At 48.0% G+C, this 111,494-nt stretch overlaps 3 protein-coding genes and 1 pseudogene across 7 annotated transcripts; 3 read left to right on the top strand and 1 right to left on the bottom strand.

The window, feature by feature from the left end:
• Positions 1 to 1,185: 1,185 nt before the first annotated feature.
• FKBP6 (FKBP prolyl isomerase family member 6 (inactive)) lies at positions 1,186 to 29,413 on the top strand. Of its 5 annotated transcripts, none has more exons than XM_033078132.2 (8): positions 1,187 to 1,460; positions 2,621 to 2,710; positions 3,232 to 3,434; positions 4,572 to 4,691; positions 5,673 to 5,867; positions 6,159 to 6,268; positions 9,529 to 9,616; positions 29,382 to 29,413. In XM_033078132.2, the coding sequence occupies exons 1-7, from the start codon at positions 1,211 to 1,213 to the stop codon at positions 9,602 to 9,604; spliced, it is 1,044 nt and encodes a 347-aa protein (XP_032934023.1). In that variant the 5' UTR covers positions 1,187 to 1,210; the 3' UTR covers positions 9,605 to 9,616; positions 29,382 to 29,413. The 5 variants fall into 5 exon arrangements, with proteins under 5 accessions (XP_032934025.1, XP_032934023.1, XP_032934022.1 ...); XM_033078131.2 differs by lacking the exon at positions 29,382 to 29,413 and adding an exon at positions 20,828 to 21,030; XM_033078130.1 differs by lacking the exon at positions 29,382 to 29,413 and adding an exon at positions 20,578 to 21,030 and having other exon boundaries at positions 1,188 to 1,460.
• A 6,712-nt stretch (positions 29,414 to 36,125) lies between these two features.
• On the top strand, positions 36,126 to 38,319 carry FZD9 (frizzled class receptor 9). The gene has a single exon (XM_033078455.2). It carries the CDS (start codon positions 36,217 to 36,219, stop codon positions 37,969 to 37,971), a length of 1,755 nt encoding a protein of 584 aa, XP_032934346.1. The 5' UTR covers positions 36,126 to 36,216; the 3' UTR covers positions 37,972 to 38,319.
• Positions 38,320 to 41,783: 3,464 nt separating this feature from the next.
• Positions 41,784 to 85,396, bottom strand: BAZ1B (bromodomain adjacent to zinc finger domain 1B). Its single transcript, XM_033077981.1, has 19 exons — positions 85,183 to 85,396; positions 78,825 to 78,941; positions 76,603 to 76,747; positions 75,606 to 75,804; positions 72,050 to 72,171; positions 70,426 to 70,623; positions 67,614 to 69,309; positions 66,102 to 66,240; positions 65,493 to 65,623; positions 64,047 to 64,158; positions 58,371 to 58,469; positions 57,777 to 57,954; positions 57,141 to 57,326; positions 52,906 to 53,053; positions 51,253 to 51,400; positions 48,489 to 48,607; positions 46,073 to 46,221; positions 44,324 to 44,427; positions 41,784 to 43,856 (listed from the first exon to the last, which is right to left on the bottom strand). Exons 1-19 carry the CDS (start codon positions 85,293 to 85,295, stop codon positions 43,490 to 43,492), a joined length of 4,470 nt encoding a protein of 1,489 aa, XP_032933872.1. The 5' UTR covers positions 85,296 to 85,396; the 3' UTR covers positions 41,784 to 43,489.
• A 7,561-nt stretch (positions 85,397 to 92,957) lies between these two features.
• On the top strand, positions 92,958 to 93,592 carry LOC117006208 (annotated as a pseudogene).
• Positions 93,593 to 111,494: the final 17,902 nt, after the last annotated feature.

Genomic DNA, 111,494 nt, shown 5'->3' on the forward strand with positions numbered 1-111,494 from the left:
CTAAGTGTCTCCCAGATAGCTGGGGATAGTCCTGGCTTCTCTCTGAGGAGTGTCCAACTTTGGGAATCTGGTGATGGAGGGATCAGTCTGGGGCTGTCACCCAGTCTCACTGAAGGTCTTTGGGACACAGCAAAGTAGAGAATGCAGCACCTTCTCTCCAAATGGGGGCTGGGGATAGGCTGGGGGATCCTTCCTTCCTTCCTTCCTTCCTTCCTTCCTTCCTTCCTTCCTTCCTTCCTTCCTTCCTTCCTTCCTTCCTTCCTTCCTTCCTTCCTTCCTTCCTTCCTTCCTTCCTTCCTTCCTTCCTTCCTTCCTTCCTTCCTTCCTTCCAAAATTCCTTCCTTCCTTCCTTCCTTCCTTCCTTCCTTCCTTCCTTCCTTCCTTCCTTCCTTCCTTCCTTCCTTCCTTCCTTCCTTCCTTCCTTCCTTCCTTCCTTCCTTCCTTCCTTCCTTCCTTCCCTCCTTCCCTCCTTCCCTCCTTCCCTCCTTCCCCTTCTGTGAATAAAAAGCTTGGATTTATGTTCTTTTTTGGTGATCTCAAAAATTCTTAATAATGTGGGTTTCTTTCTGCTTTTATTTTGCATTCTCATTAGTTTTGCATTTATACCATTTCAAGTGCCTGAAGAAGGCCAAACTTACAAACTTGTTCCAAACCAGTTTGGACTTTTTGCCTGTGGTGGTTTTTGGTTGGTTGTTTGGTTGGGCTTTTTTTGGGAGAAGGGGTTTATCTGGTTTTGTTTGTTTCTATTTTTGGTTGGTTGGTTGTTCGGGGGGTTGTTTTTGGTTTTGTTTTTCCTTTGGTTTGAGTTTTTGTTTGTGTTTTGGGTAGGGTTTTTCTAGGTTTTTTTGTTGTTGTTTTTTGGTTTTTTGCTTTATTTGTAGTTGTGTGGTTTTTGCTATAATTTGTTTGGGCTGTTGATGTTTTGGTGATGTTTTTTTTTTTTTTTGGTGGGGTTTGGTTTTTTTTTTTTTGGTTTTGGGTTGGGTTTTTTGTTGTTACGAGGAGCAGAGGGCAGGCAGGCCGCGGACTACATCCCCCAGCGTGCACCGCGGCGCTCGGTGCCGCTCCGCCATCCCTCGGTGCAGCGCCGCGCAGGCGCGTGTGCACTTCCCCGTGGCCCTAAAACTGCGGCGGGGACGGGGCTGGCGCTCGGAGCGCGATTGGCTGGGGGCACCGCGCGCGCCGGCCTGTGCGTGAGGGCGGCGGAGCCATGATGGCGGGCGGCGCCGGCGAGGAGGGGCTCGGGGTCGGGTGTCGGGACCCGGATCCGGCTTCGGCTCCGACGTGGGCTCTAGCAATGACCCCGATCCCAGCACCGACCCCGGCCTCCACACCTTCTTTGTCTCTGGCCTCGGAGTCTCTCCAAACGATGCAGGACCTGACCGGCGATGGAGGGGTGCTCAAGGAGCAGTTGCGCCCCGGCATCGGGCAGCCTGTGCCCCCATCCGCCTCCGTGGCAGGTAGAGCCGTGTCTGGGGCCTCCGGAGTCTCCTGTGGGCCGTAGGACATCCGTGGCCAGGGCCGGGCACTTTTGTTAAGGATGTCCCAGTTCTCTGGCACAGCTTGCCTAGGGAAGCTGTGGTTGCCCCAGTCCTGGAATGTTCAAGCCCACGCTGGAGCAACCTGTTCTCGCAGTCTCTCCAGGGCTGGTGTCCTGGAGTCAGACTGCCTGAGGTCGGCCTGGCTGCCAGGGGTCGGTCGTGGTGCTCTGCAGTGATGTGCCTGAATTCACAGCTAGTTCAAGCGCCAGTAACCATCTCATGAGCAGCTTTTCAATAGGAATTGTTGGAAATGAAGGTCTGATGCTTGTCTCTGTTATCTGTGTCTTGGTGTGAGGTTTTGGTCTGTGTGGCTGGACCTGAAGCAGGTGCTGAGGGAAACAGGGCAGAGCCTGTTGGAAAAGGTCCCCCAAAACTCTAATGTTGAGGTGCTGGTCCCTGGGAAGGACCACAACAAGGACTTAAAAGTGCTGATTTTATACCATGGTGTGTCTGTTTCAGGACTGTCTCCTCTCCTTATCAGTATTTTAACACTTGAGATACCCTGTTTAACTTATTGTGCTGACACATTAAAAGAAGAGGCATCTTGACCTTAAGGAAGGAAGGATTTCTAGGGCCCATCTGTGCTCACTGAGAGGTTTGAAGCTGGAAGTGGTTCCTGAAGTGCAGGGCCCAGGTGCTGTGTCAAGAGAAGCCCATTACAGTGTATTTTCTGAGGCACTACTGGAGTTACAGATGCAGAGCTTGGGGTGGAGTACATTTTCCCCCTTGTTCCTCTTTCCAGAGCTCCAGCTTTGGTTAGGGAATTCTTTTTAAGTATTTCTGCATGTAACTGGGGCATGTTAATTTGCTCAGCTGAAGTTTCCATTTCTTAAAAGCACTTTGCTTTGTCTGGGAATGACGCTAAAACACACAGCACTTGGGTGGTTGGATGTGACCAGGTTTTTGGTGTAAAACAGAAGGGTTTGTGCTGCCTCTGCTGTCGTATAGCAGAACGGAAAAAGAGAAACAGGATAACTAGTTGGTTACAGCTCCTGGTGTGCTCCTGACGTTGTTGTTATGGGATATGAAATCAAACTCTTGCTTTTCTGTTCTCCCCACTCCTCTCTTTGGGCTTACAGTGAAGTACTCCGGCTATCTGGGAAATTGGAATAAGCTGTTCTGTTCAAACGGGAGCAGCAAGTATCCAAGGCTGATGAAACTTGGAAAAGGTAGGTTTGAGCTACAAACTTTGTCCTGGGACTTGGGATCATATTAAGGAATTTTGGGACCAGGCATTTCAGTTTAATTGTTGTTTGGTGTCTTTAGGTTGTTTGAAACCTTTAGCACTTGTTCATGAAGTACAAAATCCTCCTTGTTCACATGGGAGATGGAATCTGGACCCACTCACTCTCTACCTGGGAGTGATAGGGAGGTCTTTCCCACCTGTTTCCAGGCTGGACAGGTCTTGGAGCATGCTGGTCTAATGGAAGGTGTCCCTGCCCATGGCAGGGCTTGGACTGGATGAGCTCTAAAGCCCCTTCTAACTCATCCCACTCTGGGTTTGCAATACCATGTACTCAGTCCCACAGCAGACTGCCCTGATAATCTTTTCTGGAGCAACTGGCTGTTGTAGTTGCTGAGACAGGAGCTCACAGGAATTTTTTCCTTCAGCTTAAGGAGAAAGCATTGTTTGGTGTGTGAGGGTGTTGCTGTTCATGAACCTCACCTGTCCCATCCCTCGTTGTGACAGACATCACACTGTGGGGGCTGGAGATTGGGCTGCTGTCTATGACCAAAGGAGAGGCTGCGCTGTTCGTCCTCACTCCAGAATATGCCTATGGCCAGCGAGGCTGTCCTCCCTCCATCCCCCCAAACATGACGGTCCTCTTCAAGGTGGAGGTTCTGGACTTCATAGACTCCGAGGAGTGTGACGCGTTCTTTGAGTTGACTTACGTGAGTTCCCTTAATACAGCTTGAGACCGAAATCTGGAGGGTGAACCATCATTGCCCTGTCTCACAGTTGCTGTGGCTTGTGTGTTACATGTGTTCAGGTGAATGCTGGTGCAAGTGTCCAGTCCCTGGGCACCCAGCTCTGCTCTGATCCATGTCCCTGCCCTTTGTGTCCCTCCCTGTCTCGCTCTGTTTGCCCTCCCATGCAGAGGGAGAAGGCAGGATCTGTGTTTGTTTGCTCCTCTGTGCTGGATGGAGTCAGTGGAATGGCTTCCATTTATTTTTAGTTTTACCAGAAACTCATGGTTGCACTAGAGGGCACCAACTTCCAGGAATTTCTTTAAGGAACAGCAAGGAGCTGTCTGTAACAATCCTCTGCAATGTTCCGGTGCCCCACCAGCCCCCACACATTGTCTCTGCCTCTTGGCTCCTCTTCCAGGTGTTCCTTCACTGTTTTTTCCTCCTGGTGAGTTGTGGTGCTATTGTTAATTCACCCTTTCATGTCAAGGGCTTTGGGCTGTGGTTGTGAGTCAGTGAGTGGAGGCTGAAGCTAGTGGGGGAGGCCCTCCAGCCTCTGCACAGGCAAATTTTCCTCCAGAGCCCTGTGAGCAAACCACACTTGTTGCGTTCCCTCCTTGCCCATGCATTTTGGCTGGCTGACCTCTCTCTGTGAGCTGGTTCCAACTTGCAGACCCAAAGAAAACCTGTCCCTCCATTTTTATCTCTTTTTTTAATGATTGTTGGGGTTTTTCTTTTGCTGGTTGGTGCCTTTGGTAGTGTCAGGCTGTCCCAGAGCTGGCCTGAGAGCAATTAGAGCAACGGAGCCTTTCAAGCAGCTTTTTGTCAGTGATTGCATTTGTGAAAACTCAGCTGTGTGCTGAAAGAGTTGGACAGGTTTTAAGGACACATTCATGCTTTTTTCAGTCCCCCTTTGGGCTTCCTGACCTCTTCACTAGGAATAATCAGCACAAGAGCGTTGGCATGTTCAACCTGGCTGGGGAAATACCACATGGTGGTGGCCTGGCCTTAGTAAGGACCTGGCTTCTGCTCTGTGAATAGGAGGGGACTGTGTAGGACTGTCCTGAGTTCTCTGCCTGTTTTCTTTAGTCTGAGCTGAAATTCAGATATTTCTTCACACAGGAACAGCGGGATAGACTTCCTTTAGAGAAGGTGTTGAAAGTGGCAGCCACAGAGAGAGAGTTTGGCAACTACTTCTTCTATAAGCAGTGCTTCAAGATTGCCAAGGACAGATACAAGAGGGTACGGCACCAGGAAGAGTTGGGGCATGCTTTGGGAAAGCTGTGAAAGAGGGGATTATTTTTAGCTCACCACAACAGGTACAGGTTAGAGATCAAATAGCTTTGTAGTATTTTCCAGGCATAGTTTGTTACTTCAGAACAGGGCTTGCACACCTAGTTTTGTGTGAGCAGCAGTAGTAAATGAAGGAATGATCAGAGAATCATTTTGGTTGGAAAAGCTCTCTGAGACTACCAAGTCAAACTGTCCCCAGCACTACCAAGGCCACCACTACCCCATGTCCCCAAGTGCCACATCCACAGGGCTGTTAAACCCTTCCAGGGATGGGGACTCCACCACTGCCCTGAACAGCCTGTGCCAGAGCTGGACAACACTTTCAGTGAGAAATTTTCCCTGGTATCCAACCTGAACCTCTTGTGCTGCAGCTTGAGGCTGTTTGTCTTGTCCAGCTACCTGGGAGTAGAACCTGACTCCCATCTGGCTGCACCTTCCTGTCCAGGAATTGTAGAGAGTGAGAAGGTACCCCCTGCTCCTTTTTCCCAGGCTGAGCCTCTTCAGCTCCCTCTCCAGGCAGTGTAAAGGCTCAGTTATTCTCAAACTGGAAGGCATTTGCTACTTTCTCAGAGGCAGAGATGTTTCAAAGTTGCTTTTGCTTGGTATTTTTGAAACAAAAGTAATTTGACTTGCCTTCTTCCCTGTAAGATTTTCATATTTATCCTTAAAATCTGAGTCTGGGACCTTTTTTTTTTTTTTTTTTTAATTCTGCTGCTTTCTATAGTAAGTTCCTAAACCTGTGGTCATATGGTCAGCATGACTAGTCATGCTGAGAATGCCATGCCCTGCCCTGTATTTAGAGTTTTGATTGTTACTACTTTTAAGTGGCCTAGGTGAGCAGAAACATGGGTGTAGCTGTTGGATGAGATGGATTTCTCACTTTACATGATGGATTTGTTGTGGACTGGCTGGTTTTTCCTCTCTGCTCAGGCACTCTCCATCCTGGGTCACAGCTCTTCCAGTAAGGCAGAGCAGAGCCAGATCAACGCTTCCAAACTGCTACTGTTCCTGAATCTCTCACTCACTTACCTGAAACTGGAACGTGCTGACCGAGCTTTGAAATACGGGGAGTTAGCCTTGGAGATGGACCAAGGAAGTGCCAAAGCGCTGTTCAGGTGTGGCCAGGTGGGCAAATAAATCATCATGGAACATCCCAGCCTGGCTGTGGAGGCAGCCCAGAGTGAACTGAGGAGAATCTCTTCTGAATTCTGGGCTGCTGCAGCAGTCAAGGGGGTTTGTCTGCATCTGCCATTTTGGAAAATCTGGATCTCTGGAAATGTGTCACATGGAGCTTTTCCTGGGGTGTTCCTGAGTTGCTTTTCTTTGTCTCAGAAATGTTTGTTTTTGCAAGAGGCCTGAAGAAGGGCAGTGGGTCTATGTTTATCTTTTGATGCATATATTGTCTTTCCATGACAGGCTTGTCTCTACCTGAGGGAGTACAGCAAATCTCGGGATTTCCTGGCCAGAGCTCAGTGCATCCAGCCCTTCAACCGTGATATCAACAATGAGCTGAAGAAGTTGGCAAGGTGGGAGCCCTCCTTTCCATACCTGGGGAAGAGAAAGTGTTTGAACAGGCTGTAATACCCATTCTGAAATATTTAAAATGTTCAGAAAACCCCAAAACTCCAAATTATCAGGTTAATAAGTGACTTGGGAAAACGCATGTGGAGAAAACAGCTTGAAACATTTTTCAGACCCAGAAGCTGAAAACACTGAGGAGCTGGGAACACCCACCCTTTCCAAATATTTCTTTGGTGGGATGTGTGTTACCTGACTTGTGAGCAGATCAGGATGAGGAGGGGGATGTGTGGGTTACTAAAATGCCTCAAATCCAGTGAAATACAGTTGTCTGATGGTCCAGCTATTAATGTTCTCAATAAGTATGATTTTCGTTCCCTTTAAGATGTGTTGGTTAATTTTGGCAGCTTTTCTGCACTGCAAGTATTTCAATGCACAATACTAATATTCATTAAAAGTGAATTTCTTGCTGTCTTGGAGAGAATAAATGAGCAGCCCTGAAGACAAACTCTCCCTTTGCCCACAAGTTAAGTACAGGAATATCCTGCCAGTTTTAGTCATGCCCCAGCCCCACCAAAACATGACTAATGCTTGTCTCATTATGCTCATGATGCTCTTCCTTTGAAACTGCCAAAAGCATTAGCTTTTTCCCAGAAGCATGTGCTGTCCTCTGGCACTGTTTACTGAAGAAGGAGCAATGCTGTCCTCAATTCTGGAGCTCACAAAGCAGCCCTTGAGTATGAACCCTCTTCTGTATGTCACTGCCAGGCACCTCCAGAAAGGCAGCAGTAACACCTAAAAAGAGTGGTTGGTGCTGCTGGAAAAACCAGTCTGGTGGGCTGAGTGCCTTCTGCCAGGGGATATGTTGGTGGAGGGCTGTTCTGTCCTGTGTATCCATGTTGTCTTTGATAGTTTTCAAAAAGTCTTCAAATTTGTTCTGTTATTTCTGAAGTACAAAGAGCTTGAAGGCAGTATTAGCTGTTGGTCTGGAAATTTTAGATGAATCTCTTGTATTCATCCTGATCTCCCACTGGGTACGGAGCTACCAGATTGTCCACTGAGGGTGGGGAGTTCTAAACTAGATCTGTCTGGCTGCTCTTGAAGGCTGGTACAGGTACAGTGCTAGAAGGACTGATTCTAGAAACTTCACATATTCACTTAGATTTGAAATATGTTGGTAGATAAAAGAGAAATTTTTTTAATGATGTTGAGGTGGTGTGGCCAGGAAAGCTACAAGGCATTTCTGCCTTTGTCAGCTCCAGCTCTGTAGAGTGCCACACGTTCAGTGATTGTGTGTGTGTCAGAATTGAGTGCACATTAAACCACTGTTGTCGTGGAGGTCCTCCTTCGCTGCCTGTTAAAAGTAGTGTATTTTTTGCTTTTAACCATGGAATGGTTTGGGTTGGAAGAGACCTTAAAGCTCATTGCACTGCCATGAGCAAAGACTCTTTTTCACTACAGCAGGGTGCTCCAAGCCCTGTCCAACCTGGCCTTTAACACTTCAGGGACAAGGCAGCCACAGCTTCTCTGGGTAACCTGTGCCACGACCTTACCACTCTCACAGGGAAGAATTTCTTCCCAATATCCCATCTAGCCCTGGCCTCTGGCAGCGTGAAGCCATTCCCTCTTGTTCTTGTCCAAAGCTCATCTCCAGCTCTCCTGGAGCCCCTTTATAGGCAGAGAAAGGGACTCTGAGGTCTTCCTGGAATTCTCTCCGGGTAAGCACCCTTGTTCTCCCAGCCTGGCTCCAGAGTAGAGGGGCTCCAGCCCTGGCCTCCTCTGGACTCACTCCAGCAGCTATGTCTTTCTGATGTTGGATCACAGAGCTGGAAGCAGCACTGCAGGAGAGGTCTTTTGCTTGTGACAGAGTGGAATTAGTGTGAAACAGATGAAGCAAGTGCTAGTGGTGTTTTTAGTGAGACCTTACAGATGGGTAGATATGTAATGTTGCCAGCCTGCTCTTGCCTGAGAACTTGTAGTATGATATGAAAAATGCTTCAGAAATGGAATGTGAATCAAAATCTTCTTAGAGGATTTTCACTTCCTTACTGAGTACATTTGTACTTTGTTAAAAACAGTGTCGTATGGTAACCAGCAAACTCCCTTTTGCTGTCCAAAACAAAGCTTTGGTATGCGTCTGTTTACTGGCTGAAACAGGTTCTTGGCAAAATCTCCTGGAGAACAACAGGCAGAATCCAGGGTGAGAGGTACGCAGAATGTGTCTGATACCAGCTGTGGTAGAGTTGGTGTAAATTCTGTATCTTGGAATTCTACTGGAAGGCTTGCACTGCATCAAAACCAGAATGAATTGGGGTTCTGCCAATATCTGGCATTAATCTGTTCCGCCATAAAAGGGACTCTTGGATTTCCTTCTGTCATAGGTGTGAGAATGTGCTGCCTACAGGTGGGCATCCTTGGTCAGCAACTTCTGTGGGACTTACCAGGAGAGATTTGCTGGGCCAGGATTCCATAACCTCTGAGGTTCTGAGGGCTGGGACTGAGAGAACCTGAGCCAGCCTCTCACTGGAGCTGGTTCTAGTGTATTGCACAAAACCCTTTGCTTTTGGCCTTATATGGCAGCAGATGCAGGAAAGCCGAACTCGTAGGCAGCCATGGATCCCTGGGACGGTGTTCCCAAACTGAGTCACTCTGCAACTCAGGGATTCCTTACTACTGAAGTGAGAGTACAGACAGATGAGGATGCTGTGCTTGGAGAAGTTAAAATGGAGCAGACTACAAAGCTTTTGCCATCCTGTGACACTGGCAAGGAAGAGAAAACAGAAGGAAACATCTGCCTTGTCATCCACTTGGTCCAGATACAAATTCCTGCTGTCTCCTGCCCATCCTCTGCCCATCCAGATCCTATATCTATGGTAGATATCCTGCTGTGTGGCAGATGAACAGTGCTAAAAGAACTTGCATAAGCACACACAAAGTATCCCGCAGCACATAGGTGGCGTTCCTCTGCACTGTCCCATGCTTCTGAAAGTAGTGTGGAAAGCACCTGTATCACAGAAGGCAAATGATCTAATTAGTCCTGAGCAGAACAAAGACCCAAGGTCTGAGGATGAGGCATGACATTTCTAGCTCTCTTTCCCTGATGTTGCAGAAAGAAGGGCTTGGAGGAGCTGTGTTGCTGCTGCCAGCACACTCTTCCATTATGTTAATTTATTTATATCCAAAAAATAACATTATTTTCCGGTTGTGACACTGAGGGTGGCACAGACAGTCTTCAGTCCCTGACGCCATCCTGTACTCTACTTTTCAGGTACTACAAGGAATACAAGGAAATGGAGAAAGAAATGTGCTACCAGATGTTTGACCCTCTCAATTCTTATGGCTGAGAAGAAATCAAGGTAATCAAGTTTTGAAAAAGGCTGAGGTCTCCCAAAACCTGTCATGCCTGTAGTGTTCTCAGATGGAGAACCTGCTTCTCTTCTGTGGTGGAGGCTTTTGGAGGTAAAATGGAAAGTGGTGGGAGTGTATGGAGAGGAAGGAAGGGCAGGATGGTGGGATGGAATACTGCTACATCGTTGCCTTGGAGAATCCTTCCTGTGAGGCATAGCATGTGTAGGACAGGGACCTGGAACTGCCAGAACTTGAGTAAATTTGGTTTGTTGTTTCCTGTGTTGCTCATCCCAGCTATTCCTGGTCAGAGCCAGGGGCTGAAATAGCTCTGTAGTCTTGTTTCTCTGCCAGTTAAAAGAAAGTGGGGGAAGAAAAAGTTCCTGTCAAACTTAAGAACTGGATTTCCTCCTCCCCTCCAGCACTTCTGTTTGGAGCTGTTAGAATGCCTCACTTCAGAAAAAATCTAAATATTTTATTTCTGGGGTTTTTTTTAAGTATTAAAAGAAATCTGTTTGGATAGAAAATTTCAAGTAGATGTTTTGGACTCTTTAAAGCCTTAAATCTTCTAGCAAAATTGTCAGGTTTATAAATGCACAAAGGCTCTTTGATCATTCTTTTTTTCTCAAGATCTTGCGAGGGATGCGAGCAGGAGTGGAAATCTTTTCTTGTCTCTTGCTTTGGGGGGAACCCTTGGGAAAGAGTTCCGGAAAATGATGACATTCTTCTGTCATGAGCCATCCCCAGCTCGGGGCCATCAGTTTGCTGCTGTTGTCTCTCTTACAATACAGGCAGTACCTTGCTAGCAGAAAATTACTGTTGGCAGCTTTTCCATCAACTCTGGTGTTTTAAGGTTGTCTCTTTGTGCTTGTGAGGAAGCTGAGGAAGTGTTTGAGGAAGAAGTTGGATTTAATGCTGTTTCCTAAAGGAACACAAGCTTCTCCTGGCTGGACATGCCTCCTTGCAGAGCCTTTACCCTTCCTGCTGCCCTTGTGCTCTGATCCAAGCTGGGCATGTGGCCTCAGAGGACAAGTCATCCTGCCCTGGATTTGGGATGGGGCCTTTTAGGTGTGTTAGCAGGTGCCCGCCCCCAGGAAAGGAACTCTAAAAGGGGATGTAATACTGATGAGGTCTTGTGCAGAAAGTCTGTGGCTCTAGACTTGGCAAGAGGGTCTGATTTTTCACTTGCTCAGTTTCAGGAAGTTGCAGTTTGGAGGCCTGTAAGAACCTTGGGTGGTTAGACACCCTGGTGGTGTCTGACCTGAGAAGCTCTTGTGCGGCTCTGGGATCAGCTGGGCCTGGTTTGTGGTGGGAGTCAGGGTGGTTGTGGTGATATGCTGGGACACCAGACAGGTTGGGAGGCCCTGGGAAAGCTTCTTGTTTCCCAAGCAGTGTCTTGTTTGATGCTAATTTCCACACATCTAGTATAAGTAAACCAGTAGTTTTGGTTAGAGGACGCTGAGAAGTACAGAGGGAAAGGGCAAAATCCCTCCTGTAGGCAAGCTTAAGGGCTGGGCTGAACTGCTTATCAGCCAATTTATCCACTGACTCCTGTGTGTGGAGTTCTCCCACCTTACACAGATGATGGATAGCTGTCAGTCAAAAATATTTCCAAACTTCCTTTAAGTTGATTTTTGTTGCAGTATTAAAAGGAAACTAAGTCTCCCAGACAAACATAAGTCACTGAAACCCAAACAAAAATCTACTGGCAAAATAAGTCCTTTGCTGGAGGATTCCTGCAGGGCCCTGTGTGAGGTGGAGGTTGGGCTGCTGCTTTAGAACTTCTTTATACATTCAGGAAGGAGCAAGCAGTTCCAGCAGGAGCTCCTACTCCCTGTTGAAGATATACTGGGATTCGGTCAGAATTGAGGCAGAACATTCTTTAGTGTTTTCCAACAGCTTTGTACCAAGTAAGTTTAGGGCACAGGCTGTACTGGGGCAGCTTGGCAGGCCAGCTTCATCCATTCTCTGTTAGACAGTGATTGAGGAGACTGGCTGGGAATGCTGTCTGCAATCCATGGTTAATGGACCAGTGGAATCACAAAAGTTACAGAAAACCTCCCTTTTATACCAGCTGACAGGTACTTGCAGAGCACTGAGCTGTGGTCCAGCTCCTGAATGGCTCAGAGCTGTACTTGTGGCATCTCTTCCCTCCTGAACATTGATGCATCCCTCCCTTGCTTCAGAGCTCTTTCCCGGGTGGGACTGCTGTGCCTTTGGTGAACTCTACTGTATTCCAGGAAGAAAGTTCATTTCTCTGTACTGAATAATCCAGGGCTGTTTTGTATAATTACGCTCAAACCTGGGCACACCTGAGCACCTTCCTTTTGCCTGGTATTTTTGCAAGGGATTTTGCAGTGATAGGACAAGGGTGAATGGCTTTAAGCTAAAAGGTGGAAGATTCAGACTGGATATAGGCAAGAAATTCTTTCCTGTGAGGATGGTGATGGCATGGCATACGTTGCCCAGAGAGGCTGGAGCTGCCCCTTCTCTGGAAGTGTTCAAGGCCAGACTGGATATGGCTCTGAGCACCCTGGTCCTAGTGGAAGGTGCCCCTTTCTATGGCAGGGAGTGAAACCGATGGATTTTGAGGTCCTCTCCAACGCAAGCTGTTCCATGATTTCTGTATCCCCTGCTAGCTGTAGAGCCTAGTTCCAATTGCCACAAACATCTTGCTAAGAGCACATTTCCTGCCTTTTAAATGGAATTTTGGGTCAGAATAGATTTTCCCTACAGTGAAATGCAGGTCTGCTTGTGGTGCTTCTTGGGGGCAATTCAGAAGTACTCAGAGAGAGACACAGAAGCACAAACTCCTTTTTAAATCCATCCTGCTGGAGTTCCTTGTAAATCCCTTGAGCCTTAAGCTGGCCCCTCTCAGGTTTTGGTTTATTTGCCTGTCTCTGTTCACTTTGTGTGGTGCAGGTATGTAGAGCCTAGTTTCCTGGGATGTGCAGAGCTGGAAGTCCTCCTTGCTGTCCCCTAAACTGCAAAACAGTGGGCTGAGGCCTCTGGTGTTTTGGAGCTTTTTGTTCTATTTTGATTGAAAGACCCATCAGAAAAAAAATAAATTTCCCATTGTGTTGCTGTCGTCCTTCATAAGAGAACTTAATCGTTCTCTTCCCTTTTAATGTCTGGATGCTAGTAGAGGGTCCTGGTTGATAGTTTGGTCCCAGGAGGATGTCTCTGAGCTCTTACTTTTGGTTATAAGTGATCCAGAGTGGAAAGCTTGTCTCTAATACGTATCTCAGCTCAGTACACAGGAGAAGTGGTCCCAGGAGTTGAGAACACACAGGGAGATGTTCCAGTTAAAATAAACAAGGCTGAAATTATGACAAGAAACAGTAACTTTGAGGTCAAACTTGTGATTGCCATGAATAGCAGTTCTACCAATTCTGGAGCATTAATGGGTGAGAACTGAGGCTGTGTCACCAGGTAGAAGTGACTATTGGACTAAAAATCGGCAGCAGTTGCCAGTTGAACTGACCTAGTAAGCTTCAAAAGACTTGCAAATAAACGGAGAAGTCTGTGCATAACACAATCAAACTCCTGTCTTGGGAAAGCTCTTGACTTGGAATAAACAGGAGCTTGCTCCTTCCCCTCCTGCTCTCCCTTATTCCTGAGCGGATCTGAAATGTACCTCCTCCTGATTTTGTCCCTCCCCACTGCAGCTGAGCAACAGAGAGCCAGCGATTCACTGCTCCTTTAGAATATGCAAATTCCTGTCTCACTGAGGTGTCCTGTGCTGCAGAGGAAATTGTTAAATCTCTGCTTTCTGCTGAGCCTTGCTGGGTGAGGGGGAAGGCTTGAAGGGAACTTAATTAAGCATTCTCATTGTTAAGCAGAGGAAGGAGAATAGCTTTAATGGGGTTGTTGAGTTGGGGGTTTTGTTTTCCCTCCAGCTCTCTCTTCTAGCATCTTGCAATTTTTTTCTGAGGATGTCTGCAATTCCTACCAGAAGTAGTACCTGTAATACCTCTCTGGGAGGATCCTGGGCTCTGATCTGTTGTGGACACTGAAGAAATTACTGCCCCACCTGGTTTTAGGAATTCCTGATACATTTCCCCAGTGGATGTACTGGACATGGGTCTGAATGCACTAGGGTTGGCTTTGCCCAGACTGGGAGGTCTGGCCAGGACTTAGAACCCACAAGATGATGTGAAATGGAAAGGACAGAGACTTGTGCAATATCCCAGTGTCCCACTGTGCCTGTCCTTCAAGGCTTTGGTGAAGTATTGGTCCTCCAGCCTCATCTAAGGATGGACTCTTGGTTGTTCTTTCTGATTTAGGAAGTGCCTAAAGCCTGTAATTTCCTTTTGTGCGCAAACACACAGCTCCCAGGTGAGATAGGAGCAGGTTCCAGGCTGCAGTGCTGAAAGGAATCTTTGCAAACAGGAGATTGGAGCCAGGTAAGGTGGGCTCTGCTCTCAGGTGAAAAGTGACAGGACAAGGGGGAACAGCCTCAAGTTGTACCAGGTTTAGAAATTTTCATGGAAAGGGTTGTTAAGCATTGGAATAGACTGGCCAGAGCAGTAGTGGAGTCACCCTTCCTGTAAGTGTTCAAAAAATGCGTGGATGTGGGACTTCAGGATGTAGTTTAGTGGTGAACGTGGTGGTGCTGGATTGATGGTTGGACTTGATTTTAGAGAGTTTATCCAACCTTCTGTGATTCTATTCTCCTCCAGCTCTTGCCTGCTAAAGATCACCTGGTACTGGTTCTGGGAAGGCCAGGTTGAGACCTCAAGGGATATCCCTGTGTGAGGTTTTACTTTTCAGAGCCTTTGCCAGAAGCTCTAATATCAAATATTCTTGTATTACAAATCAGTAGAACATGAAGAAGGTGCTGGGCTCTTTTCATTCCCATGATAACAGCTGATTATCAAGCAGGTGGAGTTTAAAGAGAATTGGCTGTGTGTAGGATGAGAATTTATGAAGTTTTAGCTTTGCTGAGCAGTCAGAGTCGCTATCCCTCACTTCCAGCAGCAAAGAGGCACATGATTATCCTAAGTTTTTCTCTTGAGTTATTATTTTTAAGGTCTCCTTTCTCTTCCCCCTCAAATTGTGCCCTGTCTGGGCATCAGCCCTGCTGCTTTGGAGGTTCCAGACTTTCCTTTTGAACTAACAAAAGAGATGTCTTTGTCCTATCTGTTTTTCTTAATCTTTAAACCAGGGATTTTAAATAATCATGGATGCTTATTACTATCCTGATACCCTTCAGGGGAAGTGCTCTCCTTGTTATGAGAAGGTGTTGGTGCTATCCTGAGACCTCTTTGCTCTAGTGAGCAGTGAAACTCTGACAAACTTGAGCAGTTTTAAATGCTCTGATTGGGCATTGCAGTACCTGTGATGATACAGGGACAGCTGAGGTTAATGAAATGTCTTCTGACGGCCCTTAAAAGTGTTCACTGTGGTTTTGAGAAACACTCATCTGCTTGTGAGCTCCCAAGCCTTGTTTGCTTGTGTATGGAATCACTGAATCACAGAGTTGTTAAGGTTGGAAAAGCCCTCCAAGATCACAGAGTCCACCTGTCCCCCAAGCACTGCCAAGGCCACCACTAACCCATGTCCCCAAGTGTCACATCCACACATCTCTTAAACCCCTCCAGGGATGGAGACTCTACAACTGCCCTAGGCAGTCTGTGTCAGTGCCTGACTAACCATCCTGTGAAAAAAGTTACCAGAATATCTGAACTAAACGTCCACTGGCAGAGCTTGAGGCTCTTCCCTCTTGTCCTGTCCCTTGTTCCCTAGGGGTGGAGTCTGACCCCCTACCTGGCTGCCCCCTCCTGTTAGGCAGTTGTGGAGAGAAGATCCCTCCTGAGCCTTCTTTTCTCCAGGCTGAGCCCCTTTCCCAGCTCCCTCAGCTGCTCCATATTGGAGTGTCTTTTCCATCATCAGCAGCACAGAGTGCCTGATGGAACTGGGGGCTGCGTTCCTGCTGGAACAGCACCTGGACACTAGTGGCTGTGACTGACACAGTGGCAGTAGCGCTTTGCAAGCAGATGGTATTTTTGGCTGTCTGCACCAGGAAATCCCCACAAAGGCTCCATATTTAGGGAATGGGAATGAGCTTTTGGAAAGGCTCTTTGCTTCAGATGCAGGGTGTGTCTTGGCATTGTGAGTTAGTTTGCAGAGCTCAAGAGTTATTTCCAGTAAGGATAGACATGACCTTAATGTGCCTCTTGTGCAGCCCACCCTGCTTTATCAGGGGCTGTTGATTCCATAGAATGCTGAACATTGTCATAGAGGTTATCTGAGCACTTGAAGGACTGGGATTTGCTCCAAGGATCAGTTTCAGCCCCAACTTGCTGGGTGAAGTCCTTCCTGAATCAAAAGTGTGTGTTAAAGAGTTCATCACTTCTTTCACCTTTCCATAATCATTTCTCTTATGAGACCTCTTGCTTCTCTGAAAGAGGTTTTGCTGCTTTGGCTGGGTGCTGTTTTAAGGGTTTGGGGTTTTTTTTTTTAAGGTGTGCTTGGGAAAGAGCTTTGCTTTATGTATCCTTGTCTTATTCCAGATCTAAGCAGACTTCACAGCTCTTCCTTCCATCACTTTTAGATTCAGGAGGGTAGTGCGTGTCATCAGCATCTAGGGTCTTTGGAGTCAAGACTTGTTACAGATCTCTGGGGAATTCCTCCTGCCACAGAGTTGTCTATCTGGCATACAGGCAGCTTTCGGCAGTCACTGGGATCTTTTGCTGAGGATCTTGATCAAGAGTTGAGGATCTTGACTTGGAAAGTCTGACTTGGAAAAAAAACTCCTGAGGAAAAAATTGTGTCTAAGTGCAGATCTTCAGATGGCAGTTGCAGTTGATGTAGATTGGCTCTAGAAAAGAGGAACAGCGTATCTGTTTCTTCCACTTTCCTCTGTGGATTTGGGCATCTGTGATGGGGCTCTGACTTTGGATGTGGGAAGGGTGAGTGTCTGTGCTTGTGTGCTGCCATGCTCTGAAAATATATCCACAGCCATCTCAACCGTTGGAGTGGCCACTTAAAGGCCTCACCGCTGGACATCCCTAAAGAGCACTTACAGAGAAAAGAGAAAGGCATGGCTGTCTGCAGAGCCACTTACACAGAGAGCAGGTAAATGGTCCCTAATTAGGGAGTTTTCCCCCTAAGGCATGTCTCATGCTCAGAGAAAGCTCCCCTGGGATGGCAATGCCTCATGCCCAGATAAATCAGGACAGACTGGTGTTGTAAATAGCTGTTTCTCTCCTGGTTTCAGGGTGGATTGCCCAGCACATAGTGTTATCAGCTGCTGAAAGCACTCTGATGCTGCTGGAATTTCATCTCAGCACTCCAGAGCACTGCAGCCTGTCAGAAACCTCTCGTGGAGTCCACGAGATTGTTCCCTCCTGGTTGCAGTGGTGGCTCTCCAGAGTGGCAGTGCCTGTAGGGGCTGGTCAGTCTCTGAGTGAAGAGCACTTCTCAGGCAGTTGCTGTTCATGGTTTTGGCTCTTTGCTGATGTGTACACATAACATCTGCTTTTCCAGCCAGGCTCTTGAGGAGCTGTGGTGTAGGATGTGCTTTATCCTTCTGGCTACTGAGTCACAACTTCCATTCTTCTCAGTGCTGAGTTGTGAATCCCATTTAGATATGAACAGAAGCGTTGAGGCTGCATTTCTCTGAATATCTTTTGAGGCCCCTTTTCTGAGACGTGAAAGCTTTCCAGACTGTCACCACCAACCTGATTTCTTGGATACTTGCCTTGAGGAGTGTTCTTCTCACTGAGGGTTATCCCAGTGCAGCATTCTGGGAGCTGCTGTCTCAAGGCATGGGGGCAGTGAGGGCTGAACTGGCAGGAGCAATGTCTAAGTGCACAATTCTGAGTTTTCAGGTTTCCTCATGTTTTGACAGAAACTTGATCTGCTGTGTTTGGTGCTTCCCTACAGCCCTTCTAGAGATGGAGGCAGGAAAGGGGGAGCTGGGGAAGATGCGCCTACAGTTTTTTATGCAGAAAAGCAGCTTAAACAAATTGTTAAGCCTTAGTTAAACATTAACTGTTAATTGTGGCTTTAATGCAGAATAAAGGTGACTGTGATTATAAATGACCAGTGACCTGGGGTGTTACTCCCTGTGAATTGATGATCAACTTTGTAGTTCCAAAGGATGAATTAAAATAGCTGAGACCAACAGGCTTGTGAGTGACCTTCAAAATCTGAGTGTACCTTGCTGGGTTTCGTGGCTGAGTTGCTGCCAACCTGCTGTAGTGAAGAAACAAATCTTGAAGCAGTGTTCTGGTTGGAGTGGGCCGTTCTTCTCCATGCAGGAGGAGAGCGCATCCAATTCCTGTGTCTGCAGGGCCCTGTGGTTCCCCTCCACTTCTCTTCTGATTGTGGAACCATTCGGTAGAAATGAAAGAGATAAACTGATCAAACACTCCCTGAAATGGCTTTAGGATTTCAGTTTGAATATTTTTTAAATTAACTGCATATAAAGACTTTATTACTTCAAATAGCAGCCATGAAACCAGAAACCTCTTGGTCTGATCCTTTATTTTCGTGGTGCACAAGAACCCTCAGTAGCTATAGGCTTGTTCCAAATTGGACACCCCAAACCACAGCTAACAGCTGGTGGGAACACCCAGTGATCAGCTTTGAAGTGCTTTGGTTGGGAACATGTAAAGGAGCTGCTGTGTAGGGATGGGATTAGACTGACAAGGAGTAGAGTGGAAGTCAGTTGTATTTTAGGAAGAACAAGGATGCTTTTGTCTGACAATGCACAGAACGCAGTAGCATGTGAAGGATAAGGTTTTCTTTTTCCCACTTGAAACCTTTCTTTCCTTCTCCTGGTTGATAGAGCTTTCTGCTGTGAACTGGAGAAATTATTTAAGTATTTCTCTTACTGATTCATTTTCAAAGAGGAGAGAGATCAGCTGAAGTGTCCTTCAGTTGTTTTCCTTCTTTATGGACTTCCTTTCTCCCTTTTCCTGGGAAGTGTTGCCAGCCTGGACTGACAATGGGTATCTTGTGTGTCAGGAACCTCATGTACCACCAGTTTTGGATGGTTTGGCAGTACAGGGGGCCTATTAAATGGGGCTGTGACATGGGTTTTGGTGAGTGTGGATGAACCAGGACAGTGACTGCACTAAATCCCAGTTTGTTGTAGGCTGGAAGTTTCACTCCTGTGTTTCTGGCAGTCTTGGAAGTTCCTCAACTCTTGTATGCTTTTATTATCCCGAACTTTAAATGGGGACAGCCCTCGTAAGAGGCACATTGTGCTGAATCAGATGTGTTTTTCTGGCAGGGTGTACCTTGATCATAGGTTCTGTGTGGCTCTGAGCCCACGGAGTGATGATCCCACTGCTCCAGGGTCAGCAGTGGTAAATGAGTCATTGGGGGTGGGCTGGAGAGTCCTGATGTTCCTCAAAGCTCCAGTTATCCCATGATCCTGTGGTGCCTTTCAGGGATGTATAATCAATGTGTGGATTTTGAGTATCATGTAATGCTTCATCTTCTCTTTCAGTCTGTAAAGAGGCTATTTCTCTCACAGTTCCTGGGGTTTTTTTTTTCCTCCTGGTTAGCAGCCTGTAACTCAATATCCTCTGAGGAACAGTTTTCCCTATTTTGCTGCCACTAGTTTGATTTACATGTTCTGGAATGGCCACTGCAGCTGAGCTGGCTTGGCATGCAGATGCTGGAAGAGTATAAAAATGCATTTGGGCTTCTGGTGTTCCTGAGTTGTGAGCAGTTCATGCACCTTTTGGATGGGATTATTTGGTCCTCAGAGCTCCTGTAGGAGACATATTGGATTGTTTTGGAGAAAGGTTTCCAAGGATTTACTTGGTTTTTCATTTATTCTGTTTTTCCTTCTGGTAATCCTGTGGATGAGAGAGGGACAAGGCTTATGTTCTAGCAGTATTTTGGTGCCTTCTGTGCTCACAAATTGGGGAAATACTTCCAGTATGAGTTGTTCTGTGTTGGTGTTTGAGAGGAGCTACTTGCAGCTACATCAAGAACAGCAGGATGTGACCTGTGGCACCAGAAGGGAAGGTGCTGATCCTGTCTGAGGACCAGGGAGGGGAAGGTGCTGCTTCTGCAGGAGCAGAGGGAAAACCCACCCTGGGAGAGGCACAGGAGGAGCTGGTGAGCTATTGGCAACAAGGTCAGTGAAGCCATTAGAAGGTGAGATAGGTGAGCAGAGTCCTGATCAGTGACCAGAGAGGTTCCCCTTTGAATTTTAGAACTGAAGATGGAGGAATCACCTCTTAAAAACAGCCCTGGTTCTTATCCAGACAAGCTGATGCTGCACCAAGATACTGATTTCCTTCTGGTTACGCTAAAGAAGGGGGGTATGGGTGGAGGCTAAGATGAAAGAGGTTTTGTTGGTTGTGGAAATTGTCATTCCCCTTTTCAGGGCTCTAGGACTGTCAAGGACCCAACTGCAAGTGGGAGTGATGGGGTGAGGTAATGACTGCCCAAAGTACTGGGGCTGCTCTGTGATTCATTGCTGGGATGCAGCCAGATGGCCAGGCATTTCAGTGCTCCCATCCTGTAACAGAAGGAGCTGGAAGCAGGGAAATATGGGGAGAAACAATAGAAATCTGGGTTGAGGAGAAATTCCTGTGTCTTATACAAGATTCACCTTTCTCCCAAAGGCAGAGTAAGTATCCAGGCTTCAGTTTCCCAAAACCAGGATGGAAAAGTGTAAGTGATGGGAAGGATGGATGACCCTGTGTAGGAAGAGAGGTGGCCCAAGGAGTGCTCCGGGGGTTTCCCTGAGGGGGCCTGGCTTGTTTTAACTCTTGTCACTTAATACTTTCTGCTCTTCAAGTCCTTCATGAGGAGCTTGAATGGATTTTAATGGTATTTCACTATATTTGTTCCACTTGTGCTAATCTGTGGAATTCTAGGTGTTTCTTTCAGGGCCACTGGAGGTGTGTGCTGGTAACCATGGATCATTGAGAGCTGAAATTTAAATAAACTGTACAGGTGATGCTGGGGAAACACTGACTGTGATACTTTATCATCCTAGGACCTTTCCAGCTGTCCAGCTCTTGGTATATGGAGATCTCAGCGTCACATACAAGTTTTGGGAAAAGGGACAGGAGCACTGTCTTACTTTGAGAGATAGAAGTGAAGGTTCAGTGTTTATACACAACCTGATTTTCCTGAAGTTTGGTTTGTTTGCCATGTTTTGAGGCAGTTTCCAGAATAATGAAGTCTGTGCTGTTGGAGAAAGGAAGGGGTCTGTGTAAATTCCTTTTCTTCTCCCATCTGCACAGTTTGAAGAAAACTCCTGAACTGATGTCCTGCCTCTTGCAGATAGATTCCAGGCTGCTTTCAGGGAATTTGTAAGTGGGAAGAGGATGCCATGAAGTTTTCTATTTTCACAGATTGTTCTTAAAAAAAAAAGTTTTGGTTTTTTTTTTGTTCTGAGGAAATAAACCAACCTGAGCACTAAAGCTGGCGGGACTTGTGGCAATTTATTGTGCAAGAGTGATTAATGCCTGAAGGGAGCTGGAATTTGGAATGGGGTCTGTAGATCTGGCTCCCTTGGTGGCCAGCAGGTTGTTGTACTCTTTGTTTTGGCTGAATGTTCCTGTGAATGTTGGTGTTAGATTTAAAATTGCTGAATAATACCAGCTTTGGAACAAACTCCAGAACTCCATGTGCTCAGAACATGGGGCTGTGGCTGGGATTGAATAAATGCAGAGTCAAAGATGCTCTAGGAGCTGGAACCCCTCTGCTCTAGAGCTGGGCTGGGAGAACTGGGGGTGTTCACCTGGCGAAAGCTCCAGAAAGACCTCAGAGCCCCTTCCTCTGTGTAGAGAGGCTCCAAAAGAGCTGGAGATGGACTTTGGACAAGGGACTTGTTAGACAAGGGGGAATGGCTTCCCACTGCCAGAGGGCAGAGACAGATGGGATATTGGGAAGAAATTACTCCCTGTGAGTGTGGTGAGGCACAGGGTGCCCAGAGAAGCTGTGGCTGCCCCATCCATGGAAGTGTCCAAGGCAAGCTGGACTGGGGCTAAGAGCACCCTGCTCTAGTGGAAGGTGTCCCTGCCATGGCAGTGGGTAGAACAAGATGAGCTTTTAAGGTCCCTCCCAACCCAAAACATTCCATGATTCTGACTTCCACAGCCATACCAGCCAGGGTTTCCCAGCCATCCATGCATCACAGGTGGCCTTGTCTGTCCATCTTCTTGACCTTGCTATTTTGCAGAAGGGTCTAAAACAGTCTCCTCAGTCAGTAGTGGTTGGGCTGGCACTAAGACGAGAATTGTAGAAGCATGGAATATCCTGAGCTGAAGGGACCCACTGGGATTATCTAGTTCAACTCCTGCTGCAGGGTTAGTTTGTTCCTGAGCCCTTTCCTAACACTAGACACTAGATGGCAATGCCTCCTTCCCTATGGTGTTTGGGACTCCTTTCTGATGGCCTTTATACTCTGGAAATCTGTCTTTCTCTGCATAAATTTCTTGGTAAGTCTGATTGGGAGTTGATTCCTCTTCCCTACAAAAAGCAGAGAACTTTGTGCTTCCTGGGATAAGATAGTTCTGAAGACATAAACAAGGCAAGTTTTCCAGAAGGGGACAGCTGTGCCTCCCTGGAGTTCCCTGACATGGGCACTTCCCTGCCAGCCCTTGGGTCAAATGACTGTGGGCAGCTGGGTCCGTGAGTAGAAACTTGGCACATCTCTGTCCCCACCAATGACCTTGGAGAGGCAGAATCTCCTGGACCCCAAAGTGTGGGGACTAAGCCCTTTGAGGAAGACATTTCATCTGCTGAATCTGAGGTGTAGGAGTGGTGTGGCTGCTGTGGAACAGTGAGGAGCTTTCCAAGCCTGGAAGGTACACTCCAGTCCTGTGGCCCATACTGCAGGAACAGCAGCCACCCTTCCCTGTCACCCAGGTTCCCTGTCACCCAGGCCACACTGGTTAATTGTACTTTAGCCAGACTCCATTGACAGCCAGGTTGACAGGCAGTTTATTGCTGTCGGAGCCTTCCCATGATGAGGTAGATCTTGATGAAGTGCATTTTTCTTTACCAAATTATGGCCAAATTTTTTTTTCCTTTTTCATTTTTTCTTTTTCTTTTTTCTCTCTTCTTTCTCTTTTCTCTCTTTTCTTTCTTCTTCCTCTCCCTTTTTCTCCTACTCCTTCCTTCGTCTAGTCTTCGTCTAGTTCTCTTTGGTATTAAAGGAGGCAATACAATCTTTTCACCTCTGGGCAAAATTAGCGGTGTGTTTGGATCCTAATTTGGCATTAAAGCAGAAATACTAGTCCTTGAGCAAAAGAGACAAAAATCTCTACAAAGAACCACATTTTTGGGGTGGTAGCTAAAAAACACCAAATCGGAGAGAAGTTTCCTAGTGGAATTATTAATTTTGGCCAAAATGTCTCCCTTTCCCCCTCAATGAAATAGTTTTTGACAATCTTCAATGTGTTCCCTGAAGAAGCTGTTCCAAAGGTTGTTCCCAACTTGGCGGTGGTCTTGTATTTCCAGTTTGGGTCTATCAAGTGTCATCCTGTGGCTCTGCAGCTGTACCAGGTTTGCTCAATTATCTGATCTCAGGTGAAGTTTTCCTAGCATGTTTATCCAAACCTGAAAGGCTGTGCACCTTCAACCCATCAATCCAGCAGCTCCTTGGGCTGCAAAGGTAAAGCCTCTTTGAATTGTGAATCACAGCCTTTGTGTGTCACCTGAGCATCTCCCATTCTGTTGTCCTCCCCTGCACACCACTGACCCCCAAGAACACATAAGGGCAATAAGATTGCACTCCATGCCTGTTCCCTCCACTGGCAACTGGTGCAGAAATCCTGGAGAGTGTGGGTGGGTGTCCTTGTGCCCCCCACAGCGTGGGCTGTGCTCTGCCAGGGCTAAGGGTAAGCTAAGACCACTGGCAAGCAACCAAAATGTATTGGCTGTGCTAAACCTGCGCTGAGACATCCAGGGCATGTGAAATAGGGATGCTGGAAGGTGCTCCACTTTGTAGCACCTCCTGTTGCGATGCAGGCTGGTCACAGGTTTCCTCTAAGCTACAAGGTGCTACAGTGGGAGGTGGAGTACCTCTCCAGACCTTCCTGGCATGTGTGGGGATGTTGGTCCTATCAGCTCAGCCTGGCTGGGGGCCCAGGCTCCTGCCACCATTCTTGTGCTGCTGCCAGGGCAGAGGGGAGGCTGTGGGCAGGGACCAAGGGCCCCTATGGCGCTGGATTCCCTGGATTGGTATAAGGGCAGAGGACTCTCTGGCGTTCTGGAGCCCCTTGAGTCACTGGGCACTGTTTTCCAGGTTGGGACAGGAACCAGAAACTCCTCTGGCACTAGAGTCCCTTGCCTCACTGGGCACCCATTCCCCCAGGTAAGGACAAGGGACTCAGACCTTTTGTTCCAGTGGCTGTCTCTGAAGGTCATGGATGCAGTAAACCCCTCTGTGCTACCAGCCACAGCCAAGCCCAGCTGGACATGGAATGCACCAGCTCCATGCTCCGCTCCTGGCCCCTCGTTTGTGTTGGCACCAGACAGAGAGTGAAGCCTGTTTAATTGGCAGTTGTGTTTGTGGCCAGGGTGTTATGAAAAGGTTTTCTGTCTACCTCTGTAAGTTCCCCTGAATATGTTTTCACTCTTAATATAATATTCGCTTCATTATTAGCTGAAAGAGGCTCTTTTCATAGAAGGCTTTTTTTCCTTTCTCATTCCAAAAATACATTAAACCACCCCTTCATGCAGTGCTGTGCTGAGGGCTGGGATTGTCTACTGGGCAGAAAGTGAGAAACCCGACAGTAAATGGGATTTACACAGAAATTCCTTTCTTCCCCAGTGTGCAGGCAGTGCTGGCTGGGTAATGGAGGAAGCGGCTGTTGCTTACAGGGTTATTGGGGGTACTTCACCTCCCCCACAGTGTGGTAACCAAGGGGATCCCTCCCAAGCAGAGCAGATATTCCCAGGGGCTTCCAGTGACCTCAACTGTGTTTCCAGGTGCAAACCCCTCTAGCAGAGTTGGGACCCAGCCACAGGGATTCCCATGTGTCCCCATTCAGTGCTGAAAGTGTTTCCAGCATCTGCCAGGTTTTGGAAGCTTGTTCTCTTTGAGGGCAACTTGTCCCCCATATTGCCAGCTTGTGTTGCTGCTCTTTATGACTTTGCAGTTTCCATAAAATTTTTTTCCTCTAACTTTGAGAAAATCCCTGCGAGCTGCAGAAGCAGTAAGGGTGGTATCACATGCAGAGCATCCAGCCTGGCTTAGCCTTTGGGATCCAGGGAAAGCAGCGCTGCTTCCCTCTTGTCTGAGTTCCTTGAAGGGCACCCACAGCCCAGCCAAGCTCTGAGTTCAGTTGTTTACCATATTTGGGTGGTTTTGCAGGGCCATGAAGCCCCCGGTGCCCTCAATCAGTGTCCTCAGCCCAGTCCAGCTGGGAATATCCCAGGCTGGCACTGCCTGTGGGGTTGTACCATCCCAGCCCTGACACCGGCTGCTTTTGAGATGCTGTAAGACAGCAAATCACAGCGAGGGGGGGAAGACTGAGTAGGGCAAAAGAGGCTGGCTCTTGCACTACTGCTATGGGGCACTGGGATCCCTGAGGACCCCCAAACCTCTGCTCCATCCCATGAGGAGCTGCTATGAAAGCCTAGGGGAGCACGTTTTCCCTTTCCCTGAAAGCAGCATAAACACAAATCTCCTGTCTCGGCAGACATCAGCAGCGGGAGCCTTCCCCCCTCTCCACTGCCCCCATTCCCAGCCATCCTGGGAAAATCATTAGGGCTGGTACCACGTACTGATGAGTATCCAAGGTCTGTCCTTAACTGAGAACAACTAGCATTTGTTTCAGGATACAGCTGTGGCTCCAAAGCTGATGGAAGCATTCCCATCTGAGCAGGGCCCAAGGGAGCTCCCTAGGGATGACACAACTCCCAGGTATGGATGCTCTTGGGAGGGGTCCAGCTTATGCATCCTCAACCCCTCACCTGGTCCTGACAGTGGGCAGGAAAGTGAGAGCTCCCTGCACTTCTTTTTCCAGGTTTTGGGAGAAACTAAATCAGACTTGAGCTGTTTTTACTATGGTTTTTGCTAGTTTGTCCACCCCTTCCCATGCACATCTTGTGTTCAGTGTATCCTGGTGCATCCCCTGCCTCTTCCATAGTGCAGAGCATTGTCTTGTGTAAAGCCAGACAGGAACTATGCCTGACAGGCTCTGGGGGCTGATTCTGGAGAAGATAGTAGAGAAGGTAAGCAAAGGAAGACTTCAGATTTGGGTCTGGAAGGTCTGGAAGCTGAGGGTGGAATACTGACCTGGGTCAGGAATGAGAAGGGCTGGAGGAACGGTTGTTGTCATTCCAGTGTGGAAGGGTTGGGAACATGGTGATTCCCAGCTCTGCTCCCTTTGGTGAGGCCAGAGGAGAAGGACAGTGGTGTCTCCCTGGCCTTATATGTCAGATGCCAGAAGGACGAGTCCCAAAATGTGGGGTTAGGAAGACTGGACCAGGCAAACCTGGGCTTGGAGCAACATATGGAGAGGTGAATGGGGGAACCACTGGGGCTTCACCAGCAGCACTCTCACCCTTGAAGCTCTGGCTGTTCCCCAAAACCGTCATTGCACTCCAGAACAGTCTCCCTGCAGCTTGAGGTGCTCTGGGTCCTGCACAGGGGGAGTGAGACACTGGAGATCCCAGAGCTGGACAACCTGTGGTTTGAGAGTCAGGGGGCTGAGGAGGAGGAGGAATGTGGCCTGGCTGACAGAGACCATGGCCTCACATTTTCCTTCACTGGAGGTTTGCAGTGAGGGTGGAAAATGTGATGGGAAGAGAGGGGAGTGGGGCCACTGGAGGCTTTGGGGTGTGACCTGCCTGCCAGGGCAGAGCCCGTGGCAGGGACATGGACATGGCACACACCAAAGCCCAATGGATCTGGGAAGTGTCCCTGTTCAGGGTGGTTGGGGATAGGAGTTTGCTAGGAAGCAGAGGAACTCCACAAGCTGCGTGGCCTTCAGCTCCCATGGCATGACCTTGCCCCCCCGGGGCTGATGTGCTGAGAATGCTAGAGGTGCCAGCAGTACACAGAGCACAGGGCTGGACACAGGTTTGCTGCAGTACTGCAGCTCCCTCCCACTCCCAAGGCCATCCCCCGTGGTACACAGATATCTCAAATTCCACTTAGACACCTTACTGCTGCCCCTGGGCTGTTTGCAGCAAACCTGTATTGTTGGGAGCCATGAGCTGGCTGCAGAGACACTTGGACTCACCTAAGAGGGCAGCTGGGTTCTGCCCTCAGTCCTGCCAACACAACCCTCAGGCAGTCACAGCAGGGTGATAGGATGTGACATTTCCTTGGATCATGGAATGTGGTGTTCCCTCAGGCCAGGCTCCGCTGCAGACCTGGACACATGTTTGTTTTCCAGCCCTGGATTTTGGGAGTATGTACAGCTAGTGGGACCTTTGGGTCTGCCAGCCAGCACAAACTCCCTTGCCCATTGTTCTTTTCATGTGGAACAGGGCAGGATTAGGGATGGAGAGAGGGGAAAAGTAACTCAGGGTACCCTAGGGCAGGGCAAAAGCAGGAACATGCAGGTTTAACATCAGGGGAAGAGGCTCAGCAGAGCACTCAGAGAGCTGGGATCTATTCTCTGGTGCTGCTCTGGGATGAAATCATGGAATCACAGAATGGTTTGAGTTGGAAGGGACTTTAAAGATGACACAGTTCCAGCTTCCTGCCATGGGCAGGGACACCTTTCACTAGACCAGGTTGCTCCAAGCCCCATCCAGCCTGACCTTGAACACATTCAGGGATGTCACCTCTAGCTGTTGGCCTCCCCAATAACAGCTTTTGCTCTCCCCATCACCTCCAGAGACCAGCACACGATGGGGAAATTTGTGCTACTAGTAGGGCCAGGAGAGGGACAGGGTGGAGTTGGAGATGGGGAAAAAGCTCATTTCCTCACGTCCAGGCTCCTGCCCAATGATTCCAGTGAGCCCTCACCACAGCCACTGACCTTTAAACAAGGTGGTTGGAGAAATGGAGAAATCCCTGAAATATTATTTGTTTCTCACAAAATATATTTAGACCATCAGCAAAACCCAAAAGTGCTGAGTTTGGCTGAATAAATCTGGGAGCTATGTGGTTTCTTTCCCCTCAAGGAGAACAGGATGAGCCAGCGAATGGGGAATTGTGTTTTTGTTTGACATACCTGAGGGTTTCCACTCCAAGTTGCTGTTTTGAGCTCCTGGTGCCATGATGATGATGACAACAGACCTGACAAGGCACTGCCCCATCTCGTGAAGATATTTTTCGGAAAAGAAAAGGAACAGCTGGCTCCTCCACCATAGTGCTGCTTACTTTCTTTGTTAAACTTTGGGGTTTTTTTATATTTTCAGAGATACTGGTGTATCAACATGTTTTTGAGATAGAAATAAGTCACACTGGTGCTCTGCAAGACCAAGTCCTTCCCTGTTAGAATGCACTCCTCCAGCTCCCTGTCTATACCAGTGCTGTCCCAAGAGATGTGGGCCTTGGGGTGCTGGGAGAGTTGACATGCTCCTGACTGGTCTGAGTAGGGCTGCAGGGAGTGGCAAGAGGTCACCTTGCTTTTCTGGAACACACTTGGATCATCTGCGGTGTAGTTCTTTGCTGGTTTGGATTCGCTGTGCCTAAATGCCATTTCCCCCAGGGAGACCGTGAGCAGGTCTGAACTTCCCACTGGAGTTCCCGGTTTTGGTGGGGGCAGGTAGGTGAGAGGTTTTCTGATCCCTGAGGGTTTTCAGAGCCCATCTGACCAGCTGGTGACAATGAAGAGCAGAGTGACCCATCTGGAACCTCCCATTTGGACATGAATTCAAACCCTGTGGGTTATGGGAGGCAGAGGGGCAGAAGGGCTCTGGGTCCATCTCCAGCAAAGCAAAAAGTTCTTTGTCTTAAACTTGTCAAAATTCCATGTCCCTTGAGCTGGCCCTGCCAGGACATCAGGCTCTGTTCTTTGAGAAGTAAGGCTCTGGGGAACTCAGGTCCTTGAGCTACAGCTCATCCACTGCAGCTCCTCTTCAGAAAGGACCCAGAGAAGGTGGAGATGGAACTGCTGCACTGTAGCAGCTCTCTGTGAACAGGTTAGACATGTAAGAGGAACCTTCTCCTTTCTCCTCAGGCCAGGTGAGAGGTGAGGATCTCCTAGTGCTCTCCACATGGAGAGAAGAGGTAGGACTCAAGGAGGAACCAGCTCAGGGAGGAGGATGCTGTTGCCAGATGATTTGTTCAGAGCAAGGAGTGACCTAACCTTGGGTAGGAACCATCAGAATGATGCCTGAACATGTGCTGCTTCCATGTAATCAGGGAGTCCAGTAATTTCACGAATACAAGCCGCACCATTTTGACTAAGATTTTTCTCCCAAACCGGAAATGCGGCTTATATTCAGGAGCTGCTAATATGTGAATAATTTTCTGACATTTACAACCTCAGAAGGGCCAGCCGGGGTGCTGAGCCAAGCACCTGCCAGTAAAAGCCGGCATTTCATGATTGTTACAAATTGTTACTCACGCCGCGGGTGGAGCCTGGCTCCCTGCAGGCAGCACGGGGGGGGAGGGGGCAAGGAGAGAGGAGGGAGAGCTCTCTCCTTCCCTCCTCTGCCGCAGCCCGGGGGAGAGACGGGGGGGCCCTGTGTCGCTATTGCCGCGGCTCTGGGAGGCGGCGGGGGGCTCCGTCCCTGCCTGCCACCACGGGGCAGCACCGGGCTGGGCCACCTGGCCCCGTTGGCAGCCCCGAGCGGGCCGAACCTGCACAGCCCGAGCCAAGCCAGTAGACCCCGCCCTGCCGTGGTTCTGTTGCTAATTGGCAAATTTGTTGCACACAGGTCCTCGCTGCAAACGACAGAGCGGCTTATACTCGGGTGCGGCTTATTTATGGACAAAGAATGAAATATTTGCCAACACCCAGAGATGCAACTTGTATTCGTGAATTTACTGTAATTTGGATTAGATGGGACCTTAAAGATCCTCTTGTTCCAACTTCCTGCCGTAGACTGGGATGCCACCTACTATAAAGTGTTTGGGGTCTGGGAAGAAAGGGAGAAATTCAATATGGGGCTTCCCAGCACTGATAATTCTGTCCAGTAACTGGGAGGAGAAATGCTCACCCAGAGTTACCACAGACAGGAGAACTTCAGCTGGGGTTGCTCCTGCCTTCTCCCTGCACTTGGGCCCAGCTGTGCCGGGGGAGCTGACGCCAATCCAACCCAAGAACCCTGGAAAAGCCAGGATTCTTCCTCCTGGTCCATGCAACTGGAGAACCACAGCATCAAGGGCATTGCCAGCTGGTGAGGACCTGGAGAAAGCCCTCCATGGCTGTGGGGCACCCAGGAGAAGTGATAGGTGACAAAGCCTTGAGGTTGCACTGGAGACATGTGGTCGGTCTTGGCAACCAAGTGGGCAGCTTGACCAAGTCAGGGGTGCGATAAAACCATTTCTAGCAGGCTCCAAGAGCCCTCTCTGCTCCTGCAGTGTATGGTGGGCTGGGGGTCAGCTCTATAAGAATGTTCCTTCTTGCTAGGGGATGCCTCAACTGTGTCCAACCTGTTATTCTGTAAAAGCCTGAACCTGTGCAAAAGTTCTTGGCCCATGGCATCATTCAGTGTGACACAGCAATTCATCAGGAGGTGCAGGGCTTGAGGGGGGCTCCCACTCTTCCCAAATTGCTTGAGAGAAGGTTTCTCCTCCAGTCTTCACCAGCAGGGCTGGTGACCAAAATTCCTAACTGGGCAGTTGCCTCCTGGATTTTGCTGCTCCTTGGAAAGGCATGAAGGACCAGAGAACATGAACAATCCAGGATACTGCTGCTATGGGATATCTCCTGCCCCCTTCCAGGGTGCCCCCAGCCCTAGTGCTGTGGGGCTGAGTCCCAGCACATGTTCTGCCTGGCTCCAGCCTGCCCCGTGCTTCTCCCCTTCTCCTCTGGATTGTATTTATTTATTTATACGGTGAATGTAATAAAACTCCAGCAGGAAATGGAGGCGATTCCCTGCCATTCCCCACAAGCCAGCCCTGGGCCGGGTGAACAAGGAGGCGCATTGTGCAGCATGGAGCCTCCTGCCAGCACCGAGTTTGTGGCTGAGGCTGAAGAAAGGGCTGAGTGTATATGTGAGCACCGGGACCTGGTGCCGGCACCCGCCCCAGGATGGGGGATCTTGGGGAAGAAACTTCACTTCAGGGGACAAGCAGGGCTGGGGGTGAAAGGGCTGCTGTGCTGGCTTGGGATGTTGTCTGAGAGCACCTTGGAGCCTGCTCCCAGCACACGAAACCTCCTCTCCCATCCTTGGGCTGACAGGAAACATAGATGGGCACTGAAGATCACCTGGGGGGGGCGCACATGGTTATCCCATGGCCCAGCATGGGGGTGCATGAGCAGCTTTTCCCGGGGCTGAGCCAGCTGGGAGGGAGCTCCAACCCTTCACCTGCCTCTCTCAGGCAGCTGTTCTAATCTGCAGCTGCTGCCATCAGTAGGGTTCAGAGTGAATGGCTGCTGCCAGGGCTCACCTGGCTCCTGCCCCCTTGAAGGGGTCTGCAGTGGTGAACGAGGTGACTGAGGATGGGACATGGCTCAATCCGGGTTTCCCTTTGATGGGAGAGGTCCCCACTGCTGGGGACAAGTGTCTCTGTGGTCCCAGAAGCTGAAAGCAGCCCTTTGTGCTGCCACCACACTCACCAGAAGAAATACTGTGGGTGAGGTAGGGACGTTGTCTTTTACATCCCTCATTCTCCCAGCCACAGCTCCCCTGGGACCCACCACTGCCCTCCTGCCCCATCTCCTGAGTCCCACAGCTGCGAGTGATCCCCATCCCTGTGCCGGTCCCTCAGGCTCCCAGGGATCCTGGGGTTAAGGTCATGCCCTGAGCTGTGTGTCTCCTCCCTGCTTTGTGTCACTACTTTGTGAATGGGGATGTCATGGCCCAGGGATCCTGTGGCCAGGGCTGGGGGGCTGGAGCTGGCAGGCAGCAGGACCCACAAGTCCCCAGCTGCAGGGTGATGGGGTGACAAGGCTGCAGTGAGCACCCCTGGTAATGTCACACATATCAGCCTGCGTCCCTGAGTCCTGGCTACTGTGTCCTTGAGCTGTGGGCTGGACTGTAACCACAAACACCCGCGGAGAACCAGAGGCCACGAGGTGACTGGGACATTGCCTGGGGACACTTTTTTTTTGTGTTCCACCTGCTTGTTTGGGGACCCCAAAATCTCCATCTTCCCCCACTACTGCACCTGCCCATGGCGTAGAACCTGCCCAGGGGCACAGAGATCAGCTGTACTATGGGGGCCACAATTGTTGCACATGCGTGTGCATTGCTATCACACAGGATTGTGCCCAGGGTAGGAGGAGCTTTGGCTTGAGGATCACTCCTAGTGGTGTTCCTGGTGTCCCCAAGGGGAAGGTGGCTGGGGAAGGGGTAATCTGCCTCTCTGGCTGAGTGGGTGCCAGCCCACAGCCCCATGGGTTGCTCCCGGGATGGACCCCTCCACCTGCTCACCAGCCTGTCCGGCCTGGCACCGGCATCCTTTTGAAACTGAAGCCACTGGCCTTTTGCACAGCTATTCCTGTGAAATTCTTCAGGAAGGGAAAATTATCCCTCACAGATCCCTGCAGGACTGTGCCATCTCCCGCCTCCAAGCTGGCAGGGAGGGCACAGCGTGCCTGGAGGCCTGGCTCACCCTGGACATGGCCTGTCCTCACAAGGTGGATTCCTCTCCCTGCCTCTGCCCCTGCCTCTCTCTACAAGCCAGGCACTGGTGGGAACTGGGACCACTGGGGATCAGGGAGCTCAGCAGGGCAGAGGCAAGGGCAGTGCTGGCATGGTGCCCCTCACCTCGCTGAAACAAGTCCTGCTGCCTTGGCCAAGGCTGGGCAGAGCAGCACCCCCAGTCCTGCTGCAGTTCCACCACCCCTTTCCGAAATCTATTGCCCGCTCCCCAACTCCATCTTCCGATCCCCTGCCTTACTGCGCCCTCCCCTGCCCCGCTGACCCCTTCCAGCCTTCGTTGCCCTTTCCCAGATCGATTACCTCCTCCCTGGATCAATCACCTCCTCCCTTGCCCAGCTTTATATCATTGCCTTCCATGCTCCATCAGCCTCTCCCAGACTCTGTTCCCCCCCTCTCCAGCTTCATCACCCCCTCCTCTACTCTACTGCTCCCTCCCCACCTCCATAACTCTTCCCTACTCCAAAACTCACCTAGTTTAATTTCTCCATCCTCCCCTCCCTCTCCCCATATCCATTGCCTCGTCTCTTGCTCCATCACCCTTTCCCCAGCTCCACTATCCCCTCCTCTGCTCCATTACCTTTTCCCCACTTCACTGTCCTGACTCCCACCAGGGCTGTCCCCATCTCTGGTGCCAAGGGGATCCCCCAGCCCCACCTGCCAGAAGGACACCCTCCCATGGCTGGCCAGAGGGGCACTGGCTGCAGGCCCCAGTGGATTTTTTTCCCTCCATCCCCTCCCCTTGCCGAGGCTGTCGCACAGGTTTCAGGCGCTGTTGACGGGAAGAAAGGAAATGGGGCAAAGCTCTGCCAGGAACCACAGGCTCCCCGGCTCCGGCGATCCGTCCCGCTCGCCTGCCTGGCCGCTTCCCGGGCAGGATTCCTGTGCAGTTCTGAGAGCCCTTTCTTTCTGCTATTGATCTTGGATCCACAGCGCAGGGCCACTTCCAAGGCCGTAAATCTCTGTGTTGCTCTACCTGAGGTTCTTGTTTTCACTGTAGGGCTCCCAGACATGCTGGAGATCTTGCCTTCTGTGCGTGGCCGAGCTGTCCCCACTCCTGCATTGCCCCCTCCTCACTGTCCCCGCGTTCCCCAGGCATGCGGGCAGGCAGGGACAGGTCACTTCTCCATCAGGCACAGGCAGGGGGGAAATGCAAGGGCAAAGCTTGGGGTGTGGGTGGTACTTCCCGATACCCTCCGCCTGCCTCTGGGGTGGGATGAAGCTCTGGGAAGGTCCCTGGGGCTCAGGTAGGACTTGGGCACCCCGTGGAGTACCTGAGGGGGGGTGGGGTGAGGGAGGAGCACCCCAAGGTCGTGCAGGGCAGAGGTGAAGGGCAGCTGCACCTCTACAAGGAGCCCCTTGACTCCAAAAATCCCCGTGTTGCTCTTGGCCAGGCTGCAGTAACAAAGAGCCAAGAGCAACAGTTTTACACATTAAAGCAAAATTAAATTAAAATATATTTATTATATTTATTTGTTCCCCCTGCCCCCCTACCCCCCTTAACCTTTCATAGTCCAGGTGGAGGGCACCCATGGGGGTGAACCAGGAAGGTGGGGCTAGGGCCCCCGGTCTCATCCAGCCCCTGCCTGTGCCCACCACCCATTCAGGACCCTCACTGAGCAGCCAGGGCTGGGTCAGAGACGTTTTGGGTTTGCATCCAGGTGATGCTTCCAAGCTTTCCTTAGCAAAAAATTCCCTGAAGGGAAGCCTCAGTGGCCGGAGCTGTGTTTGGGGTGTCGTGGAGTGGAGGCAGTGACAATCTTGGGTCCCTCACCTCACATGGGACACGTGCCCTGGGTCTGGGGCTGGAGGGGTGAGGGACCCAGGGAAAGGTCCCAGCGCACTGCAGTGCCACCTCCATCCCCATTTCTTTGCTGTCATGCATGCATGCTTTTCTGTCACACAGCCATACGTGACAATTTGTCCCCAGGACTGCACCACAGGACAAACTACCCCCAAATAGCCATTTCTTAGAGCATGTGGCTCTAACCCACAACAAGAAGCCCCCTCAAACGGCTCTGTGTCACTGGGCACATAGGACAGTGGTTTCTGGAACACCCCAGGGCTGATGGCCAAGGTGAGAAAGCCCTCTCAATATCCCAAATAATCCCAAATATTCCCAAATAACCCTTTTCCCAGGGCCTCGGAGCCCATTGTGCAGACACCCCATGTTACAGGGAAATTCCAGGGCGACGCCTTATCTCCCTCTCCGTTTCACGGCTGATAAGCAGCTCCCATGGAATTTCCCTGTAGCGCCGGACCGGGATGTTTGGATCCTGCACAGTGGGTGTCAGCGATTAGGGGCCGCGCTGACAGGTTGTTATGCTGTTACCAAAGAAATCACAGGGCTGTGGGAATGCCTGGGAATGGCGGGATGCCCTGACCCCCTGGCGCCAACCAGGCACTGGATGCCGATGTCCCACAGGACACTCAAGAGACCCTGCTGGAATCACCCGGGGTGGATGAGCTGCTCCAAAATTGGTGCTCGAGATGACACAGAACAACCCGGGCTGACCTGGGATCATCAGCTCCTAAGAGTGCGGGGCTGCTGGTGGCACCTTGTGACGGTAGCCTGGGCAGCACAGCCTGTCCTCAGGGGTGTAAAACCTCAGGAGGTTTTACAAACACTCTGTCAACTCCCAGAGTGTTTGTAAAACCTGCTCGTGCCTTGGATGTAATTTTTCACCCTTTGAGTGGGACATTGAATTTTGGGGTCTGGCGGCCCTGGCTTAACCACCCTGATTTGTGTTACCTCCCCGGAGCTGCCCTGGCCTTACAGTGACATTGCTGTCCTCTGTGCTGTGCCTGCCCTGAACTGTCGTTCAGCCGGGGACACAGCTTTTCTGGCCTCCGCTGTGGACTCTGGAGCTGAGCCATTTCCCGGAGTCCCCACTGTTCCCAGCCCCAGGGGCACAGGCACCGTGTGCCACACGCTGTGAGTTCCCCAGTTCTCAGCGGCGGCACCAAAGCAGCAATTTATGCTCCCAAACTGAGGGACCCTGCGGGGAGAGGGTCCCGCCCCCAAGGAGCAACAAGCCCTGGGGTATGCCTAGGTGTGCTCAGCCACTAACGCACACCCTGCAGGCACACGGGGGCCTGGCGGCACACGGGGGCCTGGCAGCACCCGGCGAGTCTGGGCAGCCGTGAGGTCACTGTGATCCTGTGCCCAGGTGTGTGTGTGCACTCATGTGCTAGTGCACGGCCCTGTGAGTGTGCGGGGCCGGCTGGCGGTGTGTGGATGCGCACATGTGGCTGTGAGTATATGTGCACTCGCATCTTAGTGTTTGTGCTTGTGTGTGTGTGTGTGTTAGTCTGTTTGTGCTTGTCTGCGTGTGCGTGGGTATGTGCATGTGAGTGTGTGTCTGTGTACACATGGACATGCTCGCGGTACGGGCATGTATATTAATTTGAGTGTGGGCATGTGCACGGCAGGGTGTGCACATGCGCGTATGTAGATGTGTGGCAGCGTGTGCATGTCAGTGTGTGTGTTAGGTGTGTGTGTGCACGTGAACACATGCTCATTAGTGTGCAAATGTCCTGTTCGTGCACGTGTGTGTGTCTGTCTGTGTGTGTGTGTGACTGCATTTCCCCCGCCCGCGTGTCCCCAGCGCCGGGGAGCTCCAGGGCAGCGCGCGGGTCCCTCTGCCGGTTCCCGGCACGGGTCCCGCCCCCGGCCCCGCCCAGTCCCGTCCGGCCCCCTCCCGGACACGCCCGGCGGGGCGGGGCGGGGCGGGAGCGCTCGGCGGGCGCTGCCGGTGTCGGCGGGCGCGGGGCGGCGCGGGGCGCTCGGCGGGGCCGCCGCCGCATGGCGCGGGCCGGGGCCGGGGGCTGCCCCGGCGTGGCGCCTCCAACACCGCAGCGATCGGCCCCGTGGCGGCGGGGGTAGGGTGGCCGGGCGATGGCGGAGCTGTAGCTACCACGGAACCGGTGCGGGCGGCGGGCGATGGCGGCGGCACGGCTGCGGGTGGCCCTGTGGGTGCTGTGGCATTTTGGGGTGGGCGGTTGCGGGTTGGAGCTGGCGGGACTGGAGGGCTCGCGGGGGCGCGCGGCGCGGTGCCAGCCCGTGGACATCCCGATGTGCCGGGGGATCGGGTACAACCTGACCCGCATGCCCAACCTGCTGGGGCACGAGAGCCAGCGTGAGGCCGCCCTGAAGCTGCACGAGTTCGCCCCGCTGGTGGAGTACGGCTGCCACGTTCACCTGCGCTTCTTCCTCTGCTCCCTCTACGCACCGATGTGCACCGATCAGGTGAGCGCCAGCATCCCTGCCTGCCGCCCCATGTGTGAGCAGGCCCGCCACAAGTGCGTCCCCATCATGGAACAGTTCAATTTCGGCTGGCCTGAGTCACTTGACTGTGGCAGGTTGCCCACCAAGAACGACCCAAATGCTCTCTGCATGGAGGCCCCTGAAAATGCCTCAACTGCTGAGCCGCACAAGGGTCAGGGGATGCTTCCCGTGGCCCCCCGGCCCTGGCCACCTGGCACTGCTACCGAGGGACGGGGACCCAATGGCCTGGGGGCTTGCAACAACCCTGAGAAGTTCCAGTACGTGGAGAAGAGCCTCTCATGCGCACCCAAGTGCTCCCCCGGGGTGGACGTATACTGGTCCCAGGAGGACAAGGACTTTGCCTTCATCTGGATGGCTGTCTGGTCCACCCTCTGCTTCGTCTCCACTGCCTTTACCGTCCTCACTTTTCTGCTTGACCCCCACCGCTTCCAGTACCCTGAGAGGCCCATCATTTTCCTCTCCATGTGCTACAACGTCTACTCTGTGGCCTTCATCATCCGCTCTGTGGCTGGGGCTGAGAACATTGCCTGTGACCGGGAGAACGGTGAGCTCTACATCATACAGGAGGGGCTGGAGAGCACAGGTTGCACCATTGTCTTCCTCATCCTCTACTATTTCGGCATGGCCAGCTCTCTCTGGTGGGTTGTCCTCACTCTCACCTGGTTCCTGGCTGCTGGGAAGAAGTGGGGACACGAGGCCATTGAGGCTCACAGCAGCTACTTCCACATGGCTGCCTGGGGCATCCCAGCCATGAAGACTATTGTCATCCTTACCATGCGAAAGGTGGCGGGGGATGAGCTCACAGGGCTGTGCTATGTGGGGAGCATGGACATCAGTGCCCTGACTGGCTTTGTCCTCATCCCACTCTCCTGCTACCTGGTCATCGGCACCTCTTTCATCCTCACTGGCTTTGTTGCCCTCTTCCACATCCGGAAGATCATGAAGACAGGTGGCACCAACACGGAGAAGCTGGAGAAGCTGATGGTGAAGATTGGGGTCTTCTCCATCCTCTACACTGTCCCGGCCACCTGTGTCATTGTCTGCTACTTCTATGAGCGGCTGAACATGGATTACTGGATGCTGAGGGCATTGGAGCATGGCTGCCTGCGCCTGCCTGGCCGCCATGCCGCCAACTGCTCCCTTGAGGCCTCGGTGCCCACTGTGGCTGTCTTCATGCTAAAGATTTTCATGTCACTGGTGGTGGGCATCACCAGCGGGGTGTGGGTGTGGAGCTCTAAAACGCTGCAGACCTGGCAGAGCCTGTGCAACAGGCGGCTGGGCATGAGGACGCGTGGCAAGCCCTGCAGCGGGGTCAGCTGTGGCGGGGGACACTGCCACTACAAAGCCCCCACAGTCATGCTGCACATGACCAAGACGGATCCGTACCTGGACAACCCAACTCACGTCTAGAGACAGGGGCTGCCCCCAGCACCAGAAGAAGTGACCTCACGGGTAAGGGGCAAGGGCAAGGGCTGTGTGGCAGCAGGAGGGACACTCCCACATTTAGGGGGACAAGGCTGCAGGACCCCCCAGCACCACTCACTGACAAGTAGCTGCTTTTTCCTAGAGGTTGTTTTGTTGTTGCTGTTGCCAAATCCAGTGACTCTTCTAACGCTTTCTTTGGGGGATGGTGGGGATGGGGCAGGGAGAGGAATAATCCATCCGTGTTTATTTAATTCTGTAATTTATTTTAAATTTTTTTTTGATCATTAGCTGCGAGGAATGGAAAAAACAATAAACCCTGGATGTGTTATTTGATCCGAGCCTGGTGCTGTTTGCAGGGATTCCAGGGGGTCAAGAGCTCCCCCATGGGACCCAACCCCAGTCTGGGGGCTTTCATGTTGGTCCCAGCCATACCAGGCCATGCTGGGGTGCCTCTGTCTCTGGCAGGAGCATGGTACCAGTGGGTGCCACCATACAGTTCCCCTCCGTGGTTTCCCTGGGGCCGGTTCTGCCTCCCACCAAGGAGGAGGAGGAAGAGGAGGAGGGTTTTCCTGTGCTGTCACATTTACGAATCATCTTTTCCATTCCATGCCCTGAAGGTGATTTGTGTCGGTGCCATCGGCTGCCGGAGCCTCGGTGCCGGGCTGAGGGGCTTTGAGGGGGCAGGTCAGGGAGATGGGCTGGGGGCACGGACGTTGGGGCAAAGAGGGCTCAGCTTTGATGTGTCCCGCAGAAGCCGGAGGTGCGGATAATGGAAACTTCTGGGCAGCTTTATTTATCCTCTGCTCTGGTTACAATATCCCAGCTCGCCTTCCCTATTGTCCGGAGGGAAATTTAAGACTCAGCTGGTGCTGGTGGGGCTGGGTGGGGGAGCTGGGGCTGGTGGGCACAGCGCAGGCAGGAGGGTGGCTCTGCAGGGGCTCGGAGGAGGGGAACTGCCCACTCTTCCCCGAGACATCCTGAGGTTCTGGCAGGGGCCAGCTCATTTCTGAAGGGGTTTGGTGGGGCTGTTTTGCCTGGCTGTCCCCAGGGATGTGCCAGGGCAGTGCTAGGGAAGAGAAGTGAGCAGGGGGCTGTGGCATGCAGGACCTGTAGGGGCGATGCTTAGACTTGTCCATCATTTAATTAGCCAGCCTGCAGGCTGGGCAGCGCTGGATCCAGGGAGAGTCGACCCTTGTCCAGGGAGCAACAATCCAGCAACAGACCCTCTCTCCAGCACTCAAAATGGCACCCACTGTTCACCTCAACAGCCCTCGGCTCCCATTTGATGAAGCCCTTAGTCCAGACTATCAAACTATGGCTGAAGGACAGAGGCAAGACTCTCCCCCGCCCCCATGGCTGGAATGGGGGCAGGGGCTGGGGTTGGGGCCCCTCACCCACCAACCATCAAGCTGTGCCAGGGCTTTGTGCTGCCGGGATGCTGGGACTGATGTGGTGAAGCACCTTTAATCTGCCCCCTGCCACCCTCCGGATGCCGGGAAGGCAGGAGAAGTCGGGTCACTGAGCTGAGAAAAGCCTTTTCCTCCCCCAGGAGCTGGTGTGGTGGACGAGGTGTTGAAGGAGCCCCCAATGCCCATGTGGTGTCGCTGGCGGGACACCGAGGGTCTCTCACCAGATTTGGGTACCCCTGGCTGTGCTGGTGGGCATCCAGCCCCTTCCCCAGGCTGATGGTGATGATGGTGCTAGGGTAGGGACCCTACCTAGCCCCAGCACTGGTGGGCTGCAGCCTCTGGAGCTCCCTTGGCTGACGCAGGAAAGTTTGTTTTGGGCAGAGAAAAGGGCCTTGACCTGGGGCAGGAGAGTCAATATTGGCTGTGGGACAGGCTCCAAAGTCCAGCTGGGGAGCTGGACATGGCGCTGGGCGAGGGCTGCCTGGAAAGGGGGCAAAGGGCCACGTGTCCTCCCTGTGTTCTGCCCCGGGTGCTAAGCCCAGAGCCAGCTCGGTTACCTTGTGCACCAGGCACACAGCCCAGGGCTGGTGCCCGGCTGGCGGCACCCCTGGGGACAGACTGCCCTTGAGCACCCAGCGCTTGCCAAGGAGCATTCATCCAGATAACCCGTCCCAAAGGCCCCCTGCTATCAGGCACACGAGGGGCCACCACCGCCCACCACTGCCCACTATCAGCCCCGGCAGCTCAGCTGGCTCCACTGGAGGCTGCCAGTCCTTAGAGCTGAGCATGGCCACGGCTCCACAGAGCCTGTTGCAAAGCAGAGTTGTCACATGGAAGGACTGGCCCAGGGACACCACTTGCTCCTAGTCACAGCTTCTTTCAACCTCGCGCTGTGGGATTCAGGCTCCCTCCACACCCGCCCCCCACCCCAGTTCATCTGTACATCCTATCTCCATCCTCCTCAGAGCAGCCCCAAGGGCACCAATAAAGCCCCAGCAAAAGACAAGTGGGGTTCAGCACTGCCCAGGCCCCACAGGGCAATACTTGTCTTGGGATGGCTGTGAAGACTGAAGTGGGATGGCTGTGGAGGGTGGATTGGGGCTGCCAGCTGGGTGAGAATGGGGCCAGGACACCCTGAAGTCCTGGTCCAGCTCAGTATGGAGAAGTAGAGTCTCGCAAGTCCTGGCACTTGCTGAGCCATGAAGTTTATCCACCCCCATATGGCTGGACACTCCTTCCAGGTCTGAGTAGCAAAAGAAATGCCACTGTGCTCTGGGAAGTTGCTAAAAACTCCATTACCCAGAATATTAATTAATGATTGAGAATTAAGCCATGAGGAAGCCTGGGGAGCCAAAGTTGGGTCTCATTTTCCCAAGGCTATGCTGGAACTCCAACAATCATAGGAGCCCCTAGGGTTTGTTGCAGGCAGCGGGTGCAGCAGGGCTGATGAGGGTGGTAGCAGGGCCTCGGCTGCCCACCAAGCCCCCACGCTGCCCTGCCAGGTGTGAGGACAGCTATTTATAGCCCTGCACAGGACACTGAGGCCATGCAAGGGCTGCTATAAAAAGCAAGTCTCCAAAAAGGTCTTGGAGCAGATGCTGTTGTGAGATCTCCATGCCAAGGTCTGGAAATGTCCCAACTTGAGTCACTCAGACTCACTCAGGTCCTGTTGCATGGCCAGCAAGCCAAACCAGCTCCTCTAGAGAGGGAATAAGGCTTCTCCAGGGAAAACAGCATCTGCCCCTTGCCAAGAGCCTTCAAGCCCTCAAACGCATCCGGAGTTCCCTGCCCAGCAGTATGAGGCCTGGCTGGAACGCTCCCAGCTCAGACCTAGAGTGAGGAGCAGGATGAAGACACCCAGGAACCCTCATCCTTCCAGCGAAGACAAGCAAAGCTTTGGTCAAACTCTGTCACAGCTGTGGGTTGTCATGAGCGCTGGTGCTTCACTGCTCCAGCTGTGCTGCCCTCGGAGCTCCAAGTGTCCCTGGTGAGCTGCTGGAAATCAGGATGGGGGCCTGGGACCCAGCAGCGATAGTCCTTACTACATGCAGGGCTCAGGTTGCAAAACACACCCCACTATAAGGGAAGAGGCTTTGGGGGCAGCCAGGCCACACTGGGATGAAAGAGCAGAGACATCCCAGCTCCCCATCACCCTTTGCAGACCCTCCAGGGCTACCCAGTGCCACTCTGAATGGAACAGGGGACAAGGAACAAGGACTGCTCCCCACTCCAGGGGCAGGCAGAGCACAGCCCCAGAAGCTGATCTGATGCTGACTCACTATTCCTTTACATCACAGCTCCAGTGGTGGCTCTGGGAAGGCAGAGGAGAACCATCTCAGACAATCCCACACCAACACAGAGACCCACAAAAAACTCACACAAGCCACATTTACAAACACAAGTACATAATGTTTATTCTTAAGTTTCCAATTTATTACAATACAGCCCTTTGCAGAAACCTCCTCCCCCCAAATGACACTGATTTTTAGAAAACGTGCAGTTCCAAAGGTTCCATGGTGTAGGACCTGCAGAAAATGTTCTCTAGGAAACAAGACAAAACAGCCTCTGAAGGGACATGTAAGATACAAAGGTCAGTGCTATTCTGTGGGGCAGGGAGTGAGGCTAAGGAGAGGGAAGGGGTTGGAACTTGCCTCATCTGCAGTCATTGACAGTCCAGAACTGAAAATGAGTACCTGCTTTAAAAAAACCCATACCTAAAATGTTCACAAAATTGGGATGCAACTTGTAATTGATGATTCTTTTCTTCTCAAATCCCAGGAGCTACAACAGCTGCTTCTGCTTTTCTGTTACAAAACCAGCACTGAATAGCCCCATGGCCCATTTATTCCAAATCAAACAATTCTGATATAAGAAGTTCAAGCCCTGATTGTATGATCCAAACCTGTCATGATGGAGAGGAAGAGAGAATGAGAAAACAAACCTTTTTCTTAGGGAAAAGTCAGCATCTGGGGCAGCAGGAGCTGGTGCTGGGCTATGGCACAGGAACAAGGGTGTTACTACAAAATGTCATGAGTGTGTGGCTGACAGGGACTGGGATCCCTTTCTCCCCCCTCCCAAAGTCCCCTGATGTAACTCCTGCTACTGGCAGGAAAATGAGTTTGAAAGAGGGGTAAAATATAAAGCAAACATGATTTTGTATAAACTGTACATACATGTGCCAAAGCAAGACAAGGGTATCTTACAGGTGTTCTTTGTACAAGATCACAGCTAGAAACAAGCCACTTTCAACTAAAAAAATTAATCAAAAAAGTTACACAGCACGTTTCTGCTGCTCCCCTGGCCTTGGTGCTCTCCTTGGGCTGTGCAGACACCCCCACTCTCCAATTCGCTGCTGGCACTTGGGGCATCCAAAGGGCTGCATGACTGCATGCAGGTCCAGGTGAGCAGGGAGCCTCTTGGTGTGTACAGGTGGGAGCTGAGCTCAGAGCCCTCCTTGGACTGAGACCTCCAGGGATTTCTCCCCAAGGAAAGCAGGAGCGCCTCGGAGTAGTAGTGTTGGGATGCTGGTGAAAGCCGGACTGTGGTACACCTAAGTGCTTGCTCACCCCATGCAGCCCAGAACTGGGGCTCAGAATTAACACCATATAAATATATACATACAAGCCCGAGTAGCCCATTGGCCTGGTGGCACCCAGCCCTGTGGAGCAACATGATCTCCCCCAGCACCACACCAGTGAGGCTGGTGTGCTCATGACTGGCAGCAGACAGTCCCACCACGCTCCAGCTGCTTGCAGAGGCAAGGAAGCGATTCATTCCAGGAAACCGACTGCCTGAGCTGGAGCAGGTTGGTGTTCCTCTGCCCAGCCAAGCTTGGCCAGGCCCTCCCACCTTCCCATCCCTGCAGGACAGACCCATTAAGAGTTCTGTGGACTTTGAAGGAAGCATTAAGTCATCGCCACTCAATGGATGACCAAATACTTGAGGAAATTGCAGAAAAAATAAAACTAGGATGGGCCCAAGGGAAGGCTGGATTAATAGAGAAGTGCCCACTGCTTCTCAAATCCCTCCAGACAACCCATCCAACTGCCTGGCAGCACCAGAAGGCCTGCTCCAGTTCTGGGTCTCCCCATCCCTCATTTCTTCCTTTTCTGCCCCCGAGAATGATCAAGGGGCTCTGACTCACTGTCCCCTTCCTGCTCCTCCAGTCCCTGGCACCTGGCAGAGAGCTTCTTGCGTTTCCTGCGTGCATACGTGTGGCCTGGCAGGTGTTTGTGCACCATGTCAATCAAACACTGCTCTGTCTTCTCCAGGCAGGACAGTACGTGACTCCCATTCTGGTTGTACCGCTCGGCATTGGAGAACACCTGCTTCATGTCGGAGAGGAACTCCTGCACGGAGCGGTAACTGCCACAAGAGCACTTGCTCTGCATAGTCTGAAAGTCCATGGGGTTGCTGATGACCTCAAAGTAGTCTTCAGCTTCCTCCGTGGTCACTGGCTCCCTGTCAAAGGAAGGACCACAGGGATAGGAAGGGAATGCCGACCCGGTACCACTGCAGAGAAGTGAGGTCCCCCCACCTCTTTGCCCCTGTGGCACCCCTGACCTGCAGCCCCACAGTGCTGCAACAAGCCCAAGCAATACCTCGACCATCTTAGAGATACATCAGAGCCCTACAGCATGGGAATAGGAAGCACAGTAGCCCAGGGAGCTGGTTCAGGCATGGGGAAGGTCCATACTTCCCCTCAGTCACAGCATCTCAGTGCTTCAAAAATCCTGGGGGTAGCAGAGAACACCTACCTCCTGAATCAGCCCCTTGTCTGCCACCTCAGAAGGGCACCACATCTTCAGTCCAGCAGAAGACTGAGAACATGGTGGTTTCTTCTGGAGCAGCTGTACCACAGCCAGCCCACACCCCCACACTGCCTGCGGCCAGTCCTGCCCACAGAGGAGGACACCACTTGCCCTCACCTGAATGGCCAGCTGAAGCGGTACTTGATCAGCTTGCCGAGGATCTCCTCACACTTCTGGAGCTCAAGGTTCTGGCGACGCGCTGTTCTCTTAGTCTGAAGGACCTGCCCACACAAAGGGTGTTGGTGAAAGGAGGGAACTGCTACAGGCTTTGAGGCTCAGCAAACAGCCCCGAGGCCAAAGGAGCTAGTTCTTAGCACAGTCAGGACATTTCTTCCTCTGAACATGGTGAGGGGCTGGCACTGGCTCCCCAGAGGAGCTGTCGCTTCCCCATCCCTGGAAGTTTTCAATGACAGGCTGGACAGGGCTTGGAGCAACCTGGTCTAGTGGAAAGTGTCCCTGCCCACAGCAGAGGGATTGGAATGAGATGCATTTAGGACCCCTTCCAAGCCAGGCCATTCTGCGATTATGACATGCAGCAGCCGCTTGGGTTCAGGACAGCAGTCCCATTCAGGAGCTTGGTGGGAACAGCTCACAAACTGCCCAGCTCTCCTCTGGTGGCAGCTGGCTTTTTCAAAATAAGTTCAAAGACAATATGGCCACAACAAGCAGCCAAAAAATAAATGCCAGCAAATGGAGAATGTGAATTCCCTCTCCCTGCCTTCTCTTGAGCTTGTGGTGGGCAGCATGGGAGACAGACAGAGAAGCACTTGTGCTGCCATTCTGCCCTGGCAGAGCTGACCGTACCATTTCAAATCCCAGGGAGCAGCTGGTGCCTCGAGCGCTGCTGTCCCCGCGCAGGCTCAGCACAAGGTCAGTCATGTGCCAGGGACCCAGCATGGGACATCCCCATAGCTCCCAGAGCACAGCTCATGGGACATCACTGCTGAGGAAACACTGAATGACAGGAAGGCTCCACAGCAGAGGATACTCACTATTCTGACCCAGCTCTGGTCTCTTCCCAGGACAAATAATAAATCCTGGCAGAGTCCTCTTCTCTGAGCCTGTGTGCTGTTCCAGTAAGATCTCCCCTACTGGAATATCCCTCTGTGCTGGCTGTGGATGCCTATCCTGGGCTTGCTTGCCCTCCAGTGTGTAACACAGATCACAAGCCAGTCCGCCAGACCTAGCATGAGCAGCAGTGAGCCAACAGACCATGAGCAAGGAGAGTGACAGGACACACCAGCACCACTAGTGCTGGTCATGGGACAGACGGCAGATCTGCAGGGTGCTGTGACATGGTTGTAGGGCTGCAGTATCCTCACGTATCCCCTGTGGAGTGTCGCTCCCCAGAAACAGTCACTGCAGCTCTCCCCACCCAGCACGCACAGACTGCTCTGTGCAGGAGCCTATGGTTTTATTCTTTAAATATCAAGTGAAACCTAAACCAGCTAAATTATGTCCTGGAAGTTGAGGAGTGACCATACGGACAACAACTGTCAGAAAATGGCCAAGGCTGGGAAGCAAGGGTCCAGCATTGCTGGCATTCCCTGGCCATCCAGGACCCCCCCCGTTCCCCCACCTCTCTGCAGAGACATATGGATACTATTTAAAACCCTTTAACAAGCTGCAGACTGCCTTCTGCTCAAGGGGACAATGTGTGAAAGTGGCTGGGGAGGGATGCCTGGCATATCTGTGCTCCGTCTGCAGCAGGCCCTTAAGGATATGTCTCCTTTGTTAACCCAGCCCAGTCCAGGCTTTCACTAGGATTTGGGGCATTTCTCTGTGAAGGGATGGGAGGAAGCATGCCACCTGTTTGGTTTATAACTCATGATGTGAGCAGTCTCCAGGGAGCAATTTCACTCTTACCAGCTCATCAATGTCTGCACCATTGACAGGTGCCGTGCGCTGCCGGGGTCCCCGTGCAGGGTGCAGTGTCTGCTTCTTCCTCTGGTGCCTTCCCTGCCTCGAGGAGTACATGGAGCCCTGCTTGCCCCGGGCTGCCTTTCTGGGCCTCACTGAAAGAGATAAGTCATGGACTTAGAGGCCTGGGTGCATCTGGGAGCAGACAACACCAGCCCTTTGCCTCCCACACCATGCTGAGCCTCACTCAGGCTGGTGAACCCAGGGACCACCCGGCCTCATCTCAGCTGCACCCTCACACCTTCTCCAGAGGAGATCTGTGGGTCATCACCTCTTGCCTGAAGAGGCCATGGCAAGCAAAAGGGTATTCACACACAGCAGATCCTCAAACTCCGAGGGAGACCTGGGAGCTCCTGGATCATCCACTCCAGGTCACAGAAAGCCCCTCTGCCTGCAGCATCAAGAGACCCCAACACATCAAGGCTGGAGGGAGTACGGAAGCAATGTAAGGACAGACAGCTGTCTCAAACAGCACTGCAACATACCCTCTGAAAGCAATGGGAGCAGAAACCTAGAGTTTCCTCAGCTTCCTGCTGCCCCTTTGCTCCTCACAGTTTTGGGGATGGGTGCTTTTTCAAGTAGCCCACACAGTCAGATAAGCTAGCTGGTAAGCCCCCCCGAGAAGGGAACTGTGTACAGGGAGAGTGTCAAATTACCGCAGCTGGGGAGCTGCTCCACGTGCTGCAAGTGGGAAACAATGTGATTTTATTCCCCAAGACTGGGACTGCCACATTACATCCTACAGAAAGGCACTTGTCCAATGAGTCTGCCTCTCAGAGCTCCACACTGGTGGCAACACAAGCATGCTGACGCACTCCCTTGTCTTAAGTTTCTCCCATGACCCTCTGTACAAGGAGAATGCATTTGCCTTCCCAAGTCAAACCCCTTCCACCTGATCCCAAGTCCTTGAGCAAGCTGTATCCAGCATACTGGATACCTCAGCTGCAGGCTCTGATCCAGCCCTGTCCCATAAATCATCATGCTGGACCCCCCTTGCTGGGCGTGCAGTGGGTCTGCAGGACGTCCGCCTGCTGTCACTCCACTTGTGTGTCAAGCGTGCAGCACGTGCTGCATGTCTAACAATCCAACATTCTAGGTTAGATCCCTCAGGATAAACGCCATGAGGATCAATGTGACTTCTCTATTAAAACAAAAGTTTTCCACAGTGACCTTTCCATGTTAATGCTCTCTAAAGCCAGGGGTTGCATTTAGCACTTTATTTTTAGTGACTGTAACCCTCTTTCGCTATTGTTTGAAAAGCTTGGCTCAGCTCCTGCCCTGGCCATGCAACACAGGCCGAACACACTCCAAGTGTGGACATGGATACACTGCAGGACAACAAGCAGTGTGCATAGCTTGGTATCAGTGAGCCTCCCTGAAACCAGAATAAAGTAAGGGAAGGCTCAGGCCTGAATGGAAACCCTCAAAAGAACATGGGATAATCCTCTGAGTCCCAGTCTCTGGATTCCATCTGTCCTGCTTAAGGCAACCTGCAGTTAATGTTATGTCAGTCAAGGACAGTTTGACAGAAAGCAAATGCTGGCAGTGTGCCATTCCCAGATTGAGTTTTTCAGTGCAGGAAGTTGCCCAACTGAGACTGAATCAAACTCTCCTAAAACCAAAGTGGATACACATACTAAACATAAATATGTTAAGGTGAAGAAGCAGACATTGAAGAGTCTAGAAGACAGTCTTTTACTCCCCCCAGCTGCCCAGGAATGCTCCAGTTATGCATCCCAAGTCATCTCTGTATGCAAGCAAAGGGTGCTGGTGGTTCAGGCTACACTACACCTGGAGCACTGTGCCTTCCCACTGAAATAAAGAGAGGAAGTGCTAGTCCTCCTATTTCAAAATGCCTCCTTGCCAAATCACTAGAAGTCCTGCACTCAAGGGGTTATGAACTGGTGGGAAAAAAGAAAAGAGATGGGGTTGTGGTGAGAGCTCCCATAAGCATTTAAACAGCTTCCAGTGTACAACAAATCCTGTAGGTGCAGAGACTGATAGTCCCAGGAACTACTAGTGTTGCCACTGCTCTGCAGGCTCTGCTGACCCCCAGCCCCACTGCAGTCTCTACTGACCCTTCTCAGCCCTCTGAACAGCGTCATCAGTGTCCCCAGCGAGTGACTGGGCAGTGAGCAGTTTCAATCTTTGCTTGTGCTGACCCCATCACAAATGGCCAAGGGCTTACTCCAGCTCCCCACGTAACTACAGCACAGCCTCAGCATTCCCCTGTTACATCTCCCAGGCTTATACCTGCTCTGCATGAGGGAAAGCACAAATTCCAAAGAGGATCAGTATTTCAGATACTGAAGGCAGGAGGGTTACTATTGTTTGTTATTTCACTACACAGTCAAAGCCTTACATTTTAGTCCAGCAACTTCATAGTCTTCTTCCTCCTCCTCTTCCTCCTCAACATCTGGTTCATCAGAAGCTTCCTCACCTTCTTCACCTTCATCTTCAGCAGAATCCTCTGCATAGTTCCTAGAACACAGATATACATGATTGTGGTACAAGAGCCTGGGCATCAGTGGCCCCAGGGGCCCTGGTACTGTTTGGGCTGTAAAACAAACACCAGCATCAGGTCCAAGTAGTTTGCTGTATTCCAGAATATCCAGTTATAATAGCTACAGCTCAAAGGGCACTTACCCAGCTAAACATCTGGGCTGGAAATTCCCAAGAGCTGAATCTGGGTAGTTTTTGGTATTCTAGGCACCGTGACCATGGGGCAAGGGATTTTAAGACTGTGATTGCTGTGTACAGTAATTTCACAAGTATAAGCCACACCCTTTTGACTAAAATTTTGGTCCCAACCTGGAAGTGCGGCTTACACTTTGGAGAGTCCAATATATGGACCAAGTTCTGAAATTTGCCAACTCGGAAGTGCGAGCTGCGGGCTGAGTCGAGCTCGTGAATTGAGCACCTGCCAGTAAAACCCGTGATCATGCGATTGTTACAAACTGGTTACTCTGTTGCGCGGCAGGGGGAGGCGGGCTCCATGTCGGCAGTGCGGGGGAAGGCGGGGGCTCCCTCCCACTGGCAGCGCGGTGCAGGAGAAGGTTGGGGCTCCCGCGGGTGCTGCGGGGGGAGCAGAGCTTGCGAATTGAGCACCTGCCAGTAAAACCCGTGATTCCGTGATTGTTACAAATTGGTTACTTTGTTGCGCGAGCATCCTCGCTGTGAACGAAAGTGCGGTTTATAATCCAGTGCGGTTTATATACGGACAAAGAACGAAAAGTTGCCAACACCCAGAAGTGCAGTTTATACTCTGGTGCGGTTTATACTTGTGAAATTACTGTAATTACTCCTCCCTGAGAAGACGATTTACTATTTACCCAGGCCTGCAGGCCCAGCCTAAAGAGTTTCAACAGGGGCACTTTTTCCTGCTGCAATATTTTCCCTATACTAAATGAAATAGATTGGTAAATGGAATGTCAGTCTCCTCACGTGCTGAAGTCAGAAGCCACGCAGACTCCCTGCCCAGCACATTCTGGCTTCTCACCTGTGTCTGTTCCAATCATTCACAGAACCACAGAATGGTTTGGGTTAGAAGGGCCCTTAAAGCCCACTGTGATTTGGTTCCCCAGTCATGGGCAGGGACACCTCTCACTAGACCAGGTTGTTCCAAGTTCCATCACTTCTAGAGACGGGGCAGTCACAGCTTCTTTGGGCAATCTGTGCCAGGGCATCATCGCTCTCACAGGGAAGAATCTCTTCCCAGTCAGTATCCAATTTAACCCTGCCATCTGCCAAGAAAGAATGTCAAGGAAGCCATTCCCCCTTGTAAATAGTCTCTTCATCTTTTTTGTGGGCTCCCTTCAGGTACTAGAAGACTGCAATTAGGTCACCCCAAAGCCCTCTCTTTGCAAGGCTGAACAATCCCAACGCTCTCAGTCTTCCCTCATTGCAGAGACGCTCCATCCCTCATATCAACCAGGTGGCCTCCTCTTGACTTGCTCCAACACCTCAATGTCCTTCCTGTGCTGGGGATCCCTGAGCTAGAGGGAGCACTGCAGGTGGGGTCTTATTTATACCAGCATGCACAGGCAAAAGAGGACACAGGCAAAGCTGCTGTGGGGGTCTAAATCCCATGAATACAGAGGATCTTGAGCAATAAAAGGAATAAAACTTCGAAAGCACAGAGGGTAAAAGACATGCCAGGCTGACATTCTTTTATCTCGGCCAGAAAGACAAGGGCAGAAAGCAGATAACAACAGGACAGGTGTTCCCCACCTGATGGCTCTAGGCCAGGAGCTGAGCAGCTTGCATGTGACTGATACATCAAAGTAACTATGAACTCAGGCTACAACAGCTGCCTTTATGCCCTATCATTTCTGTACACGCCTGAGGAACGGTGTCCAGGGAGTAAGTAATACTTTTAAGGCCATACACCACCTGCACAGTACTGGTTGGTACACCTCTATTGTGCTGCTGTTCTGTCAGGGAGGATCTGTTTGCTGCTTCTGCATCAGGTGCTACTCAACAGCCTCACCTCACTGACAAACACGGAGATGCAGCACAGCCACCACCAGCAAAGGACGTTCACTGTAAAATGCTTAAGTTTCAGCTTGCAAGTCAAAAAACCAATCCAAGCCCCTGCCACACATTCCCAAATCACGTTCCCTTTGTCACACTACAAGGTGTTCCTGTCTTGCTAAGGTTATCAGGTACGGAAAGCCATTAGAATGGCATTTTGTAGCCTGACTTTCGTTGTAGCAGAGTAGGGATTGAGTTGCAGTCTGGAGTAATGTCTGCTCTAACTTACAAGAACTCCAGTAACCCAGTCCAGGGATCCACAGAATTGCAGCCACCAACTACATGAAGAAACAACTCAACCAGCTGCTCAAAGGAAACAACAATCCTTAGTGCAGCTAATTTTGGTGGGTGTTTTGCACATGCTTTCATTTCCAAACCGAAGTTATTAATTAGAACTTATGCACTTGTAATGCATCAGCACAACACAGGTGTGCTAAACTTACATCCTGAAACTGCTTTTCTTCTGTTCCGGTGTTGCTTTACTGGGTGATTTTAACCCTTTTAAAGGGGCTTTGCCCCAGGCTGGTATGGGTCTTGTGAAAAGAGGCCTGGGACTGTGCTGTGACAAGGCTATAGGCAAGAAGGTCACTCACCTGCCTCGTGAGCTGCGCCGGGCTGTTGAAGGCTGGCACGCTGGGCACTGCCATTCCCCATCTGGGATCTCATAGAGTGCTGGCCGCAGGCAGAACAGGTGGAAGGCCTTGTTACACTCATCACACAGGATCAGCTTGTCATCCTCACCTAGGAAAGTGTAGCTCAATTATAACAAGGCCACAGCCTCACTCAACCCAAGAGGCAGAAGCTGCTGCAGTGCTGGAGGGCAGGACTAACCAAGAGAAAGATGCAGAGTTCTTTCTGAGGGAAAGGACCCTTTCTCTGATGGTCTTCCTTGGGGATCCTTCTTTCTGTCCCACCACTATATTTATGAACAGCAGCATTTAACAATAAAACCAATGCAAAGTCCCTGATCCTGCGAAGACTTCACTGGAGGCAAAGATAGAAGTCTTCCAAAGATATTCCACACCCAGAGAAACATGGGGAAAGAGAAGTTTGTTGCAAACAGGGCCCCAGAGCTGTAAGCTATAAATGGAGCTATTCTTGTTCTATGTTCAGTCTAGTTAACCTACATGGTATATTCTTTCTACTCAGTGTAACAAGGCTACATTGAAAATCAGTATGCAGCAGGACTAGTCGCTCTTTGTGCTTCCCACTGATGAAGCGAAACAGGGAAACAATCCTGAGCCAACTTTCTTTTACTGAAGTGGAAAAAGAAAGCGCAGAGGGCTTGCCAGCTTGTTTTTCTCTAACATCTCAGTTCTTAATTTCTGTGAAACTATTGTGTTAGCCTCAGGTGAGTTCCTCCTTACTTTTGCCTAGAGACTCCTCTCAACAGCAGGTAGGATAGTTTTTGGCAATGGTTTGGAATACCACTGAGGTTCTGCTGTGAAGGTGGATTTTGCACCGGTTCAGCCCTTATTTCTCTGAAGGGATGGATGGCAAAGCCTTGTGGCAAACAAAGGCTGCCCAGCAGTACCCCAAGCTCTGCCTGCCCTCATTTCCCACTATAGTTTCAACAAATATAAAAGTGCTGAGGCAGAATGTACCACCATGTTCTTTCCCTCAGGCGCCCATCCAACAGGAGAGGTTATAGCAGAACAAATATTAGCAACCCATCTCTGCTGACACCCCCTCTACTTCACCCTCCACCTAGAAGACTCTAAAGCCCTTCATTCTACAATGCACACAGAGAAAGAAACCCCTTGTTACCTGTTTGGTGACCTCCCCAGCTCAATGGGCAGTTCTGCTCCCACTCTGGCCTCAGAGCAGCAACATCCCACCTCACTTTCCCCATGATAACCTTCCCATCCTTTCCTTGCTTGCTCCTTCTCTAAAAGACAGGATTAACTGACAAGGCTCAGAGACCCAAAGACCATTCCAAACATGAAATTAGGAAATGGACAGTTGCATAAGTGTACCCAGAAAGAGCTGTAGATTACTTTTGTCCAAGTACCCTAAATATCCAGGGGACAACAGCTCTGCAATACTGTGTACTGGTTACGTAAGAATGGTTTACTGGAGTCAGGGTAAAATGTTTCTGCTGCTGATTGTAAATCCCGACATTCAGAACTTAAAATACAGCCACAGTCAGAGTGACAGGCTACAAGGACACATTGCCTAAGCAGAGCAGAGAGGTGACACCATCCAACTGTTGCACAGGCAGGAATTCTGTGGGCAGGAATGCGTACCTTTCTTGCGGCACACTTTGCATCTGGCATTTTCTGCTGACATATCCCACTTGATACAGGCATCCAGCATCCCCAGCAGTACATGCATACGGGAGAAGGTCTGGGCCTCACGGATTGCTGTCTTCCATTTCTCCATGGCTGAAGCAACCTGCAGACAGACCTAACAGCTTACAATGATGCACAGACACAGCTCCCTTCAGTCTAAAGATGCATTTATATTCTTTAGCTGTGACCATTCATAACTAAAGCTCAACTGGTATTTCTTTCCTTCTGTGGTATTTCTTTCACCTCAGCAGTTCTGGTTGTGGTTTACCCATACCCAGTCTCCCTGGATCAGACAGTTTGTTCATAACAGTTGACCGTTTTGCATTTCACAGTCAGGCTGAATCTAGCTGCATGAACTCCACTGAATTCTTACTCTGAAGGTCTAACCCAAAGAATCATCAGGCTAAGAAAATAAAAGACAGAAATCTAGCACTGTAAAATGTGGGGTGAAAGCTGTGGAACAGCTGGCAATCACACTGGAAGGAGGATTGAAGCAGCCTGTGCTGCCCTCCAGTGGGTACCACATAGGCATCTGGACCTTAGTAACACCCTTGTGGTCCCTGAGCTGCTCAGGTGGCAGAGGGAACCCTGTGCCACCAGCTACAATCACACTGCACAGGTATTTGGAGCCCCAAATACGAAATTAGCTGCTTCCCTGAGACAGGATGGCCTCAGTTCATCTGAAATCCCAGAAACTGGGAATGAGGGTGATAGCACCAGGGCAGCTGCCAGAGTCTGCACAGAGCAAGGGCAATAGGAAACCATACACCCAGCTCAGGAGGTTTTGAAATACCGTTTTTATGAATTAGAAATGCAGCAGGACAGAAGTTATCCAGAGCCATCCCTCTCCAATGGTAATCCTGTGCTCTACAACAACGAGGCGATGGCCCAGACATGACAGGAACATAATAGGCCTCAAGTTCATGTTCTTCTACCCCAGGAGAATGAAAAAACAAACAGTGAAGTGTCAGATGGGAAAATCTAAACTCTGCAGCTGACAGCAATTTGGGAGCCAAACAAAACCCAGGAGTTTTGCAGAGTTGCACATTCTCCTCTGACTGAATTTGAGGAAGCACAGCATACATTAGATGCTTGGAAAAACACACAAACTGTTCTGAAATGTCGATATCTGTACTGCTGTTGCTGGTGTGGATCCTGGAGAACTACCAGAGACAAACTGAAAGCTGCCCAGCCCACTGTGGAGGTTACACAGCTCTGTGCTCCTTCTTTGTAGAACATTGTCGAGGTGTTTCACACACTGTGTAAGTGATTTTCCAAGGAATTATTCCATGGGTTTTACTGTTAACATGCTGGGTTAACTGCTGGGCCAAGATAAATCTGCAAAAGCTGTTGGCAAGTTTTGCTGAGATATTTCTCCCTAGGTCTGTGGAATTTAACAGATTTCTAGCCTTGCTTCCCAAGCATCAGGAGATTGGCATTTGAGCAGCACCAGTACCAAGGGAGTTCCAGCTGCCAACAAGGCAAAATGGGAGACTAGAAGAAGTTACATAAATCCCCTCCTGATGGGATAGGAGCAACCAAGCAGGGAAAACATGTAAAAAGTAACTGCCAGAATAAAAGCAGAAGTCCTCAGTCATATGTCAACCTCAGAGTGATAGAAAACACCTTCTTTGATAGGTAGACAAGTCTCTGGATACAAAGGCTCCCACCTGGCACCCTGAGCTGAAACTCCTCAGAACAGCTGAAACTGGAATTGCTTGGTTGTGAAGCCGCTTTTTAAGGGATTGTCTGCAGGTGCAGACCGACTCTCCCCTTGCACAGACTACTGAACACGGGTCACAGGGGTGATAACCCATCCATATTCTTCACTTTGCTCATGCTGTTGTGATGCAATGTCATGCTGCAAAGAGGTCACATATTCCCTGTCCTGGGACAATCCAGTAGTATTCTGGGACAATCCAGAATACTACCGCCAACGGAAATGGGAATGCTTGCATCAACAGAGGCACCAGTCTGATTTTCAGGAGCAGCCACAAGCCAGGTCTCATTGCAAACCTTTGCCACTCAGCAGTGTGAGCTCCAGCAATGCAGCTGAGCCAGCAGGAACCCTTAGTACAGACAATTATGTCAGCAAATGGGTATCTGTTAAGCCATAACTTGTTTCTCACAGGGAAAATGAGACATAACCATATCACAGGGCTGCAATTCTTCCTCTACAGTCTGGAGGTACATAGAGTGTGTTTTTCCAGTGCAGCTATGCTCTGTTTTACCTGCTATGTACTCTCAGTGCAGTTCTGGCTCAAAAGGCTTCATAATTCTTAGCCTATGAAGAAGATTTCTCTTCAGATCTGTCTAGCTGGCAGTCAGGGTTTTTCATCACATAATTGTATCTATGAACTTTTACAGCTGCTCTTTCAAGGTCAGCTGTAAAAGTTTTCTGCTTATTCCAGATAAACTGAGGTTAAAAAAAAATTGCCAAACCAAACAAGACAACGAACAACCCCAAAAAAGTTGAACATTGTATCACCATGAAGGTCTAGAAAAATCTGAATTAAATAGTAAGCACTGCACTGCATAAATAAATGCTCCAGAGATACTGGCATGACACTAAAGCCAGTGCCAGGGGAGGGAGACCTGCACAATCACATATTGTGACTGTGTTGCAGCAAGTCTGATGCTTGAGTGTGTCCTATAGCTACAGCCCTCATGATTACAGCTCTAAGGCAGACTGGCGTAAGGCACAATACAGTGCTGCTGTAGAAACAGGAAATGTGCTGATCCAAGCCCTTTCTGCCTCAGACCTCACAGATTTCTATAGCACTCCATTCTGCTGAAAGACTTCAGGATACAGCATCCTTGCACTTAGGATGGAAGATCCAAAATTAGCAAAGTTTAAATACTTCAGTACAACTGAGGAATGTGAAAATTTCTAGTGCCTATCCAAATTATCCTGCTAACACAACAATGGCACAGCTTAGCAAAGACTTCATGTTCAAACAAGGGTTCAGCATATACTGACAGGAGATTTAAAAAAACCCCCACAGATCCACACCAAAAAAACAGTAGCCCCAGCATCAGTCATAGATTTTCAGAAAGGTTTGTATTGGAAAGGACTTTAAAGATCATCTCATTCTAACCCCTCGCCATAGGCAAGGACACCTACCACTAGATTAGGCTGCTCCAAGCCCCATCCAACCTGGCCTGGAACACTTCCAGGGATGGGGCAGCCACAGCTTCTCTGGGCAACCTGTACCAGAGCCTCACCACTCTCAAAGGGAAAAATTTCTTCCCAACATCAACTCTAACCCCACTCTCTATCAGTGTGAAGTCATTCTCCCTTGTCCTGTCACTACATGCTCTTGTAGATTAATCTCTCTCCACCTTTCTTGCCTGCTCCCTTCAGGTAAACACACTTGAAGAAATATTATTTCTTTTTCAAGCTGGGACTTTCAAGTACTTCTGCTGATCCAATTCTGATACTGTTGTGTCTGCTGAAGTCAGTGATCAGTCAGGGCAGAGCTGAGAACAGTGGGGAAAATCATGTCATGGGGCATTAAAGTCCTGTTCTACTTAGTGCATTGAAACTACCCCTGAATACAAGTATCCCTGGTTAGGGTGTAACACTGGCGCAGCACAAGTGCCTGAAGTACCGTTCCCAATCCTCTGCAGCTCCTCTCCATCCCTTTTATTAGGAGGGATACATATTTAAACCCACAATACCACTTTTCTCCTGGAGGCACATGCAGCTTGTTTGCCCGGACATCTCCCCAAGTGCCTCCACACATCCAACAAATTGGCATCTCCCTTTGCCTAATGTGGTATTTATCTGAATCTCACTCCCTGGAAGTCACCAGAACCTCAACATGTCTTTCCTTCTCTTTGTGGACCAAAGCACCATCAATTCTCTCTGACAGATGCAACTCCTATTAAGTTCTGTGAAAATATTACATAATGTACTTTTATTTATGCAGAACTGTATGGAGGGAACTTGACCCATTTCCTATTCACAGAGAGAAAATTAAGTACCTCCTCACTATTATTTTTATTTTCACCATAAATTTACTCCTCAAAATAAACAGGCAACTCCTGGCCCCACAAACACCAAATACTCAACTACAAATATGAAGGAGGAAGGAAGCTGCTCAAGATTTAGTATCCCATGAAATGTACTGCTACTGCTCAAAGAGTTCTACTGCGAGATCAAAACAGAGCCCTGAGGTGAACAATACCTTGGCTTCTTCTGCCATTTTCTTGTCTTCATCTACCTCCTCAGCCTTGGCAATGTAATCCTCTCCTTGGTGTTTCCTTCTCTTCTGCTTAGGGGCCATGAAACCTTGCAGAAACTTCTTAACAACACCAGCCTGGAGCGCAATCACACACTCTCCAAAATCCTTCAGGCTTTCCAGTGAGTACACCTGTTGGGAAGAGCGTATGACCCCATAACAGCTGGATATTACTCTCTCTGCTGCTTGAAGTGGGTCTGCAAATGGACACCTGTGGTACCTAATGCAGTGTGGTTACCTGCTATAGCTGGTTATGGAATCAGCATATTGCTGCTGTCTCAACAAGACATGCTGGTTTTGATATAGAAGGTAAAAATCAGCTATAGAGTTCTGCTCCATAAAGAAGTCTGTCAGGAAAATATGGGATCAGGACAATTGAAAAGGACACTCATCTCCAACATTATGACCCACCTACACCTTAAGCCATCAGCTGTGTAATCGTGAAATAATTGTTGAAAGGACAAATGAGAAAACTGATTTCCTGCTCCTCTTGTCTGAGGAGAACAAAAGACTGAAGACCTTCCATAGAAAGAAGGTATCATCTAACACCTGTCTTGTTCAGTACTTTGCCTCTTCACTCACTTTTGCTTCATATTCTGGTGTCACATCAACATATCCCAGGCCTCCCTTCTGCAGCCGTGTTGCAACTTCAATCAGATCACTCCGGAGGTAGTTCAGCAGTTCCTGGTTGCCATCACAAGACTTGAGGCCCAAGTTCTGTTTCCGAGCCAAATGGATGGAATGTGTGATGTCCTGATACCTGGAAAATCAAACTCAACCTTTGAGTACAGGCAGAGCACTGTCCCGGGAGCTGGGCAGGCTCTGGGACAATGGTCTTCATTGAAACCTGTGGGCTCCACCAGTGCAGAACGTTCTTTGAAAGACACATGAAAGCACGTGGCAGTTCTGGCTCAGAGCAACCAGCACTGCCTTTGTTCCTGGTTTCAAGGAGCAATTAAAAGACTGACAGAACTTCCTCACTATTCAAAGTGTTCTTTATCAAAAATGAGCCCAAGAAAACCAGTAATTACTCAAGCTGAACGTCCTTCCCTCTTCAGCACGGAAACAATCAAAGCCCAGCATGGGAAGCTGCCCCAGGAATGGCAAGGATTGCTGTGCCAAAGACATACTGTGACTTGGAGAAGGCACACATAGAAAAACAAAGAGCAGGCTCACTTTTTCTCCAAGCGCTCCTTGAGCTGGCTCTCCCTTACTCCTTGGGGGTGCAGGCAATCCAGCAGCTCATCCAAATCCTTCTGATTGTCACAGAGAAACCTGAAAGATAGAAAAATGCACCTAGATCACCTAGGGTATCTCTGTGACAATACAATTTTTTCTTCTAAATAGTTCCCAAGGATCAGTAGGTGAGGGTTAGAGGTAACCTATATCCTGACCCCATGGAGCAAGGTGAAACATTTCCAGGAATGCTGGTAGAAAAATTCTGACTCAGGTTGGCCTCTTTTCAAGGTCCCCAAATGTAGCAAATTCCAGGGTAAGAAAAACAGAATCAAAATAAACACAAAACTGGTTACTAAAAGTATTTTCCTCATTAAGTTTATTAAAATGTTGGCATTTGAATTCAATTGTCTACCCCAGGGATTCCATTCACTACTCTGCAGTTAGTTTAAGTGATCTGAATGTTGCATCAGATGTACTAGAAAAGACTAACACACTATGCACTGACAGCATAGCAATTTAATCACATTTTCTTTCATTAACCAGAAGTCCCCAGATTAAAAAGGGGATGTCCTGGCTGATCCCACAGCTGTGGCTGCTGCTGGAGCTCTGTCTCTGCAAGTGCATAGGGCCTCCTCTCTAAGTTTGTCCAAACTTGAAAGGTCAATGTAGAATCTGAAAACCATATTGAACAGCTTGACACCTTCCTGCTCAGGAATTCTTGAGGACAGCGATGGCCATCAGCAGTTAGTCCAATCTAAAAGGGGAATACTTCTACAGAGTTCTGTAAATCAGATATTCTTTCTACAATCCAGAGTACAATTGTGTTTGCATGCTGGGTTGTACATTTAAATAAGTTTTAAGACAGCCTGAAATTCTGCGCTTTCCTTCTTTTCTTTCTAACTTTATTCTAGGAAACCATGGAGCCTACCTGTTCTTAGGCTACAGACCAGAAGGGACACAGAAAGGTCTAAAACCTGGACTAAGGAACAACAAAATTGAGAGGACATCATCTAGAAGAACCCAGGACCAGTACCTACTCTGAGGGTCGGTGGAAACAGGGGAACTCCATCTGTAGAGCATAGGTGTGAGAATGGAGTCTGTCAGCAGCCACTCATGGTTACCTCAAATTGTCTGCTGAGGGGACCCGTCATACCATGCTGAATTCCTAATAGATGAAGAACAATGGCAGTTACTCTGCAGAGATGCCACTGTTTCCAAAATTCAACTCCTTTCTGACCAGGATGAGCAAGAAGTCTCCTGCACGCTAATATCCTGCCAAGGCTGTGATTCCCCCATGGTTCTTGCAGGAAAGACCAGGAAGTACACAGTTCACAAGTACTATGATGTGGACAGAGACTTCTTTGAGCCTATGTGCCCAGAACAAGGAGATTTTTAATAAGGATTAACATCTGTGCAAGTGGAGCACAAGGTTTGGAGAAGATAGAAGTAACCAAATGTTTATGATGCTGCACTTTTAGGACAGAACACTGGACCCTCTTCTTTTTGGGGACAAAGTGCTGACAGCAGAACCACTTCTCTTGAGATATTGTTTATATAATTCTTGATAGAAGTATAAATCTATTTCTCCCTTTATCAGTGCCCTACCAGCTCCCATCTTCAAGGAGAAAAGGGGCAGGACTGTGAAATACAACTATTCAAAGTTAATTCATTTCACGATTATAAGCCACACCTGATTATAAGCCACACATCTGGGTGTCAGCAACTGTCTTGGGTTACCATACAGAGTGTGATCAAAGGTATCTATTCTATCACCATCTGTTGAGGGTGGGGGCAGTGATCCTTATCTCTGCGGGAGATATTTTGCTAATGGGCCATCCATTGAAACCAGGCAGGGCATTGTTCTTTATCTTTTCACAACCCATCGTTCCTCCAGCCAGTCATTTTCTGCTAATGGCCCATTGAGTCCCACTGTGGGACTGATAAAATTACTGCATCCCATTGGAAGTTGCTCCAGACAGGAGGAAGAGCCCAACATTTCTTACTAAGATAAAAACAGAGGTTTTGGGACACTAAGGGAGCCCTTTCTCCACTGGACTCCAGAGGAAAACCGGATTTCTCCACATCACCACTGGACCTCCAGAGGGAAACTGCACCTTGTACAGCAGCACTGCTCCAACTGAATCACATCTGTCACAGCAAGAGGATGCAGCCACCATTTAATGGGACTGCTACCAACACCCTGCCTGACAGGGTGTCAGGTTGTACTCTGACTTTGTCAGGGTTTGGAGTTTGTTTCTTTGTAGTACTGTATTTCTATTTTAATTTCCCTAGTAAAGAACTGTTATTCCTAATTCCCATATCTTTGCCTGAAAGCCCCTTGATTTCAAAATTATAATAATTTGGAGGGAGGGGGTTTACATTTTCCATTTCAAAGAGAAGTTGCTGCCTTTCTCAGCAGACACCTGTCCTCCAAACTAAAACAGCAACTTTTCATTCTTTGTCCATATATAAGCTGCACCTGATTATAAGCCGCACTTTCGGGTTCGGACCAAAATTTTAGTCAAAATGGTGCGGCTTATAATCGTGAAATTACTGTTCAAAGTCTCATCACTCTAAAGTATACAGGGATAAAGCTAAGAATAGTCTATATGTATTCTGAGGCTACTCAATGCCATGTCCCACACACCACTAGGAAAAGAGACAAACAGAAGGACTTGAAGCAGAATACAAAGAATGAAACTTCCCATGCACATGCCAAAATTATGAGTTATAGCTGGACACGTCCTTGTATCCAAACAGGACACAGAGATATCCAAGGACTGCACTGTGGGCTCGGGGTTCCTCATGGTGTCCAAGGACAGTGTGCAAAAAGCAGCCAAGGAAGAGATTTTCCATAACCATTTATGCTCAAAGCAGTCCTTGAGATCAATGGCAACGGCCCCAAATGAAAATACAGGAATAGGAATACAGATTTCTTAAGAGGGAAGTTCTAGCTCCTGGTTAACCACTGAAGTAACAGCTCCCAGCCTGTCACCTGGCTCTCTGTGGATGCCTGCCTGTAAATAGTGCCAGGTCTCAGACAGGTACTTAGCAAGCAGACTCTGAGGAGTTCCAGATCCTTAAGGAAAAGCCTTTCAGCTGAGAGACCTTATTGCTTAGCTGCAGACATGGCTTTGGATGCCCTATCAGTCAGGAAGGGGCAGCCACCACAGCACTCAATTAGAAGGGGTTATGTGTCCTTTGAGAAGCTGACCCTGTGCCCCTGCTCAAGGCCCATGCCTGGCTCACATCTTCCACCTGCATTGCTGCCTCTGCCTGGCAGAACAGTGCACACAGGCACGAGACCCTCGTAAAAAACCAGCAAGTGCTGTGACTGTCAGCACTTAAAAGTCCTTCCTAGCAGGGACAAGAAAGGACAGAAATTAAGGACACTGTGGTATAACAGCCAGGCCAAAAACACCCCCCATGCAGCTCAGTGTCTGATATCTGAGTGGCCAAAAGGCAGAGCAGGTATGCAGTGACAGTTCTTCAACCTAGCCCTCCAGACTGCAGCATCTGCTGGTTTGATGACTCCTCTGTGTGCCAGGACAATTACGTTTGCATTTCCTACTTCTCACTTAACTCCTCTCTTAGCAATTTGTCCACTGGTGCTTTGAACAGGTGCCACTCACAGATCCACGGCAGTTGGTAGAAGCCAGTTGCATATCTCAGCTGCAGCACTTTCCTCTCTATTTCAAAACAGCCATTTGCTAGTTTTATTTCCCAATCCCTCTTTTCTCTATCAAAGAAAACCTCTTTAGGAGACTTTCCCAGTTTCCTCTAGCATTACTCTCCTTCTCCCTGCATACAAATTTAGAGTATTTCTGTAACTTATTTAGTATTTCTTAGCCAATTATTCTCTCATGCAAAGAGCTTCCCTCTTCCCCAAAGGCAGACCCTGTAACAATAGATTTTGTAAAGCAGGATTGTTGCCCAACAGAAAATTGTTTTGCCCTTAGTCTGTACTTCACTTTATCATTCTCTTTATTTATTTATTTCACTGGGATTCACCACAGGTTTTATGTAGGCTTTCTTACTTTCAGCAGCTTCGTTATCCTGATGTGAACTCAAAATATTTTGTTATTGCTGCCACAGTTTTGTTTCCAAGTTCCTCAAATCCTTTTTTCCCCAAAGTTAAGAGGCAGCACTTGCTCTGATCATTTAGTACAGAAACTCTAAGGCAAATCTCTTTGAAAGTGTTTTGGGCTTATGGCTGCCACTTAAGGCATTTTCTTAAAGAAGTATCTTAATTCTTTTTGTTGCTTTCTTTTATAAAAAAGGAGAATGCATTATGATCACTCCATACAAAGCACTCTTACTGACAGAATAATTGATGACCTGGTTCCAAGAGTTGCTCCTCCCAGGTTTAGACTGGTTATCCCATACAGCACTCCTGCCCCTGTCACCACACTGATCTTCCTCAGAATGTTGTTGGGAGTTGCCAACCTAAATGAGCAGATCAAATACTGTGCTTTCTCAAGCTCAGCCTGGAGGCACAAGTTGAAGGAATTCTGTGTTAACTCGTTCAGTTTGGCTCTATGCTCCTCTAAGTGTTAGCAATATGTTCTGTAAAACCAAGCTACTGTTTTCCTTATAGAATTGGTCCTTCTCCTGGAACACCTTGCCATCTCTGCTCAATAAAGATCAAGTATTAGAGGAGGCAGTTAGGAAGACAGAGGATTTTCTTGTGGATCACACTCCCTGTGAATAGGAAAGTGCTATTGCTTGAATTTTGGCAAGATGTGCAAAGGCCCAGACTGGTAACTGGGTGGGGATTTGTCATGGGAGGATGGGGCAGTCAAGGAAAGCACAGGAACTCTGATACCCTATGACCTGCTGGCATGACAGAGAAGCAGCAGAGCAATACCAAGAGTCAGCACTCAATGCTAATGGTTCAGATAAATCAAGACACCAACAATTTCAGTCTCTTACAGTTCCTGGTGGAGGAGAGGTACATGTTCAGTAAAGTAGTTCTGACTTGCAACTGTTTTTTGGAGATGAGTTCAACTCTATTTATCAAAGACCAAGCAACTCCACTCTGTGTGTCAGTAGTGGAACTCTGTGGGACAGATACTGCTAAGAGGCGAGCTGCAGGAGCACATACTTTTTGACAGTTATCCTTGGTGTTATCTAAAAAATACACAATACTCCACAGCAGTTAACAGGTAAAGTTTAGCCAGGGTTTTCTGGCATGGGGACACTGATGAGCATTCCTTACCACACAGAGCAATATTCAACACTAGAGAATTTCTTTAAGGTGACTGACAGGGCCAATTACCGGAGCAGGTTACAATCAAACATGCTCAAAGGTAGATTTGATTCCTTAGAAGACACTCCTTGGCATTGGAAAGCATTAAAGGGATAACAGGCTGTCAACATTTAAGAACAAAATATTTAAAAAGCAATACATCAAAGAAGCATTTTAATAGCTTAATTTATACTGGCTTTGTATGATTGATTAGGCTGAAGGATGGTTCCACTGGCTCTTGGACTGGCTGCCCTGTTAGCAGGGCAGTAATAATAGCAACAGAGGCCTGTGGAGCTGCTGAACCGACCCAACTGCTCAGCACTGAAAGAGAAACAGGTTTGTAGCAGGGTTTAGCAAAAGGAATCTGTCTAGATTCCTTGATCTCTACACTTTAAGTATGTTGCAGCCATGAAAGTGTGTGTTACCATAAGTTCTGGCCCTGCTTGGGAGTGGTGGTCTCAGCAGGCATGTCTGTGACAGGCACAGAACGGTGTAGCTTGTTCCCTCGGCCATCACTGCCTGTGCTCTTCCGTTTCTCTGCAAAACAAAAGCACAGGCTAAGGTACATTCCCAAGCAGCATTCCTACTATTCCAAATACATAAAACTAGCTTCACTTTTTAGCTGTATACTGACAAAGCACTTTTAAAACCAAAGGAGGTATAAGCAGCATGAACTTTTATTTCTGAGCATCTCAGACAACAGTCTGACATGAATTTAAATCTTTGCTCATTCAGGCCTGTGATTGTTAAGGCCTGAATGTCCAAAGGAACGTGCTGAAATCCTGCCCACTGGCTGCAGCAGCAGCCAAGAGATTAAATCAGCTGGAAGCAAGGAGTTGATCAGGAGCACAGCTGGTCAATATTTGAAAACAGTTCTTGTAAGAAAATATACCAAACAGAGGAGCTTGGAATGATGCACCTCCAGCTCAGTCAGTCTCAAAGACACAGGTAGCTGTAAAGTTACACCTGGATGAAGAATCTCACTGTAGGTTCATCCTGTTCCATTCCTCTATAGGTGTCTAGTTTGTCCCTTGTCTAACACAATCCTACCAGATAAGGGCTTGGATCTAACTTGATAAGCTCTCCCATGCAGAATTGCTGTAGATGGACTCAGTGCCAGAATGTGATGTTACAAAAGCAAGAAATAATCACAACAGAGTCAGCTGAGTCAGATTAGTGCAGGGTCTTCTGTCTCAAGAACTATTTCCACACAGAACTATTAAGTTTCCTTCTGTACAGATGGATTTTTGTGCCTGTTCAAGCTTGTGAGGTTCCAGGACCCAGGCTCCGAGTCAGCCAAGCAAAATCACAGAGGAAGCACTAGAAGTTCAACAAGTCTCTTGCACCTCACCTACACATTCAGCAAAGGTGAAGAGCATGTTGAGAGGAAGTGCAAGAGGGACGTTCATCAAAACAACCTCAATCAGCAAAGCCGTGCATACCTAACAGACTGCCCTGCCTGTTACCATTCCACAGGCTGATCTGGGAGTCTGGCACCAGCAGAATGTCATCACTGTGATGGACATCCTCACTTTGCAGCATAACTGGCTAATTGTGCATGGGTCTGGCATGCTGCAACTCAGCAGGGTCAGGATGAACCAGAGGGATGATACCAACTGACATCAACCTCGCTCCTTGTAGGAGAAAAGACTGTATTCCATGGTCCTTAGGTGGGACACTGCAGGCAAGTCTCCAGACCTGCAGCAGCAGAAGGGAAATATCACCAGCATCTCTTGTGTGCAGACTTCTAGAGTTAAAAGGAGGCTTAAAACAGAGTATCCTCATGAAAACAATCAGACTGGACAGTTCTTTCACACTCATGACTCCATTCGAATAGTCAGAGCACAGGAAATACCCTCAAGAGACCATACCTCCAGGGCTGTAGTCCTTCTTCAAGTCTTCCTTTTTCTGGTGGGGAAGGGTAAATCTGTAGTCTATACTGTCATGTACCCAGCCTTTCTCAATAAACAAGCCAGGAACCTCATCTGAAAACAGCCAGTACCTGCAAGAAATGTGTGTTAATAGGTAGCTGTCTTCTCTTCTGGCTAGTTAAACACACACACACTTTTATTTGCATTGAGGGGAGAAGCATCTGCATGCTCAACTCACTAAAAGCTGAATGCATGCATATCTTTATGTTAGCACAGCTGATTGCTAAACAGAGAAAGCTTTGCTTAGAATCCATTCCCCAAGAGCATGACTGTGCAACAAACATGAAAAAAAATGGAAAAGATGGTAACAAGGCTCCTGAGCACCCAATGCCAGCACTTGAACCTCCACTGGTCCTGACCTCCATGGGCAGGCTCCAAAAAGTTGGGCATGCAACCAGCCACTATCTTCCATATACACAAATACTTTCCCCTTCTCACTTCTCCACAATTCCGTACATCCTCCCTATCAATTCCTTCCTGGGGGATGGTATCTGACACAGCCCCTCTCTCAGGGCAGAGATGGAAGCTCATGGCCGTTTTCTTTCCCACCTGTTATGATTCCTATCAGTGCCAATTGGGGTCCTGCGCATCACCAGTTTAGCTTTGGCAATTCCATCCTGGAAGGTTTTCTCAGCAGCAGCTTTATGCCTGCGGACTCTTTCTTCCTCTGCTTCTTTCTCCATCCTCACTGTTAGAATCAGCAAAGAGCAGCATTAGCTTTTCTTTACTGTATCCAGACATCAATATTGTCTTCTATTTTACTACACCATGGGAGTAAAAAAAGCTGGTTTATTGGGGATTTTAGTTAACATTCTTCACAACCATACACTCTTCAGTTTACTTTCTGCCCACCATTCTTTAAAAAATGCATATATATACACACACATATATACACACATACATATATTACAGGAGAAGAAGTCAAGGTGTAAGGATGGACTGGGCTGAAAAAAACACAGACAAAAAACATCATATCACAGAATCATGGAATGGTTTGGGTTGGAAGAAACCTTAAAGACCATCCTGTTCCAACACTTGCCATGGGCAGGGACACTTTCCACTAGACCAGGTTGCTCCAAGCCCTGTCCAGCCTGGCCTTGGACACTTCCAGGGATGGGGCAGTCACAGCTTCTCTGGGCAACCTGTGCCAGGCCAGCATGCACAAGACTTGGAGCAACCTGGTCTAGTGGAAGGTGTCCTTGCCCATGAAGGTGGACCTTGATCAACTTTAAGGTCTCTTCCAACCTTAACAGTTCTGTGATTCTTGGTCTCCCAGAAGAGATACTCCCACACCGCAGATAAGGAAAAAGCCAGGTTCCATGAGGGATGCTTATCCCTCATTTGTTTCAGAAGGGAAATAACAATCCAGATGAGCTACACGGTCCACTTCCGTCTGCCCAGTACACACATTTTACAACCAAGAAAACCCCTAAACTAATAAAACCCCTAAACTGTAATTCCAAAGTGTTCTCTCCTTACATTCGTACTCCTCAAACAGCATTACTTACACAGAGACAAGGTCTGGTGTTGCACCGTGTCACTTAGAGAGGTTTGAGTGGACAGTTTATATTTATACAGCTCCATAACTAATTCTTTAGAGCAAGAAACAGTAAACTGAGGTTCATTGCCCAAATCCTGATCTGTGAGAAGGGCTGTTGGAAACAACCTGACCATGGGAACAGCAGCAGGGCCAGCAGCAGCAGTAGGAACTTCTTTTAGACAGGAAATATGTTCTCTGTACCCAAGAACCTGATGATGTTTGGACATAAGACAAATTCTTGCTTTTCTGTTCCCTAAACAGATACTGTGCTGTCTAACCTCTCTATGCCTACCATAATTTGAAAGGTACTGAACAAAAGACACCCACAGATAATAAACTAGAAGCAGGTATTGGTTTTTCTTAAGTTTACAAAGTTTAAGCTGCCACAGAAACCACAGCAGTTAAATTATAAATCTCCAGTGAGTAAATCCCTTAAAACCTGACAATGCTTCTGCTGTAATTTTTGCCATGAAGTTATTCCACAACACACGAAACTCTACTTGCTAGGTAATTTTTCTTACCTCTCATTTGTATTTCTTGTTGCTCCCTCTCTTTCTTGGCTTGGATGGCAAGAAGGCGTCTGCTCTTGACAGCACTGATCATATCATCGGCTTCAATTTCCACCCGATGCTCTATTTTCATCATTTCGTGTTTTTTCTTTTCATTTCTTCCCATCATATGTTCTTCTTTCCCGCTCTCCTTGGTTTTGGCCACCATTTCTTTTCGCTTCTGTTTCTCTGCCCTCTTCTTGTCATTCTCCTCTTTCAGGACAGCCAGGCGTTCTTTCCACAGCTCAGCCGAGGCCTGCTGCTTGGCCTCCACATGGTCCTGCACCGAGTACGTCATTAGGATCCGGTGACACAGTGCTCCAAGGATCTGCAATTTCTCTTCAGGAGTCAGCTCAAAGAACTCCGATGTCTCCAGTTTCTCCAAAAACTCATCCTGTACCTCATTATCCTCAAAAGTTGCCGAATCCTTATTTTCATCTACGTTATCTGAGACCTCGCTTTCCTCTTGCACATCTGACTTGCGCAGGCACAGGCGAACCAACTCAGAAGCAGAATGCAGAGTAAGTGGGATTTCAGAAAGTTTCATTCCCAGCTCAGCATAATCCTCAGCAATTTCATCTTGCAGCAGGGTCTGCAAGAGGATGACCAGTACTCTGTTCAAGTACAGGAAGCCTCCCTTTTCTGCACAAAGGGCTTCCATCAGGGACACTGCTGTGATGGGATACTGAGCATCTGGCATTAATAAACCTGAGTAACAGCTCAGGAACTCCACCACCATGGCCACATCCCCAAAAAGTGTGTTAGGAAGACCCTCTGGAGTATCAACCAGTTTAAAAGTAGGCAATATCTTCCCTTTCAGATCTTGGTCCTCAAATCTCCTCTGTTTTTCCAGTTTTTCCTTCATCTCCTTCTCCTTCCGCTCCTTTGCTCTTTCCTTCAGTTTCTCTTTCAGCTTTTCCCTTTTCTTCTTCATATACTCCTTCCGCTGTTCCTCAGTCATGGTGGCCCATCTTTTCCTGTGCTCCAAGAGCTCATAGCGTTTCTGTACCAAGCCCCGCAAATCCTCAGGTAGACGGGCACGGTCCTCACTGGAGAGCAACCGAGCTGTTTTGGAGATGATGCAGGAAAGAGCACTTTTCTTGTCTTCCCGGTCTTTGTTTTCTTTGTAATAAGCAATGAGATGGAGCGCTGCTGGAGGCAGGTGTTTCTGGGGTTTCCTGGAAGATCCAGGGGTGCCGCCAGAATTCCTGGGAGCCCTGGACACCTTAGTGGTACCTTTAGCCATGTCCAGCAAAGTAATTTGTTTCATTTTCATCTTGGGGGTTTTCAAACCTTTCCTGGGAGACTTTGCCTTCCCTGATGACTTCTGCCCATTCAGAACCCTTTTGCCTCTTTGCTTTTTGTCCAAGGTTTTGTTGTTGCCCTTTCCTAGTCGGCCCCTCTTTGGAATGTGAAAGTTAGAACCAAGTTTAGCAGGTGACACAATTTTCATCACCTCTTCCAGCTCCTCTTTGGGAGATTTTGAGTTCTTAGAGTTTTTCACCTTCAGCGGAGAGCCAATTATAGATTTTTCTAAATGCACGTGGCACCACAGGGTTGGACTTAGTGGCTGTCCCAGTGAAGATCCATCTGTTTTGGATTTCTTAGGAAGTTTTCTGTCAGGTGACCGAGAGTTCTTCCTTTTGGTTGAGAGATTGAGAGCCATATACTAAAATTAAAGAATGATTTTGCATTAATATTTAAAGGCAAATAAAGGTTATCTAGATCTCTTTCTGTCAATCATTTTCCCCCACGTTTTAATGCTTTTTCTAATGAAATTGCTCACTGCATTAAGGGTAACATGCTTCTGCAGTCATAATCTGAGTCAGAGAATGGTTTGGGTTGGGAGGGACTATAAGGATCATCTTGTTCCAACCCCTGTCAAAGACATGGACACCTACCACTAGACCAGGTTGCTCAAAGCTCTGTTCAGCCTGGACTCAGACACTTCCAGAGATGAGGTAGTCACAGCTTCTCTGGGCAATCTGTGCCAGGGCCTCACCACCTGAACAGGGAAGAATTTTTTTCCCAGTACTAAATGCAAACTTGCTCTGCGTGAGTTTGAAGTCATTCCCCCTTGACCTGAATAAATATTTATCTTCCAGTTTTAGAAGAACACTTGACAGAGTCCAGGAAAAAGTGAGTTTACTGAATGAACAAAATAGCGCTTACTACACCACAACATGGATTTTAAAACAGTACATTTCATGGTATGGCATTTAGTTGATTGTTGTTATATTTGGCTCGTGAGCATGAAGGGCTGGAAGAGCCTATCCATGCTATGTGCATATTCAGTACTAAACTTGTAGTATCTGCCATCACTCAATGCAGCCCCGTACATGAACCAGACCTCATGAGGTCACATGCATCCAGGTCTTGGGCCCAACACCTGACACTACCACATAAAGACTGTAGCTCTCCCACTTCTCTTGTATCAGGAAAAAATACCTTTACTTGTAGACAAGTAATATAAACTACTGGAAAAACTAAAAGGGAGTTACATCTCAAATTTTCAAAGTAGACCACTGTTTCAGATGTTCAAGCCATGTCACCTCTCAAAAGGTCAACCCTCAAAAGTGTAGGTTTCCCTGCTCTGCTTCTCTCTGGATTTAACAGATATGTGGAATTGGCACTTGGGGACATGGCTTAGTGGCTTCATGATCTTAGGGAGTTTTTCCAACCCTAATGATTTTGTGATCCTAAAACCCAACCAGAACACTGAGGTCTCTGCCAAGACCCAAGGAATGGGTGGGAAAGCAAAGCAAGTACTTTTAGGAATTCTTACCTTATGTGGGTCAAGCAAGAAGTCACTGAATTTACTGGGTAGGGAGTACTTCTTCACTAACTCATCCTCCACGACCCATGGGGCATTCTCACACGTGCCAGCACGTAACGCATTGTGACGGATGAAGTACCTCAGGATCTCCTTGTTGGGAGGACGCTCTGTACGGACTAGGCTATCTGCTGGAACATTGCTGATGATCTTGGAGATAACAAACACACAAACTGTTAATGATTAACTTCTAACCACATTTTAAATACAAATCATATGGCTATAAGGAACCAGGATCATTGTACTGTTTCATGTCCAAAAACTCTTCACTCATTCAAAGCTCTGTTGGAAAGACTCAAATCAAACAGAATTTGCAGAACTGAGACACACAGAAATTGGCAGGAGAATCAGATAGTCAAAACAGTAAAAACCATGAGTTTATAATACAGATTTTTTGCCAAAGCCCACTGTTCTATCTCTGACCTTCCTCCAGCTTGTGCTTGCTACTGACTTTAAAGCTTTTACATATTCATGTTTGATTTTTTTTTCCTGAGACCAGAGGAGCACCTCCACACATGGTACTCTTCAAGGTCAGCACCGTGTCTCTTGCTAAATTACCAAAGAGCAGACTGTCCTGGTTTAAAGGGACAGTATTGCCAGGAAAAGGAAATTCAGGAACTCTCAGGCAAAAAAGGTATGGGTTTGGAATAACAGTTCTTTACTGATATATTTATAAGACAAACAAAAACAGCATCGACTACATGAAAGAAAAAAAACAGTGACAGAACAGAACGGAACTCAGTCCCAGCCCCTTTTTCAGTCACCGATGCCCCTCCTCGTCCGCACAGTCCGATGGAGCAGGGCAGGCGGCCTCTCAGTCGCAGCGGCTGCAGAAGCAGGGGAGCGAGGCAGCAACAGCTGTCCCAGGTAGAAGAGAGGGTGAGGAAAGAACTCTGCTCACCTTGGGCATCCCAGTTCCCAGTTGTTCAGAGGAAGTAGGAAGCTTTAACAGCCCCAGTCCAAAGGAGCCTGCTCTCACCACAGAGAAGAAACAACCTCTCTCCTCCGCTGGGGAGCTGTCCTCCTACTCCCCGAAGGACAAAAGCAGGACCCTACCTTTCCCTAATGGAGCCATAGGGCTGGTCCAGCCATTCCTTTGTCTTCAGTTCTTAATGGCTAATAGGGGAGCCATCCCGGCTAGCTTAACATAATAATGGGAAAAATTTCTAAACCTCGCCAGCCCACAACACAGACAAAAAGCACAGAGCAGTGCTGCAGCTACCCAGAGCTTCCCAAAGCACTGCCACCTCCAACTCAGAGCAGCTCGGTCAGGACAACCGCAATAACTGCCACTCATGATTTCACTGGTCTCATTAACTGCACGACCAGAGATGCGGCACTAAATAGCAACCACGATAAAGCTCTGTGACTTACTGTATGTAGCACCAAGTGTTTCCATGCACAAAACCTAATTACAGATATAAAGTTAGGCTGGCCAGCCTCAAAGACAACTGTCCTGCTTCCAATGCCACGACTCTGGCAGAAAGTACTACATTGTGCTGTACAAGCACTGGGAGTGATTAATTAAACTTGCATATTCATGTTATAATAGAAAGGACTTAAGCAGACAGCTCACCTTATCTTCATTTTTCAGTTTGACATCGTATTTGTGTGGCAGGAATTTAGGTGGAACCCACTTCCTTTCTTCCTTCTTCAGCGAAGTGGGAAGCTTTCGTGGAGACCTACGTGCTCGATCATCTGAATAACAAAGGTGAGACACGGTCTTATTACAGTCAAGAAAAAAAAAAGTTAAAAAATCCAGACCAGCATCCTACTTCATGCTATCTGTACAGTTTGGTTAATCTAGAACATTAGGAAAATAACTCAAACTGGGTTTTAGAAATAGCCTGAGGATACAGGTTGGGAATGGAGGCCCAGACCAGCTCTGAACTAAGGAGGTAAGACTTATCTTCAAGGAGCACAAAGGACCATCGTCATTTAAACCCATTTCTCTGCAGACAGTAAGCTGCAATCACCTATGCAAAGGTAGAAAATGTGTATAAGATTTATGAAGGGGAGATATAACCCAATCAGTAAACCTGCTTAGGCAACTCCTGTCAATAGCCCTGGCTGCCTCTACCATGCCTTCTTTGAAATAGTTCCATGGCAGGAATGAATCTCTGACTTGGTTTTGTCTTAAGAAATGTTTTTTCTGCAAATATTTTTATGTTTGTGGCTACCATAGAATCATGGAATAGTCTGAGTTGGAAGGGACCTTAAACTCATCGCATTCTACCCCCACCTCCCCCGCAACCTTCACAGAGACACCTTCCACCAGACCAATACTCTCCAAGACCTGCCCAACCTGGCCTTGGACAATTCCAGGGATGGGGTAGCCACAGCTACTCTGGGCAACCTGTGCCAGGGCCTCACCTCTCTCACAGGGAAGAATTTCTTCCTAGGATTCAAAGAAAACAATAAAGCAAGCATGAGGGATGAGAGTAATTATCTACTAAATATATAGCGAACACAAGTAGATGTTAAACCTAAATAAAAATATAGATCTCAGAATCACATAATAGAGCATTGAAGTCTCAGCACCATTATACCTAACACGGTATAATGTGATCAAGTGACCTCTTCTTCTGTGATTTACTTTCTAGACTCCACAAACAGGGATGGCTATATGGAATTCCATCAAACAGCTGGGTATTTGGGTAATAAGAAATTACTCTCCATTCCATCCCAAAGTCAATTTAAAAAAGTCAGCTTCATTTGTTGTTGCATTCTATTGTAGTAAAACATATATCTATCTCTGGAAGAGTTCAAAACCAGGTGGATGGAGTTGTTAGGAAAATGGTCTACTGAAGGTCTACTGTCCATAGCAGGGGTGTTGGAATGAGAGGATCTTTAAGGTCCCTTCCAACACAGCTGATTCTGTGTTCCTAAAGTAACTATATTGTGTTGTAGCCTGTATTCACTTTATTTCGGATTTTCCTGAGCAGGTTTCAAGTCCAGCTCAAGCTACAGAACTTGCCTTCAGCAATTCACCATCCATTTTCAGGACAATCTAGCCTTTCCTTGCTCCTGAAGATTTTTCAGAGTTCCCTCCCTAAGCAACTAAAAATATAAAGCCACTTCAGACTGCACAAATGCTTCAAAAAAGCTGGTATAAAGCCTTATTTTTAGCTTCTGGAGGAGAGAAGGCTCCTAAGCAGAGAGACTGAAACTATGTTTCTCTGCCCCATTTCTCCTCCCACAAAACCAGCACGTTTGACACAAGTATAAATATAACTGCCAAGGTTTGCTCTGCCCCCTGGTGCGCACGCAGGCACACAGCTCTTATAGTTATGCAGAGCTTGTTACTGCTTCCAATTACTCACTCTAGTGTAGTGACTTCAATCCACACCATGTGGCCACATGTGAATATTATCAGAGATAAAAAGTCCAGGCCAATGTGGCTGGGAACCCTCAGCCTCTGTGGATGCAACTCAGCATTTCCTACTTCTCTGCTCTGCTGTGTAAGAAATGCTACATAATTAACACACACTAGAATAATTTGTTTCAATGTTACTATGAGCCTATGTTCTGTTATAAGCCAGAACATAAAAGCATTAGCAATAAAGTATCCTTTTAGTAACAGCATACTTACAAGGAAAATAATTAAAAGAGTGCATATTTACTGCTTAGGTTATAACTCTGCCAGCATCCTGAGTTGGAAAATATTGAGGTTCATTTTTTCCAGAAAAAGGAGGACAGTACCAGCTTACAGAGGTGACTACACACAGGCCAGAACCAACTGAGGGACTGAAACAAGAGCAGGAACCCTCATTCCTGAGTATCCAGTCTTGGAGGGCTGCATGGCAATTGCCCCACAGCTGCTGGAATACCATGCACCAATGCACAAAAGATCATGGTAAATATTTTTTTGAATACCCACATCCAAAACTGCTGCAGTAAATTTGAACACAGAGCATTTGTGAAGTAAAAGGTACTTCCCATGCCTCTTATGCAGCATCTTGAGAGAACCACCACTCAATAAAAAATACATGTATAAATAAATAAAGCATCATCAGACCCTCTTCAAGCACAACCCCTGTTTCCAATGATGTGTGTAAGGCCAGATTGTTTCTGAAACACCTTTTTTTACTTCTTGATTATACAGACCACTGCAGTTAAATCAGAACACCTCATAACAGTACCCATCAGAAAGAGTGGACAATTTTTAAGTTCAGACTTAGACCTTGGTATAACTTCTTTTCCACCCTTGACTTTGCTATTTGCTTGCTGAGCTATTTTCAAAAGTTTCCTATTCCCAACATTAGAGGGGATTACACACACTTTCCCATATGCTGGAAGTCACTGTTTACAAATGCCAACAGTTTATTTGTTTATGAGACTTTAAAATAAAGCTCTCCAGGTTAGAACTACATTGTTGTAACAATGGATTGGGGTTGGTTGGTTCGAAAACGTTCTTTGCAATCTGTTTTAAAGAATCTTATTATTTCATTTTAAGAAATCACACAGGATAAACTTAATGTGTTTGGATGGAACCTCATTTTGTTTTCTTTTCAACAATACTTCCTCAGAGTCAAGAAAAGCCTTGGACACCACTACCTAGCTCTGCATCATGGAAGAGCAGAAATATGAAAGAGGAATAAGGTTTCAAAGGATGTTTTATTTTGAACTCTTAGGAAACAGAAATTATTTTGTCTCATCATATGAAAACTGGAGAGAGAATAAACTAAAAATTAAAAAAAAACACTTATTTTTTATAATACTCAGGGACAAAGAATTAGAGCTTGTCTCTGTCTCCAAAAGAATACACTTTTAACTAAGGAGGTTTCCTCTGAGGATGAAGATCACACCAGAACTTCGTAATTCTGAATGACCCTTTGCTGTTCACCTCATTTTTTTTAAATACACTTGTTATACTTTAGACATCTATACATTTCATGCATTGCTTTTGGTATTACACCTTAGAATGACAGCACATATTCTGCTTTAAATCAGGCAAGAACAGATGAAAGCCAACAGCACTGATGCCCCAAAAATTCACCACTAACAAGGACAACTTCTGGATTTTCACCCCATAACACTGTTTAGACATTCACAGCCCAGCCCCAAGATGTACACAAACTCCAACACTCACTGCCAGGTGCTACCTACTGCTGTGCTGTCTCTCTACTTACTTATACTATCCCTTCTGCTGTCATCCTCCTTCAGCATAGCTTCCTTCTGGTTGTCCTGGGCTGCCTGGCTGGAGTTCTCCTTGTCACTCGACGGAGAATCACAGGCTCCATCAGATTTCTTTTCTGAGGCCTCTTCATCAACTTTTTCCAGGGGATGTATTTTCACAACTTTTACAGGCAACATTTTCTCCTTACCAACCTGCATAGAAATATTGGAGAAGACTAAACCTGAACAAGACAGGTGAGCTACTGGGCTTTAACACTATGAGGAAGGGAAAAATACCAGCTTAGACAACCTAAAGCAAAACTCCCAACCCACAGTGTTTTCCAGTGCTGCTTCCTCAGTAGTGCACAAGGTGCAGGTGTGTTCTCAGCAAACCCAGTTTAGAGACTACATCCTAAACATTGCTCACACACAACATTAACTCCTCCATATTTTCAAAAAGTTTTGAGTTTTCATCAACATTCCCAGATTTGGAGGGAATTTTCAAATCTTTAGGGCCTTTTTAGAGATTTTGAAGCTTTGACTTCAAGCTCCATTTGTTTCCGACTACTGCTCCTTCTGGCACTGTGACAGGTGAAAAGATTATGACAGATGATTATTTTTAATTTCTTCTAATTAAATAATGTATTTATATATAAACAGATCATCCCACAGTTAAGCAGTATACCAATTTGATCTGTTTCCCATGCACACACATATATCAGTCATTTTTCTCTTGCTATTATTCCAGGATCCTGGAATGGTTTGAGTTTGAGGGCCCTTAAAGATCATCCAGTTCCAAATCCTTGCCATGGATAGGAGTATCTTCCACCAGAAGTATGGCTGAACCACAAAGCCATTTTCCAGGTGCTGTCACTGAGATTCTCCACAGAAGAAATTTTCACATGCTTCTAGTAACTTGGGTTATTCTTCCCATCTACTGCCTCTTTAGCTATCTAGAATTAGCCCTATGCAGAAGCATAAAATGGGATAAAATGGAAAACATATCCTTACCTCAAAGTCACACTCTTCTCCCACTGCGAATTTGGTCATGATCTCCAACCATGCTGCATCCACCAACTTTTCCAGTGACACGGTGTTGTGGTGGACTATTTCCAGGACCAGTTTCTCATACCAGATAGGGAACTCCTCCTTCAAGCTGAGCAAGCACAGAAGTTCTCATTATTCAGGGAATAAGAGCCCAAATGCAAAGTACCCTCACATTTCCCAATTCCAGGAATTCCTGTTATCAGCCAGGACAATGTTTGAGGCAGATGCTCCATTACTATGCAAACATACAAGGGTTTTTGCTCCACTCCCTTCCTCCAGCGCTCCCCCAGGTGTTAGCTGGCATGAAAATCCCAATTGTCCTGTATCCCAGAAGGAATACTGTAAACACTCAGGAAGAGCAACACTGAGTGTGAACCCTTTCATGATGTTATTACCGTTTCTCTATTAGATATTAAACATAGATCAAGATGAAGCAATTACCCTGGGGCTTGTTACTTTAAAATGTTTGTTTCCAATAACACCACCATTCTGATGAAGATTCAGCATTTCCCTCTCCCCCAACAGGCTGACAGTACAGTAAAGACAGGGACAGGTTTACACAATCAAATTATCTTGCCAAAGAAACATATCTTGCGATTCACGTCATGATCTTCAAACTTTTCCATTCAAAGAAAAGAAAGGACTGTGGCATTTACTTGCCTTCTAAAAGCTGACCTCAGGTAGTTGACAGGGGCACTAAGGAATACATTGCATAAAGCCTTCTGGCTAAAAAGTAAAGTCCGTTTCAAGTTGCCATAAGGAGGAAAAAAAATATTCCATTTTTTCCAAAGCACTTCCAGCTTCCCAGACTCCAAGATCTGTGGCTGAGAACCCTCAGCTATATGTGCCGCATTACAACTGCCATAAGCAAATTTATCTCTTTAGTAACCTGTCTAAATGAACTTTTTTATCCAGCTTAGTGTCAGGTATTAAAGCAGACAAACTGCCTGGGAAGCTTTTCATCCCATTTCAAAGAGACAAGACCAAAATCTCATTTCACAGAATCTTTCTCCCCCCTCCCCCAACTTAGTGAGACTATAGATAAATTTGTTATTGAGAAATTCAATCTCCCATTTCTATTTCACTGACATTTCTTAATGTTTCCAGAACCGGTCAATCAATTCAACACAGATAACCAAAAGAAAGTAGCAGTAGACCACTGGGTTTTGACTCAGGATTTTAAGTTCATGGAGCTGCCTCTGCACTGCCCCTATCCTCTCAAACAAGAATACCAAGGAGCAAAGCCTGAAGGCAGCAGTTCTTTCTTTCTCTCAAAGAAATCAGAACGATTAGCAAATGGGTTTCTTATTTGTTGGCTTCAAGGTTGTGATTAACCACAAATGATGGTGAATTTCTCCTTAGGAGAAAGCTGTGAACTCTTTGCCAAATGATCAGAAACATGAGAGTTAGAAAACAGAGGCAGCAGAAAATGCCACCTCTTAGGTGGACATTCTCCACAGTTTATATCCAGGGAGAAAAAAGTCACAGAAGTCCAAGTGATCAGTTGACAGAATGGAGAAATATGTCACTTGTTTGGCATAATTCCTACAATTCAGTAATCACACAGTAAATTATATGTGTTGGTTGAGACAAGGACTTGAACCTTTACAGAAAATTCACTTCTATGACAAGAGCCATGCTAGATCTTATCCAAGGATTCCTGTGGGCTAGAGGAACTCGGGGCCACAGCAGCTCAGAGGAACACAATCTGCACAGAGCAAGGACTGTTGCTATTTCAAGTAGAGCAGATTCCCCAAAATCTCACAACCTTTTTTTATTCAGTACAACAACTCTATTGCAGATTTGGAAGAAATAATTACAGGTGTGGACCTGTTTGATCTCAAACACTTCCACCAACTCTTTTTATTCTGTTTTGACTTTACATCATTCAAGATTTGTTATTTTTTCCACTAAAATATCCTCAATACTCCAGGAGCTTTAAAATATGCCAAGTGCCATATGTTCAACTATTTTGGTTCAAGTAATACCAAGATACAGTACTAAATAATTATGCAATTGCATTAGTGATGGTGTAAAATTTGGATTTAATTTGCCTTCAACTCCAGAATGCCCAGATCTCCTTAAAGCTCCTTACCTCACCTCAAACTAGCCACACATTCCCAAGCCCACTCTTACACCCCAACACTTAAAGAAAGGCACAAACCCATGTCTCCTCTGGTACTTACAGCTCAGCAACCTCCTGCTCCTCCTCCCAAGCCTCCTTGTGTGTCAGCTGGCTGCTTCCTGTGCTCTTGCATGTCCAGATCCGCTCGCTGTATCGCTCTAAACGTGCTTCGTATTCTCTGTACGAGTGGCAGCTCAGGAAAACAGGATTTATGCAGTGGAGAGTACAATCACCATAGCACAAAAAAGTAAAATTTAATTCAACTCCTATGACTGGAGTTTACAAAGGCTAAGAAGAACCTCAGTACAGCCTAACCCTGTGACTACAGTGAGGATGCTGTGGTAAAACCCAATGTGTTGGTGCTTTCTGAGGCCAAAATGCCTGTCCTGCTCATCCTGGCACAGAAGGCTCCACATCACCAATAGCTCAGCTGCACTGCACAAGGAGAACACAAATGGCTGAAAGTTTCACAGTATTGCTAACTTACTTTTCAGCTTCTTCAGTCTGATACATTGGAAAAGAGTACAATCAATGTCACAGGCATGTGCAGGAAGTACAGCATGGATTGCTGCTAAATTCCTGACAATAACTGTTGTAGCACTGCTACTATGATGCCTTATAGTGGTGCTACAAAATCCAGATGCAAATTACCAGGCTACCCATTACACCCAATCTTTTGGGAAAAAAAAACCACAAAACAAAAAGCAACCTAAACCATTTGAAACTGAAACCCCTAGAAAGGCCATTTTTTCCTCTGGTTTCCAACACGAGCATCCTTTTGCATTCCAACATGAGGATCTCTCTCATCAACTACATCACCTGCTTCAGGGAATCACAGAACCCCAGAATGGTTTGGGTCAGAAGGGACAATAAAGTCCATCTTGTTCCACCCCCTTGTCACAGGCAGGGTCTAGACTAGGCTGCTCCAAGCCCTGTCCAACCTGGCCTTGAACACTTCCACAGCTTCTCTGGACAACCTGTGCCTGGGGCTCATCATCCACACAGCAAAGAACTTCTTCCTATACTAATCCAAACCTACTCTTTTTTTAATTTTAAACCATTCCCACTTGTCCTGTCACTTTATGCTCCTGTAAAACGTCCCTCTCTGTCTTTCTTGTTGGCTCCCTTCAGGTGCCAACACTCCTGTGTCACAACCTGCCTCAAGGTTATGTTATTCCACTTGGAATTACATGATTAAAGGGTACCTGGGCAAGTCACTAGGGTGCAGAGAGCACTAGCTACTCTGCTGTGAGCATCTTTGGCTGATCTCCCTGCTCCACCTCAGTAGTAATTAATGGTCAGGGCAAACAGAGCAGCTACTTCACAGAAGATAAGAAGATTCACAGCAGCTACTTCACAGAAGATTCTAACTAGGACAGAAGATGCACAGGCACAATTACCAGCATGGTGTAAATCCACACCAACTGCCCCGTGATCAAGTTGCCACATGCCTTCTAATGGGAAGTTAAGAGGAGAAATTCTAAGAGAAGCAAGAAAAGCGTCTTTTGCTTCTCCTGCATATGCTCTCCAGTGGCAAAGCCAGCATGAAGCATAAGGCACAATGGGTACAGCCACAGCTCAGCCCACTGCCACAGAGTCTTGTGGGAACAGCAGACTACTCTACACTCTTGCTCAGGTAGAGCCACCAGCCACAGTAAGCAGTCAGCATGTCTCAAACGTTCTGTCATTCAAGAACGTTTTAGCATGACCAACCTATTTTTTTCCTTTTTAAAGACTCCTATTAGGAACTAAAACTCCAGCAAGGCAAATTTTCTTACATGTTTCCTCAAAGCTCCAGTGTAAAGCATAACAAAGTACAGTAGCTGCATTATAGGTCTTGATGTACAGGTAACTTGTAGAGTGGCAAGGTACAGGATATTAACCAGGAACAGATTCAACTCCAGAAAAAGTCTGCCACAGTATTTCCTTTTCCTGGAACACATTGCAAAATCCAACAAAAATCCCAGCTTGTCCTGCTTGTGGAGTCTCCTGCTCCTCAGCAGCAGAAGAACAGACCTGACAAGTCATCACCCCACTACGATCTGAGCCCTCTGGCCCATTCTTACGCTCCTTGGGGTTTAAAAGATGCTAAATTTTTCACAGGAACAAGAGGTTGTATGGTTCAGGGGCAGGAAATGTGATCACTGTGTTGGAGGAGAGCCAAGGAAAAAAAATCACAGCTCACAGGGAGCTGCAAAGCCCCACCAACCAGCCCAGGAATATCACTGTGATGACTGTTGTAGTGATGCTGAGCTAGGAGAGAAAAAATAAATAAAATCAAACAAGAAAGCAGGAATCCTCTTTGAATTTACAGCAACTTGGGACTGACAGGGGTTGCCCAGAGTAGCTGTGCTGCCCCATCTCCGGGGCCAGGTTGGACAGGTCTTAGAGCAACCTGGTCTAGTGAAAGCCGTCCCTGCCCACGGGACAAAGGAGTGGAACAAGATGAGCTTTAAGATCCCTGCCAACCAAACCATTCTAAGATTCTATGATTCAATGATAAATAATCACTTATTAAAGTGAGTCACTGAATAAGTTGTGACCATAATACTCTTTATTCCTGTGCCATTCCCACAAAGAATAGCATTAAAACCAAATCCAATCCTCACAGTAGACAGGAGCTTAAGTGCAGGAGCAGCAGTCATCTCCAGCTTCATCCAGCAATCCCTCTGCATTCTCCCTTGGTTTCTTTCTGTGTATCTGTGGAGTAATTGACCGACACATTTTTTTCCCCAAACATCATTTCTCATATCAGCAGGGAGATCCAAGAGACTTCTCCCTATGAGTGCTCCCCTCCTTGTACACACCTATGAGAACACGCTTAACCTCACCATATTAGGACCCACATTTCCCAGACCAGTCTGGAACTTAGAAGTGACAGATATGGCCATTCCCTGTTCAGCTCAGATCTGCCTCTTCCATGCAGTTTAATTCCATCTCCAGCTGGTCAGCTCATTTAACAATGACCTTGGATACACTCCTTACCCAGGGCTCCAGACTTCTCCCACAGTGCTGACCCTGCCTTCGTACTCTGCCAAGACCTCCAGGTCAGGTTCTGCTTTGAGTTCCTGGAGCCAGCACAAAGCCAAAACACAGGAGGATGTTTCTGCAAAGTTTACTTACTATAGCTCAAACTTTCCACTAAATAAACACTGTTTTATTTCTCCATTAAAACTGGAAACAAACACAAGAAATTTCAGATTGTTCAGCAGGTCTGATCCAGGACTGCAAGTCATCATGTCCCTAGTATGCCATAACCAACCCATCTCTACTCACTGGAGCCTCCACTGCGAAAAATTCCCAACACAAGAATAAATAACAAAACCCTGGACAGAAGCTACTTGTGAACACTGCCCAAAAAGTTATGAAAAACATGTATATTAAATGAAACACCTGACTACCCACTGCGTAGCTGATAATACATCACATCTGTTTGCATCCCACTGCAGATTATCCAATGTTGAAAGGTAGCAAAATAAAAGTACAAACAAAATTACAGTAAAAAAAGAAAAAAGGGACTCTTTTAAAGAAAGATGTTTAGAAGCAACCAAGCTAACCACTGGACAAAACAACTGTTGAGGGAATAAAGTTTACTTCTTCCTCAATTAGTAATTTTTGGGAGAGCACTAGTATCAATTTTAAAAAAAGTTACTCAATCTGAATTGTTTGCATTTATATTAGACAAGAAAGTAAACTTTCCAGAAAAGGGGATACATTTATAAGGTGTTACTCCCTGGATGTGTGGCAAAGTTCTCCTGCAATTGGAGAATGTGACACAACAGTACCTTGGTGCTGCCATCTTCCAGTCAGAGTTTGTCTGGGCAGCATCACATGCGAGGATTTAACAGCAGCCTTTAACCTGCCAAACCCAGCTTAACCCCTCTTCTTCCTTGCACTGATACCATATAGAAGTATTAACTAAAGAAAAACAGCAGGCTTTTATCCAGAGAGGAGACAATACAGCTGCCCAAAACCATGCACTGGAAGCTGAGGGAAAGCTTTGCCTGGAACAGCCCAGTCTGGCTGAGTTCTCTGAACCCAGCATCTCTCCTGATCCAACAGCAGTTTTCCAAACCATGCTGTGGCAGACCCACATGCCCACAGCTGAGCTGACTCTTCACCAGGGTACACATTGCATATTCAGGAGACTGCAAATGCTCAGCACCCACTTCACTAGTGACAGGACCATACACATCCAAAGCCTTTTCCTGCTCAAAGGAGACCCCACTGAGCTCATGTAGGAACGAGTCTATCCCTGGCTGCCCCATGATCTGCCAGGCCCACACCCACACGATTAGCAGGGCCCGAGGCTTTGCCAGGATGCAAAGGGCTCACACAGCAAGACTTCTCTTAGAAGGTTTTTGCAGGATTTGGCAGTCAAAGGAAGCCACATAAAGCTGCAAAGGAAAAGAGGCCCAAATAAACACCTGAGCTCTGCTGACCAGCTTATTCCACTCCTACGGCGGGCAAACACTTCTACAACACACACCCAAGTGGTAGATGTCTCTCCTCATGCACACTACCACAACATCCATTTTTTGTGCAACCCAATCTGCAGCAGCTGCAAATTGTAACAAAAAAAAAAGCTTTAAGAACTTTTGATGTCTTTCAAATGCCTCACTCGTAGCTATGCAGTAGAAACTTACACAGCCTTTAGGGAAAGAGCTGATCAATAATTTTCCAAGACAGAAAACAATTCAGGAAAATATATTCTGTCTGGTCTTGGCATAAATAACACTGAGTAAAGATTCAGGTACCTCCTGGTACACTATCAATAGGCCCTTCCCATCTTCCAGAGCAATTCCTCCTCAACACTATCTAGGATAAACAGAAGTGGCCAAAACACACCTCCAAGTCTTCCTTGGGTAACATCTCCCTCCAGCTCACTGGCTCATTTGCAATTTTCTGTTCCACTTTTGGCCTAACATATATTATACATAGTCAACAAGACAAAGTAGAAACCCAGCATTGCTTGGTTTCTCTTTATAGCCTCATGACGTCTGTCTGCTAACATGAACTTTCTAGAACATGCTAGGCTGCCTTCCACAGCACCCCATGAAGTACTTCCTCCAAGAGCATCTTTCCAGAACCTCAGTGCTTGCCTTGGTTTCTTCCTTCCTTCTGATCCTACAGCTAACACCCTCTCCTCTCAGAATGAGAAACTGTCTTTTATTCCCCTTAATTTTAATACCACCCAAGTGTTTGAACAAACACGTCCTCCACCTACTCACGAGATCCACAAGAGCCACCCAACAAAAAGATGCTCTCAGAAGGAGCCCCAGAACTCCCATGTGCTGTTCCAACAAGGCAGATGACCCTTAAAGATGCATCTTTTTTTATAAAAGTAGTATTTAGGCTTATACTCTTTTTGATCACTGATCATTCCTCACAAGGGAAAAACTGCCAGGTGGATGACTGAGCTACTTTCAGTTTGTACACACCAAATGAGCAGGTTGATGTCACAGACTGAATGTTTTTACTTGAAACGCAGTTAAAAAGCAAGTCTCCAACACTGTACCTAATCTCATTCTACTGAGCTGAGTGAATTAACAATGCCTACCTGCACTCAAGACATACATTTCCTCTTCAAAAGCCACCTAATCCTTCCTAGGGGCTTCTTCTGCCTGTTCTGCTCACTGCAGAAACAAGACACTGTTCAGCACAGGGGCTGTGGAAGTTCTGGAGCCCCTTTGTCTTCCACACTGCTCACATCACCTTCCTATATCCATGCATTTCCTCTCACTTAGAGCCCTTCCTTAGTTCTCAACTCAGATCCTGATTTTTATAACATCACCCAGCCTTCTGAAGCAGCTAAGTCTGCAGGTTACAGCGTCCTGCCCCTTCAGCCTTGCTGCGGGCTCGGACAGCGGCTCTGCTGCCGCGCAGCTCTGTCAGTCACCTGCCTGGACCACGGCCACTTCCTGCGTTCAAGGGTCGTCACACGCAGCGGGGGGGAAATTTTAAAAATAGGCTTTTGTGCAAAAACAGCCCAGGAAGAGATACGTTCAGATCAAATTTATCACAGAACGAAAGCCTGAGATGCACACAGCGAAAGCTGCTGCTGCTGTTTAATTAAGGACTGCGGAAGCCTCCAGTGTCAGTGCGCTCCTTGCCCGCGGAACCCCAATGTCCGCAACCGCTCCAGGAGTGCCTGAATTGCTCTCGCAGCCCACTTGGACGGTCCCCGGTCCCTGTTAGTTCCGCTCCCGGCCCGCTCCAGCCACGCGGAGCTTGCTGTCCCGCTTCCCCCGCCCGCCTGGAACAGGCTCCACAACTCTTCAGGGAACAACGACCCTGCGGCAGCGTCCGCCGCGCTCTCCTCACGGTCCCGCTCCCCGCCCGGCCCCACCACCGCTTTGTTCAGCTCCACAGCCCCGGGACCCACCCCAGCCCCCCTGCGCCCCCGGTGTGGCGGATACTCGCGGGTGCGGAAGGCCTCCTGCGTGTGGGGGATGACGAACCGCTCGCCCGGCTCCCCCGGCGGCAATGGCTTAGCCAGTGGGAACGGCTTGCGGCCGAGTAGCGGCGCCATGGCGAGACCCGGCGAGGCCCGGGCGGGACGGTTGAAAAATGGCGGGAGATTCCGCTCCCCCTCACGGCGGGCGGCGGGACCGGCCCCGCGCGCGCGCCCCGACCCTGCCGCCCCGCCCCACAGCACCCACCCCCCACGCCGCAGTGCCGACAGTCTATTGGCTGGACGCCCGCTCTGCCAGCTGCAGATTGGTCGAGCGGCCGGTCAATTGCGCCGCCTCGCTTCGCCCCGCCCCGCCGGTGCGGGGGGGGTGAGAGGTCGCGTTATGTAAGTAGCAGCGCAGCGCGCGACTCCATTTTGTGGCCCCCCGTTATCGGCCTTCCTCCCCTTCCGTGCGGCAGCCAATCAGAGCGCACTCCGCCCCCTTCCAGCCCCGTGACCACCAATCACAGCGTGTTCCGCCACCGCCCCTCCTCGCGCCTCTCCGGGTACCGCGGCGGGGCCGCGCGCCGGGCTTTGTCCTACTCGTCTGGCGCAGGGCATTGTGGGGCGGTAGGGTTTGTGTGGCCGGCGCAGCCGCCCTCTGAGGAAGGCCCGGGCCGGGCCCGCCGGTGCGGTTTCTCAGCGTCCCCTCGGAGCCAGGTCCCTCCGCCCTGCGGGGAAGCGGAGCGGCAGCTCCGGCGAGCCGGCCTCCGGAGCGGGTGAAGAGGAAGAGGAGGCGAGAGCCACGGCCTGGGGGGCTGTAGGGGCAGTGGGGAGGAAAGCCCGGCCACTCGTTGGGTGCTGCTCCTGGGAATAGAGGAAAGACAAAAATTCGAGAGTTGTGGGTTTATGGTTTTATTTTTTCTTTGTAGGAAATATTGTCTGGAGGAGTTTGCGGCATGAACGTTTACCGAGGATTGGAGGGGCAGCAACTCGAGCACTGCCTGCCTAAAGCAGTCAAAGCACAAACTGTGATCTCATACCTGTTTCCCAGGGATTGGGAAACCAGATTTTGTGTTTAATGTGCAAATATATTCTAGGGATCCTAGATCCATAGGGTTTGTTGTGTTCGTGGCAGTGAGGACTAGGTCTGCTGTGGCTGCTTCAGGATGAGAAGCAGCAGCCCTGAGAAGCTGCTTAGAATCATAGAATTCCAGAATGGTTTGGGTTGGAAGGGACCTTAAAGATCGTCTTGTTCCAACCCCTGCCATGGGCAGGGACACCTTCCACTAGACCAGGCTGCTCCAAGCCCTGTCCAGCCTGGCCTTGGACACTTCCAGGGATGGGGCAGCCACAGCTTCTCTGGGCAACCTGTGCCAGCGCCTCACCATTCTCACAGGAAATATTTTTTTCCAATACCCAGTCTAACCATGCCCCGTGTCAGGCAGAGGGATACTCGGATTACCCCCTGCATGTGGAAGGCTGTTTATGCTGGTTGATTTGGCCCAAAGTGGTGTATGAACTGGGGCCATTTCTGCTCTGGAGCAACAGAATTAGTAACTGCATCTTAGTATTCTCCAGGTTGTAGATGTAATCAGATTATTATTGTGTGTTTACTAGATTGCTTTATAAGAATGAGGATCCTGTTATTTCTGCTAGTGAAGTATTAAAAGCATTTAACTTCCCTGAGGGCACACTCATTTGACATGCGTAATTCTGGGAAGAAGTTTGTGCCGTGAGTATCCCTGGAACACAGCAGTTGCATAATGGAGCAAAGAGCACAGTATCTGTGAGAATCAGAAATCTACTGTATTTTCCACAGCATTGTAAACAGGCAGGAAAGAAGGGTAATGCTGTAACATAAGTGTTCACTCTTACATTATTTCTGGTAGTAGTAGTAGTAGTATTCTGCAGTGGAACAAGTTCCCAGTGAAGTTATGCCCCATCCCTGGAAGTGTCCAAGGCTAGGCTGGGCAGGGCTTGGGGCAACCTGGCCTAGTGATAGGTGTCGTTGTCCATGATTTGGATGAACCAAGATGATCTTTAACGTCCCTTCCAACCTATGCCATTCCATCATTCTATGATTCTCTTTAGTACCAGAGCAGGTATGTAATGCCGTAAATCCATCAGTGAGTGTAAGTGGTTGTTGAGGTAAGGTGCTGTAGGAGTTGCTTGAAATCACAGTCAGCTCACAGCCAGTGGTACTTCACATTGAGCTTGACTTCATTCCATGATATTTTGTCAGAAATTAGAGTACCTAAGTTGAAATTTGATGTGGTGTATGTTTGCCTCTCTGGCCTTCAGGGTAAAGTGGGGAGAAGAAAGAAAACCGGAGTGTAATGAACCGAGGGAGAATGGGGAGCAGATACAGGCCTGTGGAGCAGTATAATTTGGGAAGAACGAACCGTGCTTAGCTGAAAGGCAGTGTTGAGTGAAGCTACTCTGTAGCTCTGACACTGGGACACGTCGGGGCCCACTGTGGAGCCATGTGCCTGTTCCTCCATAGCAAACCATTGGCATATAAGGTATGGCAACCCTCCGGTGTCGATACAGGACTGGTAAAGGTCTGGTGTCTCCCAGTCATTTTTCAGGCTGGGAAATTGTATGTATTTCCTGGCACAGGTTAAACACACACTCACCAGAGAGCTGACCCTGCAGCTGCTTGCTGAGGCACCCAAGGGTTGAGTTTATCTTCATGGGCATTACCTGCCTTTTGTTGCAGCTTCTCAGCCTCAGAGAGCTCTGAGTTACTCCAGGGTAGTTTTCCGAGGCTATTGTATACTGTCTCCCAGTGCCCAGGAGATGGCACTCCTGCATTTGTACAGTGTGTGCAGCTGTTCTCCAGACGCACCAGAGGTTTCCTGAAGAGGAAAATCCCATCATGGGCTGCCTGTTCGGCTCTGCTGGGGAAGGAAGTGGCCACATTTGCAGGGTCTGATGATCTGTCCTGTTCTGGGAGATACCAAAGCTGGGGTGGTGAGCTGTGAGGCAGTTCTTGGTGTGTATTGATGGCACAAACTCCAGCAATGGATTGGTGTCACTGTTAAGTTGTTATCACCACAGAGGACCTGGAGATGTGAGGTCCATGCAGTTGCAGCTCCTCTATGTGTAAAGGCTTTAATCACAGCCAGATGAAAGCACCCTTGTGAGGATGCAGCCCAGATGAAGCCTTATCACTGGCTGCCTCTTCTCAGCCATGGCTGGTGCCTTTAGCATTCCAGCACGGAGCACATGATGGAAATCACCATTGGACCCCCCTGCTCCTCACTTACAGCCCTCAATTGCTCTTGCCCTTCCCCTCAATCCCCATCCTCCCTCGCTTTCACCATACATAGAGGAAATAGAAGCATTTGGACTCATGTGAAATAACCTTCCACTCCTGTTAAACACTGGTGGAACCAAGGGGATTTACCTGAGCAAGTGGGTTGAATAGAGGCAGGAGATGAAGCTGGGTCTGTGAGGATGTTGTCAGATTTTCCCTCTTAAGAAACAAAAGCAGATTTTCAAGTCTGGTGCATGCGTGTTTAGAAAGCGAGACTGAGTTGGTGACCCAGAGGAGTGAGGAGCTGATGAGTGGTGGGAGAGGTGACACATTAGTCTGTCCAGGCTGGCCATGCTACTGTCTGGCTCTTGTCCTGGCTTGCCTGGCCTGAGGGCACCTGAGAAAGTGCTGCATTGATGCTGTTCCTAGCAGCTTCCAAACACACTTGGAGGTGTTTGACCTGGTGGTTTGCAAAGCCCTTCTCTGGGTCTTGGACTTTCTCTGTACTGACACAGGAGTGAGTCAATGTTCCTAATCTCTGGGCATAGCATCCTGCTGATCTGTCAGCTATTCTTGGGGTCTGTGCTTGAAAACTGTTTTGTCTTGTGTTCCTACACCTTCAAGCAATTTCTCAGTTTCCCCATCCTTCCCATGGCAATCCAGACTTCCCAATTACCCCATACTGCTCCTCTGGGCTGGTGAACCAGCAGAAGCCAACTCTGCCCCAAGTGCTCCAAGATCAGTTTGATCCTAAATGTGACTTTGGCCATGTAGGTCGTAACATGCCTCTCCCATCACCTCAGGTAGCTGCCAAGATCCAAAATCAGGGATTGCCCTCACCCCAGTGCTTGCTGGACTACACAGTGCTAGACTCGGTGCTAGCTGTCTAGACATCGTGCTGACAAGAGCCTCCATAAAATAACTCAGGACTTGGGAGCAGGACACAGCTGTGGGTGGGTGGCCAAGGCTGCCACCCTGCTGTCCAGCTGATGCTCCCCAGAAGGGGGCTCCTGCAGGGCTTTGCATTTGGAGCTGCAAGCAGCCTTGTGTCTATCAGAGAAGAAGAGAGCTGATTAATCCTGGAGGAGCTGGAAGAGTCACAGAGAGGGGACTTGAGGGAGGATTTAGTTAGAAATGGCCCAGATACATCAAACCATCTTCTGCAGAAAGCCATACCCCACTACTGCTTCTATGTGCAGGACAGCTTACAGTACTTATTCTATTAGAAGCCTGATGCTGCTTTGATATATTCCCAGGAGACTGTGGTAAAGTTTCTGATACTATTTTCCTTGGCTGATCTGAGTCAATCACTTCCAACAGAACTGGCTGCCTGCCTGATGCTGAGGTTACATTGTGTTCCTGCCAGGCAGACAGGATCCTGCTGGGGTGGGCAGAGCAGCACCTGAGGAACTCCCAAGGGTGGGAAAACAACAGGCTTTCAGGGAATGTCCCCAAATATCCCCAGCATTATCAACCTCCCCGTGAGGCAGTGAGCACTGCCCAGCTCCTGGCTCATAGCACACACAACGGGCAGATTCCGTGGGACATCTGCAGATGGTGATGTCCCCAGGTGTGTCTGAGTCAGCTCTCCTGCTGCAGCCTGGAGTTAATCCAGATGCTAAATGGAATCTTGTTCCTTTCTAACATCAATGAACATTTGAACTGGACCAAAAGGCTCTGGGTTTACCCTATGCCTGTGAGCTTGAAGCATGTTTTTGGGCTGGTGGTCTTGCTGAGGCAGTACATCACCATCCCAGGTGCAAATATACATCCTTATACATATTTTTGGTCACAGTTTCCCTATTGGAGCCTGTCCTGGTTTAGGGTCAATTTGGGAGGAAGCTTCCAAAGGGGTCCCTCTAGAAAGCAGGTTCAAGTGGTCCCTCCTACTGGTTCATGTAAAGATTTCTTTGGAGAAAAGTGGAAAAAACCTGTTTATTTAACAAGCAAAGTGTTCACAAGCATAAAAAATTTAATAATATTAAACAATAAAACCTCTTGCAGTTCTGAAGTTTCAAACTTCAGAAAATTCAAATTCACAAAGTTCTTTTTGTGTGGTGTAACTCGGTTTGCTCGGTCTCTTATCTGTCTCTCCTGCATTGGAAAATGCCACGTCCCAGGCCCTGGTGGGCCACAGGTGTGAGCTCCTGGTTTTTTTCTGGGTTTTTAGTCCAGGGCTGATAAGTTCCACAAAAAAGAAAAGTCAGTCTGAGGAACTTCTCTATCTCAGCTAGCTGAAGAAAAGCTAACTAAAAAGCAAAGGAGAGCTCTCCCCTGCTGTCCATGCTGCAGACAACATAGTCCGTGAGAAGGAATGCAGGGAAGCAAGTGCAGATTCTGAAAACAAACCGTGCTGCTTTCCCCACCCTTTGCTATCAGAACCAGTCTTAAAGGTGCAGAACTTAATATCCAGCATAAACAGATGACTGGGGATACAAGCATCATGAAGTCACTCTAGGATAAGCCAGTAATGCCATCTCTGTTAAGCACATCTTGGTAGCTCCTAAGTCAAGGGTTCTGGACTAGCACTGCAGCACAGGCAGCTGCATGAAGAGTGAGCAACAGCCAAACCCTACTCAACAGGTCAACTCCAATCCTCCCAAATTCCTAGTAGGAAACACCTGCACTTGGGGAAATTCTGCCTTGCATCAGTTACAGCCATGGGGCATCCTGCACGTGCTGGAAACTCCTTTGTACCCATATGGGCAAAAAGTAGGGTGCTGTAGGCTTCGGAGCCTGGAGGCGGCCTTTGCATCTGACCAGACCACCTTCCCTTTGGTACCCAAGAATCCCTTTGGGAAAGGGTCCTCTCCCCTCTCTTTGCTGTCTTCTACGTGGTAAGAAATTGCTCTGGCCTAAAACCAGCATTTTTTTTTTAGTCTGGGGAATGGACAGGGAAGCTCCTTCACATGCACTATGTTTCTGTGGCTGAGGAATTGAGCGAAGCCAGAGACACCCATCCAAGGGCCCAATCCCACAGCTCTCCTTGCAGCACTCAGTGCTGGCCAAGGGGAGACAATGTCAATGCTGCTGTTCTGTCAGTTTTCCCTTTTTGGGGAAGCTTCATGACCCCAGCTGAGGGACATGGTGCCTCCTCCTAGCATGGTGTCCGTGTTGCTGCTGAAGAATTGCTTCAGGTTCCCCAGGAACCAGAGCCTCTTCTAGGCCCCTCATCACTTCTTGCCACTCCAGGACCATGGGGCTGGACCAAAACACTATTGAATTCCTCCTGAGGAAAGTTTAGACAGGACCTGCAGACTCCTCCCTGAGTGAGAAGAGTGGTGTGGGAAACTGGAAAGGGCGATAATTGCTGCTATTGTGACTGTCTGAGACCTGTAGCCATAGACAAATTACTAGGACAGGGTAGGAAGAAAAGTCACTTTGTTGCCTAACACCTGGGAAGGTATTTCATGAGACAAGTAGCCTTGACCTCAAAATATTTCCAAGCTATCGACAAAGGGAAGAGGAAGCTATTATCAAGTGTTGCAGTGCTGCAAAACAAATGCTGTTCTTCTGAGCTGATGAGTCCTGGCATTCGTGTTGCTGTGGGCCTGCAGTCACCATGAGTGCTTATGAAAAACTCACTGGCTTGAAAGTAAAAGGGTGTTAGAAGTGCACATTTGGAAGATATCTCCGGGATGATGGGAGGACATCTGTATTATCTTGTTTTTTCCATCCTTGGGTTTGGAAAGACAAAGATTTATCTGGAGAGCTTGATTTTACCACTAATAGTGGTAAACTCGAATGTTCTTGTGTTTCATCCCTGAGTCCCTGCAGTGACCTTGTGCTTTCTGTGCCAAGGGCTGACATCACAAACCTGGTGAGATGCAGGTAGAGAACAATGATGTCCAGATGTTTACACCAGACAAGTAACAAAGCTCATCACAATGCTTACATATGCATATAAGGGAGAAAAAAGGATAGATTTGGGGAACTCAGCTAACATTTTTAATTTAACTCCTCTTAAATCCCTTCTTGAACTGCTCTTGTCACACTCAATCTGGTGTTGACTCTTCCTTTCTAGAGCCATTTCAGACCTGCTTGTGCTCAACCCTGTTCAAGGTGCCTATGTCTACACACTGACAGCTCCTTGAGCCCTTTTTCTCCAAGGACTTGCAGGATTGGTGAATGGCTCCAACCAGTGCTTGGGATGGATAGAGGTTTAGTACAGCAACATGTGGGGTACAGTGTGTGATGACTCCTGGGACACAACAGATGCCTCTGTCATGTGTAGGCAGCATGACTGGGGGAACGCAGTATCAGCCCTGGGCAGTGTTTATTTTGTGAGAGGATCTGGGATGGACTATCTGGCTGCACAACATTAACTGCAATGGGATGGAGAGGCTCCTCAGTGGGTGCTCATTGCAGGCATGGGGAGAGCACAACTATGGGCACGACAGAGAGGCGGGCATTGCATGCTTGGGTGATGATGGGATTTGCCTCATCTGTGCTCTTTGGGCAGGCAGGGCTTGGTAATGTCTTGGTCTTGCAGAACCAGCCATGGGTCTGTGTCTTGAACTTGTTCAATCCTCCTCTCTCATGCCCCAGGCTGGCCCAGGGACTGCAGTGAGGTTCCTGCTGGCAGCCCCAGTGGTACCTACATCATCCAACCCACAGGACTGCAAACCATCATAGTGCACTGTGAGATGAGTGGGGCAGACAGGGGCTGGACTGTCATCCAGAGGAACCGGCAGAGCTCAGCGATCTCCTGGGACGAATCCTGGAGCACCTACAAACACAGCTTTGGGAATGTGCACTCTGAGTTCTGGCTGGGCACCGAGTACATCCACCAGATCACCAGGCAGAAGGTCTACCAGGTCAGGTTTGTCACCTGGGATGCTGCAAACAACATGAAGTTTGCAGACTACAACCTGTTCAGCTTGGGTGATGAGTCCTAGGGCTACCAGCTGAGGCTGGGAGTGCACTCAGGGACAGCAGAGGATGCCATGGCCTCCAAGGGCACGACCACCATGCATGACAACATGAAGTTCCCTGCTAAAGACTGGGATCTTGATATAGTGGGAACTGTGCTGCTAGCTCCAGGGGCAGGTGGTGATATTCAGTATGTTACTCTGTGCATCTGAACTTCAAAGGGGCCATGACATGGGGCAGCCTCTGCCAGGGGAACTACAGAGCCTCAGCCATCCTCATCAAACCCACCACCTACTGCTAGGGCTACCTCACCACCCGCTTGTGCCAGGCTTGGGACCAGAGCAGAGTCCTGCTGGGCCACTCTGCTGGGACAGAGGAGCAGGGGGCAGTAGGGCACAGCCTGGGCTGCCAAGGGAGTTGTCTTTCATCTCTCTTGCAGAGCTCCTCTGTTTTCTTTGCAGGGTCAAACCCTGTATTCTGCTCCAGTGAATAAAAACATGGCTTGGAAACACAATGCCTTGATGTGCATTACAAGAAAATGTCCTTATTCTGAACTGTATAATTAATCTCTTTCTCTTAGAATCATAGTTTAGGTTGGAAAAGCCCTCTAAGGGTTTTATCCTAACCATTCCCCCAGCACTGCCAAACATACCATTAACCCAAATCTCCTGCTGCCACATCTACATGTTTTTTGAACACTTCCAGGGCTGGAGATCTTCAGGGTTTCCATCACCCCCTCATCAGCTGGGAGTTGGGAGTTGCATAAATATTCCTTATTTTCTGTTAAATCTGAAATAGTCGCCTTTCTGAAGACATGGCCTTGACACCTACACCTGGAGAGGTATTTCCACTCACATGGGCTTTTGGGGCAGTACTTGTTAAACCCTGCAGTAAAATCCTGTGTGTAATCAACAACAACCACCTGCAAATCCAATTTACATCTCTAGCAGACTGTGGAGACCAATATGGAGTAAGCACCAGGCTAGGGCAGATAAACTTATACATTTTGCAATTTTGATTGAGTTTTCTTCCCTGTCCAGTCTTGATCCAATGTTCTTGCTCTGTTTGTTCTTGCCAAGGCATCTTGGTTATCAAACTGCTTATGCTAATTAAATCCACAGTACACTCTGTCTTAGCTCCCATATCTCCCGCATTTCTTTCAACTAAAAAATATACTCTTAAGTGATTTGTCTATTAATTTTTCACACACTGTAAAATACAAGGAATAATTATAATAATACATAATATAATGCCTAATAGATACTATTTTAACTAAATTTCTTATCTGTCTACTAAGTCTGTAAGTCTGTTAGAAGTCAAACAGGTGCTGATGAGATTCTTCTCACAGACATACCCAAAGGAATGAATCGAATCTTCACGAATCCTCAGACATCAGTGTCAGGGTTGGATGGCAATTAGCTAATTTTTTCTTTTCTCTGGACCTCATTCTTTTGGAGGTGATCAGTTTTTTTCAGACAAGCAGGTAACTTCGGACCTGATGGTGATAAAACATGTGCTTACCTTGTCCCTAGGTTAGTAAATCAGCTAGGCTCCATCATTGTATGCTCAGTTAAAGATCTTCACATAGAAACTTTTAGAAATTGCCTCTGCACATGTGAATCTTCAAAGCAGCATCGCTCTACCAGGGATTAGATTAGATTAGATTTGATTTCAAAAATTTTAGTATAAATATTGCATTAGTTAAATATTCTCAAGGGGCCATATTACCCCTTTGTTTTTGAACATGTGTCTCTCATCATTGAAAACGAAGGCAACACAAAAAGCAAAAAAAAACCGTGGCAAAACAATAAAATCACACCAAGCAAAAATTAGATAATACACATGATTAGTGATACATGAAATATAGAATGGTGATTTAAAACAATGTCAATTTAAAATAATTGTCAATTCCCTAAATACTGTACCATCACCCAGAGTCTGCAGCAACTGCAAGTAAGTAAGTAGAAGCCTCAATTTAGAGTGAGGGCTTGGAGAGTCTTCCCAGGTAAGATTTTCCTAGTTCCATCAAAAAGAGTTCCAGCTATTACAGGTTCAAATTCATCAAGTCAAAATGACTTAGGTATAATTTTGATGCAGAAAACACCCAGGTTGTTGGCATACTTCCTGACCAGGTAAGGCTAGGATTGACCAGGGTCCAGGTCTTAAATGGAAGAGCCTCCCCCTCTAAAAATCTCTCAGTAATAGAAGTTAGGAAGATTTCTTAAAATTATATATGCCTTTTAGATAGCTATACAAGGATATATTAAAGTCTGTAAAGCATCCAGCTTTGTAATTTATCTTTAGTTAAACCATCACCGGTACCATAGACAAACAGCAAATAAGTAAATTAATAATATCTTATGGAAAAATGCCTTTTATAAAAAGTCAGTGAATTCATATCATGAGATTAACAACATAATCAGGATTATTAATGTATCAGTAGTTACTGTCTTAAAAAATTGAGGTAATATTTTTGTAGACATTTATACATATATGACATTAAAGCAAAAAAGTGAAAAACAAAACACTAAATAGCTTAACTAATCAGTTGTTTTATCTCTACAATAAAATAACTGTATCTTGTAGTAAATGAATAGATTTTAACAGAAGTTAGCTCCATGCAAACTTCACATTACTAATCTCTTTATCAAAAGAATTGCATCTTGTAATTCAAACAAACATATTTTAACAGAACTTAAAACTAATTTCACTGAAACTTCTCGTTACTTAGATATAATAAAAGTACACTGAAGAGAATTGAAAGTTAACATTGCTGAATTGACCTTAATAGCACTTAACAGAACGTAAAATAATAGAACTTGTGAAAAACGAGATTCACTTTCCTAGTAAACTTTTAAAAGTTTAATAAAAGACAATAAGAGACAAACAATAAAGCAAAAAGTTATATGGTTGGGTGCTTGGCTTTCAGCCAAGAGCACTCTTGCTGTTTTGGAGACACCCCTTAAATTCATCAGTCCATTGCATATTCATAGACCTGTCATGCTTATTCAAACTTTTCAGAAACTATTTTCCATATTCCAGGAACTGTTTTGCATGGCTGCTCCTTGGGTCCGCCTTTTTAGAACATGCGTCTTTCTTGGCTGTGATCTTAACTGATTTTTCTTATCAGTCTTAATTTGGACTGTGGTCTTCAATTTCTGCAGACTGTCGGTGCTGGTAGCTGGTGTAGCAGGTCTTTACTGAGTGTTATCCAACGAAGCAGGCAGTTAAGCGTCTCCCCTTCCCTAGGACGGGAGCAGCTGCACCTGCCCCTAACCAGTACCTGTGCTGGCCAGCACCACGGCAGTGGGTGTGATGCCTTGGGTTTTAGCTTTTATATTTTTCAGAATCTCTGCTGCTTAGCGTGTAACTCTGAAACTTCGTATTAGCTGTTAGTAAGTTCTCTTTACAGGGGAGTTAGACAAAACAATCCCTTTCTACCTACAAAATCAAGAACAACCAGTACCCAAAAACCAGAAACAACGGCGAGGAGAGGGGGCAAGCCAGGGGGCTGAGACTTCAAAACCTGGGACTGTGGTTGGATAATTGAGCCCAAGAAGTAGATGAACCAAAATTTATGGAAGTGTAATGACTCGTGACCGGGATCCATCTTGGATTTGATTTGGGTGTAGCCCCGGCTGGGCTCTTGCACTGGCCAAAGTGTATCCTTTCAATAAATACCTATTTTATCCCTTTTGCCCTGTCTAGTCTCTGTTCCAGCTCAGCTTTTCCAGGCATCTCTTTTGGCACCCCGAGAAGGGACCTCAAAGCATCTGGAAAATCCCTGGACTGGAGGAACATCCATCTCACTATCGCCCCTGGTTCGACAGGGGCCGCCCCGCCGCCGTCCGAGCGAGGGGAGCCAAGGGGAGCCGAGGGGAGCCAAGGGGACCGAAGGGGAGCATGCCCCTACCAGGGTCCCAGCCAGTGAAGGAAGAGAAAGGAGGCCCTGGCAGGCATGGACGCCTCCACTCCCGCCCCCGCCATGGCCGGCGGAAGGGGACAGGCCGCGGAAGGGGACAGGCGGCGGAAGGAATGGGCCAGGTGGCGGGCGCAGCCCACGGCACCGCCCCGGGCCGAGGGGCCGGGAGAAGGGGACGGTGCCGGGGGAAGGGGACGGTGCCGGGGGAAGGGGATGGTGCCGGGAGGGCGGAGAGGAGCCCTCCCACGGAGGGAGTGTTGGCTTTTGCGCTCACAGGCCTGTGTGTCTCCATGGCTACCCTGAACGCCAGGGAGCTGCCTCAGGAGATGATGTCATTAAAGCTGGCAGGGACACAGACCAGTTTCCAATACGGTGCAAATCTTGCTTGGCGCTTTCTAGAATTAGGATTAGTGGAAGCAGATCTAATATTCCGGCAGAATCTGCTGAGTCGGACAGCTCTTGCTGGGCTGGTTCCGAGAAGGATGAAATTGATGGGATGATTGCAGCTCTGAACAAGCTAAAAAGGCCATCAAAGAACCGAGCCCGACAGTGAAAGGTACTAGATCAACAAGGGAAAAGAAAAAGAACCAGTTTTACAAGCCCCATTACGGCAACCAGTTGGCAACCAGGGGCCGATATATGTAAAGGTTCCATACTCCCCTATCCAGTTAGACCAATGGAAAACTACTGTGAGGAAATATAAAGAGAACCCAGATAAAGTGGCCTTATTAGTAGATAGAGCAATTGACTCACAAAACCCTGATTGAGCTGATTTGAATTCTATGTTAGACACTTTACTTGATCCCACTGAGAGATGGATGGTCAATAAAGCCATCACAACGACAGTGGAGGCCAGCAGAACTAATGGGCTGCTTCAATGCGCTGTCACACAGATATTCCTCCTTGAAAATCTGGGGTGGGATCCAAATATACCAGAACATATGGCGAGGTTAAAACCATATCAAAGTCTTGAGGTATATAAGTTAAAACGTGGTGTCTCTAAAGCTATAAATTGGTCAAAGATTTGCACAATAAAGCAAAATTATGATGAATCACCCACTGATTTTTTTTAACAGATTACGAGAAGCTGCAATTCAATATATAGATTTAGATTCAGAGTCAAGTGATGGTAAAGCCCATCTAGTTCTATGTGTCAGGCTTCAGATGATATAAGAGGAAATCTGCAAAAGATAGAGGGAGTTTGAGACATAGATAAAATGCTAGAAGTAGTCTGGAGGGTGTTTCAAGACAGGGGCCCAACTGAAAAAGTTAAATCCCAGCCTAGTAAGAAGGCAACTCAGGAAAAGTCATCCAAGAAAACTTCCCCAACAGAGAAGGATCAATGTGCTTACTGTAAGAAGTGGGGACATTGGAGGAAGGACTGTCCAGCACTGAAAGAAAAATCTTCAGTGCCTCAACTCCCAGTAGTACAAAACTCAAGTGTTCAAATTCTGAGTAATGAGGACCAAAGGCTACACCCCCAGTGGAGCCTTTGGTTATAGATAAGCTGGGGAAAGATGACATAAAGTTTTAGTAGATACTGAAGCAGCATATTCTGTGTTAAATACTTGAGAAGGGAAACTGAGTCATGATACTGTACATATTGTTGGGGTGACCGAGGTAAGCGAAACATGACCTTTTTTCCAATCTTTACAATTCAAACTGGGGAACCCATCAATTCCTCTATACGCCTAACTCCCCTAAACCATTGCTGGGGAGGGATTTGTTAGAAAAATCAGAAGCAGAAATTAAATTTAAAAGGGGGGAGGGTGTAAGAGTGATAATTCCTGAATCTAAATTTGTCCAAGTTGCTGCACTTTTTATACAGGAAAAAAGTGGTGAAATCCCCATTGAAGTTGAAAATGGAGTCAGTCCAATAGTGTTGGCCAGTGATATCCCAGGAAGATCCAAACGGGCAGAACCAGTGAGTATTGCACTCAAACCAGGAGCCAAACCAGTAAGGTAAAAGCAAGACCCTTTGAAATTAGAGAACCGTAAGGGATTGGCATCTATAATTGAAAAATTCCTACAACATGGTCTGTTGCTGCAATGTGAATCCAAATTCAACACTCTCATTTTAGCTGTTAAGAAAGCAGATGGTAAGAGTTACTGATTAGTACAGGATTTAAGAGCAATTAACAAAATTACAGAGGACATACACCCAGTAGTAGCTAGTCCCTATACCCTTTTGACCACATTAACAGATAAATTAGGGTGGTTTACTGTTGTAGACCTGAAGGATGTCTTTTTCTGCATTCCTATGCACAGAAACAGCCAAGAGCTTTTTGCTTTTGAGTGGGTAAATCCTGAGACAGGGAGGAAACATCAAATTATTTGGACAGTTTTACCCCAAGGTTTCAAGAATAGCCCTACCATATTTGGAAACCAGCTAGCAAAGGAATTGGAGGACTGGAAAAGACAGGAGCCAGAAGGAGTTATTCTTCAATATGTGGATGACATCCTGATTGTGGCCAGAACCAGAGATGACTGCATATGATTTACTGTAAGTTTATTAAACTTCTTGGGACTGACTGGGTACAGAGTTTCCAAAGACAAAGCACAGATTGCCAAGGAAGCCATAGTCTACTTGGGGCTTGAGATCTTCTGTGGACACTGACAGCTCAGCAAAGAACAGAAAGAAGCCTTCTGTCGACTCCCAGGACCCCACAGAGTGAAAGAGATGCAAGCTTTCCTGGGAATGGTAGGTTGGTACTGTTTGTGGATAGCAAATTATGGACTGCTGGTAAACCCCTATATGGAGAGTTAAAAGCAACCAAGAAAGGAATTATTACAAGGACTGAACACAGTAGAGAAGCTTCTAAACAGCTGAAACACTCTCTAATAGCAGCTTCAACATTGGGACTGCCAGACTTGGCTAAGCCTTTTGGACTTTCTACATATTAGAGACTGAATGTGGCTTTGGGTGTAGTAGCACAGCACCTCAGAAACCAACGGGAGGGCTGTGGCCTACTTTTCCAAACAGCTAGACAATGTTGCCCTAGGGTGGCCAGGGAGCCTGAAGGCCATGGCAGCCATCGTTACCTTGATCCAGGAAGCCTGAAAATTCACCCTTGGGTGACACATTGTGGTGTATGTACCCCATGCAGTAACAGCTGTACCTGAAAGGGGGACATTGGTTGTCTGGTAACTGGATGCTTAAATATCAAGCACAGGATGATGTTACCTTGAAAACAACTTCTGTTGTTTGCCCTGACATGTTTCTGTCCTCCACCTTAAATTGCTGGTATGCCTAAGCATGACTGTATACAGACAATTGAAGAAGTCTATTCCAGCCGACCAGACCTGGAAGCTGTGCCCCTGGAAAATTCAGATTGGGAGCTTTGTACAGATGGGAGCACCTTCATGAAAAATGGTGAAAGGATGACAGGTTATGCAGTAACCATGCAAGACAAGGTGACCAAGGCAAAGACCCTGCCAGCAGATTTGTCATCACAGAAAGCTGAATTGATTGCACTGACGAGAACCCCAGATCTGAGTGAAGGAAAGAAGGTAAATATATGGACTGACTCTAAATATGCACTTAATGTTGTCCACACGCATGGAACCATCTGGAAGTGAAACACTAATCTTAGAAAAATTAAGATTTTAGTTAAACTTAAATAATTGATTGATCATCTGTCATCTCATGTTTGCTCAGCTGTGCTTACAATGGGAAAAGACAAAACTGGTAAGCAGGCCTGAAGAAGCACGAACAATCGCAACCAGAAACCCATTCTTTGAAAAACTGGAATATCCCCAGAAATCATTTGTATTGTCATTAATAGAAAAGAGTCGAAAGTTCAGGGCGAGGAAGACTCGCCTTACTTCCTCCTTTTAGGACCCCTCCCCACAAAAACGACCCCAGACTTAATTCAAGAAGCAAACCACGCATGCTTAATAGCCATTCAAGCTAATTACCATAGGAAGCAGGGGATGGGAGGGGCTGGTATTATGAATATGTAATTATTTAAACCTTTTGTCAATAAATAGACTCTGTGACCACCTGTAATTTCGCAGTGCGTATTAGGGGGCTACCCCACGCTGCTGCCCAGCGCTGAATAAACATACCCTTTCTAACTTTAAATTGTTAGGGAGTCTTTTGTCCGTCACAGTTGAGTATCGGTATTAGACCAATACTCATATTTTAGTAAATCAGAAGGAGAGAGGACTTCTGAACACTCAAGTTAATCAAATCAAGCATGCTGAACAAATACTTGCCCACTTAGAGAGTATTAAAAAAACCTGCAGAGGTAGCTATAATGCATTGTAGAGGTCACCAAAAAGGGAAAACCACTCCAGAATTGGGAAATTGTTTTGCTGATTTATCAGCAGCAAGAGGAATTGCAGAAAAAGTTATTCTTGCAGTAATTCCACAAAAAGGGATTGATTTGTCAGGGTTGACCCCAAAATATGACCAAGCAGACCACAAACGAATTAAATTTCTTAAAGCTGAGATCACAGAAAGTAGATGGGCTGTTACACCAGCAAATCAGGTTGTAGTCCCACCCCTGATCCTTCGGGAGCTGACTCAGAGAGAACATGAAAACACATTTTGGGGCTGAAAATCTTCTGAAACATCTAAAAAAGGTAGTAATAGGAAAAGGAATGACTGACATTGTATAATCAGTAGTGAGCAAATGTGAAATCTGCTGTAAAAACAACCCTGACACAAGGAAAGAAGTTGTGTTAGTAGTGACAAAGGCAGGGGATCTTCCTGGGGATTACTAGCAAATAGATTTTGCATAGTTACCACACAAAGAGGGATACCGGTACATACTGGTATTAGCTGACACCTTCAGTGGATCGCCAGAAACTTACCCCTGTCACACTAACACAGCCAAGGAAGAGGTGAAATTTTGCTCAATCATAAAATTTTGAGGTTTGGGGTTCTCTTGGGGATGTCATCAGATAGGGGACCACACTTTGTTGCAACAGTGGTTAAAGAGGTAAGCTGGATTTTGGGAATTATTTGGGATCTGCACACACCTTACAGACCCCAAGTGAGTGGTAAAGTTGAACATATGAATGGGACTCTCAAAACACAAATTAGCAAAATTTGTCAGGAAACACCCATGACATGAGTTCAGGCCTTGCCTAAGCTTTACTGGGAATCTGCATACAATCGAGATGGAGGGATAACATCAGTCCCTATGAAATACTGTATGGCAGCCATATCAAATTCTACACATTCCTGGTGAAAGTCACATGAAGGGGAAACTTGATTTACAGAGGTATCTAATGGCTTTAGGTTTCTGCTTTGCAGAAGCTCCAGAATTACACCATGCTATCCAAACCCATAGGACTGGACACACCTGCACATCCCTTCCAGCCTGGAGACTGGGTCTGTGTGAAGTGGTGGGACAGTGATCCTCTGCAAGCCAAGTGGAAAGGACCATTCCAAATCCTGTTGACACCTTCACCGCAGTCAAAGTTGCTGGCACAGGAAACTGCATTCATTACTCCACAGTTTAGAAAGCTTCTGCTCCTGAAACAACTGTGAAAACAGAGACTGATGCAGATGAAAACATGCTCTAAATGATTCCTCTTCTGTGATTAAAGAACTATTTATGATAATCATTATTTTTCTTTGCATGATAGCCGACTATGCAAGACACTACTACTGTTAGATATTTATTATTATTGTCCAGTACTGTTTATTGTTATTATTGTTACTGTTAGTTAATTACTCTTAGATCCTTATCTATTATTAGATATTTACTGTTGGATACATACTGCCATTAGATACTTATCAGTTATTAAATACCTATTATTAGTAGATCTTTAGAATAGAAACTTGACAAGGTAAAGGCCTTGTCAAGCCTTTAAAGGGGGGAAATGATGCCTTGGATGCTGCTTAGTGTGTAACTCTGAAACTTCATATTAGGTGTTAGTAAGTTCTCTTTACAGGGGAGTTAGACATAACAATCCCTTTCTAGCTACAGAATCAAGGACAACCAGTACCCAAAAAGCAGAAACAACAGCGAGGAGAGGGGGCAAGCCAGGGGGCTGAGACTTCAAAACCTGGGACTGTGGTTGGATAATTGAGCCCAAGATGTAGATGAACCAAAATTTATGGAAGTGTAATGACTCGTGACCGGGATCCATCTTGGATTTGATTTGGATGTAGCCCCAGCTGGGCTCTTGCACTGACCAAAGTGTATCCTTTCAATAGGTACATATTGAATAGGTATTTATTATTTATTATTGTCCCTTGTCCTGTCTAGTCTCTTATTCCAGGTCAACCTTTCCAGGCATCAGGTGAATCTATCCATATGCCCAGTGCTTTTTATGATAGGTCCAGAGCCCCAGCGTTGCTGTGTTTTGGCTGGTGATGGTGCAGGAGCTGTGGGCAGAGCAGAACATGCACCAGGACTGGAAAGGAAACAGGACACTGAGCTGGATGTTGAGGAAAACATCTGGTGCAGGTGGGTTGGTTTTCAGTCTGCAGACTGAGATGCAGATTGAACTGGGTGGGAGCTGGAGACAAGATACCGTGAACTGCCAACTTTTTGGTTAACAAGGGGCATGAAGACAGGAGGCACCAGTCAAGTGAATGGACACTGAGAGACACTGCAGTTGCCGGGAATTGTGGACCTTTTGGATAAAAGGGACTAAGACTGGTGTCATCAGGGAGTTGTCACTGCAAGACAGAGCAGTAGACTGTGAGAGTAGAAAAACAGGGGAGTTCCTTTGTTGTGTGTCCTTATTGGAGTAGTGCCTCGAGTTGTTTCTGAGCGCCATGAATAAATGGCTGTATGGAACAGAGAGAGTTGAGACTCTGCTAAGGGAAACCTGAGTTGAACAGGTAAGGAATCCAGGTCTGACTGCATGTGGGCGGAGTGTGTGGAGTCAAAGCGTGGTCATGCTGGCTCTCTGAAACTGCCTGCTGTGGAGCGGCTTTTGTCACAGCAGTGAAAGTCTCTGGCTTTGGGAATGTGACTGACAGAGAATGTCATGAATGGTCAGAGTGGGAAGTTTCCTTAACCCTGCGGACAGCAGCGCACACCCTGCCGCAGTCCCTGTTCCCCTCACTCCAGGAGGCTGGGGGTGAGCACACGTCTGTGGCTTTGACCTGGACGAAGAAGGATTGTTATCGCAAGATCCCAGCTAAACAATGTAGTTTTTGGCATTGATAGGAAAGATGTGTGCTAATGTCTTTACAAACAATTCCGTGGGTGAGGGTATGGTTGTTTAACCTCTTTGAAATGGGTCTTAATGTCTCTACCAACTTCAAGACACAGGTTTTTTACAGAACCCAGACAGTTTAACTCCTGAAACAGACAAATGGGTTGGCATAAACCTGAGTTTCTGAACTTTGGGGGGAAAATGACAGGTTTAGGAATATGTGTTCAGCGGTTCAGGAAGGTTGTATCTTCCTAGTACCTCAGCCAATGCAGCAACGAAGAACTCAATGATGCCTTTAAGAACCTCAAAATGAAACAATGCACTTTCAGATAATATTAGTGTAGGAGCTAATATAAAAGTTGGTCTTTATTGGACAGACACAAAAAATGCCTAAATGCCCAAATGCCCTCCCTCACACAGGGTGAATGCAGTTTTATGTTTAGCAAATTAGCATAACTGACAAAAATCACCAATTAGGAGCACAAAGTGGTGAGGCAATTTCATCTCAGTTCAACCCCTTTCAAAACCTCCCCCTCCTCAGATGGGAACTAAACTTTGTTTATGAAAATATGTCTCAAAGAGCTGGTCTCAGCCTTGGTTCCCAGGAAGAACCAAGATAGAGTAGGGGCCTTGGAATGTGTTTTGTCTTTCCGCCTATCGAGGTGGGGAAAAGTACTGGGGCTAGCTAGGAACCATATAACTACACAACAATAGAGCTAGAATATATGTGTAAAGAATATAGAGGATATATAAAAGCAAAAAATAATTATGTCAACAGCAACATGCATCCAGGAGTTTAGGATTGAAAGGAATGAGGGACTTGTCTTTACAAACAAACTGTGGATCTCCTGGTAAATAAAGCTAGATACTGAGAGATAAAAGAAACAATGGGAAGGATTTAATTGATTGATAAAGGGAATAAGAGATTTGTCTTTACAGACAAACTGTAGGTCTGCTGATAAATAAAATTGAGTACTGAGAGATGAAAGAAACAACGGGAAGAACCATAAATTCCATAAGGTATGCCACTAATTGACACAAGGAAAAGACTGGGGGCTATACGTTAGAAGAGGGTCTTAGGTATCTGGTGTTTCAGGAAGTCTGTACCTCTCAAGTATCTCAGCCAATGGGGAAAGAGAGAGGCACATGCAGGCGGGAAATTGGTATTAAAAAGGAGGCTGCATCCTCCAAAAACTGGAGAGACACCAGGGGAATGTCCTACAGCCTCTCCCTTTATTCAAATAAAGTAACGGGACTCCTCTGTGTCCTTTTTGGACATAAACCTCTGGTGTTTGTGGATTAATTTTCCTTACAGCACCAAAGGAGGGTGCGTCCTCCAAAACTGTGACAGTGAATATTGCAGCTTTTCTGAAAGGTCCAATTTCAAACCTAGCCAGCCTGTTAAGGTACAAGGTACTCAGGCAGGCCCCTGGGTGAGAATCCCAGCTCATCTATTGGACCTTAAGTACTGATGTATCATTGGTCGAGAAAGTGAATGACAGAAATTGTAACCAACCACCTATGTAAGCCCGGGAACGATCAAGCACCCTGTTTAAGCGCACTCACAAAAGGATCAAGGGGCTCAAGTCTTTGTTACGGTGAGCTACGAGTGTCATGCCTTTGTCTCGGACCCGGCACCCCCCCTGGCAGCCCAACGGATGAAAGAACAGAAACTACTGAAACAACTGTAACACAAAACTTGAGAGAAAAAAGCCCCATGGGCCTGTGACACAGTGGACTTTCTTCCTTTATTCGAATAAAGTTGCAGGACTTCTTTGTCTCCTTTATGGACACTGGCTTTTCATACTGTGGTTTTCCATAACAGCATTGAGTAGGTTGTTCTTGCATCTGTTGTATGAGCAGGATGCATGTTGTATGTTGTATGATCTGACGCTTGAGCAGGAAAGGCAGCCAGGGCACAGTCAGGAGCAGGATAGTGGGAGCTGCAGCTTTGGGACAGCCCCTGCAGGGCTGGCCAAGGTGAGAAATGGCTCCGTCACCTCTTGATCACCCCCTCCCTCCACCATGCAGCAGCCTGTGTTTACATTTTCTCATGTTTCTCCTAAAAGTGGCTTGGGTGTTTTGGGGTTTTTTTATCTATAAGTCTAGGGGCAAAAGGATGTTTTTATGATAAAGAAGTGAATCTGTGTAAGGCCATCCAGAGCAAATAGCTCAAAGCCCTGCACCTGAGCTTGTTGTATAAGACCTGGTGCTCCAGGTGCAGAGGATGCAGCTCACAAGGACGCAGGAAGGAGCTCAGCAGCAGCAGCAAACCAGAAAGAAACAGCAGGCTGGAAAGCAGGGGGATGGATGTTGGACACATCTGTTCCCACTCCCTTGGTCCTCGCTGGTGTCCCCCTGCTTGGATTTCTGCTTGTGTCTCCTGGAGCTGCAAGTCCTTCAGGAAAGGAGCCATGAGAAAGAGGAGGAGGGCTCATCCATCACTGCCATGCTGCTGGCCAGTCCTGTTGCTCCCAGGTCCATGCTGGGCCCTGTCCCTTCACTCCCAAGTCTGTCCCTACACACACCTCCTCTGTGTGAGCACATTATCTCACAGCATTAATCATTGTGTGCCCATCTGGTGGCTTGTCGTTGCTCAAGATTACACAGAGGCCTCAAGATTTTATTCTTGAGGAAAAAGAAAGTAATCCAAATCTCCCAGCTGCAGGGCATTTATCACCTGCAATTCATTGGACCTGTGCAGGAGTTAAAATCTTCCTGGAGATATACCAACTGCTGCAGGTGGATAAAGTAGCTGAAGGAGTGTGGAAAGGTAAACAGAAGGGCTGGAGCATGAACTGAAAGGAAGATCAGTGTCATCTGGAGAGCAAAGAGAATAACACCTGTGGGAAGTGTTTTGTCAAAAGTCCCCAGCTCCCAGCATGACATGACACCTCTGTGACAGCTGGATCTGTCTCAGCCCCCTCCCTGCAGAGCTGCCCAGACATCAGCCCCAGAGCTGGGCTGAAGACACAGATGCCTTGTGCTGTCCATCAGCAAATGCTGGGGCTGAGGCCAACACTCTTTCCCAGGGGCTGTCCCTGATTGCTAGATGCTTTGTGACAACTGAGCTCTCTGACAGGATGTGTTATACAGTGCCCCTTCCACAACACTCCTCCCTTATCCTATATGTCCTGAGGGGAAAAAACAGTGTCAGGAGGGCTCTGCTGACCTACTTTCCCCATTGTGTGTGGATGGGCATCACCCCAGTCCAGGTGCTCTCTGAGAGAACATCTCCATTCTCTCATGACTGGTGCCTCAGGGAGCAGCTATTGGGTCACATCTGTGCCAGCTGTTTTGGTAAACCCTCAGCTCTGGGCAAGTCTCCTCCTTCTTCCCTTCTGCTTTTAGTCCCCATTTTCGTCTAGTGCTTGGGTGACACCATCAGGTCCTCCCCCCTAACCTGCTGTCTGACATCCAGCTCTTGCTGTGGCCCTGGTGGAACAGTTTGTACCCCTGTGTGTCACCAGCACTGGGTGTCCATCTGGCTCCAGTACACTCTCTGTGCTGGGAGATGATGGTTCCCTGGGCAGCAGGTTCCACAGTGAGGGCAAGGGAGGAGCAGGGGACAGCTGCAGGTCTCCATCTGGGGAAGGCTCAGTCCCTTCTTCTCCCTCCTTCCATAATTCAGCTTCCCTTGTGACCTCCAGATATCCTGGATGGGCTCACACTTCTAAGGCCATCCATGCCCTGACACTGCTACTTCAAGGGTCTGCAGTGCTGGAGGGGCTGACCATGGGGTCCAGCTGCAAGGCCCTCCCTTAGGATGAGGATGTCACCGAGAGGTAACAGCAGCCAGGGCCACCCCAGTGCCCACAGGTTGGGATGTCAAGCACAGCTTCGCACCTTAGCTTTGGGGCTGCACTTGGTGCCCAGGTGGGTGCAGAGAGCCAACCCTGCTCCTGTGCTGCATGGGGAGTGCTGCTGGAAGGGCTGGAGAGACCCTTCTGGTCTGTTTTGAAACTGGGCTGCAAGAATGTGTCTAAGACAAATGCTACAGTCCCTGGTTATATATGGCACTGGAAGCAGGGGTCAGGGCTGCAGATGAGGCCCTTTTGCTGCTCAGTGTGTGTGGAATCCCATGTGAAATGTCAGAGCACAGTATCCCCTCAAGTGATGCACCACGTGAGGGTGGACAAACCTGGAGGGTGTCTAACAGAGATTTCTGGCATGGTCAGGTGACAGACTGTCTCTACAGGTCTAGGCTTCAAACCCTGTAAGTATTAACAACTCCAAGAAAAACCCTTATCAGTAGCTTTTGTTGTTTTTGTGGAATTCGGTGTGAACACCAGCAATTGAGAATTCTTATCACTGAAGCACAACAGCTGGCATGTGAGAAAAGGTGTCTGTGGAAGGAGGCAAACAAACCATAAATTTCCAGGAATGAGTGAGGAGTTCTGTTTGGATTGACTACCTCAACTCACTGAAAAACAGAGCGGAGCTGCAGGCAGAGATGCCTTGTGCCCTCATCAGCAATGGCTGGGGCCATGTCAACAACCTTTCCCAGGGGTCATCCATGACCCCTGGATGCTTTGTGGCAGCTCTGAACAAAAGCCTGGTGGTCATACAGTGCTCCTGTCCCTACACTCCCTGCCTTTATCCCATATGTCCTGAGGGAGAGAAACAGACTCAGGAGGGCTCTGCTGACCTGCTCTCCCCCATTGTGCATGGGTGGCCATCACTCCAGCCTGGGTGCTTTCTCAGAGATCAAGTCCATTCTCTTGTGGCCAGTGCATCAGGCAGCAGCTGCAGCTGTTGGGTCACATCTGTGCATGGTATTTTGGTAAATCCTCAGCACCAGGCCGGAGTCTCTTCTTTCTTGTCCTCTGCTTTCAGTCCCTGTTTTCATCCAGTGCTTGGGCAGCACCAGCAGGTCCTCCCTGCAACCTGCTGGCTGACCCCAGTGGCCCCTGCCATGGTCCTGGCAGGTGTTATCGGGAGCTTTTCTTGGTTTCGTGGAATTCTATGTGAACTCCAGCAGCTGGGAACCCTTACCACAGACACACAACAGATGGTGCATGAGCAGAGGTACCTGCAGAGGACAAACAGACCACAAATTTCCAGGAATGGATGAGTACTGCTATTTGATCAGCTGCTTCATCTCACCGATGAGCCCTATATAACATCAGGGTTGGCCATGCTGCCACCAGACCAGACCTACTCAGCTCCCCACTCCACAGGGTCTCAACAGAGACAGCATGGGTGAGTGTGGGATGGGATGGGATGGGATGGGATGGGATGGGATGGGATGGGATGGGATGGGATGGGATGGGATGGGATGGGATGGGATGGCATGGGATGGCATGGCATGGCATGGCATGGCATGGCATGGCATGAATTCTGCGTACAGCTGGGCATCCTTGCCTTTCTTTCCAAGATCTTAGGTCCCTTGTGCTTTGTTTATCCCTCCTGTAGTAGCTCCTGAATATCTTTAGGTACCAGCGATGTCCATAACCCAACACACCAGTTCTCCTCCAGAGGATTCACATTCCCGGATTCACATTCCCAGATTCACTGTGTATCTTCTTTCTCCAGCTGCTCATCACTACAGTCCTCTGTTCTTCACCTCCGTGCTGGCCCTGCTATCCCCGCTTCTTGCTCTGCACATTGAAAACCTGGAGAGACTGAAAGTAAATTTAGATGAAATCATTAATATCCCTTCCGACAGGCCTCTTCCTGGTATGTGTTTTCTGTCTTACATCCCTGAACTCTGTTCATCCAAATATCAGAAGCCCTCTCCTCTGCACGGAAAGGGAGGTGTGGAAAATACTATTGTGGAAATAAAAGGATCCTGATAAAATCTTCCTCTAATTTAATACCTTAATCAAAGTACACCAGATCTGGTAATTCAACCTTCTTTGCTATTGACAAGATTGTATGTGGCGGCTTTTTCTAGACAGACTCTCCCTCTCTCTTCCTTTATGTATTTTCTTCCCATATATATTTGCATAGTTCATTCAGAGCCCTGAAACTTCAGAGGCACTTTGTATAAGTGAGTAACCAAAATGCCTTCTGAAGCTTGCACATGGCTAAATGGTTCTAAAACCTCATTACACCACTGATGGAGGTCACAATTCCAGAGGCTCTCAAGGAAACAGTCTTACCAAGATGGGTGCTGAGATTTCTATCAAGCAGAGCATTGTTCTCTCATAGCTGTGAGCTCCCTCACACTCTGAAGGTTTCTGGAGCTCTTTATGAATTGAAGGAACATCTGTATCCTTCATCACTGAAAAGTAGGTTCACAGGAACAGCTTCCAGCTGTTTGATCTTGGTCTGAGAGCACGCAAGGTCAACTTCCCTCTCAATCCTTCTCTCCTGTACGTCCTTCTACTCATCAATATTACCCTGAACAACTTGTTCAAGTGGAAGGTGTCCTTGCTTATAGCAGGGGGGGTTGGGCTAGGTGGTCTTTTAAAGGTCCCTTCCAACCTAAACTATTCATGATTCCATGGTTCCACTTGGATATGCCATCTGCTCCTTGCTGAGAGGAGCAAATAGGCAGCTGCTTAATGGCTGCAGCATTCCCATTCATAGTCTGTGGTCCCTTTCAAGACTTTCCAACCGAAAACTAACAAACAGGAAGAAAAATGAGCCAAGTGGCATCTTTGAAATGTCCTACAAAAAACTCAGTGCTGGAAATAATATCCTGTGGGGAATGGACTTACCTCTGTGCTGCAGTACAGGGCTGTTCTTCTCATTCCTTGTTCTCCTGATGCAGGTGAAGCTGGAGGGATCATACAGTGGAACCAGGCAGCTGACCCTCAGCAGGAAGAGGGCCGCAGTGGTAAGCACCCACATCCCCCAGGGAACAGGGAGGGGTGTAGGGAGTGAAGGCACAGTGGTGGCGGGTTGATAGTCAGTCTGGGGAGCAGCCAGTCCAGTGCCTCAGCAGAACTCCAAGTGCTCCTCCAGACTTGAAGGACATTGAATGAGGGTGGGGTTAGGTTGGATATGGAGAAAAATGTCAGAAAATGCAGGTGGTGAGGCCCTGGCACAAGTTGCCCAAAGAAACTGTGACTGCCCCACCCCTGGAAGTGTCCAAGTCCAGATTGGATGGGGCTTGGAGCAGCATGGTTTAGTGGAAGGTGTCCCTGGCCATGGCAAGGGGGGTGGAACAAGATGGTCTTTAAGCCAACCCGTTCTGGGATTCTCTGAT

Source organism: Catharus ustulatus, chromosome 22 (assembly GCF_009819885.2).
Source record: "Catharus ustulatus isolate bCatUst1 chromosome 22, bCatUst1.pri.v2, whole genome shotgun sequence".
Classification (NCBI taxonomy): domain Eukaryota; kingdom Metazoa; phylum Chordata; class Aves; order Passeriformes; family Turdidae; genus Catharus; species Catharus ustulatus.

What these genes read in the sequence shown, in the direction of transcription:
- FZD9 (XM_033078455.2), top strand. Translation starts at nt 36,217, where the DNA reads ATGGCGGCGGCACGGCTGCGGGTGGCCCTGTGGGTGCTGTGGCATTTT.
- FKBP6 (XM_033078132.2), top strand. Translation starts at nt 1,211, where the DNA reads ATGATGGCGGGCGGCGCCGGCGAGGAGGGGCTCGGGGTCGGGTGTCGG. An exon ending in CCCATCCGCCTCCGTGGCAG is followed by an intron (nt 1,461 to 2,620) that starts GTAGAGCCGTGT and finishes TTGGGCTTACAG; the next exon opens with TGAAGTACTCCGGCTATCTG. An exon ending in CGCTGTTCAGGTGTGGCCAG is followed by an intron (nt 5,868 to 6,158) that starts GTGGGCAAATAA and finishes TTTCCATGACAG; the next exon opens with GCTTGTCTCTACCTGAGGGA.
- BAZ1B (XM_033077981.1), bottom strand. Translation starts at nt 85,295, where the DNA reads ATGGCGCCGCTACTCGGCCGCAAGCCGTTCCCACTGGCTAAGCCATTG. An exon ending in GAGGCCTTCCGCACCCGCGA is followed by an intron (nt 78,942 to 85,182) that starts GTATCCGCCACA and finishes CCACTCGTACAG; the next exon opens with AGAATACGAAGCACGTTTAG. An exon ending in GAGCAGGAGGTTGCTGAGCT is followed by an intron (nt 76,748 to 78,824) that starts GTAAGTACCAGA and finishes GTGCTTGCTCAG; the next exon opens with CTTGAAGGAGGAGTTCCCTA.